A 144,179-nucleotide genomic window follows, 5' to 3' on the forward strand; every position below is an offset into this window, starting at 1 on the left:
CTTCATCTTTCTGGGGTCTGCAAGTTGATGACTCCGGTCAACTGTGAGAAAGAGATTATCTACCCAAACGGGAGGCTGGCAACTGACGTCTAGCTCCAGCCTGAAGTCAAGCAGATTCCAATCCAACTCACTGTAGCCCAGAGTCATCCTTAAAAGCAAACTCAGTGTGAGATTTGAACGGCCTTGGAGAATGGCCACTTCTCTGAGCCATTCCGCTCTCAGACTGGATTGTGAGGTAAACACAAAATCTACGTGCTCTTATCAGCTAAGGTCTGGTGTGAAGAAAACAGCTTGGTCCATCTTGTGGAAAAACACAGCTTGTAAGAATACAGACACCTGCGATGTTTCAACTGCAATGTCTAACTCCACGTTAAAGCCAATAGGCAGCTAACCTAAATACAGAATGTACTGTCTAATGTCATGTCAAAGCCAATAGGCAGCTAAACTGCTAATGTCATGTCAAAGCCAATAGGCAGCTAACCCAAATATGAAATGTAATGTCTAATATCATGTCAAAGCCAATAGGCAGCTGAGCTGAATGCAAAATGTAATGTCTAACACCATGTCAAAGCCAATAGGCGGCTAAACTGCATACAGAAAGTAATGGCTAATGCCTTGTCAAAGCCAATAGGCGGCTAAACTGAATACAGAAAGTAATGGCTAATGCCATGTCAAAGCCAATAGGCAGCTGAACTGAATACAGAATGTAATGTCTAATGCCATGTCAAAGCCAATAAGCAGCTAAACTGAACACAACATACAATGTGCTACTGGTGAACATTGAGCAACTAATATGTGCAGTGGTGAAACACAAAGTCATTGGTCAAACACAATTAAAAGCATCACAGTAGGTAGAGTAGATGCTTAACTGATCATCATCATGTGCCTAAGGTTTGCCTAATAGTGTGAGTCACTGTGGTTGGCAAATGTTGAAAGGGAAACATTTGAACAGATGTAAATCTGTTATTGAAGCCATAACGAAATAGATCACTTGGCTGGCTAGAAAAAAGTGGTGCAAGCAAAGAATGGATTTTTCAAATGTTTTGGAAGGCTGGGACAGAACTTATGAAAGATGAAAGGAGTGAAGTACTGGGAAGTGACTAAGTGAGCAGGCACTGGGAGGGAAGGGAAACACACCCTGTTTTTGCATTGCCATGCATTGAAAATGTTGAAAATAAAGTCTGCCTCACTTGAAAAATACTGTGAGCCAAGGGAATCGTCAGAAATACCACTGCAACCCTTTGCACCAAACCTTTGAAAAAAACATTCCAAGCAAGTAAAGTAGGTGAAAAGAACGCCCCTATCCAGAAGAGCTCCCTTGTTTCTTCATTACAAGCATTTATCCATTCATCATTGCATTGTTCTTCTAGTTTTCTTATTCTTCACCCTTGGCTTTGATACAGACCATTTAAGCATTACATTCTCTCATATGGTCTATCATCATTGAAAACCATCCAAATTCCAAACATGGCTCTCAATAAACCTTTCACCAACATCCATTTACCCAATACCCACCAATGCATCCTTTGACCCATTCAATCATTCAAGATCCAACCTACCTAAGGATTTCTTTCACCCATCCAGGCAGGCATCCTTTCACCCATACCCTTTCGACCCCCTAGGCAGGCATTGTCTCACCCGTAAACTCTTTTATCCATCCTTCACCCACCCATGCATCCAATCGACCATCTGTATGATTATTATGCCCCATTTCACCCACACATCCTTTCACTCATATTATATTTCACCCATCGTTCTCTTTCCATGCCGGGTGTTCACGAGTAAGACAACAACACTGGTACACCCTTTCAGTGACTATATTACTAATTGTTAATAAGCAAGTAGTATGACTTACCATTGACAACCATTGCCGCCGCTGAGGCTCCCCATTCGGCTGTTGACACTGTTGCGTCTGTGCTGGTGCGGTCGCTGCTGGCCCCGGCACTCATGGTCGATGTGGCTAGAATAATACATTACACATTTTAGATGCCAAATCCGCCTCCGCATATTGTTTTTTTATAGCAAAATACAACCACTATACATCACTAAATTTCGGTTACAGGCTTAACTTCTATCAAAATAACAGGAGGGCATTTTGCTGGTTGGCAACTTTTGAAAAGCCAGGTTGTCAAGCCAAACACAAACCTTTTGTAATGGAGGGGCAGAGCTACTGATGAATCAGAGTTTTTGAAGAGAAAGAAAAGGGTGCAAGAATTGGTCAATGAAGGTCATATGGTCTTGGTTGGCAAATGTAGTGGTGCTGTCCTTCTCATACTTCCAAGCATGGTGCATGGTCATCGACTGCTGGTATACTATAATAATAATATTATACATACACAGCATTTTTTTACTGATTGAACCTGGACAAGAAAAATAAACCTTTATCAATAAACATGCATAGAATACCTTACTTTGGAATGCAGTCTACAAAGTAAGTATATGGGTTCACTGAGTCTTACCGGACCGCCAGTACACAAGATATATAAGGGGAGAGGGAAAGCTTACTGAGAGAGCAGAGGAAAGGAAGCTACAAACAGACTAGTACAGACAGACAGTTTGGAGTGAAACACTGAAACCTGAACTATAGAAAATAAGTAAATAGGATAATGCAGGGATAAGAAGAATTTAGGAAACAGATAAATCGAAGAGGAATTGCAAAAAAATAGGAGACAGAGTAAAAAAGGTAAAAAATAATTCTAAATGGGAAGCGGTAAAAGTTAGGGAAATAAATATTAATATTAACAACAGGAGGACTTACTGGGACCAGCAGAGCCATCTGCTCCGGCAATTGTGGAGGGCGCACCTCCAGCTCCCTCACCCGCATGATCAGCCCTCTTCTTGCTCCTGGATGCTGAATGATGTACGAAATAAAGAAAAAAAGAAAAATGATTAGTGGTACAGTTAATAGTCATCTCTCCAAAAATATTTTGGACAGGAAAAGGCAAACGCAGTAACACTGAAATTTTCTAAATCAGAGCACCTGTATGGTACTAGTACTGTGGACCATCCTATTCCAAATTTCGTAACCCTATTCAAAATTTCCTAAACTACAAATTGGAATTACTAATAAATTGCAATGCATGATTTTTGATGCTCATCGAATTCTCAATCTCCCAACATCCTTTCACGGGTCAACTCAGTCTGCATTTTTTAATGCATAGATGGATGCATGCATGCATACTACTATCTACACAACACTGGGAAATTCCTTAGCACAGCACGAGCTACAAAAAATAAAGGCACTGAGAAGTGAGAGAACGTGCTAACTCACTGATACTAATAACTATCACTATCTTGGTGACAGGACAGGGCACAGGAGGAGTCTCTGCATTACTTCATAAATGGCAACAAGTATGATTAGTTATTGCCGAGCACCTGTCTAGATGACAATCACATAATATTTGTAACATGAAGTTAACTTACCTGAGTGTGAACAGCACGCTTGCTATTTGGGAAAAAAATATTAGCATAGAACACCACTAATAATTAATTATTACTCACTGAGTCCCGCAACCTCCATGCCTAACAGGTCAAGCAGATCCATCTCCTGATCTAGGATGTCAGCCCACTCATGCATGAGCTATTGCTGGGTGCCCCCAGAGCTGCGGTGCACAGCCCAGTGCACCCTTTTCCAACATTGCCGGCACTCCAGGAGGCCGTACCCACTTCCAGGCCTGCTGCCTGCTGCCAGGGTGGAGGAGAGGTGATGCTGCACATAAAACCTAATGCTGCCACCCCCACCTCAGAAGAATTAGTGTGAGGCTGCACCCTTTTAGGGCACCGCTGCAGAAAGAAAGCTGCTTGTTTGGGGGGGCTGCTGACGCTGAGTTCCCCTGCTCTGCAATGGCGCTGGACACTCTGGGGGAAAACAGAAGAAAGGAAAAAGGAAGGAACTAAAAACATTTTTTAAAGTACAAAAGTCACAAAAAGACACAAAACAATATGAAAAAACATAAAATACAAAAACACAAAGACAAAAAATAAGATAAATAAAAGTTAGGGATAAATATGTTTTATAAGTGTAGGGTGTAAGAGATTAATAAGGGATAAAAGTAGGACCCAGCACCATAAAAAAGCAATAATCAAGATGGCCGTGCCCATGCAAACCGTGTGGTGTCATTCGCACAAGACTTCCAGCGCGAGAACGCACTTTACATTGCCAGTAAGGTTAAACATCAAGGGAACGGGCGTGGCAAGAAACTCTGCCTGCTCGCAGAACTCCGCATACCGAATGGGAGTTTTCTTGCCACTTTGTGGAGTTCCACGTGGCACGACTACGCAAACTCTGCTCAGGTCCAAGTTTTATCAGCATGATGATGAATGAAGAACCAAAGTATGTAACCCCTAAATAAGCATAACAAAATGGATAATTAAAGTGTATAGAACTCTTTATGTTCATGATCATACAGCTATTGTACCTGCTTGATAATATGTGCAGAACCTAGGAATCTTGTTCATTGGGTGGACAATTAGAATGGAGTTTGAAAGTTGTGTTTTTCTGAATAACATTTATTTCAGATTCTGGAAATTAGTCTCTTGTGATAGTGGATATTCATCTTTGTTCGAGCTTAAGCCCATTGGGTTTTTCCTTTGTTACTTCTCCAACCAACATCTGTGTGCGGTACTGCAGAACTATTTCCAGCCTCACCCTCTGCTGATCACTAATGCTCTTTGGGAAGTTGTTGTGTCGGCATTGAGGTGATGTGGTGTGGTGATGGTGACTAGAGATGGACTCTTTTCAGCCAGTTAACTCCTCATGCTTTACTCAGATGTCATAGGGTGAAAAAATATCATACACAATGACCACTACTCCAAACCAATGTTTCCTCTAAATATTTTTCTCCTTTTGTCTCATTAGACTGTGAGTGCACTTTAATCAGCAGTGTTCAGAACTGTGAACATTGTGAATGAACAAGTTATGACAGTAATGTATGTAACCATTGCTCGTGTTTAAAAATAACACATTATCCATTATCATTTTAATCTCCATCGAAATAATTCTGAAATAGAATGTAACAAATCTGAATGGGGAGCAAAGTGAGAGCAGAACATTGGCCCTGCTACTATTTAACAACATGTATAGGCCTTGTGACAGAAATATAGAAAATATGGAAATGTGAAGAACATGCATCTAATATTTAGGATCGGTCCAATAAACATCCAATACTCTCTTTGTATACTCCAGATGAAGTCAAATCGTAATCAGCTTCTAAAGCGTTTTGCACGCTTGTGTACTCCAGTGGCCTATTTCGAATTGACAACATAGAGAGCACTGTAAAAGACCAAATGCTGAAAATAAAGAGCCTTCAAAAGCAAAGTGGTGGCATGACATCAGCAGCTGGGTTGAACTGCATGATAGAAAGACATTTTGGGGCCTAATCAGAAGTCTTGACAATTCAGTGCCAGCATCTAATACCATTGAAGGAATAACATGGACAACTTATCTGACTGACCTGCACTTTGATCCAGCCGTCAAACATTCATGTCACCCTTGCCTATAGTCACAAATTTCTTAGTGGAATCAGAGCCTATGTGTTTAAGGACCTCATCCTAACTCACAGGGATTACAGAGAAAAGAATATTGCAGAAACAGTTTTCTAGAAACTTCAGTCCACTGTGCCTCATAAGGGTGCCTGCCTTAGTTTTCAAATGAAAATCAGCCAGCTGGAAATAATAGATAATCCAACTCTTACAAATATTAAAGACTGAAACAATTACAGGATCCTGGAACAGCTCAATAATACATTCCATCTACAGAAAGGGCAGTGCAAATGTATAAAAACTGGTAATTCAAAACATTTTGCCCCTGTAATATTATAAGATCTTAAGGAATGGGTTAACAGCTCCCCTTGAAGAATGGGCTATAAGCTAAATAATCTTACTCATTCATCAAACAGGAATTATAAAAAGGTTCAGAGACCAATGATAATATTATGGCAATCAACCTCTTGACACAGAAATCGATAAACAGAGCACATCCCTATATTCTTGCCATTTGAGCTGTGGTGATAAGAGCAATACTGTGGGGGAAATTATCAACTTGGGGCACTCTTTAACATTGTTTTTTAGTAATTAGAATGCTTCATGCAAATACTGAGATGAGAATGAAGATTGGATCACCCCACACAGTTACCAGGATAATGTACACCAGCAGAAGATTGAAGCAGGATTGCATATGTGTGCCCATCTTTGTTAATCTCTCTGCCACTGACCTAGTCCCCACCTTGAAGAAGGTAAGAATATTCTATCTAAAATGTAACTCTGCTCACCACTATGCTAAAGATACCGTGCTGTTAGATGCACTTCTATCAGATTTAAATGAGCATTGACCTATCTCCACCAGTACAATGAACTAATGATCTCAAGATCATGCTGGACCCAAGGAAGGCTGTCCAGTTTAATAATTTTATCGAGGCTCACATTAGGTGGATCGGATGGGCAAAGATGACGATGATAAATGCCTACCTACATCTAGACGTGTGGCAGGAAATACAATTATGTCACAATTTCCAACTAGCAGCCAAGCATGCTCAAGCAGAAATCCTACTGTATAAACTGTGAAAACTATTTCACAAATTCCATAGCCAAGCTGGCTCCTCAATCCTAGATCTTCTATCTATTCTTTCACCATCATCTGGAGCAACATTAAATTCTATTTTGAAAAAAGCATTCTACATTGCAATTAACACAATTCTCAGTCATTCAGTGCATTCTCTATTTAAAATCGAAACTGAACACTATCAAACCAAAATCGGTGGCTAAGCACTGAAAGGTGTGATCCAGTGTGTACCTATAGTAATATACAAATATGCCAACTGGAAACACAGTGTCTAACAATGAACATAAGACCCCACCAAAGCATCCTACATTGTATATAGTTCAGTAGTAAAGTCAAAAGTATTCCATGGTTCTTTATTGCAACCTTCAAACCAGTTCCAGAGTATGGGGGTTATTACAACTTTGGAGGAGGTGTTAATCCGTCCCAAACGTGACGGTAAAGTGACGGCTATACCACCAGCCGTATTACGAGTCCATTATATCCTATGGAACTCGTAATACGGCTGGTGGTATATCCGTCACATTTGGGACAGATTAACACCTCCTCCAAAGTTGTAATTACCCCCTATATCTTGTATTCAGAATTCAAGTAGTTTCACATGCACGTTGAACTAACATTTGTTTCATCATTACAGCAAATACGCCTTCATCTTTGTCAGTGCTATTTCCAATAATAACAGTCTATTAGCTGCTTCTATTATTAAAGGCAACCGGCCAAGCACAAATAGGGTATATATAATATAAAGATGATCCTCAGGTCCTCAAGACCTCAGAAGAAGAGTACTCCATTCAGAATCCACATGTAAGGACTAAGGGCCAGATGTGCAAAGTGTTTTGCATGGTGCAAACAGTGAATTTCGCTGTTTGCGCCATGCAACACGTGCATTGCGATGCTCATTCCCATTTTGCGAGTCGGTAACCTGGTTACCGACTCACAAAATGGGAATGCAACTCGCAAATAGGAAGGGGTTTTCCCCTTCCTATTTGCGAGTCGCATCCCGATGTAGAATTGCTTTGTGACCGCGAACGCGGTCACAAAGCAATTTGCAGTTAGCACCCATTTCAAATGGGTGCTAACCCATTCGCAAAAGGGAAGGGGTCCCCATGGACCACTGCCTGCTCTGAAAAAATGAAACAAAAACGTTTCATTTTCTCAAGTGTATTGCAACTCATTTTCCTTTAAGGAAAACGGGCTGCAATACAAAAAAAAAAAAAACTGCTTTATTGAAAAGTAGTCACAGACATGGTGGTCTGCTGTCTCCAGCAGGTCACCATCCCTGTGAGTGCAGCGAATCACAAGGGGGTCGCAAATTGCGATTGATTTTTTTTTCTTTCTCTTTTTTCTTTTATGTGCAGGAAGTGACCCCTTAGGCAAGGGTCGCTCCCTGGGGGGGCATATTGTACTTTGGCCATTTCTGCAGATTGGCCTAATATAATTAGGCCGATCTGCCCCCAGGGGAGGCAGAAATGCCCACTGGACACCAGGATTTTTATTTTCTTTGTGTTTTCTGATAAAGGGAGCGGCCCCTTGGGCAAGAGTTGCTCCCTAGGTGGGCAAATAATTTATAGGTCATTTCTGCCCCCGGGGGGCAGAAATGCCCTCTAGACACCAGTTTTTTTTTTTTTGTTGTTGTTTTTATGTGCAGGGAGCGCCCCGTTAGGCAAAAGTCGCTCCATGGGGGGTCAAATTGTGCTTAAGCCATTTCTGCCCCCCACCCCGGGGCAGATCGGCCTATTTTTGTTAGGCCAATGGGGGCAGAAACCACTAGACACCAGGGATTGGTGTGTGTGTGTTTTGTTTGGGGGGGCAGCCCCTTGGGCAAGGGTCGCTCCCCATGGGGACACATTACTGTGGGCCATATCTGACCTGTTGGGGCAAATTGGCTTATTTTTGGCAGAAAGCTCACCAGAGACCAGGGAAGAATTATTTTTCAAAATGAGAGGGTGGGGTTGTGGCCATACCCCCACCCCAAATAAATGGGGCCAAAGTTGTTCTGCCCACTAGTTGTCAGATGGGGCAATTACCCCGATCTACATCCAGGGGGGGGGGCAGAAAGTCTGCTAGATGCCATGAAATAAAAAAAAATAAAAAAAATAGTGGGGTGGTGACTACCAACCAGTATGGGTCTGGTTATGCCTCACCCGAACTGAAGGGGCTAACAGTCATTGAGCTCTTCCCCGCACACTAAAACATCTTATCCCATGGCAAGCAAGAGGATATTTGATTTTTTTGGTTTTTGTTTTACATTTGGGCCATGAGAGCTTGGTAACTCTCAAAATCGTCCCACTTGGAATGGCAAGGGCTGCACTTCTTTTTACTTAGGGACGCTGCCATGTAGAAAAATCCACAAGACCTACACACATCTGAAAACTAAACATCTAGTTGATTCCAGGGTGGTGTGCTTCACATGCACCCTGCACCATTTCCTTACCCACAATGCCCTGCAAACCTGCAACTTTGCTGGAAAGCACACATTTTCCCCACATTTTTGTGATGGATCCTTCCGGAATCTGCAGGAATCCACAAAATTCCTACCACCCAGCATTGTCTCATCTATACCGATAACATTTCTGCTGCACTTGTCAGCCTAAAAATGTTTTGTTTCAAACTGCCCTTTTGGACCCACTTTGGTTCCCCCTCAATTTCGACGTGTTTTTGGCTCTTCGCTGTCACAAACACTTGGCCCACCTACACAAGTGAGGTATCATTTTTACCAGGAGACTGAGGGGAACATTGGGTGGTAGGAAATATGTCCCGGTGCATTGATCCCACACAGAAATGTGGAAAAAATTTGATTTTTTAGCAAAATTTCAGGTTTGCTGAGGATTCTGGGTAAGAAAACATTGGGGGATCCACGCAAGTCACACCTCCTTTGAATCCCTCGGGTGTCTAGTTTTCAGAAATGTCTGGGTTAGGTAGATTTCCCTAGATGGCTGCTGAGCACAGGACCAAAAACACAGGTGCCCCACCGCAAAAACAGGTAGTTTTCTATTTGATAATATGGATATGTCCAGATAGTGTTTTGGGGCCTTTCCCGTCGTGGGCACTAGGCTTACCCACACAAGTGAGGTACCATTTTTATCGGGAGACTTGGGGGAACGCTGGGTGTAAGGAAATTTGTGGCTCCTCTCAGATTCCAGAACTTTCTGTCACCGAAATGTGAGGAAAAAGTGTTTTTTAGCCACATTTTGAGGTTTGCAAAGGATTCTGGGTAACAGAACCTGGTGAGAGCCCCACAAGTCACCCCATCTTGGATTTCCCTAGGTCTCTAGTTTTCAAAAATGCACAGGTTTGGTAGGTTTCCCTAGGTGGCGGCTGAGCTAGAGGCCCAAACCCACAGGTAGGCACTTTGCAAAAAACACCTCTGTTTTCTTTGGGAAAATGTGATGTGTCCACTTTGTGTTTTGCGGCATTTCCTGTCACGGGCACTAGGCCTACCCACACAAGTGAGGTACCATTTTTATCGGGAGACTTGGAGGAATACTGGGTGGAAGGAAATTTGTGGCTCCTCTCAGATTTCCGGAACTTTCTGTCACCAAAATGTGAAGAAAAATGTGTTTTTTAGCCACATTTTGGGGTTTACAAAGGATTCTGGGTAACAGAACCTGGTGAGAGCCCCACAAGTCACCACATCTTGGATTCCCCTAGGTCTCTAGTTTTAAAAAATGCACAGGTTTGGTAGGTTTCCATGGGTGGCGGCTGAGCTAGAGGCCAAAATCCATAGGTAGGCACTTTGCAAAAAACACCTCTGTTTTCTTTGAGAAAATGTGATGTGTCCACTTTGTGTTTTGGGGCACTTCCTCTCACAGGCGCTAGGCCTACCCACACCAGTGAGGTACCATTTTTATCGGGAGACTTGGGGGAACATAGAATAGCAAAACAAGTGTTATTGTCCGTTGTCTTTCTCTACATTTTTTCCTTCCAAATATAAGACAGTGTGTAAAAAAGACGTCTATTTGAGAAATGCCCTGTAATTCACATGCTAGTATGGGCACCCCAGAATTCAGAGATGTGCAAATAACCACTGCTCCTCAACACCTTATCTTGTGCCCATTTTGGAAATACAATGGTTTTCTTGATACCTATTTTTCACTCTTTATATTTCAGCAAATGAATAGCTGTATACTCGGTATAGAATGAAAACCCACTGCAAGGTGCAGATCATTTATTTGCTCTGGGTACCTAGGGTTCTTGATCAACCTACAAGTCCTATATATCACGGCAATCAGAAGAGTCCAGCAGACGTAACGGTATATTGCTATAAAATATATGACAAAGCAGGAAAAAGTTACAGAGTAAAACATAGAGAAAAATGGCTGTTTTTTTCACCTCAATTTCAATATTTTTTTATTTCAGTTGTTATTTTCTGTGGGAAACCCTTGCCAGATCTACACAAATTACCCATTGCTGAATTCAGAATTTAGTCTACTTTTCAGAAATGTTTAGGTTTTAGGGATCCAGTATTGGTTTCACACCCATTTCTGTCACTGACTGGAAGGAGGCTGAAAGCACAAAAAATCGTACAAATGGGGTATGTCCCAGTAAAATGCCAAAATTGTGTTGAAAAATTGGGTTTTCTGATTCAAGTCTGCCTGTTCCTGAAAGCTGGGATGCTGGTGATTTTAGCACTGCAAACCCTTTCTTGATGCCAATTTCAGGGAAAAAAAACACAAGCCTTCTTCTGCAGTCCTTTTTTCCATTTTTTTACTGTATTTTGGCTAATTTCTTGGTCTCCTTCAGGGGAACCCACAAAGTCTGGGTACCTGTAGAATCCCTAGGATGTTGGAAAAAAAGGACGCAAATTTGGCATGGGTAGCTTATGTGGACAAAACGTTATGAGGGCCTAAGCGCTCCCTCCCCTGAATAGCCAAAAAAAGGCCTGGCATCTGAGGGGGAAAAGGCCTGACAGCAAAGGGGTTAAAATAGCTCCTTGAAGTGCACTGCTCTCCTTTTCCTCCTAGCCTGGCTTCAGACTTTTATTAACGGGTAATCAGCCCTTTGTGTGCAGACAGGTACTTCCCTAGTGAAGAGTAAGTTTGAGCTCCCCTCCACCCTTCCAGTCCAGGAAGGCTCATTAGAATGCAGATTAATGCAGGAGTCCTTTGTCACACTCACTCTTCCTGTGTCTTTGGCTATCTAAAGGGAATACAAAAAGTGTAGCTGTCACCTAGCCCAGACTTGTATTAAAAACATCCTGCAAGGCACACAGAGGAGTAAAAGCAGAGAAATGCCCACTAACAGTGGCATTTCTAAAATAGTAGTGTTAAATCCAATTTTACCAGTAAAGATGATTTATCATTACTTTCCAATTATATGAAACATGAAATAGCTACTCCTTTCTGACCAGGAATTACAGCTTAAAAGTATATTAAGGAATTCCCAATGCTGGCCTATGAGAGGAGTAGACCTCACAGTAATTAAAAATGACTTTCGGAGTTTTTCATTACCAGGACATGTACAACCTAAACACACATGGCTTGCCTTTTACTTACATAGCACCCTGCCTCATGGGCTATCTAGGGCTTACCTTAAGAGTGACATATATGTAATGAAGGTGGAGTTTAGGACTTGGCAAGAGGTTTTAAATGCCAAGGCGAAGTGGCATTGAAACTGCACACAAAGGCTTTGCAATGCCAGGCCTGAGACATGTTTACAATGCTGCAGGACCACTAGTAGCATTTACTTTGCAGGCCCTGGGTATATGATAAAGCACTTCAAAAGGGACGTACAAGTAAATTATATATGCTGATTGTGGATACACCAATATTACCATGTTTAGGTGAGAAGAACATGCACTTTAGCACTGGTTAGCAGTGGTAAAGTGCTCAGAGTCCCAAGGCCAACAAAAAGATATAGTGAAAAACAGGAGGTGAAAGACAAATCGTCTGGGGTAAAACCACCCTAAGGATGCCAAGTCGAAAAATCACAATCAGGAAATACATTATTGCAGTGCCAGTCTGCAGAACAAGAGCTTGCTGGGGGCACCTGTTTGTACTCAAACACATATTTTTAGGGCAGAAATGGCATCTCATGAAGGTAAAATACAGAAGTCTACAAGAAAGCGGAAGCACACATTTACTGATGCTTAGACAACCATCCTTTATGAGAAGTGTGTAGCAAACACAGACCAACTGTTTGGCACCTTCGCCCTAACTCTAGCTCAAGCCATCACAGAGTATATTTAGAATCAAATCCAAAAAAGAAGAATCTATGATTTTAAAGTTACAACTAGAAGTATACTGGAAATACAAGATGCTGACATGACCTTTGCTCACGTACCAAGGAGAAGATGGTTACAAGGGGCAAGGAAGCTGCAGGCACTGGATGGGGGTATTCTACCCAGCCATCAGCAATTGTTGATGCCATTGAAGCAAGGTCACTCCAGAAGCTATATCTGAACTTACTGATATTGATACTTCAGAACCTTCTCAACAGCACCTAGGTTAGTTTTATTCATTTGTTTTTAGACATGATACTGTACAAGTCTGCCTGTTCCTGAAAGCTGGGAAACTGGTGATTTTAGCACTGCAAATGCTTTGTTGATGCCAATTTCAGGAACAAAACCACAAGCCTTCTTCTGCAGCCCTTTTTCAATTTAAAAAAAAAAAATGAACTTTTTACTGTATTTTGGCTAATTTCTTGGTCTCCTTCAGGGGAACCCATAAAGTCTGGGTACCTCTAGAATCCCTAGGATGTTAGAAAAAAAGAACGCAAATTTGGCATGGGTAGCTTATGTGGACAAAACGTTATGAGGGCCTAAGCGCGCTCTGCCCCAAATAGCCAAAAAAATGCCTGGCATCTGAGGGGGAAAAGGCCTGGCAGTGAAGGGGTTAAAACAGCTCCTTGAAGTGCACTTCTCTCCTTTTCCTCCTAACCTGGCTTCAGACTTTTATTAACGGGTAATCAGCTCTTTGTGTGGACTGGCACTTCCCTAGTGAAGAGTAAGTTTGAGCTCCCCTCCACCCTTCCAGTCCAGGAAGGCTCATTAGAATGCAGATTAATGCAGGAGTCCTTTGTCGCACTCACTCTGCCTGTGTCTTTGGCTATCTAAAGGGAATACAAAACGTGTAGCTGTCACCTAGCCCAGACGTGTATTAAAGACATCCTGCAAGGCACACAGAGGAGTAAATGCAGAGAAATGCCCACTAAAAGTGGCATTTCTAAAATAGTAGTGTTAAATCCAATTTGACCAGTAAAGACGATTTATCATTACTTTCCAATTATATGAAACATGAAGTAACTACTCCTTTCTGACCAGGAATTACATCTTAAAAGTATATTAAGGAATTCCCAATGCTGGCCTATGAGAGGAGTAGACCTCACAGTAATTAAAAATGACTTTTTGAATTTTTCATTACCAGGACATGTACAACTTAAACACACATGTCTTGCCTTTTACTTACATAGCACCCAGCCTCATTGGCTATCTAGGGCTTATCTTAAGAGTGACATATATGTAATGAAGGTGGAGTTTAGGGCTTGGCAAGAAGTTTTAAATGCCAATGCGAAGTGGCATTGAAACTGCACACAAAGACTTTGCAATGACAGGCCTGAGACATCAAATCATTAACATTTATAAATCATTAACATTTATAAAGCGCGCTACTCACCCGTGAGGGTCCCAAGGCGCTAGGGGAAAGGGGGGGGTTACTGCTGCTCGAAAAGCCAGGTTTTTAGGAGTCTCCGGAATGCGGAGTGGTCCTGGGTGGTCCTGAGGCTGGTGGGGAGGGAGTTCCAGGTCTTGGCTGCCAGGAAGGAGAAGGACCTCCCACCCATGTGGAGCGGCGGATGCGAGGGACGGCAGCGAGCGCGAGGCCAGAGGAACGGAGGAGACGGGTGGGGGCGTAGAAGCTGAGGCGACGGTTGAGGTATTCCGGTCCCTTGTTGTGGAGGGCTTTGTGTGCGTGGGTGAGAAGTCGGAAGGTGATCCTTTTGCTGACTGGGAGCCAATGCAGGTGTCTCAGGTGTGCGGAGATGTGGCTGTTGCAGGGTACGTTGAGGATGAGGCGGGCCGACGCGTTTTGAATACGTTGCAGGCATTTTTGGAGTTTGGGGGTGGTCCCAGCGTAGAGGGAGTTGCTGTAGTCCAGGCGGCTCGTGACGAGGGCGTGGGTCACGGTTTTTCTAGTGTCGGCGGGGATCCAGCGGAAGATCTTGCGGAGCATGCGGAGGATGAGGAAGCAGGCGGAGGACACGACGTTGACTTGCTTAGTCATGGTGAGAAGAGGGTCCAAGATGAAGCCGAGGTTGCGGGCGTGGTCTGCGGGGGTCGGTGCGGTGCCGAGGGCCGTGGGCCACCAGGAGTCGTCCCAAGTGGATGGGGTGTTGCCGAGGATGAGGACTTCCGTTTTGTCAGAGTTCAGCTTTAGGCGGCTGAGCCTCATCCAATCTGCGACGTCCTTCATGCCCTCTTCTAGGTTGGTCTGCAGCACATGTTTACAGTGCTGCAGGACCACTAGTAGCATTTACTTTGCAGGCCCTGGGCATATAGTATAGCACTTCACAAGGGACGTACATGTAAATTAAATATGCTGATTGTGGATAAACCAATGTTACCATGTTTAGGTGAGAAGAACATGCACTTTAGCACTGGTTAGCAGTGGTAAAGTGCTCAGAGTCCCAAGGCCAACAAAACAATATAGTGAAAAACAGGAGGTGAAAGACAAAATGTCTGGGGTAAAACCACCCTAAGGATGCCAGGTCGAAAAATCACAGTCAGGAAATACATTATTGCAGTGCCAGTCTGCAGAACAAGAGCTTGCTGGGGGCACTTGTTTGTACTCACACACATATTTGTAGGGCAGAAATGGCATTTCATGAAGGTAAAATACAGAAGTCAACAAGAAAGCGGAAGCACACATTTACTGATGCTTAGACAACCGTCCTTTATGAGTAGTGTGTAGCAAACACAGACCAACTGTTTGGCACCTTCGCCCTAACTCTAGCTCAAGCCACCACAGAATATATTTAGAATCAAATCCAAAAAAGAAGAATCTTTGATTTTGAAGTTACAACTAGAAGTATACTGGAAATACAAGGTGCAGACACGACCTTCGCCCAAGTACCAAGGAGAAGATGGCTACAAGGGGCAAGGAAGCTGCAGGCACTGGATGGGGGCATTCTACCCAGCCATCAGCAATTGTTGGTGCCATTGAAGCAAGGTCACTCCAGAAGCTATATCTGAACTTACTGATATTGATACTTCAGAACCTTCTCAACAGCACCTAGGTTAGTTTTGTTCATTTGTTTTTAGAAATGACAGTGCACATTTTGTTGTACTTTGAAAATGTAATTCAATGTGATGCAAACACACATATAATTTTAGCAGGGTCGTGTAACAGCTCAATGCATTAAGATGTATTAACTCCAAAATATTTCATTATAGGAGATCTAGTCCAGTGACAGTCTTAATGATTTTTAGAATCTAAAATTAGGTAAGGATAAATATTGTGTCACTTTGAAATCACATAACTAATATAGTTGATTGTTCAACACAATAAGTTTACAATAAAATGTAGCCTATTGTGTGTCATTTTACATACCATACATAATAATTGCAATCCTATTACATTTTATTTAGAGATAGAAGATAACTTAACAGGAGAACATGAGTCACACAATATTGAAGATCTAGCTGATCATCAGACCAATGACCATGACATGGATGAAGCAACAGACATCACTCCGATACCAATAATAACTGAAACAACTTCTCCTATAAGAGACGCACAGAGAATTAGGAAAAATCTTGGTACAACTACAAGATGTAACATCCTCTTTGGCACAGAAACTCCAGAGTCAAAGATTCTTACCACTTCATCAACAATATCAAAACAGACATGGTGATACTGGCTCAACACCATCCAGAGCTGAATTTGTCAACATTGAAAAAGCAATGTTAGACATACAAACCAAACAATTTAAAACAATGGAGATGCTTACAAAGAACATGGAGGCTGGTATATCAGCTTTGATATATAGTATAGACAATTTAAATGTAGGGGTGGATTGTGAACTCCACTCCGCTCATATAACAGAGTTTTTTCCTCATTGTGCTAAGTTAAGTGGAGCTCGCTAAGTTACGCTCATTAAGTTGGTGAGAGTGAGTGATGAATATCTTACTCAGACCACCTCCAGGCGAGATTTCTCAACATGGGCAATCAAGGGTGGTCGCTGCCACTCGGGTTGAGAAACCTTCTGTTTGCAAAGAGGAAGGTGCTGCTCGAGTAGAAAATCTACTCGAGTGACGGAAAAGAAGCAATGCCCTCCTGCACTGCGTGTGGTGCCATTTGTGCTGATTTTTCAGTGTGGGACAAACACCTGGCGCTAAAAATGAGCACAAATTATATTACCTAGTGCACTCCGCCGCTTGGGGAACTCCGTGTAGTGCGGCAGAGTTTCCACTAACTCCACTCAGATCTATTTAAATGCAACAATAAATTCACTGACATGCTATTATTCAATAGACACAGCAACAAAATAGAAGAGAAGAACATGCATTTAAAACACAAAATTTAGGTAAAAGTGTTAAAAAATGGAAAGCTCAACAGGAATCGTCAGTCATTGCAGCATAAATATTCAGAAACAAATGTCTCACTAAAAGTTCACGCCTGATAACATCATGTCTGGAATATTTTTAAACTGTGCAAACATGTTCCAGTGGTTCGGCTACCCCTGCAATGGAGAGTGAGGGTTCTAGCCAAATTTGTATCTTTATTTGTGATGGCACAAGATCAAGAGATACATGTAGTCAAGATGCCGAAGTGGGCATGTTGGCAAGTCACTATGAGACTTGTGATTCTTGTTGTTTCCTAGGAAAAACATAGAAACTAAAATTAATTTTCTGCATACTGAGTATAACTACCTCGTTATACATTACATCGTTCCATTAAGATACCCTTCCCTTACAAAACATTTTTGGTAATTTAATTGCATCTCTCCCTTTCATCTGCTGCTCTGCAGACATCTTGGGATGTGTTTGGTGGTGGGTGGGATTCCTCCTCATCATGGTTGTCCTCCACTGGCAGTATTGGAAGTAACTTAGGGCCAGATGTAGCAAAGCGTTTGCGACTCGAAAAACGGCAAAAAACGCAGTTTGCAAGTCGCAAAAGCCTCACCGGAATGCAGAAATGCATTTTGCGAGTCGGATCCGACTCACAAAATGCATTTCTGACTCGCTAATAGGAAGGGGTGTTCCCTTCCTATTAGCGACTCGCAATGCTATGTATATTCATTTGCGACCGCGATTGCGGTCGCAAATGAATGCGCAGTTACCATCCACTTGAAGTGGATGGTAACCCAGGCGCAAATGGGAAGGGGTCCCAATGGGACCCCTTCCCCTTTGTGTCTGGCACAAAAACTAATTTTTCAGAGCAGGCAGTGGTCCAATGGACCACTACCTGCCCTGAAAAATACCGAAACAAAAGGTTTCGGTTTTATTTTCAAAGTGCAGCTCGTTTTCCTTTAAGGAAAACAAGTTGCACTTTGAAAAAAAAAAACTGCTTTATTTAAAAGCAGTCACGGACATGGTGGTCTGCTGTTCCCAGCAGGCCACCATCCCCGTGAGTGCCCTGACTCTCTATGGGGTCGCAAATTGCGACCCACCTCATTAATATTAATGAGGTAGGTCTTTGCGACCCCATAGCGAGTCGCAGACGGTGTCTGAGACACCGTTCTGCATAGCAAATTGCGAGTTGCAATTTGCGAGTCGGAAGGACTCGCAAATTGCAACTCGCAATTTGCCACCTACCTACATCTGGCCCTTAGTGTTGCTATATTGTGCACCATAGCACACACTGCCATAATCTTGGATGCCACTGGAGGTGAATACTTAGGGGCTCCCCCACTCTTATTGAGGCAGCAATACCTTGGCTTCAGCAGCCCAAAGATATGTTCAATTACATGCCTTTATCCATTTGTGAGCAATGCTGTAACAGCGTTTATGGCTTGAGCTTGTATTAAGGTGAAGGGTTAAAATCCATGTGCATAGCGCATACGCAATATCACCTAACAAAAATGCAATGAAAACACTCCAAATTTTAGTGTATGCATGATGTTGACAGTTAATAAGTATAAATACTAAGAAGTTAATCACCCCCATAATCCCCGTTAATGGTACAGTGGCCAATGATGTAGGAGTCATAGGTGAAACGCGGAAATGTAGCCACACTGTCAGTAATTGCATATGAGCCATCATTACAAACTATTTGAATATTCAAGGATTTCTACCTCTCCTGATTTCTATACAAATATTCTGTGTGCCAAGGAGGGAATATTGCATCAACACACGCTTTTCATATCATTTTCCCTACCCCTGTCCTGCTATCAGCTTTTCTATTTCCAGCAGGTACCTGCATTTCCCTTCACCAAATGTGTAAAGTTTTAAAATGGCGTTGACAAGTGGGTCAGGGAAACACAATTGTAAATCCAAAATGCAAAACTTCTTTTGTTTCTCACAAGTGTTGAAATAAATCATGTTACGTTTGATACAGTGTTTATCAGCTTGCACAGGCCAAAGGAAAACCCTGGAACATACATGTCCCCATTCATGAAGACAAAAATGGCTTAATTTTAGCTGTTTCCTGCCTGAAAAAGCCCTTGCTTCCATTTAAGCCAGTGAAGAAAATGTAGCCCCTGTTTTTTTTGCACATCTTCCTTTTTCTTGTTTCAAAATGTTGGCTTGTATTCTGAAAATAAAAGCTGTGAACATCAAGGACCTCATTTACAAGAATCTGCCGCAACAGCCCAATGCATCAGATTACTTGTGCTGCCCTATGTTCCCCTATCGTCGCCACGGATGCACAGTATTTACAATATAGAGCTCCGCGATGCATGTTTTCACAGATGCCTCAGAAATATGGTGCATGTATTGACGCTAAACTCATGCATGGCTGGACTAACGTAAAAAGTGACTCTACTCCAGCACAGCGAAGAGGCCCTTGTGAAGAAAAGCCCTGCATCAATTTTACACCTGCTCTGAGCAGCTGGTTACATTCTGTCGCAATTAAGTTGCAGAATGACTCAGTGAAATGTTAGTTTCTCTACATCAGATCAGCATGGCTTTTCATGTGGGAATGCCTACCCTGCATACATTATACTAGGTGCAGGTATATGATGCAAGGGTTTACAAACTGACACATTGGGCCCAATGCGTTAGTTTGTAAATCTGGAGCATTGTAAAGCACTGCTAATGCCACTGTTGCATAAAAAAAAAAAAAAATGATGCAACTGAGGCGCAAAGGCCTTGTAAATGAGGCCCTAAGTTTCAGTGCGCACTCCATGGAGCATATTTATGGAAAACTGGTGGATCATTTATGATGCGCCACTTTTCTAGCACCTCTTTGCATCCCTCTAATGACACCATGTGTGCTCTGTATTTACAATAAGATTCACCAGGGGGGGGCATGTCAACATCAGCATCATTATTCATGGTGCTAGTGTGGCGCATTGCTGGATTAGGACCATACATTATGGCAGTAATGCAGCAAAGCACAGGGAGCTCCATTGTTTTCAATGGGAGCGTCATCTTAACACCTGCCTTAGGCAGCAGTTATTAATGATGCTAAAAATGGTGCAGTGAAATATAGTAAATTGCACTGCACCATTTTTCTGTGCGTCCCTATGTCAGAACGCTCCCTTTTCATACATTATGCCTGGAGCAGGTATAATGTGGCACAAGAGTTTCTTGCACAACTTTGTAAATATGGCGAGTGGGAAATGCCACTTTAACACCACATTTCCATAAACAAAATGACTCAAATTGGGCACAAGGTGGCACTGGGGGCAACATGATTATGCCTCCTAATGTCTCTATGCATAGCTTTAAGGGTCAAGCTGGGTGGCTGTCATGCGCACAGTCTACAGAGAACTGTGCTTCTGACCTCAAATAGCTGTTGTGTATGTAGATACAAAATATGTCTGACTCTTCAAATAAGCAATGGATGAAGGGATCTGGCCCATTACTCCACTCTATGCATACTGTGTGTAAGCTGACCAAGAATGCGAATGACATTAAAGATAGTAATGGATAAAGTGGGCTAACTAAAAGCCCTGTTGTGTTTTACTAATATTAAGTATTGTGCATTTTCTTTGTGTGTAAGGAAATGCCTCCTTGGCATGGTTACCCCCTGACTTTTTGCCTTTGCTGATGCCAAGTTATGATTTGAAAGTGTGCTGAGGTCTGCTAACCAGGCCCCAGCACCTGTGTTCTTTCCCTAACCTGTACCTTTGTTTCCACAATTGGCACACCCTGGCACCTAGGTAAGTCCCTTGTAACTGGTACCTCTGGTACCAAGGGCCATGATGCCAGGGAAGGTCTCTAAGGGCTGCAGCATGTCTTATGCCACCCTGGGGACCCCTCACTCAGCAGAGACACATTGCCTGCCAGCTTGTGTGTGCTAGTGGGGATAAAAAGACTAAGGGCCAGATGTAGGAAAGGAATTGCAACTCGCAAACGGCAAAAACTGCTGTTTGCGAGTTGCAAATCACATTTTCCTATGCAGAAATGCATTCTGCGAGTCGGACCGACTCCCAAAATGCATTTCAGAATTGCAAATAGGAAGGGGTGTTCCCTTCTTATTTGCGATTCCTAGTGGTATGCAATACCATTTGCGACCGCATATGCGGTCGCAAATGGTGTTGCAGTTACCATCCACTTCAAGTGGATGGTAACCCACTCGCAAATTGGAAGGGGTCCCCAGGGGACCCCTTCCAGTTTGTGACTGGACCCAAAAACATTTTTTCAGGGCAGGGAGTGGTCCAAAATACCGAAACTAAAGGTTTCGGTTTTCTTTTTAAGTGCAGCTCGTTTTCCTTTAAGGAAAACGGGCTACACTTAAAAAAAAAAAAACTGCTTTATTTAAAGCAGTCACGAACACGGAGGTCTGCTGACTACAGCAGGCCTCCATGTTTGCGAGTGCCCATAGTCGGTATGGGGCCGCAATTTGCGACCCACCTCATGAATATTCATGAGGTGGGTCATTGCGACCCCATACCGACTTGCAGACGGTGTCTGAGACACCGTTCTGCATAACATTTTGCGACTTGCAAACAGCGAGTCGCAAAGACTCGCTATTTGCAAGTCACAAAATGTTATTTTGCTACATCTGGCCCTAAGTCGACATGGCACTCGCCTCAGGGTGCCATGCCAACCTCACACTGCCTACAGATAAGTCACCCCTCTAGCAGGCCTTACAGCCCTAAGGCAGGGTGCACTATACCATAGGTGAGGGCATAAGTGCATGAGCACTATGCCCCTACAGTGTCTAAGCAAAACCTTAGACATTGTAAGTGCAGGGTAGCCATAAGAGTATATGGTCTGGGAGTCTGTCATGGACGAACTCCACAGCACCATTATGGCTACACTGAAAACTGTGAAGTTTGGTATCACACTCCTCAGCACAATAAATGCACACTGATGCCAGTGTACATTTTATTGTAACATACACCCCAGACGGCACCTTAGAGGTGCCCCCTGAAACCTTAACCGACTATCCGTGTAGGCTGACTGGTTTTAGCAGCCTGCCACACACCAGACATGTTGCTGGCCACATGGGGAGAGTGCCTTTGTCACTCTGTGGCTAGTAACAAAGCCTGTACTGGGTGGAGGTGCTTCTCACCTCCCCCTGCAGGAACTGTAACACCTGGCGGTTAGCCTCAAAGGCTCACCCTCTTTGTTACAGCACCCCTGGGCACTCCAGCTAGTGGAGTTGCCTGCCCCCTCCGGCCACGGCCCCACTTTTGGCGGCAAGGCCGGAGGAGATAATGAGAAAAACAAGGAGGAGTCACTGGCCAGTCAGGACAGCCCCTAAGGTGTCCTGAGCTGAGGTGACTCTAACTTTTAGAACTCCTCCATCTTGCAGATGGAGGATTCCCCCAATAGGATTAGGGATGTGCCCCCCTCCCCTCAGGGAGGAGGCACAAAGAGGGTGTAGCTACCCTCAGGGTTAGTAGCCATGGCTACTAACCCCCCAGACCTAAACACACCCCTAAATTCAGTATTTAGGGGCTCCCCAGAACCAAGGAACTCAGATTCCTGCAACCTAAGAAGAAGAGGACTGCTGAACTGAAAAACCTGCAGAGAAGACGGAGTCACCAACTGCTTTGGCCCCAGCTCTACCGGCCGGTCTCCCCACTTCTAAAGACACTGCTCCAGCGACGCGTTCCCAGGGTCCAGCAACCTCTGAAGCCTCAGAGCACTACCCTGCATCTAGAAGGACCAAGAACTCCCGAGGACAGCGGCTCTGTTCCCCAAAGACGGCAACTTTGCAACAAAGAAGCAACTTTGAAACAACACGCGTTCCCCGCGGAAGCGTGAGACTTTGCACTCTTCACCCAACGTCCCCGGCTCGACTTGTGGAGAACAAACACCACAGGGAGGACTTCCCGGCGACTACAAGACCATGAGTAGCCAGAGTTGACCCCCCCTGAGCCCCCACAGCGACACCTGCAGAGGGAATCACGAGGCTCCCCCTGACCGTGACTGCCTGCTTCAAAGACCCGATGCCTGGTAAAGACACTGCACCCGCAGCCCCCAAGACCTGAAGGCTCCGACTTCCAGTGCAGAAGCGACCCCCAGGTGGCCCTCTCCCTTGCCCAGGTGGTGGCTACCCCGAGGAGCCCCCCCCTTGCCTGCCTGCATCGCTGAAGAGACCCCTTGGTCTCCCATTGAATCCTATTGCGAATCCGATGCCTGATTGCACACTGCACGCGGCCGCCCCCGTGCTGCTGAGGGTGTACTTTTTGTGTGGACTTGTGTCCCCCCGGTGCCCTACAAAACCCCCCTGGTCTGCCCTCCAAAGACAGGGGTACTTACCTGCTGGCAGACTGGAACCGGGGCACCCCCTTCTCCATTGAATCCTATGCGTTTTGGGCACCACTTTGACCTCTGCACCTGACTGGCCCTGAGTTGCTGGTGTGGTAACTTTGGGGTTGCTCTGAACCCCCAACGGTGGGCTACCTTGGACCCAAACTTGAACCCCGTAGGTGGTTTACTTACCTGCAAAAACTAACAAACACTTACCTCCCCAAGGAACTGTTGAAAATTGCACTGTGTCTAGTTTTAAAATAGCTATATGTCAACTGTATATGCTATTTTGCTAATTCAAAGTTCCTAAAGTTCCTACATGAAATACCTTTCATTTGAAGTATTATTTGTAAATCTTGAACCTGTGGTTCTTAAAATAAACTAAGAAAATATATTTTTCTATACAAAAACCTATTGGCCTGGAATTGTCTCAGAGTGTGTGTTCCTCATTTATTGCCTGTGTGTGTAAAGCAAATGCTTTACACACACAGGCAATAAGCCTGTAAGCCTGATAAGTAGCCTGATAAGCCTACTGCTCGACCACACTACCACAAAATAGAGCATTAGAATTATCTCCTTTTGCCACTATCTTACCTCTAAGGGGAACCCTTGGACTCTGTGCATGCTATTTCTTACTTTGAAATAGTGCATACAGAGCCAACTTACTACATTGTGTATTTGCAGATGCTCCAACCTGAAAATGGCTGTGGCAACTGGGCTACAAATTTAAAATAGAAGTAAAAAATTTACGTAAACTCAAGGTAACAAGTTACTTCAACAGCAGGGTGTGAGAACTGTTATAGACAAACGCACCCTTAAATATACCCTCATGAATACATACATCACCAAATAACATGTCATTCCATGCAGCTAACAAATACGGGTTTTGGTGCACTAAGACAGTGACATCCAGTTCGAACTATGCCAAAATAAATAATGGACTATTAGGGACACCATACATGTAGTAAGTGCAAATTGTGCTACACAGTTCAATGAAACTCTCTAATCCAAGGTCAAACCTGCACAGCACAACACGGTCGCACAAACAAAACTCTCATGCGAAAAAATCCCATAGCTCGCCTCTCAGAAATTTGGCATGCAAATAAGAACGCTATATCACCATACCAGGATGGTTGCTGTATGTTGCATCCCAAACATTTCATCCAGCAGAATTCAAAGCTTGTTAAACATACTGGCATAAGCTCAGGGCAGGCAAGACTCGGTGGACATGAGGGGCATGCACCATTGCAGACAGTCCGTGACATGAGAAGGACCCCATTAAACCATCAATTATTGGGACAGAAATTCTAAATATATATACAACCAGTCCTATCAATTGTGACACCAAAAGCTTTAATGAAAATGGTCACATACTTCCCAGTCTTCACACTGACTAGTGCTAATACCAGCAACCTTTGACCTGAATCATAATGTGACAAAACATATTAGGAATAAGATAGCATCCAATAATAAGATTAAGCAGTAATCAACATGACAAATTACACCAACTTCCAAGCAGACAATGGCAGACCCTAGTTCCAGAGACCTCTGGGGCCTGATTTATACTTTTTAGCGCCGCATTTACGTAATTTCGTGACGCAAAAGCGGCGCAAACTTACAAAATTCAATTATATGCCGTAAATTTGTGCCGCTTTTGCGTAAAAAAATGACGCAAATGAGGCACTAAAAAAGTATAAATCAGGCCCCTGGTCTTCTATGGATGAAGGCTGTCTGGAAACTATTCACCACAAAACAGAGGATTTAGGAATCAGATCCTCACTCAGATCTCACTCACAGTACCCCTACAGCTAGACAAAATGTATTTTTTTATTAGAAATGAGCTTGCATTTCCTATTGCCATGGTTACATTTAATCGTAGCCGCCAACAGGAGATACGGCAAAGCGATTTCACAAGCCTGTCAGAAAGAAATAATTATTGTGTCACTCGACATAATCTCACTCATATATTATTCAAAATGAACCTCAAAAATTAATTTTCCTATATATTAAAGAAAAAGAAAATTGACATGTTTCTAAACTAGCATGAAGTGGGCACATTTAGAAATCTAATGTAAATTTAGGTTTTGAAATATGTCTTCTTGGATATATTTCATAATTCTTAACAGTCAGTACAATCCATGGACAAAAATCATTGATTAATCAGTAAAGTCGCTACATGCAGCATTGAGCATTTCATTTCATTTTCTAATTGTGGAAATGGGAGGAAAGGGGAAGGGATGAACAAACCCGCACTGCACGTGCAAGGCTATGGCAAATATCCACACACCTGAAATCTGTGCAATGAATTTGTGCAGTACACATTCACTACCATTTAATTAGGAAGAGTGCTACATATCCCCATTGTGTGTCAATCCAAGCGCACCCGTATCACAGAGATACCAGGAAAGCAGTACCAAATAAGAATAGACATAAGTGGCACTGGACTCTGTACTGTCAAGCATCAGCAGTGTGGCGACCTCAAGACGAAATACAGCTGGAACTTGTCGGGAGATAATGAGATAGGAGAGGGGGTCTCCTAGCGTACACCCACCAGCCAAAGAGAGCCTCCAGCAGAAAACAAATTGAATTGCAAACCAAGCATTCCAGCAATGTTCAGTGAAAGTACTTTTCCACTCAATATTCTAACATACCATGTCCAGCAGCCGTCCATGGCCTTAGACGCTAGGAGGCATTTTCCCTTAAAACAAAAACAGCGAAAACAAATGGTGAAAAGAACAATATTGTACAAAAAGAAAGTGATATAAACATTTTATCTGAAACTAATGTCAAGATTATGAAAATGAATACTTATGAGAACAGGTCCTTTGTTCGCTGAGACATAGGAACAAGAAAGCAGAAAAGGAGCGTTGCTCAAAAAGATATGGGGACTAGAAAGTGGACTGGTACCCTAATTCTATATTTCTCTGACATCACGTGAATCAGAATACACACCTCCTCCCATATGATCAGCCTCAACCTTAGTAACTTTGACCAGTCGATCTATAGCAGAATTGTCATTCACAACAGAATTCACAAATGTGGGGTTCCCCTTCATGATATGAGCGACATTCATGAGGTGCACGACATGACCCACCTGAAAATGTATGGTTATTACAAGGTTCTCACTATCCCCCATGCATCACACTAGTTTGCAAGAGCCTACTGCATGTATGCATCCCCCAGACACTCAACTAACCCATTGGTTTGAGCAAGATAACGTTAACTTGTCAAATGCTTGCCCTCAATAGTTTCAAGAAACCCTCCATCTCTTAACTCAAAAACTGCACCACATTGTGTCACATAAAGGGCCATATTTATACTTTTTAACGCAAAACTGCGCCAACGCAGTTTTGCGTCAAAAAAATTAACGCCGTCTAATGCCATTTTGAAGCACCATGCGGGCGTCAAATTTATACTTTGACGTACGGCGGCGCAACCAACAGGTGGGAGTCATTATTTCGTGACGCACACAGCGGCGTTCCGTCGTAAAGGAAACCAACGTAAAGGCGACGCACATCACTGTGGGTCGATTTACGACAGCGCAATCCGGAAATCGCTGTTTTTTTTCACGCTATTGCGTAAAATTTTTGCGTGAAAACTGCCCTCTCAGCAGAGGAGAGCCAAAATGGATCCCAGATGCCACTACAGACCCCAGGAGGATGAGAGCAGACCAGGAACCAGCCAGGAGGATCCATACAGGAACCAGGACATTATTAGAAAAAAAAGAAAGTGTCGCTTCAGTGAAGAGGAGCAGGAAATCCTGGTGAAAGAGGTGACGGAACACCAGCACCAACTTTTCATCTCCTCTAAATTGCCACTCAGTAGGAGAGAGGCCATTTGGAAACAAATAGTGGACAAGATCAACAGTGTGGCTGAAGAACGCCGCACAGTCACTGAGTGTAAGAAACGCTGGCATGACTGCAAACGTAGGACAAAAGAGAAAATGGCCAGGAACAGGAAGGCAGCAATGCAGACTGGAGGGGGGAGTCCAGCACAACAGGAGGCCCTGGACCACATGGAGGAGATGGTCGCAGCCGTCATCCCGGAGGAGATCGTCACAGGGATTCAAGGACAGGACAGCGCAGACTACCACGACACAACGCACATGCAGGGTAAGTCGCATGGGGAATTATAATGCACTAATGGGGACTGTAAGCAGGGGGGGGATACCTACTACACAATGCATGTAAGTCAGCACATATATGAAGTGGCATGGGTAAAGGGGCAAGGCGGGGGGGCATGCCCAGCACAGACTGAATCTGGGGCACGACAAAATACAGCACCAACAACACTCCCATGGGGCCATCCTGTAATGACAACAATAGAGCCAAGGGAAAGCAGCGACAGGTGTGAAGGCCACTACGTCAAACTCACATCCAGGCACTTGTCTTGCAAAATCTATCCTACATCAACTAGGTCCCTATCAGTAATGCAGTAGCCAAAACAACAACTGCAATGTAACTGCCACAACAGTTGACAATAATACCTCTCATCTCTGTGCAGCTATAGTACCAAATGTCAGGAACCTCCCCATGGAACATACATACCCAAATTAGGGGGTGAGGATGACATCCGCAACTATTCGTAGAAATAAGACAAAGGCACCAGTACACTCAAATGCCGAATGTCCATACGTGACACATACATAAGCCAAAGTAAACAGCATTAGGAGCCACACAGCACTAACGACACACACATGCTGCATACGTCAGGGTCCCTCACGTGCCTGGCTAACAAGGCTACATCACTAATGTCATACTGCTCAGACAACACCTGAGGTGGGGACACAGGCAACTGGTCACTGAAACACACCTGCAAAGTCTGACAACCAAATAGGACCTTCATACGATAAACAGGCCAATCCAATTAAACACACATGACCCAACATCATCTTCAAACATCAACAATGTTTACATCCATACCACATCCTAACATTGACATGCATAGGTAATGCCATGTAACATGTACAGTTCATGCAATGTGAATAAAAAGTGTATGGGGCAGGACCTGAGAGGCAAGTGTGCTGGCAGGGCAGTCACAACACCCACAGTCAGTCAAAGTGTATTGTGGCAAGTGTAACGTATACTTTGCGCATTAGCCTCAGGCTGGAGGCCTTTGTGCATCTTACCCTGAATGTACTTTTACTCATTTGCTCACATCTATGAGCCTCAGAGCACTTTGCACTAAATGCTTCTCATTGCCCTTCCTATCAGTTAATTTAGCAAATAGCCAGTCCTAAGGTGTTGTTAATTAGTCAAATCACACTGTTTTGCCTACTTCTGCACTGGAGTTTGCCAGAACATATTCACTCTGTGCCCCAGTCAAGGATACAGTCTGGTACTTTGCTGATAGATGTGGTAGGGGTTAAGATTTGGCATTCCTGCGTAGGGAAACTTTGTCATCACGATGACATATGACTTATAAAATCACTTCCTTGTCCCAAGACACGCATGAGGGAGTTTCCAAACAGAGAAACACAACTAGATGCTGCCTGCCTTGCTGCTGATGCACAACCAGATCACAGGCCATTCCTCTGATATGAGGGATGATGTCTCCCCAGTGATTCCGACAGGCAAGCTCCAAACTTAACATGCTGTGCTATACATAGAACAAGCAGAGGGAGAGTAGAAACTGTTAGGCACCATGATAGCTGTGTACTAATGCATTACTCTCCTGCGGACTATTTCACTTCTAACAGTGTGTATTGTTTGGGTTATTGTGGCTCACACCTAAATTTAAACAAGTCAGTTGTACAATGAAACCTCATATTAAACAAATACTGTCTTTCTCATTTGTGTATGGGAACATACCGGAAAAGAGATAATTGTGTAGGATCTGAGTGACCACGACTTCCCTGAAAAGTTCCAAAGAAGTCATGCGCTCGGATGTCTAAACATTCCTTTGATGTGGGAGACCAGAGGCACTGCTAGTTAGTCTAAGCAAAATGAAATATCAGGGTGACAGAGTTATTTACAAGTGGGTCAGACCTAGTCCCCCACACCATTAGCTATCCTGCTGCCTAGAAAGCCAGTAATCACATGTAGGATAATGAGAGCCCACCCAACAAAATGTCCCTCCATAACAATAGTTAAACACCGAGGGAGGAGTAGGACAAAAACACGCCTATTCCTAAATAATTACAAAGCAACACCTAGAGGCGATCAGGCAGACATGTCTGATAGCTCCATATCATACATGTGACACACAGGTGGGCCATAGGCCTACAACAATGCCCTATGACGGACAGCAGATACCAAGACAAACACAGAGGAACGCCATCAACCAGGGGAGACAGCTGATAGGGCAGGAGCCCTTTAAACATTTCTTCACGCTCCCGCTGCGCGGGGAACGCCATCAACCAGGGGAGACAGCTGATAGGGCAGGAGCCCTTTAAACATTTCTTCGCGCTCCCGCTGCGCGGGGAACGCCATCAACCAGGGGAGACAGCTGAGGGACGCGCGCGGGCGGCGCGCGGGCCCGTCTTGCGCCCGTCATCGCCAGGAGGAGACTGGGCTGGGCCACCCCCCTAAAATGATGGTCTTTTTTTATTTAGTTCTGGTATAGAGGCCTCTGGCGCTAGTGGTGTAATTTTCTATTACCTCTTATTTTACAGGGGCTTCTTTTCCTCACAACATCATTTGTACTTGATAGTAGGCTTTGGGGCTGGGCTATTTTCTTCTTACAATTGTGGTTGAAATTACTTTACTAGGCCACCGGACAGACGACATGGGGAAGAGGAAGGCCGATGAGGTAGCAGTATCCCAATCTAGGGTTAAAAAACCCAAGAAACGCTCTGCCGGGAAAACGGAGGGATCTTCAACCACTAATTTACAGCAATTCAAAGCAATTGATTCACTGTTTGAAGAGGTTGAGGCTATATTGAGGAGTCCTTCCGTTGTTGGTCCTTCTAGACCGGATACCACTCTTTCCAAAAAGATTCCAGATCTCTTCAAGAAAAAAACCCAGTCACATAGAATAGAGGTTAAAGCTGATTTACACCCTTTTCCTCAATCCCAGGGTGTAACCCCTTTACCTCCGGAGTCCTCACCATCCTTGGTGGGGATAAATGGTCATCTAGCTGAAGAAGATGCACCCCATGTGAGGTGCGCGTCCCCTCCCCCTATTACCATTCCTTGTTCAAATAGGTTTTCGGTTTTGGCCTCAAATCCTGTAAGTCCTGGATACCTACAGACCTTATGCGAAGTAGGTTCTGTTAAAAACTCTCTGGATGCAAAGATGGCCAATAACGAAGTTTCCCAGTTGGGTATTATTTCTCTGAAATTAGATGATATTAAAAGTCTATTGGTAACTTTGATGAACAAAATTGCTGGACTTCAGGTTCAAAAGTCTGGTTGTAACTGTAGTGTGCCCTATAAGTCTGTCCCCTCACCTGATTTTCTGATGGAATCCACAAAACCCAGTCCCCTCAGTATAGGTGACAAAATGACATCTTCCTCTACACACAACACCGTTAGGTGCATTAATGATAATTACCCAACATGTGGCAGGAATGGTAGGTTTGTTTCTCAATCCATGTCTTCCGCATATGAGCGAATGTCACAATCAGGTGTAAATAAGGGTGGATTAATTTTTGGACGGGGAGATATAGATATTTCACGTCCAAAAACTTCTCAGTTAAATCCAGGAGGAATATCCTCTGTAGTAAGCTGCTGTGTTAGTCCCCGTCCAGTCACTAATCCTGATCATATGACACTATCGCAGACGCGCGTCCCTAAACAAAGGTCTAGAAGGAGGAGGGAAGTCGCGACTATCTATTTAACTAGGGTACCAAAGCTACCTCAGGGTAACAGAGAGTCGAGTGATTCACTAATTAACAAAGTGATTCACTGGATTCGTTCACAGAGGAATTGTCTCTCTGTTATCCGGTCTGATATATGTGAGGCCCACAGATATAACCAGTTAGGGTCAGAATTTGATTACATCTCGATTCTCTTCAATGATTATAGTCTAGCTAAAGATCTCCTGGCCTTTGAAGCACGGACACGCACACTATGTATTGGTAGGGTATCGAATCTTAGACTTAGCAGTCAGCCGCCTGGGGCCCCGCTATCCAGAGAATGTTGTATATCCGGAATCATAGCAGCTGGGGCTATTCCCTCCCCAGTTAATTCTGTTACTTCTAAATATGAGAACCCTTCCCCTTCACTCTCTGAATTGGACTGACTGTCTGCCCCCTGTACAGTGCTTCCAAAAACAGTAAATGATGTGTGTCAATCTATAGGGATTTCGACTCCTGCCCCACTTATGAGAACAAAGTCAATATCTCCACCTCCTAAAATTAACATCATGTCCTGGAATGTAGCAGGAATCAAGCAAAAGCTGGATGACCCGGAATGGGTAAGCCTTGTAAACAAACAAGATATTTGTCTCTTCCAGGAGACATGGACCAAAGAACAGTTATCCTTACAAGGCTTTACAACCTATTTCTCTGCTGCCCAACCTGCCTCTGGTGGATTTGGAAGACAGATAGGAGGTTTAATGATTTTATTGAACAATAAGTTGGAATGTGATCACTCTGTGATAAAGTTTAATTCCTTTGATCTGCTGGGTGTGCAACTTACATTCCGTCCTGGCTTTAAAATGATAGTTCTGAATATTTATGCTAGATCTGTTCCCCGTGGGTCTGAATCAATTGTTCTTTCCCAGTTGACGGACTACATAGACGTTTTGGACCCTTCAGTTTTTCTGATTATAGCAGGTGATTTTAATTGCTCTTTTGTGTTGGACAACTCCATTAGCAATCTGACTACTGAGGAGGACGAACATTGGGGTATTCCCCAATCTAAAGAAATTGTACTTTCGCCTGTTTCCTGTGTTGCATTCCAGATGTCTTCCCTTTGCCTGAACTATGGCCTGAGAGAATGCAATGGCCGCACTAAATCTGACTCAGAGCGAGCCATTACTTTCAAGCGAGGGCTTTCCTTTAGTACTATTAATTACATTCTTTTGGACATTAGGCTATGGTCAAGTTCACTTGATATGGAAATTTTACCTCGCTTGGATAGTGATCATAATCCTTTGTGTCTTGTATTGACTAATCATGCATTTTTAAGAGTCCAGCACTTAAGGATTACTAATGTTCCATTCCCTCATTTGAACCATAGACGCTCTAGGGTCTGCTGGCCAAAAGTTGAATTTAACCCGTACTTGATTGGGGAAATTTACTCATCTTTTTTTAAACTCTTTGTAGATTACGAGGATCAAGAAGCCTCGGATATTCCTATTATGGCGATCCACACTAAAATGGTCGATTCCCTTCAGGGTATCTTCTATAAGGAAACTTCCTTTAAATCGAGACCCGCTGACACCCTTCGCAGGGACTGGTATAATCAGGATTGTGAGCGAGCAAGATCCACCTTAAAAGAGGCTGTTAAAAATTCTACGCATGCGGCTATTAAAGAGGCTCGTTGTAGGTATGCTAATGCCCTGAAGCGAGCCAAAAGAGACTGGGAGAATGAGACATGGCAGAAACTGCTTGCAGCAGTCCAAAGTAAAGATGATAGCTCTTTTTGGCGGTTGTTGACCTCCAGTTCAAAAAAGGGTACGGATGATATTGGGTTGCATATACAGCCCGAAAGAAGGGTGTCCTACTTTTCTGAAATCTATGCTTTGCCTGTACAGCAAGCTCTGGAGGACCCTGCACATGTCGAGTGTTGGGCTGCTAATAAGATCTCATCTGAGAGAATTGTTTTTACCTTAGCTGAAACCACAGCTGCTATTGATTCTCTGAGGCCAGCAAAAGCCCCTGGCCCGGATAAGATTCCAGGGGACTTGTTCAAATCAGAAACTAAGATATGGGCATGGTATATCAATTTATTGTCTAATGCCATAGCAGCTGGCAGCCCTATTCCAGAGTCTTGGCGTGGTGCTGAAATAATACCGATTTACAAAAAGGGTGATACAGGGTTGCCTGTAAATTATCGACCAATTAGCCTTATTGATATCCTTCAGAAGACGTTTGCCAAACAAGTCTTAGAGAGGCTTACTGATTGGATTCAAGACCAGCAAATTTTATCTCCCTTACAGGCTGGGTTTCGGCCCAAAACTAATACTATGAACCAAGTTTTCAGGCTGTCACTACTGTTCTGGAAGTACGTCACCTTATCTAAGCAAAAACTCTATGTGGCTTTCGTAGACTTAAGATCTGCATTTGATCTTGTCCCAATAGAGAAACTGTGGGAAGTATTAAACAAAGTTGGTATCCCAGGGAACTTAGTGCATTTAATCCAAAGATTACATGAAAAAACATTTGCACAAGTAAGATGGGGCAATCAGGGGGAACTCACAGACAAAATAGACATCAAGAGAGGAGTGCGCCAGGGTTGCGCTCTTGCCCCAACGCTATTTACACTGTTCATCAATGAGGTGGTGCAAGTCGTGTCCAATTGTCAAAATGATGCCCCATCTTTGAATCACCATAAAATTCCAATTTTGTTATTTGCCGATGATTCTCTCTTGATCTCCAGAACCCCTATGGGCCTCCAGGTACTCATGGACAAGTTCAGTTCGTTTTGCGGTGACTATGGTCTGGAACTTAACCATAGCAAAACTAAACTTATGACTTTGGGTTGTGGCCCCACTAAGAGATATTCAATATTTTACAATGGAACGCCCCTAAGTTTGGTAAGCTCTATAGATTACTTGGGGGTGAGAATTAGCAACAATCTGCATTGGGGGGCCCAAATTGACAAAAGTTTGGCTCGCCTGGTACAGTCATCTGGAGCCATTCTTCGTTTTCATAAGTCTACTTCTGAGAGAGTGATTACTCCAATTGTTAAAATTTATAGAGCAAAGGCACAAAGTGCTGCGGTCTAAGGGGCAGAAATTTGGGGGTCCTCAAACACTGGCAGGCTTGCAGTGGGGGAAAACAATTTCGTGAGGTCTACTTTGGCCTGCCCTCGCAGTACCCCACTGCTGCCATTGTTCTGGGACCTTGGCCTTTCACGTATCTCAGATGTAGTTGCCCTACGACCTCTGCTTTTCTGGGTCCGTGTTTGGTCCACCCCTGAGTTATCTACTTACAAGGAGTCTATCCAAGACATCTTGGATAGACCAAATGTACTCACCATTCCCTGGTTTAATCACATCTCTAAATGGTTTCATAAATTGGGTCTTAGTGAGCTATGGAGTCATCCAGAAAGTATAAGGAAGGAGCAGAAGAATCATTTGAAAACTGTATACTGGACTTATGTCAGGGAAAACTATCTGCTGTGCCCTACTCACGGCAGATTGACCTCACAATTTTTTGATTTTAAATGGTATCCGTCTTTTGAATCTTTTATGGATATAATTCTTGACCCATTAAGTAAGAGTTTATATATCCAGTTCAGGTATGGTTGTCTGCCTCTCAAATCATATGGCAGTAAGTGGAGTGCAACTACAAGATCTGATTTTTGTCCGAGCTGTAACCATAATTCAGAATCCATTGTACATTTTATGTTTTTATGTCCTGCCTATTTGATTGCGCGTCGAAAATGGTTACGGCCAGTGTGTAGAAATATGGGGGTAAGACATTGTATTGTTGCCTTAAGAATTCTGATGAGCGAAAGTTCCCCCCCCTTACCCTGTGTGGTTAGTAAGTACATTACAGCTGCCTGGCATGTACGTATTAATCGCTTGGGGAAAATTGCTGATGCGGAACTCACTTCAAAAATAAGGACAATATGAAAAATTGACAATGGAATGTTTTAGTCATCAAATCTTAACCACACACCTAGACTGGAACAAAACCCCATGATTAATTTAAATGACAGTCAGTAGGAGATTAGGTGTTTGGTTTTTATGTGTTTTAAGGCCGTAAAGGATGTTCTTTTTTATTCCTCTTATTTCCTTTTTTTAACTTAATTTTTACTTATCTTTTATCTTTTTACCGGTGGTTGTTTTGCTTTTATGGTTGAAAGTAACCGAATAAAGCTATGTATTGATGATGATGATGAAACACAGAGCACAAAGTTAAGGCATCCAAAGGCTTGTATCTTAGTGTAAAATTGTCACAACACAGACACACTAATTGTACCCTGTTTCATTGCAGAGGAACACGGATCTCCTGCCGATATGCCTGTCCCTGAGTTCCCTGATGACATGGATGACGAGCCCATAAACATCCCAGAAGAGACCATTCAAATGGTCCTTGAAAGCCTCCAAACCCCACCTTCAGTCACAAGGAGGAGCACAGAAGAAGCAGCCACCACAGGAGAACCACCCGCCACCCCAATTGTAAGACTTGCCAGCTCCAACACAGCTGAGGACTCTGACGACACTGGCACCAGCTTCGAAAGAACCGTCGTTGGGGTCCAGCGGGAGCTGGCCAAGGAGGTGCGGGTGGGGATGCAAACTATGGCAGCCAGCCTTGAGGGGGTGCGTTCGTGCATGATGTCTTCTGCTGACCAGGCAGCTGCTATGCAAGCCCGAACATCGCTCTTTTAAAAACACAGAAGGAAATCTGCACAGCTGTCATCCAGTTGACACAACAACTACAACTGCAAGCCAGTCAACGTGTGCACGAATGCAACATAGAACCCCTCAGGGCCGACCTGGCTGCCTACCATCGTGATGTGGCTGCCATTCTGAAAAAACAGCAGGCCCTCCTTGCTGCAGTACTGCCCTTCATAACTCCACAGGGATCAGCCCCCGGGATGTCTGCCTCCATGTCTTCTAACACTGAGGTGTGTGTTGCCACTTCAAAACCAACAACAACAAGGACACACCAGGCAACACACACATCAGAAGAAGAAGACATGGAACAGATAACATTCACACGCAAGAGTACCCGGAAGCCCTAGTCCCTGCACCATGGCCTACTCTGACCAAGGTCCTACGTTTTGTCAAAGGCCAGTCTCACTACAACTACACTCAATGACTGTTTGGCAATCCACTGTATGACTTGTCCCCATTGCCAGTGAATGTCTCTCTCCAACTATTTTCCAATTCCTGTTCCTCTGCACTGTCTGTGACATCACCCCAGCATGTCAGGAGCATCATCCACACCCCTTCTGTAGGATCACCATGTAAGAATGCACCAGAACGGACTCAGCAAATATGGTGAATGGACAATTTGCACTACACCACCTATAAATAAATAGCACTTGGACACCTATTGTGTCTCTGTGTCATTTCACACTTCAACTGTGCAGTACCTAACTCCAAAGTGGCTGTGTGGCAACCATGTCGATTCTCTAGACTACTGTCCTGATTTCATGTATACTGAAACATCTGTGCAGTGGCCAGGATTGCATCATAGCCTTACCATACTGAGGAAAATAACTGATGAAGGAACTAAGCACACACAATCATGCTGTGTTGGACAGAATGATGCACCATCTATCGCTATTCCAGAGAAAAAATGGTGGCTGAGAAATGTAGGCACCATGCAATACATAAATAGGAATTAATGCCGCATAATGTAAGGAATCATGAACAAATTACACTGCATCAATCACCCTCACGGAGTATACTTCCATGAAGGAAAGTCATGCTGAATCAGTACACACATGGTCAGCAATGAAAGCAACAAGACAAGAGTGTGAACAACTCCTCATCTACAAAGATCTCCCTGAACTTCACACTGCTGTCCGACCTATCAATTTACCCACAATAACAAGTCTGGAAGCACTCTTTGTGAAGTAGGATACATACCGAAACAAAACCTTGGTGATCAATGCACACTACCAATGGTGGGTCTCCCACATGGTGGATACTTACCAAGTTAGCACACGGGTAGCTGGGATGTGAAACCTCAATTTCCTGGGGATGGCGAGCATAGGACACAAATGTCATACTAAAACATTCTGCTACACTGATGTCAAGGCCATGATAATGTAGCACCTAACGCATCATGTAAAGGGTTAACTAAATATTTATTTCAATTGAGTAATACAAGAGGCAACTAAGGGAAAGGTAAACCTATACTAATCTAACCTGACTACTACTAACCCACAACTGTCCCTAACTAACCTAAGCTAAACTTACTCTACACATGTAACGAAACGATCTAAACATCAACCCCCCACCCCCCATTATGAGACAAGACACATGCAGGACAACACTTACTAACCTACACACATACTATACTATCCTAAACAAACATATATTTTTGAATTTTTCAGAATTGTTTTTAAATTAGTATTTTTTTATTTTTATTTTTTTTAAACAGGAATCCCAACATTGCCCCCCACCCACACACAAATATAAGATAGAAAGAATAAGGACCCCCCACCCCCTTCCCTAACACTAACTAAGCTAATTACCTATACTTATCCTAATACTAATCCCCAAAACCCAACTAACAGTAGAAAATAGGAAAGAGGTGAGAGGGGAGGGGTAAAAGTTCAAGAGGGCAAAAGTGCTACAGATTTGCCCTCCGTAGTGTGCGCCTGATGGAGCAGACCTTCTTTTTGATGTAACTCATGTCCTCCCTCAGGTCGTCCACCTTTTTAACTAACTTGTCCAATTTTCTGGTCAATGCCAGGAAGGCAGCTGGGTCCACAGGAGGGTCTGTACTGGTTTGTGTGCCGGCGGAGGTTGATGTTGTGGCAGGAGTTGGTTGGCCACGGGAGAGTCCTGCTACCACCACACGGCTGGGTCCAGGTCTGGAGGAAGATGCAGGGTCCATTGCTGCAGACGTTGCTGGGTCCACTTGGGCAGACCTGGTGGATGTGGTGTTGGTGGTTGGTGGTGGCACTGTAGGGGGAGCCTGTGGTGTGGCCCACCACGCCCCGGAGGCCCGATCAGAATGGTACTTGCGGCCCATCCTCCGATACCCACACTGCACCTGCTGGATGTGCCTGTATCTCATGGCACGGCGCTCAAATTGGTTGCGATCTGCAGCACTCATGTTTGCAGCTGTGAAGAGAAAAGGCAAATATTTACCTTTGGATTTGCATTGGGTGGAATAGCACAATGGGTTACTTGTACATTACTAGAAATGTATTGGTTGCAGCACTTGTCACAACATAGTTCACGGAAGGGCTTAGAGGAAGTACATGTGAAGCATGCATACATAAGGGCATATCACACCTAGCATATCCATGTCTCTACATGATGGATGACATCACCCTAAACTACTCATCCAAATCATACCTAAGGCATTTGACATCATGGCAGCACCTCTTCCGCATACTGACTTCACTACATATGTCACTCTATGTGATAACAATCACACTCCTCACTCAATGCCATTTGGAATTAGTTGTGTGCTAAGATTGAACCCATGGGCCATAACCAAATGTCTACACTAGGGGCCAGATGAAGGAAGTTGGAAAATGCGACTACCAATTTGCAATGCAGAACGTTGTCTTTGACACCGTCTGCAAGTCGCTATGGGGTCGCTAAGACCCACCTCATTAACATCAATGAAGTGGGTTCCAAGTTGCGCCACCTTAGCGACTATGGGCACTCACGGGGATGGAGGCCTGCTGGGAACAGCAGACCTCCATGGCCGTGACTGCTTTTAAATAAAGCAGGTTATTTTTCCCCAAGTGTAGGCCGTTTACCTGAAAGGAAAATGAGCTGCATTTATTACAACAACTTCAATCTTGGATAATTTCACGGTAGTTAGTGGTCCCTTGGACCACTGGCTGTTTTGTACAGGATTATTTAGGTCCACTCACAAAGGTGAAGGGTTACAATGGGGACCCCTTCCAGTTAGCAAGTGGGTTACCATCCACTTCAAGTGGATGATAACAGCGACTCACTTTGCAACCACGTACTCGGTTGCAAATGGAATTGCATACCACTGTGAGTTGCAAATAGGTCTGGAAAACCCCTTCATATTTTGGATTTGGACAAGCATTTTGCAAATATGTTCATAATCACCAAATACATTCCGGAATAGGAAACAGACGTTTGCAACTCACAAACAGAAATTTATGACATTTGCAACTTGTAAACAGTTTGCTACATCTGGCCCTAGGTACTAACTCAAGTCACAAAAGGTCTCAAGTACGTGTAACATACTGGTTGCTACAGTCCTAGGTACCCTGTTTCACATTAACATCCCAGTCTTTGATGGTGGTGTGGGAAGAACAACCAACAATCCCATGTTCAATGCACACCCAGGAGTGTATAGAAAGTTAAACAAGTATGTGCCTTCACACACAACACCTATGAATGGCTAGCAACACGTTGTAGTCAGCCAAACATTGTCCTATCCAAGGTCCACACATGTCAAAATGATATGACTTAGGCCAACATGACATACTATCAGTGAGGTATGTTTAACAACACACACAGAGGAGGTAGAACACACATTCTCATGATTCGACAGAACACCTAGGCCATTGCACTCAAGTCACACACACTTCTAGTTCACCTTGTGGAAGTACATGCCCCCGGAAGATCCAACCTACAGTGTACACAGTCCATCCTCAAATAGGAAGAAGCACTTGTCATCAAAGCCATGTGCCTAAGCTATATGAGAGACTGTCAGTCTGATATGCAGACTCAGATCATGCCAAGTCCCCGACCAAGTCTTACATTGACCAGTGTATTCCAAATGACTCATCCCCTTCCCCATTGCGGCCCAACTGGAATGACCTACAGCCCCTCAATCTGAGAGATGGCTAGGTATTGCTTTACAGAAACATAAGTCCAATTTGATATCACACTAAAACAACAATGCAAATGAACGGCCAGCGCATCAAATCATGAATTCTCTTGAACACACAGTAGTCCATCATGCTTCATTACTAAACAATGAATATAGCACTCAGGCGACACTCACTGCAGGTATCGGGGTTGTCAAAATGTGCCACCTCTCCCACGGTGTACGGGGCTGGTCCACCTGTAAAGCATGAAAGGAAGAATATACTCAGACTGGGTGAACTGACAAATCATTTCAGTTACAATGACACTGTGTGAATATGACATGGTAATGATACACTTCCCCACATGCTCATACTGCATGGATGACTTTGTATTCAACATTAACATTGGATGAGTCTCCTGCTACAGTTACACACCCTACTACACACATGCAGTGGCCAGGACAGTCAGGTGTCGTCCAAGTTCACCCTCCATTAGTATGCCCCAACAATAATGTTATCCATACATCTCAGAATGTGCATCCCAGAGAGACATCCCAAAACTGGTTCCATGAGGACTGCATGACCACTCACAATCAAACAGGCTAGGTGGACATGTTCAACACACAGCAACCACACACACATGTGACATATCTGTGGACAACATATCTAACTTCATGTGACGTGAAGGCAACACACATGTATAGCATCATCATGGGTTACAAATTTTCGGCGTAATAATTTTTTAATGTACATGAGATGACCAACATATTGTCCATGTTGCGTCAATTTTACCACGCATACATCATGGGCGTCATATTTTTTCCACGTCAAAAAAATATATGCTGGAAATTATACTTTGATGGCTAAATATGTGAAACTTTTGGATACAGTTATAATTGACTCTGCATTCTGTGCACTCATGTACATGAACAAATTATGACGCCCATGCTGTATGAGTAGAATTTTGTGCAATTCTTTTTTATTATGTCTTCATGTTTTTAACTTGGGGAAGGTGATTTGTCATGGTCAAACGGTGCTATGTGATACACATTTGTGGTTGGATATGACACATGTCCGTTGTATGTATAGAGGGCATTCACACTGTAATGTTTAGGATACGTTAAATAATGTCTTGACCATATTTGTCAACATATTTTGGGTAATTGCTGATGGCTGTTTTGAAATGATGGATGGGATACCATGATGTATTCCTTCTCCAAAATGTGGCCACAATTATGATGGTGATGCTTTTATCTATAGTCCTAACAGGGAGTGCAATAGTCACTTACAGTTTTTATCGGGCTAACCATGTCCCATTATGATTTTGTGTTTCTGATTTGTGTTGGACTTTTGACATGTAGCCCACACATGTGCCTTATGCATGTGTTTAGTTCACAAGTACAAGATTCTTGTATGTTTGGGGGGCGGTAGAGGTGGACTTAGGCCCCCAGCACCCTAGGATTTGATCATCCAGAATAGCTACTGTATCCATGGGTTTTATTTATTATATTATGGCAAACGTGCAGCAGCAGGATAATGTAAGGCCATATGGTGTGAATGACTGTTGACCATTCATTCATCTCATTAGCCCATTTGACGTTTGCAGTAATGATGATTTGGAGCAAACTTGCATTACATTTTCCAATGACTATGTTTGCAAGACTCACAGCGTTCCTGATGTGCTGATGAAAATTATTTAGTTGTTGTCTGTGTCCCTTTCTGCATTAACTGGTTTAGTGGCATGTTACATTCTTCCTGCTAGGTTCAAACTGGGACACAACTGTGATGGTCTACTTTCAAATATTAGGTTGATTGTATGACATATGTGTACATGTGTGTTGGAATGTGGATCCACTATCACCTGTCTGGGTGTATGTTGTCACTGTGACTTCAAGGTCTCCTCCTGAGTTAGTGGCAGCTAATGTTGTTCCAATTGTGTATTGCTCATCTCACACACTTGAGAGAAGCCATTGATGACATGGTCACGTACACATGGATGGTCCCACCCTGTCTCTGAACACGTGTGATGTGACTTTCAAATGATCTAAATTTTTGGGCTGGGTGAGAGACTGTCTCAGGTGTTTGGATCCAGCATGTGTGATTGCCACATTTGTACTCCTGTTGGCCTCTGTGTATGGTAATGTATCATGTCCCATCCTACCCTCTGTGCATACATTTGTGATGTTAATTTTGGTTGTGATGATTGTTATAGCATTATTGCTCAATGAGACGACATTCTTCTTCAGCAATTTCAAACTAAAGGTGGTCAGAAATGCATAGGCCAAAGCATGATGTGGTGTTTGTTATCTGTGTTTATTTACAATTGTGCTATACAAGTTATTAAGATACATTAAGAAAAAAAATTGTTGACAAGCTGTTGGCGCCTACACGCTCCTGCTGCCGTGTTAGGTTGTTCCCCCTCCTGTTGCCGGCCAGCATCCTCCTCTTTGTCATCCTCAGGCATGTCTGGGTCCAGTTCAAGGAGGGGAATATTCCTTTTTACACATATATTGTGCAATATGGCACAAGTGAGTATGATCTTACAGACCATCTCTGGGGAATAGAGAAGGCTACCGCCAGTGATGTCAAGGCAGCGGAACTTTGACTTTAGGATCCCAAAGGTCCGCTCCACAATGCTGCGTGTCCTCTTGTGGGCGTCATTGTATGCCCGCTCAGCAGCAGTATTTGGGTTCCCAAATGGTGTCATTATCCAAGGCTGGATGCCATACCCCTGATCAGCTGAAAGAGAAACACAGAATGGGATCAATTAGATGTAGGAGGCACTGTTGTACGGATCTTTGATGGCAGTAGTTGTCTTGTGTTGTCTGTGACTCTTTTGTGTACTAATGTGACAACCTATGGTTGTTGGTGAAAACTTTGGCATTTAGTTTTTTTCCTTGGCTGAGCAAGTGTTTGTTGCCTAACTGGTTGTCAGCAGGATGTATTGGTTTTTCCAGTACAGTGTGCCCTCCCTAGCATTGTGACTTGTGATACAGGTGTCCGTGTGTCCTCACTGGGGGTGTGATGATAGTTCCATGCAGAGTTGAAACATGAAAGTGTATTTGAAACTTTCATATGAACATACCCAGGCCATCCCATACATTTAAACTTATGCATTGTATTGGTGTACAGGTTATTGTGAGACTTCCAATTTGCAAGGTGACATTTAGGCAACCACAGTCATTAATGTCTTCACATTTAGCTGTAGAGTAAAATCCAATGTGTGACAGGTTCAATGGTGACTTCTGAAACATGGCTAGTGATGTGAGTACCTCAGTGTGTTCCTGTCTAGATGTTGCTGTTGTGGTGTATGTGTTGTTTGTCCTAGGGGGTTTCTGTGCAGTGTGTATATGAGTTTGGTTTTTGTCCTTACCAACAAGTAGTCCATTGCCATAACGTCCATCCTGGAAGTGTTGGTTGATGGTGCAGTGACGGAGGATGAATGCGTCATGTACACTCCCAGGATATTTAGCCACAATGTTGGTGATCAGTCCTTGGTGATCGACTATGGCCTGCACGTTGATTGAATGTGTGTGCTTCCTGTTGCGGTAGAGGTGTTCTGTTGCAGCAGGTGGCACAAGACGTATGTGTGTGCAGTCGATTGCACCAAGGACGTGCGGGAAGCCACTGATGGCGTAGAACCCCTGTTTAGTTTCCTGCTGCTTCTGCAGTGTGTTAGGGAAGCAGATGTGGCGGGGTGTCAGGCGAATGATGGCATCCAGTACTTTAGGCAGGAATGCGGAGAATGATGATTGTGATATTCCACCAACCAGGGCACCAGTTGTCTGAAACGAGCCACTTGCCAGCAGGTGAAGTACGGCAAGCAGCTTTGTTTCTGTTGGGATAGTGCGGGGAGTCACTAAAGTGGGGGCCAACTGCTGTTCAATATTTCTCAGCAGCTTCTGAATGGCCTGCCAGTTCAACCGGTACCTCTGGATGATGTCCCGTTCCCTGAGGCCATTCAGGGTTGTTCTTGGGCGGAATATCCTCTCCTGCCTTCTGCGCTGTCTTTGGGGTCCCTGCTGTTGTTGTTGTGGCTGCTGTTGTTGCTGCAGGGCTCTGCGTCTACGTGCACGCTGAAGAAAAAGCACCTCCATGTCTCCCTGTTGCTGCTCTGCTGCTCTGCTGCTCTGTTGTTTGTTCTGTGTGTTCTGATTAAGTACAGGTGTGTTTGCCCCATTTTAACACCTGCCCTGACCCAGGCGTTAGAATTTCACAATATTCGTGCTTTGCGTCATTTTTTTGCGCCGCCTACCGCGCGGGAGTCATTTTTGCCCGGAAGCATAAATACGACGCACCGCTGTGTACGTCGTTTTTTGGACGGGAACGCCTACCCTGCATGTCATTAACGCAGGGCGGGGTGCCGCTTCCAGAAACTGACGCACATAGCGCCATTTTCCTTTTGTGCCGGCTCGGGCGTCAGGGTTTAAATATGGGGCAACATTTGCGCTGAATGTGCGTCAAAATTTTTGACGCACATTCGGCGCAAACAGAGTATAATTATGCCCCAAAGTACTCATGGAGGCCCTTTCCAGAAAACACTTCTTTCAAAAATATGACAACCTTCATAGTGCTGGTATCTGACAAAAACGTGCCCTCTGGCCGCTTAACGTAGTAGTCCGCTAAAACAACAGCATAATAATGGACTGTGAATTGCAAATTAAGAGGACCTAACAAATCAGTCTCAAGTTTTACCTAGATTTCAAATGCAACTCAATAAGTTAAAGAGTAGGGGAGTATGGGCTGAGTTTTCATTCTCATCCGGCACAAACCAGACAACCTTTCACCAATATCATTATCCCAGACAGGCCACCATAAAATTGCACACTCCCTGCACTTAGTTAAAGTGTGTCTTTTATTGGCATTTTCAACAATAGCTGATCCCAATTCCAGACGCAAAACTAGCTTGTCTGCTCGAATCAGTAACCCATCTTTTGTGAATAACTCGTCCAATATCATGAGGAAAGACTGGATTCCAACACACATGCCTCTCCTTGTCCAACCATTTTTGGCAAAACTGATGATTTTTTGCAACACAACACAATTTTTGGAAGCTGAATGGACACCAAAGTAAGTTAAAATGTATAACAGAGGCAATTAGTAAGGCAAGTGGGTAAGTATTCAACAGAACAAGAAAACAAGAACTGGTCACAGTGTACTAGCAGACCTAAACGTTGAAATCAAACAAAAATTATCGGGTGAAATCAGAAACAAAAATGCTAGTTAGTTGATGTAAGACATTACCATTACATGTGTGCAGATGATTTGTGCCTTACGGTAGTCCAGTAGAACACAGTAAAAGAGTGATGATGATAAATCTGGACTCATAAATTCTCAAAAAGATGGGTTTGCGCATCACTGATCCGTGAATCCTGCTTGATGCACCACTGCTCAAATCCTTAAAATCAATTTGAAGTAAAAGTGTGTATGTTCATTGCAGATCTGTATTTTTGTGCCATTATTAAATATTTGAACTGGGCTTTACTCCAAGGTCCTGATTTTACATGCTGTTCCGCTTCCATGCCTGATCTGGGCCCTTTATCACCTCCACTCACTTAACAGCTTTGAGCAAGTGGGGAATTCAGTGAAGGAGTGTCGGGCAGATATTGTAGTTGGGATAAGAAGAGAGCATTGCAGTACAGGGCAATACAGGTTGAGTATTATCTTCTCCTGTGTTGTGCAGGAGGGTGTTGTGTTGATGCCAGGCTGCATCTCTACCTGTAGCGCCTGTTAATATTCACCAATGGTTTCACTAGGTGCACTATCACACCTAGTAAAATTGGGGTTGGCATTTCCAGACTTGGTATTTTTGGTTCTCGATACACCAGGATACTTTTAGTTGCCTGTAGCAATAATCCTCGGGCATATTATCACTCTGTGCATCTCATAATGGGGCCCTAGCTCTGAGTGTGGGTAATGGATGTGGTTGGAGGATTGTGAGGTATTTGATGTGGATGTCTTTTCAAAGAGCTGGGGGCTCTGTCTTGTGGTCCTTCCTGGCTCAAACCGGCCAGGTAAGAGGTTTTCTTAACCTATGGGCCAGAGAATGCCTACAGAAGAATACACCACCAGAATGGAGGGTATGGCATCAGAATGCTATGGCTTTAAGTTTGTTGCCAGAGTATCAAAGGTGGAATCTTCTATTGAGCAAACTATTGGGATGGTCTTATTAAAGACGGTTTCCCCATCTACTTGGACTACCTGGACATGGCTGGATCTCCCAGCCTACCTTGTGCCCAGAGGGGCAGGACATTGCCAAACATTTTACAAACGCTGCCAGCACCTTGTGTCACAGGTCTCCTCAAAGACAGTTTCCCTGCCTGCATATCACTGCTTGGATTGACTGCGCCTGGCTGGGGTGGGTCTTCACCCCCCAGCCTACATTGCGTTTGGGGTGTGAGGAACATTGCCAAACATGCTATAAGCATTGCCCGCAGCCCGCAGCGCAGGTCTCCTTAAAGTCGGTTTCCTGGCCTGCATATCACTGCTTGGATTGCATGCACCTAAGTGAGGTGGCACTTTGTCCTCCAGAACATATTGTGCTCAGAGGTGGTGGGACACTGCCAACCATGCTATGCGCACTGCCAGCAGCCTTCAGTGTGGGACACACGCAGGATGCACTGGGGCATGCACACAGGTGAAGACTGGGCCAAGAAGGGCCCATCTTCGCCCATCTCCCGGAGGATGCTGGGACATCCCCCTTTCATTTGCTTCTAAAGAGGTACTGTGTTTTTCTGACTTTGTTATCTATTGTCAGTCAATGCGCTTTAACCCTGTTGGGAGGTCATTATAAGGGTATCTGCCCTCTCACTATGGGAAAATGCAGAGCCAATTATTTGATATCAATGCTGGGTATTACCTTGGACAGCTTCCTACAGTGGTCTGTGGGGGTAATTAACAGGGAAATCAAACTCACAAAATGGTGCGTGTCCCTGTCATCCTCTCTTGAACTGGATTTTGAGTCACCACGGGTCCCCCCTGTGCACAAAATGGCTGCCACATGCACCGACTCACCTCAGAACACGGAGAGCTCTGGTGATATCCCCACTAATTCTATTCACTCCGGTTCCATCGTGGCTGCCAAGTTTTCTGATCACTCTGTGAGGGCTCAAACTTCTACCAGTACAGGTGATATGGGCAAGACAAAAAACCTTGGTTTGGAGTAAGAGTAAGAGAGCTAAGAAGGGAGCAAAATCTAAGAGACAATGCCCAGGTCCCTCTATGGCTTCACCTGCTCTCATTCTCGACTCTAGTAGTCACTCAACAAGCAACACCAGGATCTCCACACTGATATAGTTGGGGAATATGCAAGAGAGTGCTGACCTTATTTACGTGTGGGCTAGAGCCAATTCTGGCTCACCTAGAGAAGGTTGAGGAAGTATTGACAAAGCTAAGCAGTGCTTTTTTGGAAGACTGCCCTGCAAGGCTATTTCCATTTGGCTCTGTCAGTGGTGTAACTGTCTCTGCTTCATCTGTGCAGTCCCTTGCAATGATGTTGGGAATGGGCTGGGCCTGCATGGTACCTGTGTAGGGAAAGGTGAGGTACTCATACAACACAGAGGGCCTTGCTGCCGTGGAAATAACAGACATGGGCACCTTCTGATACCACCTCCTTGCATTCTTCCGGTGAGGAAGGAGGCCATCCATCTGAGAGTGGCTCCTTGGATGCCTATGTTGCGCAGCCTTGTGATGAGTGTGTGGTGGGAGACTGTATCAAAGACAGCTGAGGGGTCCAAGAGGATCAGAGCTGCAGTCTCTCCTTGGTCGAGTAGCACTTGGATATCGTCGGTAGCTGCAATGAGAACTGTCCAAGTGCTATTGTTGCTGCAAAATCTGGATTGGGAGGAGACAATTAGGAGGTTCCATTAAAGATGTGAAGGGAGCTGTTGGTTGATTACTTTGTCTAATACTTTGTCTGGAAACAGAGAGCAGGGAGATTGGTAGATAGCTGTGTTCGCTGGGGTCTGCTGATGGTTTCTTTATTAAGGCGCTGATGTCTGTGTGCTTCCAGTCCTTGAGGAAGGTGGCCATCATAATTGAGGTATTGAAAAAGGTGGTGAGTACTTGGCTGAGTTTAGCTTTGCCTAGGATGAAGATGTGGTGAGAGCGTGGGTCAGTTGGGGCCCCCTAGAGGATCGAGTTCATGATAAAGCCAGTGTCCTGTCAGTTGAGCTGGCTCCATTCGGTTAGTCAGATACCTGTGGTGGTAGGGAATCATTGTGTTGCTTGAGGAACTCAGTGGCCTTGAGATGGGGTTTGAAGTTTCTGTAGATGTTGGTGATCTTCTTGTGGAAGACATTTGCAAGGTTGTTGCAGATTTCCTGTGAGGGGTAATGTTGGTTGTTGCAGCTAACGCGTTAGAGAATTATTTGATAATATTGAAGAGTTTTAGCTGTTATTGGAGCTTGATTCAATGTGTGAGGCTAAGGGGTCAGTTGTTCTTTGATTCTTTCAACTGTCTGTGGTAGAGGTTGAGGGCTGTCTTGAAGGCAGTCTTGTTGGAAGTGCCCTTGCTGCTGTGTCATCTCCTTTCCAGTTGTTTACAGTGTCGTTTAGTATTTCTGAAGTCTCTAGTGTACCAGCTAGCCTGCCGGAACTTCTGTGGGTGTTGTTGATGATGGGAGTGATGTTGCTGGTGCAGCTTGTGATCCAATGGTTGAAGTTTCTGATGTTCTGGTATTGGTTGTTGGAGGAGATGGGGGTGGGTGGTGTTGAGGGCATTGACCCATGTGTCCTTTGAGACTTTGATCCATCTGCGGTAGGAAGCATTGGGGATGGGAATGGAGGTCTGTGAGCCTGGTGATGTTGAAGTGGACTATGGAATGGTCCGTCCAAGTGAGTTTGTGGCGTGGTTGTACCTTATGCAGTTGCTGGAGGTGGAGTTAGGGTCTAGGTTGTGGCCTGTGGTGTGTGTGGGGTCATGGACGAGATGGGTGAGCCTGATGTTGCTCATGCTGTGGAGGAGATTGGTAGTGTTGATGTTATTGTGGTCATTGAGATGGAAGTTGATGTCACTGAGGCAAATGTACTATCAACTTCCTAAGGGTGAATATAAGAGCATTTGGCGCTCTACCTCAATATTTATTTCTTCTCATAAATCTAGCGGTGCCAATAGCTAGGACCTCACCCTCCCTAAGGTCCCAATTGACAATGAAATTGTCACTCAATAAACACTGCAATGGCATACGCTACTTCATAGTTTATATCCTTGCCAATAATAAAGACAGTCCTCCTCCAAATGACTCCAAAGGTTGCATCCAATTGTGTTTTATTCTTCTTCAAATGACTTCCAATATCAGTTCGAAAATCCAACCATAATCATTAATTCACAGTCCATACATCAACACATGTTTCTTCTGGGGACTACCCCTTGACTTCATCAGGACTTCCTACAACAAATATTACATTACATTCATGAATAACAAAATTTAATGTAATCCATACATTATCCCTTAATTTCCAAAGTGCCATAGTTATTACAAAATTATAATGTGGAAACCGTGCTCTTCCCTACATGTGCATCAATATGTTTGTATAGTAAAACCGAAATTATCAGTATATCAGTTATACACACTAATATAAAATATAATGGTGCTTTTTATGTGACAATATTTTGGTTTTCACACCCCAAATTCTGATAATAAGTGGTCCCTTCACACACCATAACAATGGTGAAATCATAACCCCGCAATGGTGGAGAGCATTCAAAAAGGGTTTTATAACCATGTGCCAAATACCCCTTTGTGGCCTCAGAGGTACCTACCCATTTCATAACAACTTGTGCCTCAAACCATCCTTGTAATTCAATTCTCACCAAATAACTCGTCTGCATATAAGATATATTTTCTAATTAATATTTCCTCCTATTCCAGTAACTATCAGTTGTGTACTAATTCAGAATAGTAAGTTATAATACCCCCATGCCTCTTACCTAACTGTTTGTATCAGAACTCCGTGTCTCCTGTCAATACATGCTATGATGCCTGTGAATCTGCGTATCCTGAAATTATTAATTAAAATTAATGACCACAGCCTCCCAATCCTGCAAAACGGACTTATTTCTTGCCGAAAGAGCCCTTACCTTAATATCCGTTACAAGTTCTATCTGCGAGTGCGTCGGAAGAACTGTCAAAGAGTTGCCGAGTGTCTACTTCGATGTTTTAATACCCACCCCCTAAGTATCAAAACAAAGAAAGGACTTCCTGCCCCACATCAACACTGAAGACGGACTTGTCTTCATCTTGAGTGTTTACTCTCCTTTTTCAATGGTTCCCAAGCGCCAAATGCAAAATTATAAAATAAAAAAGGACTAGTAGTCTTATATAAACAAAAAAGACGAAGTCGTCTTCCCAAACATATTTTCTCCCTACGCTGTCATATTCATTCGCCACATAACATCGTGAAACCTAATTACCATATCATTAGGGCTCATTCACCTCAATATTAACCACATGTGGTATCTACAAACTAGTACACAGTACAATTAAATCAAATAATCTAACCTATGTTCCGTGAGTTATCAATCATATCTTAATGCATATCTGCATACTTTTAACAGCTAAAGAATATTTAATAGCTGCTCTACATCACCCAATTGTGACAGTTGTAATGAAACTAAAAAATAGATAAACATAAATATAAAATGTGCCACCACAATTATTTACCAAATTCATAAAAGAAAAAGGAAAAAGCTAAATTTAAAACCTAACACTTTGCAATTTTGTGCAGTGTCACCAAAATATACATCATTAATAGTGTTAACAATCCTTGAAAGCCATATAATTGTATCTGATCTGCTCCATTTATCTATCCCCCAGGAAGTATTCCATTTCATAGTCAGAATTCAAACCCTGCTCCACTGCCCCTAGACACATAATCCAAACAGATTCCTTCCTTCTTAGCATTAATTCTATGTTTCCACCACGTGTATTCCGTTTACACCAATCAAATCCAAGAGTCTTTATAGGCTCCCAATAACTCACATGCTTCCATATGAGAAGCTATAGGATAACGTTTGTCTTCCTGACGTATAGCCCTCCAATGTTCTGAGATTCTTATCCTGAGGGGACGAATAGTACTGCCCACATATATCTTACCACACTTGCAAACAAGCATATATACCACATATTTAGTATTGCAATCTATGTGAGATTTAATATCATATTTATTACCTCCAATACCATAAAAATCCTTTTTTGCATGCCACGCCCACCTACACATTGCACAATTACCACATTTAAAGAAACCCAAACTCTCTGAATTCAATCAATTAGGCTTTGTTTTCCCTCCCAAATAACTCAGACTCAAAAGATTATTTAGTATATTACCTCTTCTGTATGATACCTCTGGTTTCTGACCAATATGTTTTTTCAAAGTTTGATCTTGAGTAAGGATGGTCCAGTTTTTTTTCATGATTTTCAGTAACCTAGATGAACTGTCTGTATAATCTAATATTATCCTGACTTTCTTATCATCCTTCTTCCATTTTTCTTTCTTTACAGACTCATTGTGTGCTAATGTATGGGATCGAGATATCTTACATGCTTTTTGTTGTGACCTCTTCACAATGTCCTTAGGGTATCCCCTAGCAATAAATCTATGTCCCATGTCCTCAATGCACTTATGGAAATCACTATTCTTACTACAATTACGTCTCGCTCTGACCATTTCCCCGAAGGGTATTGCCTCTATTTGATACTTCGGATGTACACTCGTAGCATGTAACACTGTATTGCACAACGTCGATTTTCGGTACAACCTACTTTCTATCTTGTTGTTTTCCACAAACAGTTCCACATCTAAAAAGTCAATACATTTCTCATTATATTTGTACGTGAACTTAATGTTCACATCATTGTCATTAAGATAATCACAAAATCTTATTAAAGTCTCTTCATTTCCTGTCCGAATCATAAAGCAATCATCGAAGTATCTCCCCCAATATAAAATGTGTGTTTGCCATTCAGCTGCTCATGAACCCCACACCCATTTCTCTTCAAACCATCCCATAAATAAATTAACATATGAGGGAGAAAATCTCGACCCCAGCGCCACCCCCTGTTTCTGTTTGAACCAATCTTTTTTAAAAGAAATTAATTATGATTCAGGATAAGATCAATCATTTGTAATATCATTTGTGTATGCTCCATTAAGCTAGCTGATCTCCTATTGAGCATATATTGAATGTGAAGATGGTGCTGAAGCTTCCAAAGCCTGGGCGTGGTCTTGGAGGAGTGTAGACGAAAGTTGGAGTAGGAAATTGAGGTGTTCCATGGCAGGGATGATGTTGTCATTTGTGGTGGTTTATTGGATGGATTCCTTATATAGGATGGTGGTCCCTCTGCAAGGCTTGTTGAAGGGTTGGTGATCTTGTATCCTTCTGGTATTGCGCTGGATTGAACCAGGAGGAGGATGTTAGGTGTCAGGGTGCTCCTCCTGGGAATGATGCGGGGGGGGGGGCTTCAAAGAGTTACTAACAGGAAAAGAAAGAGTTTTTCCTTTCCCCCAGTATCTCTTTGAAATATATTCCTGCTGCATGGTCGCACATGGGCTTGCAATCTTGTAGCAGGAATACACATTGGGCCACCAGGAATTTAGTGTGTGTGCTATTGTTTAGCTCTTTAGAGAGCAGTCCCTTGGGCAAGGTCTGCTCTCCTTGGGGGGACCAAGCATTTTGGTAATTTCTGCCTCCTTTGGAGCAGATTGACCATTTTTTTGGCCCATCTGCCCCCAAGGGAGTCAGAAACCACTAGGCCACCAGGGATTCACATTTTGGCCATGTTGGGCAATGGCCCCTTGGACAAGGATCGCACCCCTTTAGGGATAAATTGTTTTGCCCATTTCTGCCCCCTTGGTGGCAATTCAGCCATTTTCTTAGGCCCATATGCCCCCAAGGGGTAGAGAATCACTGGGCACCAGGGATTCGCTTTTTAGTCATGTTGGGGAGCGGCCCCTGGGGCATAGTTTGCTCTTATTTAGGGAGGCAATTATTTTGGCCGTTTCTGCCCCCTTGAGGCAGATCAGCCACTTTTTAGGCCCATCTGCCCCTGGGGTAGCAGAAATCCACTAGACACCAGGGAAGGTTTCTAAATGGTTTGTGAAATAGTTTGTCTGACGGTCTGTGTGTACTGGAATTTGGCTGGCTTTGTGTGCACTGGCATTTGGCTGGCAGTGTGTGTGGATTTGTGCTTGGCTGGCAGTGTGCCTGGACTGGTGCTTGGCTGGCTGTGTGCCTGGACTGGTTCTTGGCTGGCAGTGTGCATGGACTGGCACTTGGGTGGTAGTGTGTGTAGACTGGCTCTCGCCTGGTGGGGTGTGTGTGGACTGGCTCATCATTTCCATTTTTGATCATAATGTTTTATTTCTACTTTTTATTCTAATGAAAGCACTCCTGTTTGACATTTTGGCACTGGTAGATCTGCAGCTTGCATAGTTGCACATTTTTGGTAAGAAAAACATTTTTGTACTGTTTACTCCAAATGAGTATCATTTCTATGCATGAATGAGTTTATTGTAAATGGTGTAATAATAGCAGCATATTTGTGTGTAAAATTATCCTTGGATTTGAGCACAATTAGTATAATGTTGTCTTATGTGTAATTTTATTTTGTTTTTCCTTTTCAGTGGGATATCATTGGTGCTTGCTGTGTCTGTGCAGAGGAGGTGCTGGTGAGTCTAGCTGTCGCTGGCAAGTGAGTTGCATAATTTTTGAGTATATAGGGCTTTGTGATAAAGCAACACTTTGTTTATCACTTATTTTACACAGTGTTGGTTGTTGTTGACTTATTTGTCAAGTTACTATTGTTGGTAAGAATTATGGCTAGCGGCAGGATGAATGCTCATCAGGTTGTTGGTATGCTGTTCGATTCTTCCTCTGACCATGATGACTGCATCTGAGGCAGAGGAGGAAGTGTAAAATTCTGGCAGTGAATTTTCTGTTCAGGAGGAATCATCTGATGATGAAGCCATGCTCAGAGTAGAGGATGTGACTGTTTTAGAGCAGGACACTGATGTGCAAATAGTGCAGCAAGAGGCATCTGGATTGCACCCTGGGGCTGAAAGCCTTCCCAATGGAAGAGCTGAACTTTGGGTTGCACCAAACATGGTGCAGCCAGCATTGCCTGCCTTTAATGGTGTCGTGGGTGAAGAGTGAATATTCAAAACTTGTGGCCTATAAATTTCTTTCAGTTGTTTACAGACAATAGATTGTTGAATGGACTAAATTGTATGCTGAACAGTATTTGAGGGACAACAGTGCAAGACCTAAGCCTTGCTCCAGACCTACTGGGTGGACTCCCACACATCTGGATGAGTTGAAGATGTTTTTGGGTTTAACTTTTTTGATGGGCTTGATAAGGAAGCCGCTGCTGTCTTGATATTGGTCTGTCAGTCCCTTGATTTCCTGCAAATATGAGTTGTGTTCGGTATTTGCTTCTTCAGATGCTGCATTTTGCTGACAATGTTTTTGTGTTTCCACAAGAGCACCCTGATTGTGACCATCTTTGTAATATTTGGTCTGTCCTTGATCGGTTTCTAGATCAATTTTCAGATATCTATGTTCCAGGGAAAGAAATAACTGTGGATGAGTCTTTGGTCCTGTTCAGGGGCTATTTGGGTTTAAGGCAGCACATTCCTAGCAAGAAGGCACGTTATAGAATTTAGATGTATATGATCTCTGAGAGTAGTATAGGACATGTCTATAATTTCAGGTTGTACACTGGCCACTATTGACCCCTCCGAGTTGTTCATCCACTTTTGCAGTTAGTGGAAAATGTTGTGGGAACTTGGTAGAGGGCTTTTTAACAAAGGTCACCATTTATACGTAGATAACTTCTGCAACGGTGTGGAATTGTTCAGGGGACTGTTCAAAATGGACACTGTTGCTTGTGGCACAGTCTGGTCTAATTGTAAAATGTACCCAAAGGAGTTTGTTTGTAAACAAAAACTTGAGAGGGGACAGTGCAGTGCCTTGTGTAGTGATGAACTTCTAGCTGTGAAATTTGCAGACAGGTGAGATGCCTACATGCTGACAAACATCCATGAGAAGAGTACTTCACATGTGACTGTTTGGGGTCAGGTTGCTGAAGTGCACAAACCTATGTGCATTTTAGACTACAATCAGCACATGGGTGGTGCAGATAGAGTAGATCAAAGGTTGGAACCTGACACTGCTGTTTGTGAGGCTTAAATGTTGTGTAGGAAGTTGGTTATCGATTTGTTTGTTCTTGCAACCTTCAATACTTTTGTTGACTTAAGGATTGTTTTCCAGAGTCAAAGATGACATTTGTTGAGTTCCAGCAGTCTATGAAAAGCAGCCTTGTTGTTGTGGAACAGGCAAGTGATTTGGAGAGGTGGAGGATGTGGCTAGATTGAATGATTGCCACTTTCCTGATTACATTCCTCCAATACCCCAAAACAACTGATCACTGTAGGAATTGCAGAGTCTGTATGTGAAGAGGCATGCACAAGGAGAGTAGTATGCACTGTCTTGAGTGTCCTTCTAAACCTGGGCTGTGCGTGCCAGAATGTTTTAAACTATACCACACACAACATAATTTTTAGGGGCAAATGTGAACGTAAAAGTGAACTGACTGGTTTGTATCATTTTATATTTTTTGTTCAGTTTCACGGTTAGCACTAGTGTGATATATTCAGATAACGCTGTTGTGTTTAAAGTTTAGTATTTACTTACAATTGGCTTGTGTTCTCTATTTTGTTTAAAAAATGTGTCGACAGTGTGTGTGGACTGGTTCTTGGCTGGTGGTGTGTGTGAGTCGTTGCTTGGCTGCCGGTGTGTGTGAGCAGGCATTTGGCTGGTGGTGTGTGAGTAGTGACTTACTGCTGGTCACTACACATACTGCTAGCCAAACTCTGGTCCACACACTGCATCAGCCACCAGCCGGTTTAATTGCTATGTCAGTTATGTTGGCATATAAAAGTGATGGGCCCTTGAATTAATCAGTCTGTTGATGTGAGTGTCGTAATTTGCTGGGCTCTTGACTAGTGCGAAAAGAAGAAATGATGGACGAAATGCTGAACAATGCAAACATTCACCCCCAGTCGCAAAGATCTGGATTTAATCCATCATTTTTTTGCTCACAAATCCACCCCAGTTCAACCCCAACCATATACCAATAAGTCTTGACACTGTTCTCCAGGAGAACAGTCCAATCCAAACGCCCAAAGCAAGTCATCCCTGGATCAGAAACAAGCATCTAAGGACCGGTTTCAAGATATCACCCTTAATCAGTCAAGCTAGCTTGAATCTAATGAGCATGGGACCTACGTCTGGGCATACCTATCTCACTTAGGGTGACAACTGCAAAAAAAGAAAAGACGATAGGCGGGATGCTGAACAATGCCAACATTCACCCCCAGTCACAAAGATCTGGGTTCAATCCATCATTATTTTTGCTCACCACGCCACCCTAGTTTGGATCTAGCCATATGCAAATCATTCTTGCCCCTGTAACTCATGGGAATAGTACAACTCGAACTGCCAGGCCAGGCCCTCCCTGGAAACAAGCACCCTAGGATCAGATTCAGGGTATCATCCTTCATCAGCCAGGCTAGCTTGAATCCAGTGGCGCAGTGAGCACAGACCAAGGTCTGGACATAACCTTACCACTTGGGGTGACAGCAACAAAAAGAACAGATGATGGACAATGCAAACATTCACCCCAGTCACAAAGATCAGGGTTTATTCCATCATTGCTTTGCTCACCACGCCACTCTAGTTGGATCCAGCCATATGCAATCCTGTCTTGACCCTGTACCTCATAGGAACAGTCCAGCCCAAACAATCAAGCCAGGACCTCTCGGGACCAGAATCTAGTATCCTAGAAACAGTTTCAAGATACCATCATTCAACACCAGACTAGTTTGAGTTCACTGGTGCAGTGAGCACGGGACCACTTCTGGGCATACCCTTCCCACTTAGGGCAACAAAAGAAAAAATAACTGATGATGGACGGAATGCTGAACAATGCAAACAATCACTCCCAGTCACAAAGATCTGGGTTTAATCCATCGTTTTTTTGCTCACCACGCCACCCCACTTTGGTCCCTGCTGTATGCAAATCAGTCTTGTCCCTGTTCCTCATGGGAACAGTCCAGCCCGAACTGCCAAGCCAAGTCCTCCCTGGACCGGAAAAAAGCATCCTAGGACCGGTTTCAGGGTATGACCCTTCATCAGCCAGTCTAGCTTCCCATGGGGAACAGGATCAAGACTGATTTGCACATGGCTGGGTCCAAACTGGAATGTAATTGGTAGCAAGAAAAACATGGATTTAGGCCCAGATATCTGTACTTGAGGTAAATGTTTGACATGGTTCAGCATTCCATCCGTCACTTGTTCTTTTTGCAATTGTTGCCCTAAGTGGGCGGGTATGCCCAGACATTGGTTGCCTGCTCCTCAAGCCAATGGAGTAAAAATCTAGAGCTTTTTGGGAAAAGAGGGTCAGTTTTGGGTTGAAAATCTTGCAGCATCCATGTTGTGTTTTGGTCCTTTTCATGTTGCAGGCACTAGGCCTATCCCCACAAGGGAGGTACAATTTTCATCAGGAAACTTGGGTGGGAGGAAGTTTGTGGTTCCCCACAGATTCTAGAACTTTTCATTACAGAAATGTGAGGAAAATATGTTTTTATTGTCAAAGTTTCAGGTATGCAAGGGATACTAGGTAGCAAAGCATAGCAAGAACCATGCAAGTCAGATCACTCTGGAGACTCCTAGGTGTCTAGCGGTTTGCATTTCTTGTCACAGGCACTAGGTATACCCACACAAATGAGGTAGCATTATTATAAGGAGACTTGGGGGAATGCTGGGTAGAATGAATTTTGGGACTCCCCTCAGTTTCTAGAACGTTCCATCACAGAAATGTGGGGTAAATGTGTTCCTTAGACAAACTTTGAGGTTTGCAAGGGATTCTGGGTAACAGAATCTGGTGAAAGCCACCCAAGTCACCCCATTCTGTATTCCCCTAAGTGTCTAGTTTTCAAAGAAAAATACATGTTTTCTAGGATTCCCTAGATGACAGCTGAGCTAGGACCCAAAATCCACAGCTAGGCACATTGAAAAAATAGGTCAGTTTCGGGTGAGTGAGGTACCATTTTTATTGGGAGACTTGAGGGAATGCTGGGTGGAAAGAAGATTGTGGCTCCCCTCCGATTCCCCAAATTTCCATCAAAGAAATGTGAGGTAAATGTGTTTTTTAGACACATTTTGAGGTTGGCAAGAGACTCTGGGTAACAGAACCTGGTGAAAGCCACAAAAGTTACCCTATGCCCTGGGTGTCTAGTTTTTAAAAACGTAAAGGTGAGCTAGGTTTCCCTAGGTGACAGCTGAGCTAGGACCCAAAACCACTGCTTGGCACATTGTAAAAAAGTGTAAATTTTTAGTGGAAAAATATGCTATGTCCACATTGCATTGTGGGCCATTTCCTGTAGCGGGCATTATGTCAACCAACACAAGTGAGGTACCATTTTATTGGAAGACTTAGGGAAACGCAGAATAGTGGACTACGGCCCTGATTTATACTTTTTGGTGCAAAACTGCACTAACGCAGTTTTGCACCAAAAAGTTTAGCACCGGCTTGCACCATTTCTGTGCACCAGCCGGGCACCATATTTATGGAATGGTGCAAGCCGGTGCAAAGGGTAGGCTAGCGTGAAAAAAAAAAAATGATGTTAGTTGGGTGGGGCTGGCGATATGGAAGAAGGGGGTTTTGCACCAAAAAATGAATTTGGGCAGGTTAGAGTAAAAAAAAAAGACTGCCTACAGTCATTTCTGATGCAAAACTATCCATACAACATGACTCCTGTCTTAGAAAAGACAGGAGTCATGCCCACCACCCCAATGGCCAGCACAGGGGACCAGGGTCCCCTGGGCATGGCCACTGCACCCAGTGCAATGTAGGGGGGGCTGATTTCAGGGCCACCAATGGAAAAAAAAATACTTACCTGTACTTACCTAAACCTACCTGGGATGGGGTCCCCCATCCTCCGCTGTACCTCTGGTGTGGGTGGTGGTGTCCCTGGGGCCTGGGGAGGGCACCTGTGGGCTTATTCCATGGTGTTGGTTTGATGTCAACTGTACTAAGGTCAATAATCAGTTATTTGCGGCCTTTAAAGAAACTCCCAGGCATCAGGAGTAGCTGTAGGGTTCTGTACAGAAAGGTCTGAAAAGTCAGTAAGAAAATTATTAGGGAGAAAGCTTATTCCTCCCTATTGCAGGCCAGTGAGTTAAAAGACAACAAAGCCTTTTGGGCAACTGTAAATTGCAATTATTTTGAGAATATTAAGGAATCTGGCATTGACACATTCATTTCCTCTGAAACCTGGGTTGCTCATTTTATTAACCTCTACTGTGACTCTGATTCTGGGGACATTTCCCCTCTCAGGAAGGTTGCTGCCAGCTCGCCTCGAGTGCGGTCAGGCTCCCTCCTGCCATCACGGCCTTTTCCTGCATCTCCTGTTGGCTCAGCGATTAAACTGAATGAGGTCATAACAGCAGTAGCTAGTTGCCTGGCTGGGAAAGCCCCGGTCCCAGATGGGATTTCTTCTGATTTGTTTGAGGCAAATATACCGCTATGGGCCCCACTCATGACCAACGTTCTTAAGCCATTTTAGCAATAGGTCTGCCAAAGGCCTGGCCGCACGCCACCATAGTTCACATTTGTTAGACCTGACAGCGTAGGGTGGGCACCCCTAACTTTTTACCTGCCTCCCTCCACTTTTTGGATACGGTTTTTGCTGGTTTTAAGACTCTGCGCACTTTACAACTACTAACCAGAGCTAAAGTGCATATGCTCTCTCCCTTTAAATATGGTAACATTGGATCATACCCAATTGGATTATTCAATTTACTTATAAGTCCCTAATAACGTGCACTGTATGTGCCCAGGGCCTGTAGATTAAATGCTACTAGTGGGCCTGCGGCATTGATTGTGCCACCCACTTAAGTAGCTCCTTAACCATTTGCAAGGTCAGTGTGTGACTTGGCATTTAAAAGTACTTGCCAAGCCTAAAACTCCCCTTTTTCTACACATACGTCCCCCCTAAGGTCTGCCCTAGGTAACCCATAGGGCAGGGTGCTGTGTAGGAAAAAGGCAGGACATGTACCTGTGTAGTTTGCATGTCCTGGTAGTGTAAAACTCCTAAATTTGTTTGTGCACTGCTGTGAGGCCTGTTCCTTTCATAGGCTAACACTGGGGCTACCCTCATATACTGTTTGAGTAGTAGCTGTCGATCTGAAAGGAGTAGGAAGGTCATAATTAGTATGGCCAGAATGGTAATACAAAATCCTTCTGACTGGTGAAGTTGGTTTTAATATTACTATTTTAGAAATGCCACTTTTAGAAAGTGAGCATTTCTCTGCACTTAAATTGTTCTGTGCCTTATAATCCACATCTGGCTGGGTTCAGTTGACAGCTCCCTTGTGCAAGCACTCCCCAAACACAGGATGCTCAGCCTCACTTGCATACATCTGCATTTTGAATGAGTCTTCCTGGGCTGGGAGGGTGGAGGGCCTGACACTTTTAAGGTAGGCAATCTACTTCATCAAGACACTTCTTGACAAGACACTTTTGTCACAGACACTTCCTGGAAAAGAGAACCTGAACCCGAACCTGCCAAGGAGAACTGCCTGGCTGCCCAAAGGACTCACCTGACTGCTTTCTGTGAAGGACTGCTGCTTTGCTGTTGCCCTACAGCCTTGCTGCTCTCTGGCTGTGCTGAGAAGTGCTCTCCAAGGGCTTGGAAAGAGCTTGCCTCCTGTTCTCTAAAGTCTCAGGACCAAAAAGACTGTCTCTACAAGAAGGACTCCTTGTGCGTGAAAATTGATGCACAGCCTCCCAGAAACGACGCACAGCCTGCATAGCGGTGAAAAATTCACTGCATGCCGAACTGGAATGACAGTCTGACTTCGCAATGAGAAGATTGATGCAACGCCAGCGTAGCGACTGGAAATTCGACGCACAGCCCACTGGATCGATGTACAGCCGAGCTGGAATGATGCAGCCCGAATTCCAGAGAGGAATCGACGCATCGCCTGCCGTGCGGTAGAAATTTAATGCAACACCCACCGGATTGACGCAGCCCCTGTGACTTCATCCTGTCAGCACCGGAAATCTATGCATCGTCCCTGGGACGTCCAAAACCCTGCAACCTGAAGGGGATCCATGACTGAGCACGGGAAATTGATGCAAAGCCTTTCCTGCGTGAAAACTAAATGACGCATCGCCATGTGCGGCCCAAGAAATCAACGCACACCCCCTTGTTTTCCACACATCTTCTCCTCTGCGGTTCTTTGCAGAGATTTTGAATGCAAACCAGGTACTTTGTGCTTGAAGGAGACATTTATTGCATTTTAAAACTGAAGACACTTTATCACTTTTACAGTGATATCCCAACATGTATGTATTGCATTTTTATTGTTTTGACCTGCATCTTATAAGATAAATCTTATATATTTTTCTAAACACTGTGTGGTGTCTTTTTGTGGTGCTATACTGTGTTATTGCGTGATTTATTGCACAAATACTTTACACATTGCCTTCTAAGTTAAGCCTGACTTTTCAGTGCCAAGCTACCAGAGGGTGGGCACAGGATAATTTGCATTGTGTGTGACTCACCCTGACTAGAGTGAGGGTCCTTGAACAGGGGGTAACCTGACTGCCAAACAAAGACCCCATTTCTAACACTCTTCCTCACTTAGACCTGGTTCAATCCCGCGCAATACCTGAAGGATACAAGATCACCAACCCTTCAACAAGCGTAGCAGAGGGATCACAATCATATATAAGGAATCCATCCAATGAACCACCACAAATGACAACATCACCCCTGCCATGGAACACCTCAATTTCCTACTCCAAACAGACAGCAAAAGCACTATCAGGGGCACTTTCGTCTACACTCCTCCAAGACCAAGCCCAGGCTTTTGAAGCTTCATCACCAACTTCACCCCACCCACCATAGACTCCATCTACATTTGCCTCAGTGACCTCAACTTCCATCTCAATGACCACAATAACATCAACACTACCAATCTCCTCCACAGCATGAACAACATCGGGCTCGCCCATCTCGTCCATGACCCCACACATACCACAGGCCACACCCTAGACCCTATCTTTACATCCAGCAACTACAAAAGGTCCAGTCACTCACCTAGACGGACCATTCCATAGTCCACTTCAACAACACCAGGTTCACAGACTTCCATCCCAGGTCTGGCCCATGCTCCCTGCCACAGATGGATCAAAGTCTCAAAGGACACATGGGTCAATGCCTTCAACACCACCCACCCCCATCTCCTCCAACAACCTATACCAGAACGTCAGAATTTTCAACCATTTTATCACCAACTGCACCAGCAGCATCACTCCTATCAGCAACAACACCCACAGAAGTTCCACCAGGCAGGCTAGCTGGTACACTGAAGACCTCAGAAATGTTAAGCAACACTGTAAACAACTGGAAAGGTGATGACGCAGCAGCAAGGGCACAAGCAACAAGACTGCCTTCAAGACAGCCCTCAACCTCTACCACAGACAGTTGAAAGACTCAAACAAAAACCCGTTAGCCTCACACATCGAATCAAGCTCCAATCACAGCTAAAAACTCTTCATCATCATCAAACAATTCTCTAACGCGTTAGCTGCAACAACCAACATTACCCCTCACAGGAACTCTGCAACAACTTTGCAAACTTGTTCCACAAGAAGATCACCAACATCTACAGAAACTTCAAACCCCATCCCAAGGCCACCGACTTCCTCAAGCAACACAATGATTACCTACCACCACAGGTATCCGACTAACTAAATTGAGCCAGCTCACCCCACAGGACACTGCCTATATCATGAACTCGGTCTTCTCAGGGGCCCCAACTGACCCACATACTCACCACATCTTCATCTGAGGCAAAGCTAGACTCAGGCAAGTAGTCACCACCTTGTTCAATACCTCAATTACCACAGCCACCTTCCTCAAGGACTGGAAGCACACAGAAGTCAGTGCCTTACTGAAGAAACCATCAGCAGACCCCAGCAAACACAACTATCTACCGATCTCCCTGCTCTCTATTCCTGGACAAAGTATTAAAAAAAGCTATCAACAACAGCTCCTTTCACATCTTTAATGGAACCTCCTAATTGACTCCTCCTGATCTGGATTTCGCAGCAACCACAGCACTTACACAGCTTCGTTGCAGCTACGGACGACATCCGAGTGCTACTCGACCAACGAGAGACTGCAGCTTTGATCCTCTTAGACCCCTCAGCAGTCTTCGATACAGTCTCCCGCCACACAACCATCACAAGGCTGCACAACATAGGCACCCAAGGAGCCACCCTCAGATGGATGGCCTCTTTCCTCACCGGAAGAATGCAAAAAGTCACCTCCGAACCCAAGGAAATCATCTGTGCAGTACCCCAAGGATCATGACTCAGCTGCACCCTCTTCAACACTTATATGACACCTCTGGCAAGTATCACCAAAACCCATGGACTCAACATCATATGCCTTGCCAACAACAAACAACTCATCCTCTCCCTCTGTTTAGAAAACAGCAACACCAAGACCAACTTCCACAACTGCATGAAAGACATTGCCAACTGGATGAAGTGCAACTGCCTGAAGCTCAACACAGACAAGACTGATTTTCAGAAACAAAAGCTCTCCGTGGGACACACCCTCTCAGAACTCAAACCTGCTCTTACCACTACCGGCCACGCTTGGAGCCTAGGAATCATTCTGGTCAACTAGCTAACTGTAGTGACTCATGTCAACTTGTCTCCTCCTCCTGCTTCTTCACCCTCCACATTATTCATAGGATTTTCAAATTGCTGCCCCAAAACTCCAGATGCACCATCACCCAGGCCCTCACCTCCAGCCGACTTGACTACGGCAACACTCTCTATGCAGGGATCACAGTCCACCTCCTCCGATGACTACAGACTATGTAGAACGAACCAGCCAGACTCATCGTGGACCTCCCTAGATGAATCTTCATCATCTCCTACCTCCAGGAAATCCACTGTCTCCCTGTACAGAAAGGGTGCCAGTTTAAGCTCCTGACTCATGCATACAAGGCCCTTCACAACTGCAGACCCACCTACTGGAACCACCGCCTGAACTTTATTCAGCCCGCTAAACACTTCCTCTCCACGTCCCTTTCTCTAACCCTCATTCCCGATATCTGACATAGCTGATGTGGAGGTCACTCCTTCTCTGACCTAGCAGCAAAGACATGGAGTGGGCTTCCTTTTTCATATTCGAACCTCCCCATCTCTTTCAGAGTTTTGAAAGTTCTTGAAGGCCTGGCTACTCAGCTAATCAATTGGACCCTGACACTGCCTGGATACCCTCAGGGGTGACAAGCAGCGATCTACAAATCTATTGATTGATTGATTTAACTCTTACTCTTTTACCGTTGTTCTGTTCTTTTGCCTTTTTGCTCACTATTTGCACACTTGCTCTTGCTGCTTCTTCCTCTTTTTTGCCTTCTATTTACTTCTGCCTTTCATTGATCTTTTTGCGGCTTTCTCCCCTTTTCCAGCCTTCCCACCTTTTTTCACACTTTTACAGCCCTCCTGCCTTTCGTTTCCCATGCCTCTCTCTCATTTGCCTTCCTGCTGTTCGCCTCCCCACTTTTACTCCTACTTAATGGTGGCTGCAGTGCAGATGCATAGGATATGAGTGCAATGAGTTTGCACACAGCATGCCAAAGGTGCACCAAAGGCAAGCCCATCAGAGCCCAGCTCACGCTCAGCACACCCTCCCACCCCACCGCTAGATGATAATCCAGAAAATCCCTCCTTGCCCTGAATGCTGGATGATACTCTCAGCACTGAGCAATACGTCCTCTGCCAACACAAAATGTTAATTCTCCTGGTCCACCTGCTTCTTCTCCTACACACCCAATTGTCCACATACCATGTGCTCTCCACTGCCCTTTCACCTCCTGAAAAACACACCTACACACCTTACATTACCCCCTGTACATTTCCATCTTACAACTGTTAGTCCACCCTGTCTTGTCCCCTCCTCAACACCTGCTTGCTCATCAATGAAGCCACTGAAATCTAGGTATTCCTGCATGACCTTTCACCGGAACTGCTCTTCATGACCAAAACCTGGCTTATCCCAACATTGGCCCGACTTCACCAGGAGACAGGTCACTTCAGGGGAGATGCAGCCTGTCCAAGTAAGGTAACTAGCACTGGGCTGTCCAGTGTAGCCATAGAGGAGGACTCCTCTGATGAGCCCACTCTGGCCAGAAGGTGGGCTCAGCCAGATGTAACCTCCAAAAATAATTTTCAGCCATGGTGGATTTTTGAGGCATGTTGCTCCCTGGGATTGATTTTTGCCACACTTCCCAGGAAGTGGTCATCACAGGGGGAAGGACCCTGCACCTGATTGAAGAACCCGGACCCCCCTGTTTTTCACCCAGGACTAAGGATAACACTGGCAGACCTGCACCCACACCTCAGATCCCTACCAGATTCCAAAGAGGAAGAACTACAGAAGTGGAAGTACTGCCCTGTTGGACCCCTGACCTGCACCTGGACACTGCACTCTGGAGAAGTGCACCAGCTGCACACTTGGGCTTTACCACAAGAAGGACTTTGCCTGGCTTCAACTTGTTCAAGGAGGGACTCCCTGTTTGCTACAGGTGAAAAATTGCTAACCAGGGTTCCCTGCACCAACTCCTGAAGAAACTGACCAGCTGACCACTGTCCAGTGGCCGTTTTGGAGTTTGCAGCATTCTGGGAGTTGTAGTCCGCACCCCCAAGGAGCATCTCAGAGCTTTTGGAACCTTGGAGTCAGCTGTGGACCTCAAAAGAACCTTAAAAGAACATCTGGAAGAAGATCCAGAAGTTTGTAGAAGTTTGGAGAACTTTTGGAAAAAAGCTCCATTAAGGGGCAGACCTGCTATGGCAACTCTAGCCATCTTGCCTCAACCGTGACCCGGCCTGACTTGCAGGTTCGTCTTAGTGAAGAAAATCTATGAAAAAGTGACTCAGTCCGAAACTAGAAAGTTGACCGGGACCGCCAAAGCAGTGTAGCTGAAGAGGGCTCCAGGGACATCGGATCAAGATTCAGGTTTTCCCTGGTCGAAGGATTTTCAACTCGAGAGAACGACTAAGTCCGAAGGTAAAAATCTCCACAGAGGGCTCCCGCGACGCGTATCCGAGGAACAGTTCCAGGAGGTCAGATTGGACTGGCGACTTGGTCCCGCTGAAGAAAATCTTCAAGAAAACGACTATGTCCAAAGGTATACTTTTGACCGAGGCCTCCCGCAGGCTGTAGCCGAGCAGGGCTCCATCACAGTTGGCCTTAAACTTTGGCTTTGCCCCGGTTGAGGTATGACCAGATGACCAGATTGGCACTATTTGTTTCTAAGAGCTAAAATGCATTAATCCTTTAAATAATCATATCTCCGGTTCCCCTTATCTGTTTTATTTTCATTTTGGTGTCATTTTAAAGATACAAATATAATCTATTTTTATAAATTGGTCTTGGATTTTGATTGTGTTTTACTTATTTACTGTTTTGTGATTTTTAAATGCTTTACACATATGTCTCCTAAGTTCAGCCTTGTCGCTCATTGCCAAGCTACCAAGGATTGAGCTGGGTTTAATTTATTGAGACCTAACTGGCTCTAAGTGGAGGTTAGTGGCTTATTGCTAAGTGTAGGTACTTACCTGCCCTTACCAATAATCCATTTTCCAACACATACCCACTGGTAGCTAGACGTTTAATGGCAAAACAGTGGAAGAATTATCTTGTACAATTATTTAATCAATGGAACAAACACATTTGGAATGTCAGCACTAAGAAACAAACAAACTGCAGTGAAAAAGAGTGCAAAAATTATCAATTTATTATGACTAAATTGACACTGTAAGTTAATAATGGAGACATAACTTTTCAAATAGTCTACATTAAAAGGTAATTGGTATGGCAGTAATAGTTTTAATAGCCACATAGCACATCGGAAATGATCAGTTTAATTTTTTTTCTTTTTTTCATATTTTTCTTTCTTATTAATATATATTAACCACAAACTGAATCATGAATCTTACAAGTAAAATAATATTGCTTGTATAACTAATATCGTACAGAAATTGAAACAGCAGTCTATGTTCTGCAGTTTCCTCTTAGTGAATCCAGATAGACAGAAAGAACACTTCAAGGGTGTTCTTTTGTCAATAGCATCACTGAATGTGGGGGATTAAAGGACAAATCCATTGAGTTAAAGTTTCTGTTTATGACTGAATGAGTGGGCTTCCAAGAATTCGGTTTTCAGCAATGGCATGTGTGTGTGTGTGTGTGTGGAGGTATAAAAAATATAGATATCAATTTAAAACAAAACTATTAATAATGTTTCAATACATTCCTCTCATCCTTCCGCTCCCACCGCCGCAGGTGATGTCCGCTCAGCCTCGCTGGGAGGGGATCAGGGAAACTGAGTCACCCTACTCCGTAACAATCCGAAGGACCAGGAGCCTACACAAAAGTAGGTATGTAAACAAGTCCATTTTAATTGGGGGAAATGCGTGAAGGCGGAACGTGTGAATTTATGGTAATAAAACATTGTGGAGAGTATTTTGGTGTTGGTGCCTGGTCCTTTGGATCATTGTGGAGGGACAGGGGACTTGCTATGTTTAACATATATGCACTTTTTGTAATTATTAATTTATTATTATTCACTATTATTGCTTAGGGAACTAAATTATTGTCAAATATTTAACAAATGTGTATCTAGTGAAATTTTTTAACAGGTTTTCATTGCATATTTTCAATTTAAAATGTACATTAAACGATTACAAGTATGTTTTTATCCACAGAAGCCTATAATGAAAAATATACCATTTCAAACGTTTTATAAAGTAAACACACATTTTTACATTTTTTTTTATTTAGAAAATGTATATATATATATATATATATATATATACACAGGGATATTATAGTTAGGTTCACAATTTACCCACACAAAACCATAGAAATTCAGCAGTTACAGTAACACTTATGCTAAGAAACATTAACTCATGGCCTAAAGTTACTCATTGGCACAAGTTATAGTTTCTTTAGATAACTTTAACGGCTGAATTTCTATGGTTTTCTTTGGGTTTTCTGTGGGTAAATGTGAACCTAACTATAACGTCCCCTCACATTTGTTTTTTTAGTGAATTCCTATGGCTTTTTTAATGTAAAGTAATATATAAATAGCGTACGTTAACACACAATCTACCAAGTACTGCCTTTAGTCAGGCCCTGTGGCTAATGCCCACCCCCATACCAAATCCCACACTGAGCAAAGCCTTTGTCCGTGTGCGGCAGAGGTATACTATGTGAGTTTCCTCCCGCCAATGGTGCTTCGGATCCGCTTCCCTAGATAGATATATCTTTTTTCCTTTACTAATTTCAAAAATACTGAATCGATTTTCAGCATGTAACAATAAGCATTCTTTCTGGACCAAGATCTAGATTTCTGCTAAATTTGGTGTCATTCCGTTCAGTAATTGGGGCTGTGGTCATGTCTAAGATCTCTAATCGAAAATGCTTGGGGAACACATGTTTTGGGAGCCCCCCTTTTGTTCGGCCCCTGATAGACAAATCGCCCTGAAACTTTCCACACAGTGGCTAACTTGAGTGGTGAATTAGTTTTTGAATATTTCATGAAGAGTCGTCAAACAGCACCAAAATTAAAGGCATAAACAAAAAATTATTTTTTCAATGGAAACTAGGTACTAACTATAGCTACCTACTGCCTGTGTTGCTAGAAAGTTATATATATGTGTGTGTGTGTATGTGTATATATATATATATGTATATATATATAAATATATATATGTGTGTGTGTGTGTACATATATATATATATATGTATGTATATATATGTGTGTATATACATATACAAAGGCTACAGGAATGTTATAGTTAGGTGAATTTACTCATACAAAACCTTAGAAATTCAGGAATATAGTTAGAGTTATTTCAAGTAACTATAACTCGTACTGTAAGGTAACTATAACTTGCGCCCCTGCCATGCACAGTTTTTTCTTCATTAATTTGACTGCTAATGCTTCATTTATATTTTCAGTAATGTTATAGAAGTTGTCATGGGGGCTGCAATATCTACGGTATTTATTAGTGCATGGCAAGTGTGTGAGTTATAGTTACTTAGGGCACAAGTTATAGTTACTTGAAATAACTCTAGCTATAACTCCTGAAGTTCTAAGGTTTTATACGAGTAAATTCGAAGCGAACTATAACGCCCCTGTAATCTTTTTCAGTGAATTTCTACTTTTTTTTTTTTATACCTTCCCTATAACCTTTGTTTTTTTCAGTGAATTTCTTTGGCTTTTTTAACATAAAGTCATTTTAATTACTATACGTTGATCCAAACACCACCACGCTGCACTGTCTTTAGCCATGTGTGGCGAGGGTTGGCCGCAGGGCTTGTCTCTCTGGGTCTGTGAATAGGTGTGAGCGGGTGTCTCTGGGTGTGAAAGTGGGTGTGACAATGTCTGCCTGGGTGTGAGAGAGTCTATGTGGGTGTGAGAGTGTCTGGGTGTGAGAGTAGGTGTGAGAGGGAGTATCTGGGTGTGAGACTGGGAGTGATAGTGTCTGTTTGAGTGAGTTTGTGAGTGTCTGTGTGGGTCTGTGAGTGGGTGTGAGAGTCTGAGTGGATCTGTGAGTGGGTGCATGAATGTATGTCGGCCTGTTAGTGGGTGCATGAGTGTCTAAGTGGATCTGTGAGTGAGTGTGTGAGTTTCTGAATGGGTCTGTGAGTGAGTGTGGGAGTCTGTGAGTGAGTCTGTGAGTGGGTGTGTGAGTCTTTGACTGGATCTGTGAGTGGGTGCATGAGTCTCTGAGTGGGCCTGTGAGTGGGTGCGTTAGTGTTTAAGTGGGTCTGTTAGTGGGTACATGAGTTCCTGAGTGGGCCGTGAGTGAGTGAATGAGTCTCTGAGTCCATCTATGTGTGCATGAGTTTCCTAATGGGTCTGTAAGTGGATGAGTGAGGCTGAGTGGGTCTTTGGGGGTCTGTGTGGGTGTGTCAGTAATTGCTTGAGGGACTGAGCCACAAAGGAATCACACCTGTATGTTTTTCCAACAAGCGTCTACAGTTTTACACAAAATGTCTACCCAACCGAAGTACGTTCTACTGATTAGTTAGTAAGTGGTACTTCGTTGGGAAATTGTCCAGGGTGTGTTCTACACTGCAGCTGCTTAATGGACCACAAGGAAATGTACACAGTCAACCTTGTGTGCATTTAATAATGTGATTGTTCCTCATGCGTCTTTCTCCATGGTTCTGTCATAAAATGAATCCTGCTACAGTGAGGTCAACAAGACTTCAAAGACATTAATCTCCACCAAACCAGAGTCGTTCCTCTTATATATATGACATACGTGTTTCTTTGTTTTGTGGAGAAGTCCTCATATTCCTTGGCATCAAGAACACACTACCAAAATCGGTGGGAAATGCACTGGGGCAGCTGTACATAATCCTGATAAAAGGCAGGAAGACCTTTGCATACCACTAAGGTGGTCAGTGCAGGGCCAAGCAGGCCGAGTTTTCAGGTGATTTGCACATTTGCATCCTTGTAGTTATTTAAAGGGAGATCCATGGTCTCCAGAGGAGGAAGACCTCCATCCCCCAGGGCCCAGCCTTCTTTTAATAGGGGAGTGTGGCTGCATGGCTCCCACTCCCTGGGTAGTTTTCTGCCCCGCAAATCCCATTCCCTGGGACCCAGCCATAAATAAAAGGAGGAGAGGGGCCACACTGCCACCCTCCTCGGGCCAATCTCTGCCACGGGGACCCCATCCTCGGGGTCCGGCCTTTACTAAATAGGGGAGGGTGGCCATGTGGCCCCCTCCCCAGGCAGATTTTAGCCCCTGGGACCTTATCCCACAGGGCCCAGACAAAAATAAAAGGAGAAAGGGACCATGTGGCGGTCTTCCCCTGGCAGATCTCGGTCCACGTGGCCCCATCCCCTAAATAGAGGAGGGGGTGCAGCCCCCCTCGCAGGGTCAAACTCGACCCCGGGCAAGGCCATCCCCCAGGTGCTGGCCATCTGTCCTGGGTGTCCCCCAGGGCATTCAGTTTGCAATGGGACCGCTTGGGAAGCCTCAAGGACCCCACTGCCCCGGCCTGCTCCCCACCTCCTTCAGGACCCAACATTGCTTTTGCAGACACGTAGCTGCTAAACATGCAGCTCCCAGTTTGCAAAAGCTATTGTTTCATGTCTTTTACAGCCCGCATCTCTGCAGGCAGAGAAATAAATGAAACCTCTGCTTACAGGTCTTGCCCTCTGGATGCAGAGTGTTTGCTCTGACAGGGCAGGAGCTGTCAAAGCTCCATCCAAGTCAGAGCAAACACCTATGTCCCGAGGCATAGCAGGTGCCATCCTTGGGGATGGCAGTCCCTAGGGCTGTTATTGACTCCACGAGGGGGGCTGCTTGGTCCCCTCCAACATTTTAACTTAGCACCAGGTTGCTGGTGGTCCCAGGGGCCGGGGGTCCTCAACAAACCCCTTTCATTATGTTATATCAGCTGCGGGGAGGTGGCAGTACCCAGGGCTGCACAGACCCCCACATAAATTTCAGATTTAGCCCCAAAGAGATGGCAGTTCCCAGGGCTGTGGGGGAGGCCTATAAGTTACAATTTTGCCCTGGGGAGGTGGCGGTCTCTGGGATTGCTGGGGTTGCTGCGCAGGCCCATGAATACCTGAATTTTATCACCCTGGGGAGGTGGTGGTCCCTAGGGCTAAGACAAGCCCTAGGAGGGGTGGCCCTGTGTGTCCTAATCCTTTTTTAAGCCCTCAGTGCCCCCTAGACCTGACCACCTGGGAGAAAAATTTAAGAAAAGGGCAAGAGACTATCCTTTTCTTCTTAAAAAAAATATCTGAAAAATCAGTGGATTTCTCTGAGATATTTGTTCACAAAATGCTTTTAATAGCCCTGGCGGGATCCAACAGGGACCCTAGACCAAGGCTAGGGGCCCAGCATGACCCAAAAGTGGACCCTTTTCATTTTTCCAACCAATTTTGTGGGACTCAGCAGAAGCCAAGCCCCATAATGGCTGCCAACACTTCCTTGTTGAATTGTTGGCAGGCAATCAGATATCGGCACGGAGACAGTTGGATTTGCGGAGGATCTCTGCCCCTAGATATCTATGTTTTTTTACCCTTAATATCTCCAAAACTACTGAACGAATGTATACCAAAAAGCACAAACTGTACAACAAGATCTACCTTCCTGCCAAATTTGGTGTAATTCCGTTCAGTAGGTTGGACTGTAGGCGTGTCTAATGACCCTATAGAAAAATTAATAGACAGAACTCGTTGTGGACCCCTAATTTTTTCCAGACCCCTCCATCTCAAAACTTTCAAGACAGCAGCTGAACCAACTGAAGTATACGTTTTGAAAATGTTGTGAAGATTCGTCAAGTGGCGCCACAGTTATTGCCAAAACAAAAACTATAACTACCTACTGGCAACGGCTGGTAGGTAAAAAAACAAAAAAACGTATATATATATATATACATATATATGTATATATACCTGTATATGTGCATATATATGTATATATATATTATTATTATATATATGTATATATGCATATACATATCATTAATCGACTCACCAATGCCCATAACAAAGCCACAACACTCCAGTTTGTCGTGACAAAGGCGCTCTAATGCCGAAACGTTTTGACAGTCTTCTGGCAGAATAAAATCTGCAATTGTACACGTGGAGTGCTGTGGCTTTGTTATGGAAGGAGCTGAGTTGATGAATAATTTGATAGCAGCAAGGGGCGCCTCGCTGCGGGCTGCATATGAGATATATTTATTTATTTATATATATATATATATATATATATATATATATCTTTTGTTCTTTTTAATTTCATTTTACTTTATTGGTGTTTGTGATGACTGGGTGACACTAGATCACTAGATGCGGAGGGGTGTTTATAGTTCCTTCGGTCAAGTTAAACATCCCTTTTTCTAATTGTACATAGTGGTAACTGTTAAATATGCTTTTTAGGTGTACTTGTGTAATTTGAGTTACATTTGGATTGTGCAAATATGTTCCTGTTTCCCTAATTTTGGGAGAAGTTTCTCGGTTTAGTTATGTGTGTTATAGCTTATGAAGTTTAGTATAGAATTATAGTTAGAGTTTTAATTGTGGGTCTGGGACATGATTTGAATGGGATTCCACTGGTTGTTAATGCATATTTTCCTTATTTTTTTTAGTTGTGTATAGCAAATTTACCATATCTGCATTGTCACACCAAAATATTCATCTTTGTAGGTACTTTATGTTTGCTGGCATTGTGGCCAGGTGCCCTGCTAATCAGTGCCACAGTGTATATGATCTTGCACTAAAATTGATACTAGTAAAACTAGTTTAATCTAATTGGTCTATTTAACAGGGTGCTACATCTGCAAAGTATGATTTCACAGTGATTGAGGTCAACAAAAGAGCAATGGGGAGAATGCTCGAATTCATATCAGCCACTGATAATTTCTCAGGGCTGCAACCCAGTCTTTCATTATTTTTGCCACCATTCCACCACAGATAACCCAACTATCTGTAAGTCGTCCTTGGTCCTGCTCCATGTGGGAACAATCCAATATGCAGCAGTGGGTGCTGCATATCTCAAGAGAAAGGCGGACGGGAGGGGGGTAGGATGAAGGAATACAAAAAAGAATGAAAAAGAAACTTACATTTTCCCATCATCGCCGCCTCTTGCCGCCTCGCTCCTCTGCTCTTCTTCTGGTGTCCCAGCATTCACTGGGACACCAGCACAGGCTCTCCATCAATCCTGGCACTGCTTTCATGATTGGCGTGAGCGGCTTTGACTTCCGCTCAGACACTGCCCTGGGGTCTGTGCTGTTTCTCCAGCCCGGCTGTTCAACACAGCCGGGTTGGAGAAACCTAAGTGCGCATTTGTCTTTGGCCAGCCTAAAACGGCTGGCCAAACACACATGCACACTTAGATGCATTGTCTCTACCACCCACTCCCATCACCCCCTCCTCTGGCCGAGCCCCGCCCCTTCCTTCACATGCTGCTGGCTGAACCAGCAGCTGAAAAGATAAAATGATAAAGAAATATTGTTTTATTTGTCAGTTCCTGGATTAGCCAGGGGAGCGATGCTCCTTCACCATTGCGAAGGAGCCGCCCCTGCTCGTATGAATTGCCAAGTCAAACTCTCTCTGAATTGGAGAACAAGCAACTTCAGCCAGGGCAGCACACTTGACATATTTGGGGGGGATCATTACGACCCCGGCGGTTGGCGTAAGTATGGAGGAAAGTACAGCCAACAGCCTGGTGGTACTTTTCTCCATATTAAGACATTAGCCAAACCACCAATGGACCACCCTGACCACCACAGCGGTAAAAGACTTCACTCTCCAGCCCGGCGGCCGTCACTTGGCCGCCTGCAGGATTATGACCTCGCCTACCGCTATGGTTTTTGCATCCTTACTGCCACGAAAACCATTCTCCACCCCCACCCCCTCCCCTGGTTTCCCCCCCAACCCCCTTCCATTCCAGACTCCTCCACCTCCTGCACGCCCCTCCCTTCATACACGCACACACGCATACACACACCCATTCCAATATACATCCATGCATGCATACATCCATTCACACACACACCTGCACACACTTACATACATACACACACATTCACACAACTCAACATACCTGCACTCACACATCCATACAGGCACACACACACAACACGCAAGATAAACCCGCATACACACACGCAGCGACATACACACACACACCCAAACACACACACAACACCCCCCTCTGCTGTTCGAGCACCCACTTACCTGCTTGCAGGGGGTCCTCCGGCAGGAGAGGGGACACGGCACTGCTGACAACAGCAAACATCCGCCAGCGGAACGCCGTCAGGCCGCATTATGGATCTTAATTGGCCGGCAGCGCTTTTCTGGCGTGGCGCTGCTGCTGGCAGCCGCGCCACCTTACCGCTGTCCGCCGCCATGACCGTTGCAGGAATTCTGCCAGCCTTCTTCCAGTGATGGTCATAATGGCATGGGTGACGGTGTGTTGCCGGCCGTCTCTGTGGCGGTAGGCGGGATTTACCGCCAGGGTCTTAATGACCCCCTTAGCTTTTTACTAGTGGGGATGAACCTTTATTAATTTCAAACAAAGACCCCCAATATTAGCCTATGGAGCTAATGCACTTCAATGGGGGAAAACAAATTTGGATGTTTTTCCCTCATCAGGGCTTATAAAACATATTTACACTGCACTTACGGCAGACCTTAGGGGAGACTTATGACTTTGGAAGTACTTTTAGTTCCAAAGTCGAATTTGGGGTTAACTTTAATTTAAAAGCAGCCAGCATGGCAGGCCTGCTTTTAAAATGACACCAGCGACCATGGCACGGAATCCAGAAGTGGCCTAACTTCACTGGGGTCACTAAACCTACATGTCCTACCATATAGTAGGGACTAATAGGTTGTCAGAGCCAATTATTGTTACTCCTAATTTGCATATACCATTTTACACAGAGCACTGGCCCTGGTAGTGGTTAGCAGTGCCCAGGGCACAGTCAGAGTCAGTAACCACCAGTATCAGGCAAAATGTTTTAGATTGATCAGGGCTAAAAGGAGCATTTCCTCACAGTGACCACCGTGTGTCTGACAATATTGCATTCATTTGAGCTATTGTGCTCTTCAAATAGGCAACGGCTGCCTCCTCAAGCATGAACTGGCCTTGGATTGTTTTTAATTTTTGTAGACACAGTGCACCTGTCAAGAAACAGAAGGTGAGTACATTTCTAGTAGTCTCCTTAATAGCAGGATGTTTTGGTACCTCAGTGTGGTCCACAGGTTTGCCAAGTTATTCTCTGGAGCCTCTCCATTTATTACATCCCTAAATCTGTTACACCACAAAATGCTTCAATGCTCCCAGCATAATTTCCTGAATTATTTTTCTGTAGAATTCAGCTTCTAAGATGCTGATATTCTTTTCCACTACATAGTTACCCATTTCTAAAGCTACAACAGGGGTGATAAACTCTACTACCACTTTTTTCAGTTCTTATATATACTGGTTCCAGTGCATTCTTAATGCCATTGTGCATTATTTAATTTTTTGCCTCACATGATCATAGGTACCCAGTAATACCCTGAAATTTGGACTTTTCTGCCTATTTATCTGATATGGGAAAACAAGAAACCTTAAAGTGTCTGGTGCCTCCAACAACGCTATACTTTTAGACTCATACTCTACTTACAATTAAATGGATGAAGCTATCTCTCAGTATTCTGACTCCCATGCATGGACTATTCCAAAAGCATCTTCACAAGGTAAAATGCAGCTAGGATCAACTAAGAGGTCAAAAAAGGTTCCCATTTTGACAATTAAATATACCCTGCCTCTGTGAATGTGATCCTTGCGGAACATTGTGCATTAAAACCCTTCATGGAGGAAACTACCAAGACTTTACAACATTTGGATGATGAATGGTCTTCTCTGAAGTCACAGGTTGTGATGGTAGAACAAAAAACAGAAAGCCTTCAACTTACAACTTCATGTATTTCTCACCTGAATTCAGGAATCTCTCTACTTATAAAGCACCCTGAGTATCTTCAAGATCAAAATCGCAGAAATAACCTTCATATTTATGTTTTCCCTGAAAATATTGACCCACCTCATCCGACTTTCTTTTTTCAATCCTTTCTTCCAAAACTTTGCAACACATTTACAACCACCCTTCTCAACACACAAAGGGCACATAGGCTTGGCCCCAGAGTTTCGTGCAAAGCCAAGAGGAGTTATACTATTTTTCTTGCCATATACCCATCTTGTATAGGTGATGTCTGCTATTAAATCTAAAACGCTAATTACTTGGGCTGGCCATAGGCTATATTTCTCCCAAGATGACCCTAAAGTCACAGCAGATCGTTGGAAACAAATCCAGGATTTGCGTCCTCAACTGAGGGCCATGAATGCCAGATTTTTTTAATGCATCCTTGCTTGTTCAAGGTGACGTACAAAGACAACACTACTACTTTTGAGGAGCCTGCCACACATAAGAAATTCCTGCAGCAGCATGGAGGAGTAAATATGGACACTTCAAGAGTTACTTGATAACTTATTCTCTTACATGCTTTCTTTTCAACTATTAGGCTATTATGGTTTCTTTCAGCTCTTACTGTTAAAATGTTTATTCTCACACAAAGGTTAGCATTCATATAATCTCTCTTTCATTTTACAGGTATTTGTTTTCACGTCCCTTTCCTTTATGCTCCCATTTGTATGTGATGTCTTCACCCAAGGCAAGGCTGCCCTGTTGTCCTCTGGAGTTTGGGTGTTGTCCTCATCGTCTTCCAGTGTTGTCACCCTCCCTCTTGTCCTATTTGTATCTTAGATTTGCTCTTCAGGCATCATTTGTATGACTTGTACTGCCTCAATGTTTTCTCTTTCACTGTACTTTGTTCTACGTTGTTTTTTATTATTCTCCTCTGTTCTCTTTTATTTCTTCTGACTTACATTACCACCTCTATCTCCTTCCCTTTTCTTACTAAGCATTATTTCTATTTTTCCCAATGTATGATTCTTTGTTTTATTAATTGTATCACTGTAGACATGCCATTTGTGCCTGCATTTCTTTTAGTATTACATTCTGAATTACTACATGGAACATCAAGGGCCTAGGCACCCTATTAAAAGTCAGAGAGTATTATCTCAACAAGCCAAATTCAAAACAGATGTGGCAGTCCTTCATTCAGCAATCACATCTCTCTGAGCCAAAGGCCACCAAGCTAAATAAATGTTGAGTAGGAAATGTTTTTGTTTTCCCTGCTAAGGGCAAGAAGAATGATTTGTTAATTCTTTGGCATAAAAATTACATATTACAGGTATACACCAAGAACATGACTCTGACAGCAGATGGATTGTCGTTAAACTCCTTGTTGATAACAAACCCATAACACTATTTAATGTTTATGGCCCAGTTTCTGTTGATAATACTTTTTAGACCACAATTTCTGACAAACTAATTCAATGTGATGATGATTATATTATATTTGGTGGTGATCGTAATCAAATTCAATGTCCTAACTCGGACAGGAATTCAACAATCAAGTTTTTACACACTAAAATGCACTCTCAATTGAAATCCACCAGTCTTTAGTTAATATCTGGACACTAGTTCATCCGGATTTTCAGGAATACACTTTCTATTCAGCCCCACATCATTAGCAATCCTGAATAGATTACCCTTTCCATAGTAAATCCTTGGTACAACATGCCCTTTATTCTGAGATAGGATGAATTTTAAAATTGATCATCCACCATTATACATTATTCTCAATCTTATACCCTTTTTTACCACATCCAGGTAGATGACGTTTTAATAATTCTCTACTTTTAGACACTAAATTTACCTCTCAATTTGAATCCTTTACCTCTGAATTTTTTGTTCTTAACACTGCACCTAATTCCTCCTTTGTAATGATTTGGGCGTATTTTAAAGAAGCAGCACAAGGCTTTATAATACATTTTGCCTCACAAAAGAAGAAGAAACCAAATCAAATCTATTACATGACAACATAAAAAACAAACTTATTATCATTTGAAAAACAAGGTTTCCCTACAACATCTCATAGACACCAAAATCACTTTTAATAGATTAACTACAAATGCTACTTCCTCATATTTATTAAAAGGAAATTAACAATACTATGGAGGTCCAAATAAAATGGGAAAATTGCTCACAAATTATTTGAAAATTAAAAGAGATAGATACTGAATAGAATCTTTAAAAGACAATACAGGTCTACTTATCTTAAGGTATTTTAAAGATATTTTAAATGAATTTATTACATTTTAGACAGATTTATATTCCCCAGAGACACAACCCTTGCAATTGGATTTGACCAATTACCTTCAGTCCAACTCATCCCCTCAATCGCACCATATTGATGTTGATAGCTGGTTGTGGATATTTCACTATCAGAAATTACCCATGCAGTCTCTGTACAGGGAAGAGGGAAAGCCACTGGGTCTGATGGATATACCATTGAATCTTATAGCTACTCTGCAAAGCTCCCCCTTCCCAACCTTTTATTTTTGTTTAATTTTTCATCACAAACTATGCCTTTCAGGGCTCATTTCAAGATGCCATGATTTGTTTAATTCCCAAAAAATAGCAAAGATCTCACAAAACGTAAAAAGTATCACCCCATATCTTTAATACTGATTATAACATTTTTGCGAAATGTTGGCATTGCGCATTGATCCTATTTTGCCAGATCTCCCACCCCCCAAAACAATCTATTTTTGTTAGGGGCGATTAGCAACTGCCCATGTCACTTTAAAAATATTTTGAGTAAGGCTCCCACAATGGACTAGCCTACTGCTGCCATTGCCTTTGATGCAGAAACATCTTTTGATAGGATCAGTTCAGATTTTTATGTTTCATGCATTCAAATGGATTGGATTCCAACCTGAACTGATTGCTTTAAGGTCCCTTTTATACACAGGCCCTACATCTGTGATTTTTGTTAGCAGTATACTTTTTCATTACTTTTCTTTGTTTAGAGGCATATGCCAAGGTTGTCGACTGTCTCCTCTTTTGTTTATTATCACATTTGAACCCTTTTTGTATCTAATATTTGACAAGTCCCACACATCTCTGGATTCCAACTTGAGACGCAACAAATTAAAATGTCAGTTTATGCTAAAGACATCCTTTTATACTGTTCTTCTCCTACCACCTTCCTTCCTCCTTTTCTTGAACAAGTTGCTATTCTCTTCCATTTATCAGGATATCGGCTCAACACTGATAAATCACAAATATTACCTTTCAATGTCTTGCGCAACAGGCAGCTCTTTGCTCGTGTCGGATTTACATGACAAAGCACAAAAATAAAATACCTAGATCTATGGATTTTACAGACCATTAAAGACACTCTCAAACCGAATTTTTATCATATTAATAAACATTTCAATGAGTACATTATGCAATGGCATCCACTATTTCTCTCTTGGTGGTGCAGGATGCATCCTATCTAAATTATACTTACTCGCAGGGTATTATATATTTTTTCTATGATTCCAATTCATATTCCTGATTACTATTTTAAGAGAATAGACTCCCCTTTATCAAACATTTTTTGTAAAGGTAAATCACCTCATAAAGCTTTATCAAATCTAATAAGAGATAAATCAGAAGGTGGCCTTCAATTTCCAAATTTAAAAAAATATAATTTTGCTTTCACTCTAAAATAATCCACCTGGTGGCTTTCCCCTGACCTCCCCTTCCATCCTCCTCTATGGAGCACATCCTATGATTTCCCCTTTTGATTTTAAAGCAGTTCTGGCTTTCCCGACAAATATCTCTCAATTACATACTCCAGTTATTACTCATTCTCATAACATTTTGATGCCTCTGTTACCTTCTGCCTGTGCCTCGGTTACTACTTTCCAACAACAATCTATATGGAATGATAAATACATACGAGTTAACAACCGTTCTAAATATTTGAAAACTTGGAGAGTTAAATGTTTGTGTTGGTTATCACAACTTTTCAGTGTTGATGAGATCTTATCCTTTTCTGATCTCCAAACTAAATTTGCCATCTATCTTTAGAACACAATACTCACTTCTCCATACATCCCTCACTCATAAGATTTCTACGGTGCCTCATATATCTTCTTTTCCCTCCACTTTTGTTACACTCTTCCCATTATTAGTCACTAAGCCTTCAGCCTCTACTATTTATTGATGACTACATGTTATCGCTGACAGAATCAAAACAAAGACTGAGTTAACTTGGGAGAAGGATTTAAAGGAATATTAGTCCACTATTTTATGGGATATGATATGGCTTAAGCGTCATAGATTTTCTTGGGCTGCACACACAATGCAGATTCTTTCCTTTTGTTGATCATCATTTGTTAATTACTCCCATAAGCTTAAAATCCTTCTCTCCAGCCTTAAGTTCATCTTGCTGGTCCTGTGCATGCTCAAGTTTTGATTTGAAACATATGTTGCTTGAATGCCCTTCTTTCTTGTCCAGTTTTGGAAACTGGTTTGACAACAATTCAACATGATTTTCAAGGTTGCTATTCCATTTTCTTTCACTAATATTTTATTGGGCAGTGTGACCCCCTTCTGGTCTCAGTTAGCTCCAAGTCATAATTTGATAGGTAAATTGTTAGCTGTTGCTTTTCATTTAATAACATCCAATTGGAAAGAAGCTCACAATTTTATTTTTAGATCTTAGTGGAATGCTGTTTGCATTCATCGTAGATTAGATACAAATTATGGGGCTGATTAGGAGTTTGTGGATGGAAACACCCATCCACCAAACTCCCAACAGGGTGGTCGTTGCTGTGCTGGAAACCTCCCCACTGGCCCCATTATGACTTTCCCACTTGGCTGACCAGTGGAAACCACTGTTTCTGCCCATCAACCCCATGGGAAAGGTGTGGCAGCATTATCATCGGTTCATAATAGAGCCAGCGGCAAAGCTGCTGCACTCAGCGGCAAAGCTGCAGCACCCTTGAAATGCCCAGTGTCTGCAAAGGAGATAGTGCGCATTTCAAGGATGCTGGGCAGGGGGACCCCTGAATTGTCCATGCCATGGGCTTGGGCAGAAGAGGGGCCCCCTTGTGGCACCTTACACCTGTACTCCGCCAGCCTTCTCATGGCGGTGGTACTGCCATGAAAAAGGCTGAAGGAGAAGAAGGTTGTGATCAGCAGGGAAGTGCTGAGTTCAGCGCCGCCCTAGCTGATTACAACTTGCACTGTCATCAGCCCATTGGGATCTGAGATCCTGGTGGGTACAACTGTAGGTTGGCGGGTCTGCCCAGCAACCTCTTAACGTGGTGGCCGGACTGCCACAGCCACGCAGTCCGACTGCCACAGTGAGGCTGGCAATCTTTAGACCACCAGCCTCGTAATCAGGCCCAATGTCTCTCCTATATCCTTAGCCATAAAGAGAGACCTATTATGGCTCCCAGTGACTACTTACTTATCACACTGGCTCCCAGTGACTACTTACTTATCACACTATAGCTCACTCACAAATAAAGCCAATATTGTGACTGCTGAAGTACAAAAACCATCTTGAATTCATTCACCTACCTTTTTATTTCACTAAACCTTTATTTAATTTTTTTAATATTATTTATTTTGCAATTTTTTAAATATCACTCCTTCTTTTGCTTTCCCAAATCATAATGTCTACAGTTGCTATTGTTATTACCTATTAATCTATAGTATGAAGCTGCATTTTTACACCCCCACATCCCATTTGCCGTTCACAGAATTTTACATCATAGATTGTACACTTTCCAATATATATATATAAACTTCCATAGGTTTGTCGTCCACCAACTGTTGCATTTTATATTTATTACTTTTGCTGTATTTTACTATCTCTGCTTATGCTAATTACAGTGTGCTGCTTATTGTTGACAATACACTCAAACTTAAAAAAAGAACATTCCTTGGTGAGGTGCACAGCAGCATGGGGGACTTTGTAACACATATTTATAACCACATGCAACATCTTTATTCTCCACGGACGAAATCATATAAAATGTTTTCATGATTGAGTATTTGTGCAGTAGAAAATAACTAACTTAAAACATTTCTGGGGCTTGTTCTTATAAGTAGCCTATTTCAATATTGTTGCAAAGGAGAAAAACTACTTTGATATCTTAGTTCTCATATTAAAATTATGTCATAAATCAGTTATGTCATAAATCAGCGATTGTATACTAGTCCATAAAGGATGGACCATCTTACAAGAGAAAAGCATGTGCTGTACATCCCCTATCTCCTCCTCAGATCTCCATCAAATATTAGATGTAGTTAAGCCAATTATCTGTAGTCTCTTTGGAGTCCAGAGTGTTCTATTAATAGACCAGAAAATGAATTGTGCTAAAGCAGATGTTATTTTTGCACAAAAGTTGGAATACCAAATTTTTCCCCAAACGTTGTCTGGGATGCTTGTGTGCCACAGAGATTGTGAATATGTTTCCTATATCTGGGTAATTGATCTCAACAGATAACTATTGGGGGATTATAGAAGTTTATATATATGAGAAGCAGCATCACCTTGTTTCTTAAAATTGCCTAAAAGATTGGGTAGCTTGGATAAATGAGGGGATTTCAGTTAGCAGAACATACTTTTCAACCTAAGGAAGATATAAAAATCATTATCCACAAGATTTAAGGGCCTGATTTAGAACTCAGCGGAGGAGTTACTCCGTCACAACGGTGGTAGATATCCCATCCGCTGAAATCCAAATCCCATGATACCCTATGGGATTTAGATTTTGGCAGACAGGATATCAGTCACAGTTTTGACAGAGTATCTCCTCCTCTGAGTTTTAAATCAGGCCCTAAATGTCTGAAGTAAAGTTGAGAATGGTAAAGGGTGCAGACGAGAGCCTAGGTCTCCTTTAGTACCTTTTATTGCCCAAGGTTCCCCTGATATCGTCTTCCTGTCTAACTTGATTTCACGATTATACTATATGGAAGAAATAGTGGAACCTTACATTTGAGGGTCTAGACACTTATCAAAGCATAAAAGTACTGAGGCTGTGTCCACTTTGATGACTCTTGAATGTCCCCAAGTGACGCCCTTTTTGACTTCTCAATGGATATTGGGTGACTGCAGAGCTCTGTTGAGCCACTCACCTTGCAGTATGCTGGAGGTGGGTGGGGGCTGGATGGTTGCCATGATAGGACAGGTTGCATGGTGAGGGTTTTTTTTTTGGAGGGGTGGAGAGTCGGAACCGGGAAGGTCCACTCCTCGGGGGGAGGAAGGATGAATGACAGGTGAATGAAGATTTTGTTAGGATACCTGGAGTATGAGAAAGAGATAGCGTTTGGAGTTCGTTCAGTGAAGGAAGTGACAAAGACATAACAAATAGGGTGAATTGAGTGAAACAAGACCAAAGAATTCATAAAAACATATGGGAAAGGATTTGGGAGAAAGTCAAAGAGGGTACAGTTTTGAAATGTTAATGTTGAAATTGTTGGTGTTACATGTTATACTAGTTATGCAATCCTGTCCCTATACATGGCCTTTTGCACAAAGTCTGGAGTGTGAATGCCTCACGAAGGAACTGGCTGACTCTGTACATTGATGTGCTGTTTTCTCACTAATTACCTTTAAAAGATGGCAATATTTTTGTTTCCTTGTAACACCTTAAAACGAACATGAATGTTATGATGTTTTTTTGTGAAAACCCACATGCAATAAATTTTGCACACTTCTAGCAGCGATCGTGGTAGTCACAATAAATATGGAAACTCTGCAGATCCCTCGCAAACCTCCTCTAATTTGATGCTGTCATATTATTCAGTGCATCTATGAAGAGTTGTTTGCTATATTTGTCTGCAAAATATAGGAGTATCTTCCCACCAACATTTATAATCATATTAGTCCCCAGAGCGCACTCAGCTTTTTCCCTGACAATTTTAATACGAGAACTAAGATATCAAAGTTGTTTTTCTCCTTTGCAACAATATTGAAATAGGCTACTTATAAGAACAAGCCCCAGAAATGTTTTAAGTTAGTTATGTTCTGCTGCACAAATACTCGATCATGAAAACATTTTATATGATTTTGTCCCTGGAGAAAAATGTTGTTGCCTGTGGTTATAAATATATGTTACAAAGTCTCCCATGCTGTGCACCTCACCAAGGAATGTTCTTTTTTTAAGTTTGAGTGTAGTCAGATTGTTTTTTTATCAGTCACCTTGTGGACTCATGCAAATCATCTTCCAACAGACATTCATGACTTTACTACTGGTTGATCTCCTTCTCTCCCTGGGCACTAAAATGATTCTCACTGACTGGAAACCAACCTCTGTGAGCTCTTTTGAGAAATGGTAGAACTTATTGTGCTCTTTTAGAGGGGCAGATAACCTTCTTTATGCTGAATTACATCGAACTTCCACTCTAGGCATCTTTAGGATATCTTTGATGAATATTTTCAGAAATGTAAACCTCCGTAGGCACCCCCTTTGACTTCCCAAAGTGTATTATAGGATGTGTCTGCTATCTCTCATTGTTATTTTTACACCCTTAGACTTTTCTCCTACATTGTATTGTAAGCTGTGTTGTTAGATTTTCATTTAGCCACTTCCTCTCTTTTCCTTTCTACGTTTATTCTTACTCCCTGCACTTTCAGGGGTGTTTTCTCTATCGCCTTTTCCTTTTTCTTTCTCCCCTTGTTGTTAAACTAATGCTCATGTGTCTGTCTTACAACTCTTGTTACTTCGGTTATGTTGAGATTTGCGGTTTACCTGTGTTAGAGGTGCTGGCTGGGAAGGCGGATGGGGCCTTTGGCCATTGGCCTTTCCCCATGACCCCCATAATATTTATACATGTTGGTTACCTGGGTGGACCCGGGGCACCCACTTTTAAAAATTTAAAAGAAAATGTCCAGCTCCCACCACAGTTGTGGCTGGAGAGTCACCCCCCCAAACAATTTAGTAATATGCTCTAACTTTGAAACAAATACCGGCTCCTGCCAGCACCCAGCATGGGTGCTGGCTTGGGAGTCAGAGGGTGCTACAGGGACCTTGGTGCTCCTCCTATGGCCCCAAATATGTTTGATAATGTGGGTGCACATTGTGGGCACCAGTGGACATTGTTGGGCAAAAAGGAATAATAAATGAGCAGCAGGTGCCACTCATTTCTTTTACTGCTCCATTAAAAGAGCGTCCCACAATGACCTATGGCTTTTTCAATAAATATTATTTATTCTTGGTGTTGACTTTAGAAGGCACAGGGGCAGCAGTAAACCTTTTTTATAATGATATGGGGGCCTGCAGGGAGTGTGGCAGCCCTCAAGTGACATTAAAACACACACACAGTAAGTCTCCTGGGTCACTGAAGTCATGGCCCAAGGACCATTTGTTTTCTACAGAATTCTTAGCTGAAACAATATGCTCTTCAGCTGGATTGCAGAGCCCCCTGTGGTTGATTCTAAGGCTGCATTTTGTGGCTTGAAAAAAGTCTAGAAATGTTTAGAAAACACTCAAACACTTGCTTAATGTTTTGTATTAAAAAATGCTTTATTAAAAATAATTTGGAACAATCACAAATATTAAATATTGCAGTGTCTGAATTTATGAAATATACAATTGATTATAGTTATTGATGATTTTTGACAAAGCCAATGAGTCTGTTTTATATATATTTTGATATGCTGACCCCTTGATAAAGAAAACAGGCCCACCGTTTTTTGTATTTTGATCCTTTGACAAAGCTAGTAGGAATGTCTTAGTTAAAATACAGTACTTTACATTAACACATGACATAGTGACTCACACTCAGCAGCAGAGAGTTAGGTACTCAAAGGGTTTGGGCACCTGCAGGGAGTTAGGCTCATCACCACACCGCACATGACAATTGATATCCTAATATAAGGTAAAAAAAAACAACGTAGAAATTCACTGAAAAAAACAAGGGTTAAATAGACATCATGGTTAGGATTTGTAATAATTTGTTATTTATAATAAAATACCAAAGTAATTCACTGAAAAAGCAAATGTTAAAGGGACGTTATAGTTAGGTGAAAATGTCAATTGTAATATTTTGTTACTTACATTAAAAAACCTAGTAATTCACTGAAAAAAATAAACATTAAGGGTACTTTAGAGTTAGGTGAAAATGTTGGGGTAAACATATCATTTTAAACAAACAAAAACCACTGAGATGCACCATCTATAGTTATCTCAAGTAAACATAATTTGTGCCCTAAAATAACTGTAACTCATGCCCTTGCTATGTACTCCTAATTACCCTTCATATTACATCTCTCATTACATGTACTATCACATCATGGATAGCATCGCTGCAACATTGTAAATGGCAGGGATGGGATACCAAAGTCTTAGCATATGCAGATGATATAGCCATACTAACACCCTCTCCTGATTCAGCACTGAGAGAGATTGAAGTGGTGACGAAAAAATTCGGAAGGTTTTCCGGGTATCTGTTAAATGGAGCTAAGACACAGCTGTTGGCTAATCAATACACAAATATCAAAGATCCACGGAGGGTGGACCATGCAGTATATTTAGGTATTAATATTACACCAAATGTAGATGAAGTCGTAAACCTAAATATAGATCCTATACTCGCCAAACTTAGAGATGATACATGCAGATGGAATAATCTACATTTAACCATTGTAGGGCGATGTAATATGATAAAGATGATCTTCCTCCCAAAGTTGTTGTATCTATTTCGTGCTATACCATTGAACTTTGCTAACGTAAAATTTAAAGAGATTGATAGAATAATTATGAGATTTATATGGGCGTATGGCAAGTGTAGGAGATCGAGTAAATTTATGTCTCTTCCCCGTTAAAGGGGTGGGTGGTCCCTGCCGAATGTAAAACTATATCAAATGGCAGCAGCCTTTCAGCATATGCGTCCGCTACTGGGATCTGACACAGAAGGCGCTATAAAGGCAGATAGCCCCAATATATATGAGCTGCAGATAGGAGCTGCAGCCAATGGGTGTTTGGTAACATTCCATGAGCCTGGATATTATAAGAAAACTAGGTATAAAGTCCTAGGAGCGGCTCACAAGTGCTGGCGATTATGGTATAAAAAGAAAGGATTCGGTAGATACAACTATTATACCATGATCGAGAAGAATCCATTACTTCCTGAAATATTTCACGATAGATATATGGCAAAGTGGTGTACATCAGGTATTACCAGACTAGGAAACTTTTTCGACAACTCGAGGGTCAAGATGTTTCGAGATCTACAGGAGCAATATGGTCTACAGAAAAGGGACTTCTTCAAATATCTACAGATAAGGAACTTTTTAGCGAAAAAAACAGGGGGGGTCCAGGGATTTAAAAGTAATCAACTGTTGAACGATATTCTGGCTAAGCCCAGCATAACTATTAGGTCAATTTACCCTATTTTAATGGTAGAAGAAGCAGATGATTTAGAAAAGAACAAGGAGAGGTGGAGTAAGAAGCTGGCGGATGGTAGTAATAATTTTTTGAGATCACTGGAATTGGGATATACTATTCTATTATCATCTTCCCTACAAGCACAGCATTACAAGACTTTGTTTGATCTGTATCATACACCAGCCCATCTCGCCAAATGGGGATGTGTGTCAGGAACAAACTGTCCAAGATGTGGGATGCATGGTGCAGATATTATACATATGATGGATACATGTGGGGAGTTAAAAGCCTCAAGGGAAGGTATTCAATCTGTGTTGAAGGAGGTAGTGGGCTATGATCTTGTCCTCACGCCTGAGATTATGGTCTTTGGGACTGATGGCGAAATCGCTGGACCTCACAGAGCGTTTATCTTTGTAGCTATGGCGGTGTTTCGAATCTGTTTATCAACAGCATGGCTGGATCTACGACCCCCGTCCTGGCAACAATGGCTGGCTAGGCTGCTGTCTGTATATCACTTGGAGATGTCACTGTATGAACGGAAGGGGAGACAAGCCAGGAGGAAAGGGAAGATAATATGGGGTCTGTTTCAGGCTTGGATACAGGCCCATAATGATCGGGCCACTCCCTTTTGAATAAATTAATGGGTACCACTTCTAGATAGAGTTTGAGGGGTGGCTAGGTTTTGTGTTTTGTAGTACGTATGATATAACTTGGTAATATATTTTTTTTTTCTTTTTTTTTTAAGCCTTCAGTGTATAATGACATAAGAATATATGTGTATGTGTTTCCTTCCAATAAAAAAAAAAAAAAAAAAAAAAAGTCAATGGCATTATTGATGACCACACTGTGCATGGAGGGGGCACAACGAATAGTTAATTGAGTTAAATATAACTGGTGAATTTCAATTGTTTTGTTTGTTTAAAAACAGTATTTTTTTACATTTCACTATAACCATCCTTGTTTTTATCAGGGAACACACATATATATATATATAAATATATATACATACATACATACATACATATATTGATTCTTTGGTTAGTTTGTTAATGGGTGAAATGTATGTATAAAGAACAGGATTTATTCCACATTGAGGAGTCCATGATTTGGGATGGCGGAACTTCTTAAATGGATCTGGAAGGCAGCTTGGCATATCAACATTAGAATTATTGTTATTTTTGTTAACATAATTCTAATGTTGATATGCCAAGCTGCCTTCCAGATGTGTGTGTGTATGTGCGTGTGTATGGAGGTGCTTGTGTGGATGAATGTGAATGAGTGGGGGTGTCTGAGTGCATGTATGCGTATGCTGAAAGGGTGTGTATTTGAAGGCATGCATGCATGAAGAGGTGAGGGGGTGCTTGGAAGTGTGCGAATGGGTGGGGCGGATGTGTGCATGTGTGGGGCCATGTGTGCATGTGTGTGCCGGCGACAGCAATGGAGATTCCTGTCGCCGGGTGCGTGACCGCCAGGATTTTTTGTGGTGGGGTGACCGCCACGTAAACTCTGGCAGTTTGCAGCCTCGTAATCCTGGTGGTAGGCTGAGGTCTGTGACCGGGTTGGAGTTGCTTCTCGCCAGCCATGGTGGTGCGACCGCACCTGCAGGCCAGGCGGAGTTGTGGAGGCTTGGTGTCTGCCAAGCCCCACAACTCGCAATGTGGCGGACCTTACCGCCGGCTCTGCGGCGGTGGGACCGCCAAGGCGAGGTTGGCAGTCTCATGACCGCCAGCCTCGTAATGAGGCCCTATGTGCAGATACAAGTAACTTCCATGGGCACTTGGATGGCTCCTTCCTATGCAAATATCTTCATGGACAAACTGGAGGACTGTATACTTGTGAGTTCTAGCATCAAACTACTGGTATGACTACACTACATTGATGACATATTTATTTATAAAAAAGGAATGCAGGAAGTAGAACATTGGAGCAATTTACAGCTTTTATCAACAGTATCCTTCCTACTATCAAATTCACTGACAGCAATACTAAACAGAAGTGTCATCTCCCTTTTCTGGATGTGTTACTCACCATTCATGAACAAAAATTATAAATGATCTGTACCACAAGCCTATAGATGCTCATTCGTATCTAAACTGGACTTCATGTCACCCACACCACACTAAACTCAGCATCATCTACAGCCAAGTACTCAGAATACGATGCATCTGCAACAATTAAGACACCTGTAAAGACCATCTACAGGAACTTGTTACATTATTTAAAAAGTGAGCCTATCCTCTGCATATCAGTCTGCAACTAATTGACAAGTCTTTACAGTTACACAGGGAAGCACTTATTTGGAATACCAACAAAAGAAACAAAAGTGACAGAATTCCATTTGTGGTTAACTATCATTCATCAACTCCCAACTACAGAAATATGATGCAAACAACCTTTCCCTTACTATCCACTTGTAGAAAATAGCAAAAGCTTTTTCCAAAACTGCCAGTCATTGCTTACCGCAGAGCTGCCAATTCACAATCGCTTTTTGTGAGAGCTGAACTTAAGCAAGCTGTAACAAATTCTAGAGTTCATTGCTATGATTCTAAAAGGTGCATCACATGTGAATACCTTTTACAAATATCATCAGTAACTAGCTCTGTTACAAGAAGGACCTAGGGAATAAGACACCATTTTACATGTCGCTCAACATGCATTATTTATGTGATTCAGGCGGTCATTCTGACCGCGGCGGGCGGCGGTCGCCGCCCGCCATGCGGTTACCGCCGAATGACCGCACCGCGGTCAAAAGACCGCAGCGGTCATTCCAACTTTCCCGCTGGGCCGGCGGGCGACCGCCAAAAGGCCATCCGCCGGCCCAGCGGGAAAGCCCCTGCAACGAGGAAGCCGGCTCCGAATGGAGCTGGCGGAGTTGCAGGGGTGCGACGGGTGAACTGGCACCCGTCGCGATTTTCACTGTCTGCAAAGCAGACAGTGAAAATCTTTGTGGGGCCCTGTTAGGGGGCCCCTGCACTGCCCATGCCAGTGGCATGGGCAGAGCAGGGGCCCCCAGGGGCCCCACGGCACCCGTTCCAGCCATCCTGGTTCTGGCAGTGGACACCGCCAGAAACAGGCTGGCGGGAAGGGGGTCGGAATCCCCATGGCGGTGCTGCAAGCAGCGCCGCCATGGCGGATTCCCTGGGCCAAGGGAAAACCGGCGGGAAACCGGCGGTTCCCCCTTTCTGACCGCGGCTTTACCGCCGCGGTCAGAATAGCCCAGGAAGCACCGCCAGCCTGTTGGCGGTGCTTCCGCCGCCCTCCGCCATGGCAGTCATGGACCGCCAGGGTCAGAATGACCCCCTCAGTGCCAATGCCAAAGCTGTAAAAAACAATACGTAGGCCAAACAGTGAATGACCTCCGTACATAATTCAGGAACCACAAATCAGCAATAATTAACAAGAAACTTGACCAGCCCATAGCTAATCATTTTAACCTTGAGAACCATTTACTATCAGATTTGAAGATGTTACCTTTTATGCATGTTTTAAAGGAAGAACAGAGAAAACTTCTGGCTGTACCATTTAAAATCACTGCATCCAGATGGACTGAACATCACTGACAATGCCACTTGATTTCTGCATATCTGAAAAGTTCTCAGGCCTCATTGACTCCACATTCCAATTGAAAACTTCACTCAAGATGCTTCTTGAAAATCCAGCAGTGTCAGCTGTGCTGCGACTGAGCAAACCATCTTAAAGTTCTTGAGGAATATATATATATATATATATATATATATATATATATATATATATATATATTTATATATGTGTGTATATATATATAGATATATATCTATATCTATATATATATATCTATATCTATATATATATATATAGATATAGATATATATCTATATGTATATAGATATATATCTATATATATATATTACCTAGGGGTGGTTGACAATAGGATCTAGGTTCTATATAAAAAAGCATTTTTGTTGTTGTCTATATCTGTCACAAAACTTTTTGAAAAAATTTGCCAGTCTAGTCAGCTGCTGTCTGAAAGGTTTTAGGGTGATCCATCCAGGGGGGGCGGTGGGGGAGGTTGAGAAAAAGACGGGGTCCCAAGACACATTTTCCTAATTCATTTTTCCATAGGGATTTTGAACAGCGACAGGGCAAAAACTACGGGACAGAATTACACCAATGTTAGCAGAAAGGGAGGTTCTAGTCCAGAAAGTGTGCTTTTTTTGTTTTGTTTTAGTTCCGTTCAGTCTTTTTAGAGAAATTAAAGAGAATCCAAATTTGTATATCTAGGGACATGAAGGATTCACGACCACTCTCTTGTGCAGAGATCTGATTTGCTGATACCACCTCAACTACAGAAACTGAAGCTGAGTCTCAAAAAAAAAGTTAAAAATAAAAAAAAGGGGGCCAGGGTACAAAAACCCTGACCCCTTAGCTCTGGTAGGGAGGTCCCAAATGGACCTCGCCAGGGCTAAAAAGCATTTTCTGTTTAATTTTATGGATGGAGTTGTGGTGGATCCGCGGATCTGCCGCAAAAGATAAATAAATAACAAAGCACTGGCTCCCACACTTCATTACTATAATTCCCTGGGTGGGCCAAGTCCAGGGTCCTTTTCTGTAAAAAAAAGTAGTGGGATCCTGTCCCTCTCATGCTGCCTTGGGGACCACCACCTTTCCGGGGCTCATGAGTTATATGCGGGAGGGCAGTGTGCCCCTGCTGCTCTGGGAAACACCACCTCCCCAGGGCACATCTTAAATATGCAGGGGCGCAAGCCCCCTCTTCCCCAGGGACCTCCACCAAGCCACAGCAAACACCTCGTGTTTTGACAGCGGGGAATGCTGTCAATCTCTGTAGCTTTCTTTCTGTTGCAGACCTTCACACTAGCTTTGGAGGTTTGAGTCCAGCTGGACTCATTTCCCTCTTTTTTTATTACCAAATTATTATAGTTAAAAAAAAAATAACAAACATTTTTTATTTTAAATCAAACACAAATATCTCATTCTAAGTATATGAGATATTAAAGCCTAAAAACAACTTTCTTTCTCTCTCACTTTCTTTCTCTCTGTTTCTCCTTCATTAAATTTCTCACACACCCGCTCCATCACTTCTGCACCCACTCACAGACCCACTCAGACACTCACACACCCACTGACACCATCATGCACCCACTCACAGACCCACGCACACACTTACGCATCCATTAAAACACTGATATATGCACTCTCACACCCAAACAGACAATCTGACAGCCACTGTCACCCCCAGGTACACCCACTCACACCCAGAGAAGTTGTGGCCAACTCCCGTCGCACACAGCCAACAGGATGTGCATAGCATGGGTTTGGGTGGTTAGGGGGTGTTAGCTGCAGGGTCTGGCTGTAGGCTAGGTTTAGTGGGTAACCTGCCCTGCGTACTGGTGAAGGCCATTCACAGTGCAAGGTTGAGTGCCTGTAGGGGGTTAGCCTCAACCACCACCATGCACAGCCTTTGGCCATGCGCTGCAGTGGTTGGATTAACATATAGTAAAGAAAATTTATATACATTAAAAAAAAATAGAAATTACCTGAAAAAACACAAGGTTACCGAGACATTATAGTTAGGAAATAGAACTGAAAAAAACATAGATATTCACTTAAAAAACAAAGGTTACATGGAAGTTTTAATTAGGCTCACATTTTAAACATGTGAAACCATAGAAATTCACCAGTTATAGTTTGAGTTATCTCAAGTAACTATAACTCGAGCCCTAAGGTAACTATAACTCTGTCCCTCGGCATCCACTGCTAATCAACCCACAAATTACGGAACTCATGACATCTTTGATAAAATCTTTGCTAATATCAATGTAATATTTTCATTAAAAGTGTTGATGAAAAAACTACATGGCAGGGGTGAGAGGTATAGTCACCCCATGGGGAACAGGGTCAAGACTGATTTGTATAGGGCTTGGTTCAAACTGGACTGGCATGGCAAGCAAAAAACAGCTCATGGATTAAACCCAGATCTGTGACTGGGAGTGAATGTTTGATTTGTTCCACATTCCGTCCATCATCTGATCTTTTGGCATGTGTTTCTCTAAGTGGGATGGGTATACCCGGACGTGGGTCCTGTGCTTTCTATGCCACCAAATTCAAGCTAGCCTGGTTGAGGAGGGGTGATACCCCGAAACCGGTGACAGGATGCTTGTTTCTGGTCTGGGAAGTACCTGGCCTGGCAGTTCGGGCTCAACTGTTCCCCTGGGGAACAGAGTGAAGACTGATTTGCATACAGCTGAGTCCAAACTGGAATGGCATGGAAAGCAAAACAAAATGATGGATAAAATCCAGCTCTATGACTGGGGTGAATGTTTGATTTGTTCCATATTCCATCTATCATCTGTTCTTTTTTAATAGTTACCTTAGGGAACAAGTTATAGTTACTTGCGGTAACTCTAACTGGTGAATTTCTATGGTTTCCTATTTTTAAAATGTGAATCCATCTATAGCGTGCCTATACCTGTAACCTTTGTTTTTTTAAGTGATATATTTATATATATCACGACCGTGCTCGCATACAGAGCCTGCACCTGTGGGGGATAGAGCGCAATAGCCGGCTGAGCTGGCCGGTCCCTCATAACCCTAATGTCCCAGTTGCAATAATAAAAGCACCCACTTAGCGAACCAGTGCACAGACCATGTTCATGACTGAATACGCATTTTGGCCATAAGAAGGCCTGCTCACATACAGGAACTGAATTGTCATTGGTATAAATAGACCCAGCATAAACAACATAGACTCAAGATATCATCCACATAAACACCACTAAAGTGAAACAAGCCACGATCTTGGAACGGATTTCGCGCCACATCCAGTTAATCATTGTAATAGTCAAAATAAAATACACCTCAAAATATTCCCCCCTCTGATTGTGAGAACTGACTTAGTTTGGAGGTATAGTGCAATCAAAGCATGACAGTTTGCTTGCATATCCAATATAATGAGTACCAATTTCAATATAAATAAATCAAAATTGTAATATTGAACTGTTCACAAACAAAATTGCATGTTATTTATATTCAATATTTATCAAGGAATAACCAAAGAATTGACATCAAATACATGTTATCTGGATATCTCTGTCCTCCTTTCGCCTGGAAATTATTTGGCTTCAATTATAGTCATAACTCTTGTGCCCTAAGGTAACTATAACTTGCGTACCCGCCATGCACAGTTTTTTCATCCAGAATTTGACTGCAAATATTACATAGATACTACCAATGGTGTCATGAGTGCTGCAATTTGTAGGGGAATTAGCAGTGCATGGTGGGGGTGCAATTTATAGTTACCTTAGGGCTCTAGTTATAGTTACTTGATATAACTCTAATTATAACTGGTGAATTACTATGGTTTTGTATGTTTAGAACATGAGGGTAACTATAGTGTCTCTGTAACCTTTAGTTGTTTTAAGTGAATTTCTATGTTTTTCTGTTTCCTAACTTTATCGTACCTGTAACCTTTGTTTTTTTCCAGTGAATTTCAATGCGATTTTTCAATTATATTTCCTAACTATAATGTCCATGTAACATTTGTTTTTGTCAGTGAATGTCTACGGTTTTTTAAAAGTAAAGTAATTTTCACTGCTATACGTTAATCCAACCACCAGTGCTCACAGCCTTTTGCTATGCGCAGCAGAGATTGGCTGCAGGGCCTGTGGTCAGGCCCTGTGGACAGCCCCTATTACAACCCAGCCCCACCTAGCACACATCCTTTGGATGTGCACAGCCATGGTGGCCGCAGGGCCTGTTCTGCTTCCAGATGATGTGGCCAACCCTCCTAACCACCCAACCCCACACTGCACATTATCTTTTGCAGTGCATGTCTGGAGTTGGCTGCAGCCTGTCTCTCTGAGCATGAGAATAGGTGTGACAGAGTGTATCTGGCTATGAGTGTGCCTGTGAGAGTGTCTGTCTGGGTGTGAGAATGGGTGCATAAGTGTCTTATTGGGTCAGTGAGTAGGTGTGTCAGTGTCTGAGTGGGTCTTTGAGTGGGTGCGTAAGGGTCTGAGTGGGTGTGTGAGTGGGAGAAAGATTGAAAGAGAGAGAGAGAGAGAGAGAGAGAGAGAGAGAGAGTGAGAGGGACAGAGATAGAGAGCTTTGAGGCTTTGATGAATTATATACTCAAAATGAGATATTTCTGAACAAATTGAAAATAAAAATGTGTTCGTCAATCAAAAAGAGTGTGATCGCCTTTTAGTATGAACCTTATACTTTTGAAGTTAAAAATAAATTAAAGAAGGACAATGACCATGGGCACACCTGGAGTAAAACCCTCAACTTTCGGTGTAGGGGTCTGTGACCCTAACCTTTAGGCCATAGGTGACTGCATATTGGGATGCTTCCAGACATATCTATGACAGTCAACCCAAGCATTTGATTGGAAAGAAACATGAATGTTCCATCACCATGAAGGTGTAACCCCTTCACTGCCAGGCCTTTTCCCCCTCAGGTGGCAAGCCTTTTTTTGGCTATTTGGGGTGGTTTGAGCTTAGGCCCTCAAAACCTTTTCTTTACATCTCCACATAAGCTATCAATGCCAAATTTCCATCCTTTTTTTCCAACATCCTAGGGATTATAAAGGTACCCAGAGTTTGTGGGTTCTCTTGGAGGAGACCAAGAAATTAGCCAAAAGATAGCTAAAACATGTTGGAGAGAGGAAAATAACCAATATATGGAAACAATTAAACTCTGGCTGAGATTTATTGATGACTTGTTCATCAGTTGGAAGGGAACAGATTTGGAATTTCAAGAATTTTTTAAGATTTTAAATACCAATGAGATTGGTTTAAAATGTACATGTAAAATGAGTAAAGGAGAAATATAATCTTTTGATATCTAGGTGTATGTTCAAAATCAAACCCTGCTTACAACCATGTAGTGGAAACCTACCTCAACAAACAGTATCCTACATGGAAATAGTTTTCATCCACAAAGTCTACTTAAAAGTATCCCTTATCTATTCTCTGTGACTTGTAGTTGCCCCAGTGGTGAGCTACCCCATGCAACAGCACCATAAACCCCAATTGAAATGCATTTGCTTCTATATAATTGTATCAATTCCTTAAAGGGTTTAGCACCAAGCTGCTTTGCAAATCTAAATAACGCATCCGATGCTGCTCCTAGTTTAAGTGCTCTTTGTGCAATCAATCCCTCCCAAGACCCATGTGTATCGAACAAAATGCTCAAGTAGCTAAAAAAGGCACTTTTGTCAATTGGGTCACTCCTATATAGAAATTTTTGGTTTTCGTGGTTTTGGGGCCAGAGGTCATTACAAATGATTTTTGAAAATTTACCTTAAGCTTACGTATGGACATAAAGTCGTAGAATCCATCCAGCAAATGTTGAAGGCCATTTGCCATTAGTGCCAGTAGGACTGCATCATCTGCATAGAGAAGGACGGGAACAGCTCGAGAGCCTAGTCATGGAATATCCAAACTATAGGGTTCTAAAAAAGTACCAAGTGAATTCATATACAATAGGAATAATAATGGCGCAAGGATACACCCTTGTATCACACCTCTGGTCACTCTAATAGGACTTGTAGAATCCCCTGACAACGTGTAACGCACCTTTGTGGTTGTATCTGTGTGTAATCTTTGCACCAAGTCTACCAGAGCGTGATCAACGCCAGCTGGATCCTTTAGATCCCAGTGAGTAGACTGATCCACTAGGTCAAAGTCACAGGAGAGGTCCATAAAGGCCACATGAAGTACACCTGGCTTTGACATACTTCCCCCATATAAGGGTTACATTTAGGGCCTGATGCACTGTCCCTACACTGGGTCTAAAGCCATACTGCATAGGTGAAGAAAAGGCTGAGTCCTCTTCCCCAGTTTTTCAATTTATCTAGAATTACCCGACCAAGAATCTTTACTGTGGAATCTAGCAAGGAGATCGGACGACAGCATGTTGGGAGACTTCAGTCTCATTTTTTAAAAATCGGAACAATAATTGCCTCTTTCCATGAGTCTCTAAGCTTGCCTTCAACAGCGGCTCTGAGGACATTAGTCAATAGAGGGGCTCATAAATTAATATTGTGTTTATACAAGTCAGTTGGTATCCCATCTGGGCCTGGAGCCTTGTTGTTTGCTGCACTTTGAATTGCATTAATTACTAAAGGTAAATTAATAAGATCAGCTAACGATTCTTCCTCTGCTAAATTGCATGGCAGGAGTAAAGCTTCCTTCTGAATTAAAGAAGCATCCTCAGATTTAAAAATATTGGAAAAATGATCACTCGAATCCTGACTACTGATATGACACTCGATTCCTTGGGTCAGATCATTATTAGAAAAAGGACAATTAACAATCTCCCCAAAAAAATTTCCATCTTTTAATTTGGCCCCTTTATCCAGATCTTCCCATGTTTTGGTTCTCAGCTCCTGCTTCCTTTTGAGGAGTGCGGATTAACATTATTCCATTTTTAAAGGACCCCGTTGTTTTTTACATAGCTGATAGGGGGACAGGTAGGTTTTGTTCGTACTGCACAGTTACCGAGTTTCAAATCAATATGAGTTGTGATCACTAAATAGTAGAAGGTGCACTTTAAAATACCTCAAATTATACACCAGATCAATAGATATCAACACAAAATCAATCTTACTACCTCTACCATGCCCTGTAAATGTAGGAGGCCTATCATAATTTGTGTTCACCACATGTGAAGTGTCAATAATACTATAAGACAGAATCAGTATGTTTATTGCTTCGCCATCTGTGGTATGTAAAAAATGGCCACTAAAATTCTCCTGTCGGTTGGAAAACCCACAGATGTGCTCCCCACTAAAACGCCATTTCACAATGTTAAAAGCACCTGCCCAAATGATTGAGATAGTCTCACACTTTTTGTTACCAAAATAGTCTGCAAGCTTCCTCTCTATGTCCTCTATGACATCTACAGTTGGAGAAGAAAATTCATTATAATAAAAATTAATTCAAATTATGTTTAATACTGCATTTTTTGTAGATACAAAATTTTTAAATTGGGAGAGGACCCCACCTCAATAATAGTTAAATCATCTAAGGCACAGGATAAAAAGGTAACTACGCCCTCCTTTCCTCTTCCAGCTGCCGAAGCAGTAGCGGGTGAACAGTAGGACCTGTACCCATTTAGTGATGCAGAATTAAGAGACCATGGGCCAGATGCAGCAAACTTCCAAATTGCGACTTGCAATTTGCGAGTCCCAGCGACTCGCAAATTGCAACTCGCAATTTTGAATGCAGTACGTGTCTCAGACACCGACTGCGACTCGCTATGGGGTTGCAATGACCCACCTCATGAATATTCATGAGGTGGGTCGCAAATTGCGGCCCCATAGCGAGTATAGGCACTCGCAAAATGGAGGCCTGCTGTCGTCAGCAGACCTCCATGTTCGTGACTGCTTTCAATAAAGCAGTTTTTTTTTTTTAAGTGTAGCCCGTTTTCCTTAAAGGAAAACGAGCTGCACTTAAAAAAAAACGAAACCTTTAGTTTCGGTATTTTTTCAGGGCAGGGAGTGGTCCCTTGGACCACTCCCTGCCCTGAAAAAATATTTTTGGGTCCATTCACAAAGTGGAAGGGGTCCCATGGGGACCCCTTCCAATTTGCGAGTGGGTTACCATCCACTTGAAGTGGATGGTAACTGCGACTCCATTGCGTACGCGGTCGCAAATGGAATTGCATCCCACTGCGAGTCGCAAATAGGAAGGGAACACCCTTCGGTTCCGACTCGCAAAATGCATTTCTGCATAGGAAACTCCGGTTTGCGAGTCGCAAACTGTTTCCTACATCTGGCCCCATGTTTCCTGACAGCCTATGATGTCATAGTTGGTGATATAATCCAGCCATTCTTCATTAAGGAGTTTGTCTCTTATCCCTGCTACATTTCAAGAAAAAGAACTGCAGGCCATTTAAAGGTCTTAGACTGTTTGAACCGTCATCTATTACCTAATGGGACCTAAAAGAAACAGGACTCACATAAGATATATTGGTGGCCCTCTCTGGTGACTAAATCGCAGCCCTAAAATCTCTGGATGTTTTTAAAGAATGGCGTCAATCAATATCTGTAATTCTGGTAGAGCCTCGTATCGATGTGTTGAGTCCATTGATTTACAGAGTTAGTCCAATCAAGGATCCCATTACTCTTCTGTAAACCGTTTGGGTCAACCCTCCTAAGTGCAGTCAATCTAGGAGGGTAAAAAAAAACAATGGTCCTGCCACTATCCTACTTTGTGGTCTATCTACGTAACTTAACCTAAATGGCAAATGATGCACCCATTTAGTGTTATTCAGACTAAGTACAATGCAGTCCCCTTCAGTAGTTTTATCGGTAGGTCCCACCCAACTTATTCTCCGAGCCACAATAATATAGTTGACTATTAAGTGGTGACATTTAGCATTTTTTTACACCAATCTACTGCTTTGTTTATCAAACTTTGAGTGTCCTCCAATGAATCAACAGACCGAGGTGGAATCCCACCTAACACTACTGTATATGGGGTACACTCGGGGCAGATGCAAATGATCAAGAGTCTCCTTAGCCTGGGGGGCTACCTGTTGCATAGGGTTTACCTCAGACAATCTGGTCGATATTTTGCCCTGTAAGGTGCTGCAATGACCAATATCTTCATTATGTCTTCCGATGGGGATTATGATGCTACACAGGGCAGCTTTAAGGATAGGCGTATGGGGCGGCAATAAACAGGCATCCACCTGGGCCTCCTGGTTCATATCATTAACACCCGTGCTAGCTAAGCCTGTTGACATAATAGGATTAGTTCACAGGTCTTCCTTTGGATCAGTCAGTGATCGTTCCAGTTGGTTCAGTTGGTTCTCAACCTGCTCTAAGCGCTCCAATATTGGTTGTAAAGATTCAATAAACAACTTATTTATACTCAAGAAGAACCCCTCCTGCGAAAACAACAGACTTTCAATGGGTTCATTAGCCGGCTGGTTAGACCCTGGGTTCTCCCCTCCCACTCTGATTCATTATGGTCTCCTGGATAGCAGTTTTCTGCTTTTTTGATCTTGACATGCCCTCCTCTCTTTTCTTTTTAGAGTTAATGAGTTTTTGATTCACTTGGGGGTATTGGTTCTCCCACTAAAATGTTAGGATCAGTATCCTTCAGCAAAGATTAAGGATTTACATTTGTGGCAGGTAAAACAAGTGGCGAAACAACATGCAGAGATTGTTGAAATTCTACCCTCCTGATTATAGGTCTGGGCTGAATCTGGGTTATTTAATCTAGCTGTGGGTAATGAAGCTAGTGACTGTCTTCTCTCTGTCATTTCAATCTCCTTACTAAGAGCACCCACTGCTCTTTGCAGAAACCCATCTAATGTAGAGTTTGCTATGGCAGAAGCCAAGGGTGTCTTACGTCTGCCCATATTGCCTAAAATCACATACGGGAGAGATAAGCCACACACAAATTTTCCCCAATCATCATCAAATAAGAGATTCACATAAAAAAACAAAATTAAAATCTATAACGTACACCTTAGTCCATACTAGAAAGTAAGAGCAGTGCACCGGGATATGGATCAAAAAGGGGTGGCCCTGCCTCGACCGGGCACGCGCCCGGTTGCGACCCGTGCTGTGGGTTCTGATGGTGCTTAAGAGCACAGGTCACATGGGGTACGGCCGGCAGCAAGGCAGTCTGGGGGATAAAGCCCCACCCCAGTCTGAGCATGGCCCCAGGGAAAGTTCTACAGCAGCACGTCCCGCACTGCGGGTTCCGACAGCGCTTAAGAGCGCAGGTCACGTGGGTCAGGGCCGGCAGCAAGGCAGTCTGGGGGATGAAGTCCCACCCCAGTCTGAGCGTGGCCCCCAGGGAAAGTTCCACAGCAGCGCGTCCCGCGCTGCGGGTTCCAATGGCGCTTAAGAGTGCAGGTCACATGGGGCAGGGCCAGCAGCAAGGCAGTCTGGGGGAATAAAGCCCCACCCCAGTCTGAGCATGGCCCCAGGGAAAGTTCAACAGCAGCACGTCCCGCACTGTGGGTTCCGACAGGACTTAAGAGCGCAGGCCGGCAGCAAGGCAGTCTGGGGGATGAAGTCCCACCCTAGTCTGAGCGTGGCCCCCACGGAAAGTTCTACAGCAGTGCATCCCGCGCTTCGGGTTCCGATGGCGCTTAAGATCGCAGGTCACATGGGGCAGGGCCACCAACAAGGCAGTCTGGGGGATGAAGTCTCACCCCAGTCTGAGCGAAGCCCCCAGGGGAAGTTCTACAGCAGCACACACAATCTGTCCAAATATTCCCACATTGTTTCTCTGTGGCCGGCAGCACCAACCGTATAATTAGGAATTCCTCTCTCAAGTGAAGATGATTTGGAGATAATGTATCCTGAAATCCGTTTTTCCCCGGTATATATAAGGATGACAAGTAAGAATTATATAATTGAAAAACTATAGATGTTAAGGCATTATATCCAAGATATTAGGATGTGTATAGTTTTCCTGGGTATGGGTGGCAAAAGGAATTGGCTTAAATATAGCTGCCTCTAAATGTATTTGTCTTGAAATAGGAAAATAAATAATGTGATTAGATATAGCAGAAAATAAAATGAATGTTTAAAATTATGGTGAAAAATACAGTATCTGAGCAAAGGTACATGCAAAGTGCGAAAAATGTGAGGAAAACACTGCAAAACCACATGACCCAGAATGCTGCAGCGATGGATACAATGTTATGGATAATGGATATAGGACTATGTAAATTGTGGGGAAAGGGACAATGGTTAACTGTGATCAAGACCTTTGTTGGTCGAAACGTGTCGGGTGGTGGAAGCACACACTTTTTTCAAATAAACAAGCTGATTAATGGACTTCCTGGAGTGCATGTCTATTTTTTGTAGAATGATTTATTGGAGTTTGGCAGTTAACTCTTACATCTGCATCTGCAAAAAGAGTGCGCAGTCTGGAATGGGGCCATTTGTTGATTTTATATATATATATATATTTTAGTCCACACGTTTTTGCTATCCTGAACTCCACACTGGGTTCAGTATTTGGTTGGTTGATAAGCCAAGCCCTACTATCTTACTCCTGAATGTAGAGTTATGCTTCCTAAAGAGGTAATTAGTGGGAGCAAAATGTGCACCTGTGACTCGCAGCCTCTTTGAAAGTGAAGCCCTAATCACTACAGTATATTTGAAGCCGCGTCATTGAGAATGGTGAGAGAATTCGGATATTTTGTACTCTGAATCTCGACGCTCATTAGAAGAAGCAAAACACCAAAACAAAGTTCGGGGTAAATAATATCAGTAGAAATGTACTATATTACGTTTGAAAACATGGCTGTCACATTTTCACATCCTAATGATACACATTTATTTCTAGGTGGTTGTGATACAGAAACATATGTAAATAAAAGACAAAAGAGGAAAAGAGGTAAATACTGGTGAATAGATTTATCTAACGAGGGGTGTAAAATGCTGCCAAGGTTTAGTGAGTATGTGAAAACATGGAGTGCAGAACAATATTTGACAAAAACGTAGACTAGTGAAAGACTATCCGAATCAAGACCTTGCATAAATATTTCACTTTAAAAATGACACTCTGCAATGACAGGTACTTGGAAATATGCTAGAACTGAAGAAATAATACACGAACCTTCTCTTGAAGCATGTGGGAAGTGAGTTTGGCTGGAGGTAGGGATTAAATAAGGATCACAATGTTTGTATGGAGATATTTGTGGCATACCATCATTTGGCAGCCTACATTTTGTATTCTCTGGGCCCTATTTACAGAGGTTTTTTTAGATATAAATTTACGTTTACAGTAGAAAAGTCATTCATTCGCACATACAAAGTGTAAAAAATCTCTACAATAGGATATTTTGAGGCATAAATAGATGTACTATTGCAGACTGCTCTACCATAAGCCTCACCCACTATGGCATGTTTTGCTTTGGAAGTTTGGCAATGGCCACATATATACAGTTGCGGGCTTTCCCAAATTGTGATCCCTTCCATCTGGAAATGGTTGGGGTGCTAATACTGTACAGCTTGGGGTGATTCCCCTTCTGGGAAGTAAAGAGGGAAGGATCACCCTCTGATTTTCTGAAAGTGTAGGGTAAGAATGTATCAACTGGAGAAAAAAAATGATTTGCTGATAGAATAGACCAAAAATGTGCATTTTATAGTAAAGGCATTTTTCCTGCATGGAATTCGATGTAACAGAGAATACTGCACTGTGGAAATAGGACCCTCTAGGACATCACATCACATTCCCGTAGTATGCTGGGAAATCTGCTTCTGCACTAGGCGCACAACTACGAGTGCAGAATTACCACATGTTTTGTTAATATGACACCATGATTTTTCTGAATATGTAGCCGCAGTCAGTATTTTCACATGGAATCACAGGACGCCTTATGAATAATTTGACTTCACTTTTGTTCACCTGATTTGACTTAGACACCAAGTTCACCAGGTTTTGTAAAATAGTTTATCCGGATATGGTTCGTTTATAATTTAAATAAATATATTAACCATGTTTCCTTTCCTACGCTCAATCTAGCATAGCTCACTCCTTTATCCTGATTTAGTGGACCACATAAAAAAACATGCAGTTCGTGAGTTGATGCTGGAAGTTTAAAGATGATATTTTAGTTAAAGGAGTTCATTTATGACATTTTGAGTAGATTAGTTGTGAAATACTCTGGGGTGTTCTTTTTTATTAAGTTGGAATTGTCAAGCGAATTTTTCTATAGATGTAATTAAATGGGGTATAAAGATCTGAACAAAAGGTTGGGGCCTCATTTACAACAAACTGGCGCATCGATCATTATTCTCCAGTTCGCTTGCACCGCCATGTCCCCGCCAACGACACCATGGTAGCACTGTATTTACAATACAGCGCACCACGGCGCTCGCTAGCACAGCTGCGTCAGAATTTCTGATGCAGTTGTGGCACTTTGCTGGACTAGCGTCAACATTTTTGGTGCTAGTCCAGCAAAGCTTGAGGAGGCCCATTTAAAACAACCTCGCGTCAATTTAACACCTTCCCTTTAGCAGGCTTTAAAACATGATGCTATAATGACGCTGTGAAATCTTGTAGATTTCACTGCGCCATTTCTTCGGGCATCCTAGCGGGTAATGCCTCTCTTGCATACATTATACCTGGCACAGCTATAATGTGGCACAAGGGTTTAAAAACTGGTGCAAACTGGTGCACTGGTTCACATTGCATCAGTTTGTAATATCGGGTAGGGAACTGTTTTGCGCTACGATGGCGAAAGGGGCTTGTAAATGAGCCCCTTGGTTTCATAAACATATTTATTTTCTGCATTTCTGTTAATTAAGGGTTGCTAACGGTTGCTCACCCGCAGTTGTTTATATGCTCCGTAAACATTGAATTTTATGTATTTCCAGTTACATACCTCAAAGGCATCATCCCATGTGTGAAGCATTTGGGCTGAAATCTTATCATGTTCAAAAATTCATGCCTCACATAGAGATCCTGTCAATATGTTAGTTCTTTGCATTGTTCTTTCTTAAAGGAGTGTGGTTCTAGTCAGAAAACCTCCTTTTGAAGTTGCATGGATTTTTTTCTGATGTCCATCCAACTCTATATCTTTCTACTGTGAACAAAATGCTTTGGGCAAAAACCGTTGAAAATATACAGAACACACCAACCCACCTGGATAACTTTATAGCTAGTTTTCATTGTGGTCTGGGATTTTTAATACAGTAAACAAACGACGAGGCAGGTTTGTTGTTCTGCAAATCAGTGAGTGGGAGAGAGTGTTTCCTCGGTGGAACTCAGTACTGTACAGGCCTGAAGCATCTTTGTTTCTTCATATTCTTTAGTGTCTAATTTATTTTCACAGATCGACATTCATTTGATCGTTTTCGTAGCTCTTTAGAAGAAAGTTACCTTTTGTGTTTTTTTTTATTTACTCTTTAAAGCACGGCAGTTGCGGGCATGCAGATACCTTTCAAGACTGTAACACTCCAATTTAAAATGTTTTTCAAAGGCAACTGATATAGTGAATGCACTCACTTATCAGATCTTTTAGAGCTACTGAAGCTTTTCACAGTGAAAGACTTAGGGGCATTTTACAGGCCCCGTGTGCTGCTGGAGCGTCACTTTTTTGATGCTCCAGCAGCACAGAGTGCAGACCCATGTCTACGAGGCCACACAAAGCCACTTTGCATGGCTTTTCATGCCCTTATAGATATGGTGTAAGGCAATGCAGAGCATGTTGCTGCATTGTCTTAATCTGAGTCAGGGGGTGTTGTGGTGGGTTTCACCAAGCAACATGCACAGGTTTTGACTCATTCTCAGATTTGCAAGGCTCTGTAGACCTGAGAATGCCTCAAAACCGTACGCTGCACCAGGGGAGGAGTAACAAGTAGAAATATTTCTATTTTCCTCATTTTTTCCCCCTTTCTATGTGTGCTGCAGTTTTTGTGCAGGAAGGAGTACCTTCCTGCACAAAAGCAATCCTGCATGCAACATGGGCACTCTTGCACCATGGTGCAAGGGTGCCTGCATTGGTGTTAGGCAGCCAAAATGGCGCCAGCGCAGGGGGACAGGTCAAAAATGGGATGTATGATGAAACAACGCATGTAAATATCATGCATGCCTTAATAACGTGGTTTTTACCATGAATGCCTTTACAACGAATTCCATTGTAAAGAAACATGCATTGTAAATTCTTCCCCACCCTGCTCCCTTACACCTGATACCATACTCCATCCTGCCCATGCCATTAAACTGTCACTTCCACCTCCTTTCCTCAGTCCTAAACCTCCCCCCTGGCCTGAGCCCTAAAAATAACCCTGCCCGATCCTAAAAACAACCCTGACACCCTCACTCCACCCTGAACCCTAAAACCTATCCCACCCATCCTAAAAACTACCCTGGCCCTCCACCCCTGTCCTGAACCCTAAATCTTACACTGTTCAGTCCTAAAAAATACCTGACCCCTCTCCCCCACCCTGTACCCTAAAACCCACCTGCACTGTCCTAACAGCTACTCCGACCCCCTGACCCTTAAGACCTACCACACCCTGTCCTAAAAACTACCCAACCCCCTGCCCTGAACTCTAAAACCTACCTCATGCTGTCATAAAAACTACTCAACCCCCCCACCCCAGCCCTGAACTCTAAAAACTTCCCCACCCTGTCCTAAATACTACCTGACCCCACTACCCCTGGCCTGCACCCTAAAACCTACACCACCCTGTTGTAAAAACTATCCTGAACCCTCGTCCCCGCCCTGAACTCTAAAACCTACCCCGCTTGTCTTACAAACTACCCTGACCCCCGCCTCTGTCCTGAACCATAAAACCTACCCTGCCCTGTCCTAAAGACTACTTGACCCCCCACCCCTGCCCTGAACCCTAAAACCTACCACCACACTGTCCTCAAATCTACCCCAACCCCCCACCCTGAACCCTAAAACCTACTCCGCCATGTCCTAAAAACTAACCCAACCCTGATCCTGCCCCGTCCTAAACATTACCCCGACCTCCTGCCCCAAACCTGTCCCCAACCCCATTTACCTCTCTCTCCTTTGCTCTCTGCTCCTTCCTGTTCCACCCGGTCAGCTAGACTGCTCTCTATGCCATCACCACGCATATGCCTGGTAAAGGCATGGGTGCTAAATGCATGCATGCTAGATGCATATGTGTGGTAATGGCTGTGTGGTAAATGCATAGCTTTGCATTGACCGCCTCGTAAGTGAGGTTTCCCACAGAAATGCACCCAATTTTGTAAATATTCGCATTTCTGCCCTTTCTCCGTGGTACAGGGCAGCTCAGCAAGGTCACTTGTTTCAAGTTCTGCACACTCACAAAGACACAGAATGGATCAGTACACTTTTATTTTAGTGATATCTGCTGTCAACAGTGCACATTCTAACTCAGTAACACTACCAGTGGCACTGTCAGAAACATGAGAGGCCCATGCATCTCGGGGTATTGCTATCATTTTGGCAACAAGTGCAATGGCACTGAGGGCCAAGAGTGAGACTGTCCAATGTCCCTAAATATAATTGTGTTTTACTATTAAACAAGGAGGTGAAAGGCGTTTTGTTTGCTTATATCAGGGCCCACAGCACCCTTGCTACTCCATGTTTTGTGAGCATTTCTGAACTGCGCAGTCTACAGTTCATTATCTAACTCTTACTGTGATCGAGTTAGAACTTGTACAGTAAACAGAAGGGTTCTATTAAAAACTGGCACATAGAGCTTTTCTGTGTTTAAGCGCATACAAAGAATTTGTTCATGATATAACCACATGTTTTTATTCTTGATGATATTGGCAGTTAAGCAAATTGGCAGATTTCTAAGATTAAAGGCTTATAGTCTTTGGACAGCATTGGGCATTCTGTGAAGATTGAAATGCTGTCATCATATATAAGATCATTTAGAGTTCTGTTGCCCAATGGCAGTGGATGACAATTCACCTACTTTTTTCTTTGGCTCAGTGGCTGTATCCTGGTTAAAAAACAGACACCCTAACATGCAGGGCAAATTAAATCCATTCACTATAGGGAGTTTCAGAGAAAGTTTATTCCCATTCCATTTATGAGTAATCATATGCCATTTACATGGTCATGTGGTTTATGTTTTGTTGATGGATTAGAAGTTGTAAATGCCTTGAACTAAAGAGGGCCAAGAATCACTTCAAAGTTCCAATTGCTCCTCCTTTGGAACATATTCTTAGAAATATTCATTCACTCGAGAATATCCACAGGCTTATTCTTAGCGTTGTCCAAGTTATGTCACGACTCACGTGCTGCTTGCGCCTGGAATCTGCAGATCTCGTGGCGTGGATCTTGAGTGTTCGGCTTTGGCCCAAAAAGGGGTGACTCTTTCTGGTAGCCACGGTGCTGTAGGCAATGGAAACGCCAAGAACAGACCGTGACCTTCAGAAAATAGCGCCAGAGGGAAAAAAAACCTTCCAAAAAAGGGGAAAAAACCTCCAACAGAATGACTCCTGAAAACAAGAACAAAAGAACAGGAATCAAAAAGAACTGAATTCAAATAGCACAGAATTGGCGAATTCCAGAACCAAAAGGCAAGGAAATCAGGAGCGAAGACACCATCTGAACAGAAAGTGTTGCAGCGCAAAGAAGAGAAGAAAACACCGCCCTTAAATACCAAAAAACAGGAAGTGACCCACAGTAAGAAAAAGGACACCATCTTAGATAGGGAAAAGTAGATAGAACAGAATAGAGTAGAAACCATAGAGACTAGGGAATGAGGAATGCTGGGAAGATAAAGGTACCCTGGGAAGGGGGAAAAGACATAAAGGAAAGTGCAGCAAAAACCCAAGAAAGAAGAAAAAGAAGAAACAAGAACAGGTAAGAGGGGTCAGGAGACCCCAAAAATGCGGAGGGAGAGAGCAGTGCGAGGCCCCATGTAAGGTCTGGGGCCTCATAAAGTACAGGAAAGGCTCGGGGCGCGCCGCGTCTTAGAAACGGGATGCGCGGCCCGAGGCGAGCGCCCGGCTTGTGCTGAACACTCGGCTCGCGCCGCGCGGTGCGGCGTGACAGTAGGTCCCCCTCCCGAAGGCCCAGGTTTGAGAGGAAATAAACGGTGAAAGCGCTGAATCAGAAGAGGCGCGTGAACAGAAGATGCGTCTTCCCAAGAACATTCACTGAGAGGATAACCCTTCCAATGAATCAGATACTGCAGACGTTTGTGAGAAAGACGAGAGTCACAAATGTCCTGAACCTCATATTCAGGAACATCATCCACTAAGACAGGAGGAGGACAAGGAAACTGACGAGAGAAAGGGTCAGGCACATAAGGTTTAAGCTGGGAGACATGAAAGACTGGATGAATCCTCCACGTATGAGGCAAGTGAAGACGGACAGTGACAGGATTAATCAACTGAAAAATACGGAAAGGCCCGTAGTAGCGAGGTGTGAACTTGTTCTGAGAAAGACGTGAGGGTAAGAATTTGGAAGAAAGCCAAACTTTATCTTGCAGATGGTAGTCCGGAGTGGACCTACGTTTCTTGTCTGCTACTTTCTTCATATATCTCTTGGTGTGTAATAGATTGGATCGAATTAGTCTATGGATTTGTAGAAGTCGTTTGGAGAAATGAGTGATTGCGGGCAGGGGAGAGGTAGACCGAGGAGATGTAGGAAAAGAGGTAGGATGAAAGCCATAGGAACAGAAAAAAGGAGTGACCTTGGAGGCACTATGGACAGTATTATTGTAGGAAAATTCTGCAATAGGGAGATAAGTGTTCCAGTTGCTTTGGGTAGAATTGCAAAAACAGCGAAGATATTGCTCTAATCCTTGGTTCAGACACTCGGTCTGTCCATTGGTCTGAGGATGGAAGCCTGATGACAGGGCTCTATTGATATTTAGTGTTTTACAAAAAAATCTCCAAAACCGGGAAATGTACTGAGGCCCTCTATCGGATACAATGGTATGTGGAAGTCCATGAAGACGGAAGATATGATCGATAAATATCTGGCTTAGTTCTTGGGATGTAGGTAGCTTTTTCAGGGTAGTGAAGTGAGCCATTTTAGTAAAGGAATCCACAGTGACCATGATTACCCGGTTTCCTGCGGAAGGTGGTAGCGAACACATAAAATCAGTAGAGATGGTGTGCCATGGAGTTGGCGGAACAGGCAAAGGCTGGAGTAATCCTGCAGGTCTGGTACGGGGAATCTTGACTTGAGCGCATGTGGGACAAGCCTGAACGTATCTTTCAATATCCAGTTTCCAGGTAGGCCACCAGAAAAATTGCGAAAGAAGTTCTTGTGTGGCCTTTATGCCTCTATTACCCGCAACCGGTGAATCATGGCACATTTGTAATGCTTTTTCTCTTACTCTGTCAGTAGGGAGGAATAACAGATCTTGATAATAATAGTAACCTTGTCTTTTATGTAATAGAGGCCTTAGTTTCTCTACTTCGTGATCAGATAAGTTGGAGTATTCCAGTTGTATCTCCTCCAGAAAAGACTGAGCTACTCCAATGATCTTACTAGGTTCCAGTAGATGTTGAGATGGGGCAGGAGTACAATCTGGATAACGGCGAGACAGAGCATCAGCCAGAATGTTTTGGGATCCAGGAATATAAGTAATGTAAAAATCATACTGACTGAAGAAAAAGGCCCAACGAGCTTGGCGACTATTCTGGCATACGAAATTTCGTAAACATTGAAAATTAAGGTGATCTGTTCTCACCTCAAAAGGCTCCTTGGAACTCATCAGGAACTGTCTCCATTCTAGGCAGGCTGTTTTCAGGGCCAATAATTTTCTTTCCAGTACTGAGTAATGTTGTTCTGCTATAGAGAGTATATGGGACAAGTAGAAAACAGGATGTTCAAGACCATCATCCTCTTGTTGTTGAAGTAAGACGGCTCCAATGGCTCTTTCGGAAGCATCGGTAACTACAATAAATTGTTTGTTGGTATCTGGATGTCTTAAGATGGGAGCTTGAGTGAACCCCTTCTTTAAATCTTGAAAGGCTGTTTCGGCCGCCTTAGTCCAGACAAACCCTTTTGTTAAATTTTCCTTCTTTAAAGTGTGAGTTATATGGCTAGTCTGTTTCGCAAAGTCTAAGATGAATTGCCGATCAAAGTTCGCTAACCCTAGAAAACATTGTGTTTCTCTAATAGAAGATGGAGAAGGCCAGTCTAGAATAGCTTGTACTTTTTCTTGATCCATAGCTATGCCGGTGGGACTTAAATGATAACCCAGATATTTAACTTCCGTCTTGTCAAACTCGCACTTTTCTGGTTTGCAAAATAGCTGATGTGCCCGGAGTCTTTGAAGGACTTGTTTCACATGGGAAGAATGGAGTTCGGGATTTCTAGAATAAATAAGAATATCATCTAAGTAAATTACAACTGTCTGGTTCAGAAGGTCAGAAAACACTGAGTCCATAAATCTCTGGAAGATTGCGGGGGCATTAGTGAGACCAAAAGGCATTACTTTGTATTCAAAGTGACCAAAAGGGGTCCTAAAAGCTGTTTTCCACTCGTCTCCTTCTTTAATGCGTAAAAGGTGGTAGGCTCCCAATAGATCTAGTTTGGTAAACCGTTGAGCCCCTCTGACTGCTTCTAGAATATCCCTGATGAGAGGCAAAGGATAACGATCTTTAATAGTTATCTTATTCAGGCCTCGAAAATCCAGGCAAGGGCGAAGATCCTTTGATTTCTTGGGTACAAAAAAGAGAGGAGCCCCGGCCGGAGAAGACGATGGAACAATAAGACCACTCTGTATATTTTCTTCCAGATACTCTTTTAGAACTTCCTTTTCAGGTTCCGTGAGGGAATACATCCTTCCAAAAGGAACGATAGTGCCAGGTTCCAAGGGAATAGCACAATCATAGTCTCGATGTGGAGGTAACACAGGTCTGGATGGTTTTTGGAACACATCTTGAAACTCCAAATAGTGTTCAGGGACTCCTTGGACTGTATTAATGGAAGAACCGGTGGTACCTTCCGTAATTATTGATCTCTTAGGTGACCAATACTTGTCAGAAGAAAAACAGTGCTCGTAACAAAATTGTGAAGACAAGGAAACTGTCCGGGTTGCCCAATTCACATACGGATTATGTCTAATGAACCATGGAATTCCAAGAATGATGGTATGGTTGGGGGATGTTATGAGATCAAAGGCAACGTGTTCTTGATGGTTACCGATCTGTAAATTCAGCAGCAGAGTAGTTGTATCAACTGGACCAGAGGATATCAAGGATCCGTCCACTGTGTGCACTTGTTCGGGAATTTCCTTGGGTTGTGTAGGAACTTGTTTAGTAGTGGCCCATGTTTTATCCATGTAAATACCACTAGCACCACAGTCTAGTAAAGCCATAGTCTTTTCTTGACGGCCGTCAGGAAATTGTAACAGGACTGGTACTATGAACAAGGATGTTGTATTGTAATTAAAGGAACTGATGGAAGGTATAGCTGATAATCCCGTCCCCTCCCTTCTTACAGAGGACAGGAAGTGGCGTTTCCCGATGGCCTTGACGGACGTACAGGACAGGTACGAAGCATATGGCCAGCAGAACCACAGTACAGGCACAACCCTTTCTTTCGCCTGTCTTCCCGCTCGCTAGCAGAGAGAGGGCCTCGAGTAGTATCCACCTGCATGGGTTCTCCTTCGATGTCTCTAGCAGGAGGGCGAGGTTCCTCAGAACGATGCGGATAAACTCGTGAAGTGCTTGGTTGGAAAGACCCTCTACTCCTTCTCTTCTCCGATCTCCGTTCCTGAAGGCGGTATTAGATGGAAAGGGCTTGATCCATCAGGCCACGAAGATCTTCCACTCTGGTGGAATGTACTAATTCATCCTTTATTTCTTCTTTGAGTCCTCTACGAAACAAAGTCACCAGCGTACGTTCCACCCAGGTGGTCTCTGCCGCTAACTGACGAAAACGTGTTATGTATTGTAGGACATCTTGTGAACCTTGTTGAATGTCGCATAAGGCTTCTTCCGCTGAAGCCTTCAATCCAGGACGACTAAACATTTGTTTGAAGCGATTCACGAAGGCGGAATAGTCCGACAATACCGGATCGTTGGACGATACCATCGGGGTTGCCCAGGCCAAGGCAGGCTTGGATAAGGCACTGATTAGATAACCCACCTTTGTTCTGTCATGGGAGAATTGGGTGGGTCGGAAGGCGAAGTACACCGTTAATGGATCAAGGAACTCACGCAGTTTGGTTGGTTCACCGGAAAAACGATGGGTAGAAGCTGAAAGCGTTGGAACATCACCACTGCGGAAAGCCAAAGCCTGTCGTAACGCAGCATTCTCATTGCGTAGTTGTTGTAATTCTTGAGCTTGTTGCTGAATCGTCGTCAGGAGAGATTGATCCGGATCTGCAGCAGCCACCACTGTGTCATCCATGGTGTTTGAAGACATCGGAATGGTTGGGCGCTGCAATCTGTCACGACTCACGTGCTGCTTGTGCCTGGAATCTGCAGATCTCGTGGCGTGGATCTTGAGTGTTCGGCTTTGGCCCAAAAAGGGGTGACTCTTTCTGGTAGCCACGGTGCTGTAGGCAATGGAAACGCCAAGAACAGACCGTGACCTTCAGAAAATAGCGCCAGAGGGAAAAAAAACCTTCCAAAAAAGGGGAAAAAACCTCCAACAGAATGACTCCTGAAAACAAGAACAAAAGAACAGGAATCAAAAAGAACTGAATTCAAATAGCACAGAATTGGCGAATTCCAGAACCAAAAGGCAAGGAAATCAGGAGCGAAGACACCATCTGAACAGAAAGTGTTGCAGCGCAAAGAAGAGAAGAAAACACCGTCCTTAAATACCAAAAAACAGGAAGAGATCCACAGTAAGAAAAAGGACACCATCTTAGATAGGGAAAAGTAGATAGAACAGAATAGAGTAGAAACCATAGAGACTAGGGAATGAGGAATGCTGGGAAGAAAAAGGTAACCTGGGAAGGGGGAAAAGACATAAAGGAAAGTGCAGCAAAAACCCAAGAAAGAAGAAAGAAGAAAAAGAAGAAACAAGAACAGGTAAGAGGGGTCAGGAGACCCCAAAAATGCGGAGGGAGAGAGCAGTGCGAGGCCCCATGTAAGGTCTGGGGCCTCGTAAAGTACAGGAAAGGCTCGGGGCGCGCCGCGTCTTAGATGCGCGGCCCGAGCCGAACGCCCGGCTTGTGCCGAACACTCGGCTCGCGCGGTGCGGCGCGACAAGTTATTTATTGGGGTGGTAAAGTTGCATAATTGCAAGGAAAATATATGGCTACATCGGCTAATGAATGCTTCCAATGGTTCACAGACATTTATAATGGGAAACTCTGAACATCACATTGAGTCCAATTTATGTCATCCCAACTGCAATTTTGCTTCTTCAAGGATTAATCATTAGCACTCTGTTGCAAGCAATGAAATTTAAATTATGCTGATGTAATTCCCATGGTTTTGGGAATTGTACATCATGCTTATGTTGAACATGGCCCTTCTTAGGGGATTTCCTTGAAACTTTTGCCATTTCCCTCTCAGTGTTTGCTGACTCTCTGTGCATGGCCTTATGACTCTGTGCACTTTCCAATTGTACTGCGTCGGGGGAACTGCGCGTGGCCTTCCTACTCATGCAAGTAAGAGGTGCTTACATGATTGGTTGAGGTGCCATACCCAGGAGTGCCCTGTAAAAAGGTACGCCACATACTTGGGCACTGAGTGTGCCATCCACCAGAGTAGCCTGACCAACATGTATTACGCCTGGTATTGCAGGCCTGTTGAGGCGCAGGTGTGCCTACTCAGGGTGGCTTCTTTCCGACTGGGGCCAGCTCTGAGTAGGCCTTCCGCTACCCCTAGATAACCCTCCCCCTGGATGGAGGAGCAGGTGGTAGGCAGAAGACAGGGAAGGGATGCAAGGGTGTCTCCTGCCCCGGTAGCGGAGAACCCCAAAATGGGTTACCCTACCTGGGAGATTAGCTCTTCCTTGAGGGTTTTGCTGAGCCTCTCTGAGTGATCTTAGGGCCCTGGGCACTTTTCTCATTGTAAGTACAAGGTGAAAGTGCACATGCGCCCTCCCTACATAAGTTAGGAAGGGGAGCCTACCAGTGGTGTTTTCATATATATACGGAATCGAGCATGGCTTGCCAGCATGTGCACCCTTGCACATTGTTGTTTGCATATATATACTGAATCGAGCATGGCTTGTCTATATGTGCACACTTGCATATTGGTGTTTTCATGTATATACTGAGCCTGGCATGGCTTACCTTTAAGTGCACACTTGCACATTGGTGTTTTCATGTATATTCTGAGCCTAGTGTGTCTTGCCAGTATGTATATTGAGCCTGGCACAACCTGCTAGTATGTGTACACTTGCACATCGGTGCATTCATATGTATACTGAGCCTAGCACAACTTGCCAGGATGTGCACACTTGCACATTGGTGTTGTCCTGTGTATACTGAGCTTAGCACAGCTTGCCAGCATGCGCACACTCGTACATTAATGTTATTATATTAGTAGTGAGCATGACACAGCAGGCCTGTATGGGTGCACTAGCACCCTTGTGGTGTTCTCAATGCTGGTGTCCAGCCTGCCCCTGCAGGCCTGTGAGTGCACCGGGGCACATGTGCCCATATAGTGAAAATTGCCCATATAACTGTTTTAAACACCATTAAGAGCTGCTCTGCCCGTAGATTAATATCGGGGAAAGTTTAGAATTAATCCTATCTGGCATAGTGGATTGCAGTGGAGCAGCATCATCATGTTTACTATCATTAGATTTCTAAAGACAAACCCTTTCTGATGGTTAAGGTGGTTTTGTCAGTAATACCTTGGAAATGCCACTTTAAGAAAGTGCGCATTTCCATGTTCTAAAATCCCTGTGGGCGGCCTTTGCAATTCAAGCTTCATTTCACTAGGGGCTGTGGGAAAACACTCTCCAGCAACAGCTATTACACTTGGAGAACCGAAACGAAAGACATGTTCTGCCTGGTTAGGGCCTCGCCCTCAGCCAACCAGAGCATGCTGCCTCCAACAACTTGCTACACAAAATTCCTGCAATTACACCATTTTTCCCACGTTACTCAATTACGCACCATTTGAAGAAAAAATATACTGCAAATACACCATTTGCCATAAAAATTGATTGTAAACACAGGAGAATAAAAGAATATGAGTGACTGTTCTTCACAGTGATTTAGTTTTTTTGCACTCATTATTTGCGTGAAATCTAATCGATTCCACTGCACCATTTTTCTGGGCCTCCTAATGGAGGAACGCCCCCTTGCATACGTTATGCCTGGTGCAGCCATAATGTGGCGCAAGAGTTTACAAAGTGGTGCAATTCGTGCATTGCACCACTTTGTAAATTTGGTGCAACATTTTTTGTCAACCACCACATTAGTGTCAAAGAAATTACGCTAATGTGGCGCTCGGCCCTTCTTAAATTTGGGCCTCAGTACATCAAGCAGAAACTCCCTGATCCAATGGCATCAAGTCCTATGTCATTCACACACTAGAACCATAATAACAGCTTCCCACATAAAGTTATGACACAACAATCTCTACTTCAATGTGAACATTGACAGGCTCAAGAAGCAAATCTATAACACTGAAGCACCTTTATCTCACTTACTATCAACAACTTACCATGCTTTGAGAAATATTTCAAAGGCACATCTGACGAAGACAGCTCATCATTAATTATATCTATCAATTTTGAAACACTCAATCTGTTACAGAAGTTCATCAACAATTTCCTCACACACAACAACCTTCTTGACATCTTCAAGAAAAGAGCTCACTGCAGAAAGAAGCTAAGATTGATTTGATGTCATTGAAAATGTATGCTAATACACCACTTCCGCCTCCAAATCAAAATCATTGACAAGTAGCACACTGTGTAGACTACCAGCCCCAGGATCCTTTTCCACCAGTTTTGAGGGGGTGGAAAAGGGGGGCCCCTCTGGGACTTTGCATGCTATAGTGCGCTACACAGACACTTGCTGCATGGGAAGCCAGCTGCAGTGTGGGGACTACCAGCCCCGAGGTATGGCCGGGGCCAAGTGTAGGGTCATCATCTCCCATTATTGTCCAAAAGAGGCCAGGGTGCACCCCCATCCCCCCAGTCTCTAGCTTTCATGATATATGTGTCTTTTACATGTGAGAGGTGGTTGACCAGTAGATTTAAACAAAAATTACTACCTATCTGAGCCTTTTCTGGAAGTGCAACTGTTTGTGGGCCCTCAAAGAAAAACTGAGTTAAAGTTCATTTGGGAGCTATAGCTACAAATGACTGCTTAGTACATTGTGGACTAAGCATTGTGAACTTTAGGTGACACTGTGTATCTGACTAGTCTATTAGCTATTATGGTTAATGGTTTCCTAGATGGGGAAAATAAAATCTGTTGAGCCCCTATACAGGAATGACAAAGCCAAACAAGTAACAACTAAAGAAAATGCAGATAGCCATATGTTGGAAGAAAAAGAGGTCTTCATTGATGAAGTTGAATCAATTAATGACAATAAAGCTGCTTTAAAGTGCTCAGTTAAAAAAACAACCTCATATAGCAACAATATTTCAAACATAAAGCATCACAAAAGTCGCTCTCTAGAAATTTAGATAAATCACCAGTCCCAAAGACTTCTTCAGCTGAGACAGAATTGTGGTGAAACCGGATATCCAGTCAGGATGCTCGACATAGCATAGCCCCTTGGAAGTGAGATCCATTTGTCAAAACAGGTTGTGTGGAGGAAGGAAAGGGCAGCGCTCCAATATTGGCGAGGAATTGGCAATTAAAGGCAGATGATATGTAGGGCCCTGTTGAGAGAGGGACGCAGTCCAGTCTCTCCACGGGAACTTTCAGGCCAGAAGGAGATGCTGTAGAGGGGATAGGCTGGGGTGGGAGAGAAGGGGAGGGTCTAAGGGATAGCTTTTAGGGAGGGCTGGGGTGGGGATCAGCCTTTTCTGCGCAGCCTGTCGCGCTGCACTGAGATTGCCGATCCCGCGGGGACGAGCACAAAGAGGTAGGGAAAGTTTGTGATGGCCGCAACACATGACACTGCGGCCGTATGAGCCACGCTTCAGGTAATCGGCAAAGCCGGGCATAGCGACCTCTTCAGGACTGGTGTACTTGACCAGGCCTGGGTGGGGATGCAGCGCACGATGTACACTGCTGCACATGGCGTAGTGGCAGCGGTTGCTGCCTGCTGCTCGCCATCCAGGGGGGTGAGAAGGAGATCCGGGGAGGGGACGCAGCGCGTCCACCCCTGATGCAAAAAATAGCTGCTGGGGCACGGGGTGCCTGATGAGGAACAAACAAAGGTGGGGGCAGAGTCAGGAGAAGCCACAGCTGGGGAGATGGCAGGGCCCTGTGCACATGGCCTACCTGCAGGGTGAGGCACTCAGGATGGGGGCCAGAGGCCTGGGGGGCCTGGGGGCTTGGAGCAGCCCCTGGACCTTTCTGTGGCTGGCCAGCCTACCAAGGCTGGAAGTAGAGGCACAGCTGGGGGGCAGGGTGGGTGCAAGGGAAAGGGCAAAGGCAAGAAGGCTCAGACTCAAGGCGGGGCCCAAAGGGGGTCACTTGAAGACAGTGGGAGGGAGACAGCACTGAGGCATGCTAGGGAACATCTGTAGGAAGGTGGTGGGGAGGTGACCCAGCAGCAGCCATCCACTGACTGGTCAGCAGTGGATATTGAAGCCAGAATCCAGGAACAGAGGAAGCTAGTGGCGGAGACAGAGGAACGGTGGGCTCTGTTATGCAGGGAAAGGGGCGAGGCAGAGGGGAGAGCCAGACAGGCGAAGTGCAAGTTTGTAGGTGTCAGCAAGGTACCCAGGGGACGTAGTTTGGGGCAGGGAAATTGGGTATGGGTCCCTGCTCAGGAGCAGGGCAAGGAGCAGGCGGCTGATGCGGCCGGTGGGGCACGCAGCTCAACAGGTGCACAGGGCGCATATGGCCATGTGCGTCGCGGGGAGTCAACGCCAGCGGCAGAGGTTGGCAGGGAGGGTGCGACGCCAACGGGTACATCACGGCCCCTGGGCGTTGGTCCGAAGCAATGGAGGAGTCTTTGGGGTCCTTCTCTACACTGCGGGAGCGCACAAAGCACACGTATGGCATACTTCATGGGGGCCATGGGACGGAGTTTGAGCGTGATGTGGTGGATGCAGAGAGTGAGAATGATGAGAGGGGGTGGACGAGGAGGATGTGGTTGAGCTAGATTATGAAGAAGACTTGGAGGAATAGGAAGAAGGGGAGATTCGTGAAAAAGAGGTGAGCGGGGACCCTCTGTTTTGCAGGCATCAAAGACTGGCACACGAGTCCAGGAGGTGTCGCGCACGGAAGGCTGCGGGCCCAAGTCTTTGTCAGAAGCCAGCACTCCAGCTCACTGAGTACAAGGTAAGGGAGACTGGTGGTCACTGTGGGGCGAGTGGAGAGGCAAGGCTGCTGCTGCCCAATATAAGTCTATTGGGGTGGGGGATGACTGTACAGGTGCGGTATCTGTAGGCAACAAGGACCAGGCGGGGAGAAGGGTTTGGCGCCCCAGGGAGATGTGGGAGAGACTGTGGGAGTGGGGACAAGAAAAGTGATGCTAAGGAGGGGGACAGCCATAAGAAGCGGCTCCTCTTTACGGGATTAGCGATGCCACTGCAGTCCACGTAGCAGACAAGATGAAAGCACTGATCTGGAAGCATGAGTATGTTGACTTATTTAGACCCCTTCATATAGATATTCAGCCCAAAGAAGGCTTTAAGGAGGAGGAATGGGAACTGGCGCATAGGCCTAGGGTCCCCATTACTATTGATAATTGGACCGCTGCATTTTTGATATATGCTAGTATCTACTGTGAAAAATATGCGGACATGGACATTATTCCCAAGGCCCAAATGCATTTTGGGGGTTCTACATGGCTGAGCTACGATGAAGAGTTCAGGGCCAGAGTGAGAGTTAAGCCTGAAAAACCATGGGGGGACGTGGACCTGGAGCTGTGGATGCAGTGGATGGCCTCTTCGCAGTCTGCTGCGTCCACCCATATAGCTAGTGGCCTTCGAGTGGTATATAGGCCTTTTCAGCAGCGCCCCGCCCCAGGAGTCAGGCACAAAGAGCCCCAGTGCTTATCTCAGGAGCATGCTGGAACTTCAACAAGGGGTTTTGCTCCAGGCACCACTACACATTCAAGAATGAATGTTCCAAATGTGGGGGGAGACACCCAGTCACGCAATGTTTTTCCCTGGCCAGTCCGGCGGAGCAGTGGAGATCTTCCACGGGCAGAGGAGGGCAGGGTGCTCCTGGGCTGAAAGGCACCTACTCCAATTAAGCTGGGTAGGTTACTGCTATGGTTGCGCATGTACTCGGATACGGACATAGCACACAAATTCAAGTTTCAGACAGGGATTACGGGTAGGGTACCAAGGATCACCGGCGAAGAGATGGGCGGACAATTTTAGGTCGCCATTGGCCATGCCTGAGGTGGTAGCGACAAAATTGAACAAGGAGGTGGCAGAGGGCAGAATTGCGGGCCCCTTTTATGGGTGTCCTATGGATGATCTGATGATTTCACCTTTGGGTGTGGTCCCCAAGAAGACAAAAGGGGATTTCTGATTGATACACCACTTGCCATGGCCAAAGGGGGCATCGGTCAATGATTTTATTGCATCGGAGTGTATGCCTTAGTGGATGATGCCATCCGGCTCATACAGGGATGTGGCATGGGCGCTGAGTTGGCCAAGTGTGACATCAAGGAAACTTTTCGGCTGCTCCCTATTCACCCTGAGGATTTCTCTTTGCTGGGGATGCAGCTGGGAGGGGCCATCTACATAGACAGAGTGCTGCCCATGGGGTGCGCAATTTCTTGTGCATTGTTTGAATCTTTCAGTACCTTCTTGCAGTGGGTTTTTGTGCAGGTGAGTGGACATCGGTCGGTGTCACATTATTTAGATGATTTCCTTTTTGTGGGTACACAACACTCTGGTGCATGTGGGAAGGCTTTACAATGTTTTGAGAGTTTGGCACTGGAGTTAGGGGTACCCCTGGCACCTGAAAAGACAGAGGGCCCTAGCTGCGTGCTGTCTATTTTGGGCATTGAACTGGACATAGTGCCATTCATGGTGCGTTTGCCTGTGGCAAAGGTGGAAGAAATTTTGCAATTTTTACAATAGATCTGGTTGAGACAGAGGTTAGAATTGCACGTGGCACAACAGCTCCTAGGTTTCCTTAACTTTGCATATAGGGTGGTCCGGGGAGATAGGACTTTTTGCAGACGCATGGAGCTGGCTATGTCCAGAGCATCCCTTCCTCATCACAGGATTCAGCTGACAGTAGGTTTGAGGGAGGACATCAGGGTGTGGGAGCCTTTCCTGACACAGTTTAATGGGGTTTCCATGGGGCATATTTATACTCTGTTTGCGCCGGAATTGCGTCTTTTTTTTTACGCAATTCCGACGCAAAACTAACTCCATATTTATACTTTGGCGCTAGACGCGTCTAGCGCCAAAGTCCATGGAGTTTGCGTCATTTTTTTGCGTGGACACCTACTTTGCGTTAATGATATGCAAGGTAGGCGTTCCCGTCTAAAAAATTGACTCCGAGGCATGTGCGCCGTATTTACACTCCCGGGCAAAATTCACGCCCGGGAGTGGGCGGGTCAAAAAAAATGACGTACGGCCACTTTTGCGCCATTTTTTAGCGCCTGGAAAAGGCAGACGTTAAGGGACCTGTGGGCTCGGAAGGAGCCCAGAGGTGCCCTCCCATGCCTCCAGGGACACCCCCTGTCACCCTTGCCCACCCCAGGAGGACACCCAAGGCTGGAGGGACCCATCCGAGGGACATTAAGGTAAGTTCCGGTAAGTATTCTTTTTTTTTTATGGCATAGGGGGGCCTGATTTGTGCCCCCCTACATGCCACTATGCCCAATGACCATGCCCAGGGGACAGAAGTCCCCTGGGCATGGCAATTGGGCAAGGGGCATGACTCCTGTCTTTGCTAAGACAGGAGTCATTTCTATGGGGTTTGGGAGTCGAAAAAAATGGCGCAAATCGGGTTGAGGCGAAAAATTTGCCTCAGCATGACTTGCCCAATTTTTTTAAGCCCAAGCTCCATATCCCCCTACGCCGGCGCTGCCTGGTGTACGTCGATTTTTTCCACGCACACCAGGCAGCGCCGGCGGCTAACGCCGGCTAACGTCATTGATTAAATACGGCGCCCGCATGGCGCTTCAGAATGGCGTTAGCCGGCGCTAATTTTTTTGATGCAAAACTGCGTTAGCGCAGTTTTGCGTCAAAAAGTATAAATATGGCCCAATGTCTTTTCGGGAGGAGGGTAGTGTATGGCAGGTGCAGATTTTTTTGGACGCAGCAGGGGCCTTAGGTTTTGGCCTTTTTTGGGATGGACGGTGGTGTGCGGAACCCTGGCCAGCACAATGGCTAAATCAGGGCAGGAGCATTGCGTTCCTGGAATTCTTCCCACTGTTGGTTGCTTTGGCCATGTGGGGTGACGAACTGGAAAGCAGGACGATAATGTTTCATGTGGATAATTTGACATTGGTTGATCTGGTGAACAGAGAGAGAGCCAGGAATTTCAGAGTGCTGCGGGTTGTGCAAAGATTCATGCTGCGTTGTTTGACTTTAAATATCATATTTAAGACTGAGCACATCCTGGGGTCACTAATTCTATTGCAGATTCCCTGTCGCGTTCGCAGTGGCAGCGTTTCCGTGCAATGGCACCAGGTGCAGAAGAGCACAAGACTGCGGTCCCGGCAGACATTTAGGAGTGGGGGGCGTGATGGTCATGAGACTGTTGGAGATGTCGCTAGCGGAATCCACTCTAAGGAGTTATCGCCTAGCATGGTTGGAATTTCAGGACTTTGAGGTTGTTGGAGGGGGGTTCTAGTGGCAGTGAGTGCTTGAAGCTCGAGTGTTGCATTTTGTGATATTTCTGATTCACAAGGGTTTGTCGCAACATTATGCTGAAAGGTTGGGGTTGGGCACGATCAGGATCAGGTAGGGTGGTGTGTGAGGCTATTTCATTTGACCTGCTCATACAACTTTTGCATGTTTTGTCAGTTTGTTGTGTGGATGCGTATGAGGTGGCACTTTTTCATTTGTGTATGAAATGGATGTTTTTCAGGGTTTTCCGAGTGTCTGAGTTGTTGGGTGTGGGAAAAGATTGTGGAATCCGAAAGGGTGATGTGCGGAGGCAGGGTGCACACTTGGGCACATGGTTGAGGCAGTCAAAAACAGATCAGTTAGAATGAGGGAAGTGGATATGGTTGGACAGAGGGGGTGAGGAGGAAGCATGTCCAGTACAGGAATGGGACTCTTTCAGGGAGCACAGAGCAGAGCAGGGAGGTGGTGTTTTCTGTCACAAGAATGGTAAGAAGCTCATGGCTTTCCAGTTGTTGGCTGTTTTGAGGATGGCTTTGAGGCATATTGGGAGGCATGCGGGTAATTTTGGTACTCATTCGTTCCGAATTGGTGCAGCTACTGAGGCGGCTCACTTAGGTTGGGACTTGGAACAAATCAGGCGCATTGGAATATGGCGGTTGAAATGTTGTGAGAGATATGTGAGAGCCTGAGGTGGAGTTTTTTTCCATAGACAGAACATTTTGTGCCATGGGGGGGGGAGTTCTTTTTATGTGTTTTTTGTTTGTTTGGGGGGGCGGTTCTTGTCCTACACTGACATCTGTTTATCCTTCCAGGTAGTGTGCATGGCCCGGAAAAAGCTAAAACAGTAACATGGCTGGTAGGACACTCGTTTATTCACTGGGCAGCAAAATATGCGGAAAAGCAAGTCTATGGACGATCTCTGGGACTTCTAAGTAGCAAGCATGAGGTGTTGTGGTGGTGGAAGAACGGCATGAGGTGGGGCAGTTTGCTTCCTTTTATAACTTCAATATTGCCGACATGGGGTTGTCCTGATGTCTTGGTATTGCACCTAGGGGAAAATAATCTAGTACGATTATCGGGGCTCACCCTACTGCAGCACATTCAGCGGGATTTGGCATTACTGAGGCACAATATGCATGGGACTTGTATGGTATGGACGGAGTTTGTGCCCAGGAGAAAATGGAGAGGATCCCTGAAGCACAGGGCTATTGAACAGGCCAAGAGGAAGCTTAATCGGGATATGCGGGTGTTCTGTAGGACACAGGACATCAAAGTGCTGACACACAAAGGGATTAGGGAGAATGAACAGGTGCTCTTCAGGGATGACGAGGTGCATCTGTCAGAAATGGGAAATGCTCATTACATGTTGGAACTGCATTTTCTGCTGACTAATTTGTAGGGAGAGAAGCTGTGGCGGAGTGAGCCTGTTTAAGTTACTGTGGTTGCTGTGAGTTTGCTGGTGGGGCAGCAACATGCCTAAAGGGTTTATGCTGGGTTGCAGTAGATGGGGGAGGGTGGAGGTTCATATGCGGGCCTGGCCACCCTTCCGGCAGGAAAAAAGAAGCAGGTGAAGGATGACAGAGTGAGGAATGCCCAGTTCAGACAAGAGACGAAAGCAAAAGGGTGATGTGTGGGAGAATGGAAGGGTTGCTGGGTGAACAGAGGAAAGAGTGGGGAATGAAGTGAGAATGGAAGACAGGGGAGTTCAAAAGGTAAAGAGGAAAAATGTTCACTTAAAGTTTCAGTGATGTTAATGTTATGTTACGATGAGCAAGCCTGTCCTAATAAATGGCCTTTTACACTAGTATAATGGGCGTTGAATGTCTATGTCCCGATGTAGGGCCCTGTGGAGAGAGGGATGCAGTCCATTCTCTCCACAGGAACTTTCGGGCCAGAAGGAGATGGCCCTAGAGGGGATAGGCTGGGGAGGAGAGAAGGGGAGGGTCTAAGGGATAGCTTATAGAGATGGGCTGGGGTGGGGATCGGCCTCTTCTGCACAGCCTGTTGCGATACACTGAGGTTGGCCACCCACCCACCCTACAGGACGAAAGAGAGGTGTGCTGGAAAAGGGGTGAGTGAATGGAGGCGCTGTGTGACGGGGTGGGATTTTTTTTATGCCAGGGTTAGGGCAGGTTGCTAGTTATGGGCAGTGGATGGGGGAGGGTGGAGGGTCAGATTCAGGCCTGGCCACCCTTGCAGCGGGGAAAAAGAAGCAGGTGAAGGATGACAGAGTGGGGGATGCCAGATTCAGATATGAGACGAAAGCAAAAGGGTGATGTGTGGGATAATGGAAGGGGATGCTGGGTGAACGGAGAAAAAAATGGGGAATTAAGTGAGAATGGAAGACAGGGGAGTTCAAAAATTAAAGAGGAAAAGTGTTCATTTAATGTTCCAGTTATGTTAATGTTAGGTTATGATGAGCAAGCCTGTCCTAATAAATGGCCTTTTACACTAGTACAATGGGTGTTGAGTGTCAATGTCCCTAAGTTCACTGAGGGCCCTCTGATTGCAATAATATTGAAGCTACAGGAAGAGATGAAAGAATTATGACTACAAAACACTGCATGGGCAGTATATAAAATCTATAGAAATAATAGCTAAGATGTGTAGGATTCAGCCAAGGCCACCAGCACATGTAATTCGCTTAATGGTGCTAAGCTATATGTTAAAAGTGACCACCTACCAAGACGTTCGATGATGTGAGCAAGGATTCTTTTACCCATCGTCACACATCTCTATTTGATTCTGAAAAGTGCTCTGCCCCTCTTATTTCAAATATAGACATTGACAGAGATATTCATTGTGGACATTACATCAAGCCTTTCTGCATCCACTTGCAGAGCAAATAGAAATCAGAGTTTCTAACTAATGATTTCAATATTTCCTAATTGGTAAGGGAGAATAAAAGCTCATTAATGATCATATCTATTCACTGGGTACAAAGCATATGTCAGTGCCACTCTGTAAGCCGCTCTAAAATCCTAAAAGCAAAACGGTACTCTCCCAATAAAAGCGAGTACAACAGCATAGAGCTAATATTATCTGGTGGTAAGCTGGTGGATTCGCTGATGCATACACTCACCCCAAGTGGCAGTTTGACGCAGTTCAAATACAGCCATCCCGGCAGGGATAAACTGTCACCACCAGAAAAATTAGCCATTAGTAACTGCGGTCCACTCCTGAGGGATTGGGACATTGGTGGTGTAGAATCACTGAGCTGAGTTTATTTGAGAACAGATGGGATTCTCCCCACAGGAAATGACAGAAGGAAATCTAACCACCTCCATGAGGATACCTCCTGAGGATGGAAGGAACTGATTAGCTCATACTCAGGATTGTAATGACACAAATGGCATAAAGTTATTAGCAGCATATTATCTTAAATTCAGAGATGATAGAATATTGTTGCCCTTACCTGATCTAGAATGGGGTGACTTCATAAATAAATTTTATTTTTGTGTCTTTCAGGAGACCTGGTTTATGTCGCCTAAATTCTGGCCAAGGTATATCAACTATAGCATAGATGCATTTGCAAAGGGGGTAGGTGGACCATTTGCGGGTCAATTAATATTTGTTAAAATGTCCATAGACTGCACCATGTAAAATGTAAAGGTTGATTCTTGGGATATATTCTAGGTATCAACTTAATATCTGCCAGAGAAAAGCATTGTAATATTTTCAATGCCTATTGCCGTACAGTGAAAGGGAAGAGTGACTGAGAAACATTATGCCAGCTTGAAACATTTAAGAACAAATTGACGGTAGTGCCCCTTTTAGTCACTGGTGACGTTAATACATTTGAACTTCTGAATATAACTGGATGATCTATTGTTGATGTTGAAGATGAGCTGTGGGCAATACCTAAACTACATTTGTCTCACATTAAACGGTGGAGATCGAGGGTCATACATCTAAATGTTGTAACAATATCTGTAGGGTTCAGGGCATGCAATGGGTGTGCACGCTCGGATAAGGAATGGTGCAGTACCTACAACAGATCAAATATTCACACAAGTTGGATCAATTGCATCTTGTTAAATATTAGGACCTGGAAGGATCTAAGTGATATGACTATTGGAGAACGTAATGACAGAGAACACAACACCCTCAGTCTCACCGTGAACACAACAACTTTCTCTTTGCTAGAGATATTAGCTCTGCCACAGGAGGCTGAATTGACTGTCTCAAGCAATAGACATAATGTGAAATGGGGTTCCCTAACACACGACCGGATACTTAGCTAATGTATAAAGGGAATTTGCCAATGGACTATAGCCCCTGTTTCTAACATCTAATGATCTTCATAACCTTAATAGTGTAATTAGTGAACATGACGAGTTCTTCAAATTACTGACAACATTTATTTTACTAGACAAATAAAGCCAGCCTCCCAGACCCCCAGGCAAACCATTTGCTTTAACAAGGATTGCAAGGGAGCTATGAAAAATTTAATCAATTCAATTTATAGGAATTACGGGAATAGTATAAGATTTGCCAGAAATATTTACAAGCAGATACTGTCACAAGTCAAAAGAGAATAGGAGGATAACAAATGGGATGCTCTCACAAAAGAGGCAAACAAAAAGGATATTGGGTTGTTTTGTCATATATTAGCGTAAGGTAATCATCATAACCAGACGACTGTAGATTATTTTATCCAGTCAAAAACCTGGACAGAAAATTTCTCTAAATCGTACTCGGTTGACAGGGACTTATGTAACAAAGATGGGCAGGTAGATGTGATGTCCATTTCAAACAAATTGAACCACGGATAGTATCACCAGTAGAAACACTCCAAGCAATAAAAGAAGCACATCAAACAAGGCTCTCATCTTTGGCAGGACAGAGATCATTTCCATTTACAAAAAGACAGTCAATGGAAAGTCAGAATAATTACCCATCAAAGAAAGCTTCAAGAGTGGGCTGATGAAAATCATATTCCTTATCAGCTCCAAATAGGCTTCATGAAAAGAGCCAGAACAATTGAGTAGGTTTTTAGGTTCTGTTTGAATGCAAGACAGCTGTTTTGGGAAAAGGACATATATATTTCATCATAGACTTGGTTTCACATGTTAAGCTATGGTCAGTTCTAAAAGAAAAGGGTGTACAGGAAAACATCTTGCCTGTTCCATTGCCACTGCATGAGAAAAAAATCATATGCACAAGTGGGATGGGAGCTCAGTTTTTGGAGTTAACCAAACCTATAACTATCATGAAGGGGGTATGACAGGGATGTGTCCTTGCTCCAACTTTGTTCGTGCAATATATAGGGGGAGATTTATGGAAAGTGGCGCTGCACTGGGTGCAGCACCACTTTCCCTGTGCCCCTTAGCACCCCCCTACCACCACCATGTCTGCGCTGTATTTAAAATACAGCGCACCATTGCACAGGGTAGGGGGCAATAGAGTCCTGCAGATTACACAGGGGCCTATTCTAAAGAATGGAAGCCCTCTTTTAACACCTGCTCTTGAGGAGGCATAAAAGTGCTGTAAAAAATGGCTCAAGGAAATCCCATAGATTTCCTTGCACCATTTTACCGGCTCCCCTAACGGGAGAACGCCCAGGCATAATGTAGCGCAAAGGGTTTCAGAGTAGTGCAATGCATGAATTGTGCCACCCTGTAAATACAATGTGAGATTTTGGTCTTGTTGGGCCACATTAACGTCAAAATAAATGACGTTTATGTGGCGCAAGGTGGGGCTAGGGGCCTATAAGTATGTCCCGTAGTGTGGTGGACTACCTGAAACTATGCAATTGCTTGGTTCCTGCTCGTGGATAACACCCTGCTGTTTTCCAAGAGATGAATAGACCTACATGCCCTCTTAGATAGCGTTGGAGTCTTCTGCAGATTGAGGGGGATGAAGGTGAACAAAGCCAAAACAGAATATATGTCCTTTAACTCGCACTGGAGCTATTTAAGTGCACCTACTTTGGAAGGGGTTCTATTTTAGAGGATTAAGACGTTTTAATATTTGGTTGGTAAATTAGCAGATATCGTCATGGAATATGCAGATTGAGAAAAGTGTTTCAAAGTTAGTCCAATATAAATGTTGCATGTTGAGAATCTGCTGATACACTTTGGTTAAGTCTATTACCACAGATCTTAAACACATGAGCAGCAGGGACAGCCTTTTATTGTGCAGAATTACGAGGACATCAAAAGGTTTCATGATTGGCTCTAAAGGAGAGGACGTTTTTAGGTCTTTTGGGTGCTGAAGCTGCAGCGGCTGTCACCGGTAAGTCCTTCACACTCAGCCCTGCATGAGTAAGGTTGGGTGCCCTCGAGTTCCTCACATGCAGCAGCAGCAGCTGGGCGGTTCTCACTCAGGTGGGGGGGTGGCACCTCTGGTGCTGGTCGTCAGTCATTGCCTACTTCTTCCTCTGATGGTATTGACCAAACCACACTTTCTGCCTTGTCCATGTCCCTGTTCTTCCTCTGTACTGATCAACACAGCAGCACTTTTCATAACGGTCCACCTGGCATACGAGGTTGCCACCTTATCTCTGCTCATCGGCTACAGCCCGATCAGCATAATAGCAATCTTCAATGCAGCCGCACCTGGCACACGTGGTCACCCACTTACAACCCGCACACAGGTGGTGACCCGTTCAGTGCAATAGTGTTCACCACACATTTCACAGCAGTGCTCCTCTGGCATATCAGGGTCATTGATTCTTGTCTGTACATGGGCAATGACCTGATATTTGCAGAGGCCATCTCCTCACACCTCGCTATAGGGTTCCAATTGCCAGGTTTGGGTGAGCAAAGCACACAAGAGTGAAACTTTAAATGAGTGAACCTGTAGGCCTCACTACAGTGATGAAAATAAAAAGTACCCGTTCACTCCTACTATGCACTACATGGTATGCTGCCACATCTTGCTCGTGCTGCTTAACTTCTGGTAAAAGCAGTAGCCTTTCACTAGTATGACAGTAATGCTTTGGGAGCCCCTCCTGGTCAGAAAAGACCACAGTTCATGAAACAGTCCTATGTTATGGCACACATGCATGATCTGTGTTTTCCCACAACAAAAAAATCACCGTTAGGGATCCAGACATCATTACAGTTGCAGCACTCAGGGCAGATTTGCCTTCTATCACCATGGGAGGGACCTTTCAACCCAAAAAGCCTTGATGGCAATGGAAGCAGCTTGTCTGAAATTTGCACATCATTGGCCTTGAAGCTCCACAGAACAGCATGATGGAGACTTCATATGCCTCCAAGGATCAAATTAAAGAGAAGTATTGGTCACATATAGTGGAACAGGACCTGGTCAACTTGAGACATGACTGTTACTAGTGCATGTTTAGACTTCAAAAGTGTAATGGAACTTGAGCCACTCTGAAACACAATTACTTCATCACTTACTAAGCAGCTTTGTTTTACGTTCAGATATGGAACTTTACTAGTAAATAGCCTTAGCAGCAAATGCCCACCTGCTTTGATATTTGACAAGATATGATCAGCTTATAAATCTAAACTGGAGACAGTAAAACATCCTGTAAGTTTTTGTAGTGTCTACTTCTAATGCACATAAGAAATGGATTGTTCCAATAAATCAGCTGGTTGGGTGGCTGAATAGATTCTCTTTGAGAGCTTTAAGAACTGATACACAGGGTACTATTGTATATTGAGTATTAAGGTTTTTAACATCACTATGACACACAAGATGGAACATTTTGTATTAGAAATAGAATGTGAATTTTATTTATGAAACTCTTTTTTTAACATCTTGATATTTTGGGCCAGATTTATCATAGTACTGTGTTGGCCTCACATCATGCATGGTGTCATCATGGCAACGCGATACAAATGTTTTATTTCCCGAGCAACTCAAGGCCACCTTGCATTGCATTGTGGTGTTTGGTAAATTTGGAGAAGCCCAAGCTTTGTGTTACTCTGCTCTGGACAGCATTCCATGGGTGGAGCATAGGTGTTCCCATGAATTCATCAATCGATCTTGACTCATTCTCAGATTTACCAATGCAGGTGGACCTTGGAATATGTAAAAGTGCTACACCTTACCAAGGGAGGAGTAATAAGGAGAAAATAATTATTTCTTCTCATTGTTTCCTCTACAGCACAATTAGAAAGAACACAAAATCGTCAGAAGACTGGTTCTTCAGCAGGAATGTATCCCTTCCTGCATGAAAACAATCTTGCCTGTGATACAGGAACCCTTGCACCATGGGGCAAAGGTGCCTGTGTTGGATCTAGGCAGAAGATTGTGAGCCAGCACAGGCAGAGAACAAGAATGCATCATATATTGGCAATTTTGGCACATTCCTGACATCTCCCTTTCACACAGTGCAGCCCGTTGTCTTGCAGTGTTCCGATGTGTGAAAGAATGATAAATCCCACCTTCTGTATACATATATTGCTATATTTTAAATGTGTGTGTATGTATGCACGTGGTTTTATGGGATTCAGTGGTTACGGGTTAATAGAGTCAATCCCTGAGTAAACTGTTTTTGTCTCACTGGCAGCTGTCAATAAGTTATTTGAGTGTGTCAAGATCAACATACTCTTAAAGGTTTCTAAGTCAACAAGTAGGTCACAGTGCAGTCCAGTCCAGAAATAGAAAATCATCCAGGTGGTTGACATTTTATCTCCTTGTGACAAACAACAATAACAGGCTTCTTTGATCCTTGGTCTTTTCTGTAGCCTTGATGGATAGGCATCCACCTTGCTCAACATACTTCGTGAATTGAATTCCGGTTTACAATGCAATCAAAATCTTCAATGGTTCACAAAAGCCACTTCTGATAAACAGTAATAGTTTCCTCCTTGCCTTTTTTCCTTTCATAGAAATGCAATCATTTATTTAATGCTTCACCTCAAATAGTATTTCAAACAGTAGAAGAGATGAAATTAGAGACTGCCATTGACTGCCTGCCTGTAATTTATTTTGTTCCCTACTGCTTCCATGTGTAACTGTCTTTTTGGTACTGTGAAATTACAGTTGACAATATGAAAAGAGATTCATGAGTAGCACGTCATGTTATTTAGATCCAAACTGCAATCACTGTGATGTGTAGCTGCAAGCTACTGTGTGCAAGTCTTAAAGGACATGTGTATGGACCACATTCCGCTGGATTTGCTTCACATCCTTTAGCTGTATATTTTTAGGTTGAGTGCGCAGCGCTCTGATGTGTTGTAATCTATCTGTGGGCTTTTTTAACCATGCCCACCACACATCCTTTAATATCACTCGTTCATGAGCTTCCTTTTCAAAAATCCTTTGTTATCATTGGTGAATGCTCTACATTTGTCCCTCGTTGGGGCGGTTTTGTTACCACCTTGGCTATTGACTCTGTTACATGATTAATTGTACGCTTGCTGATATGTTTGACTGTGAGAGAACTTCTTTTTCCTTTTGTGTCTCTCCTTTGCGCTCATGCTCATGGCGGCCGTGGAGCTTTGATTCGGCTTGCTTATGTCAACTGTTTTATTTTATATTTTCAATTTATGTGGCAAGAAAAGTCCAGTTAGGAATTTACAAAGCTAATAGCTGTAACACAAGCAAATGTGAGACCCATTGCATTGCAAATGCTTGTTTTCTTTTCTTCAATTCCAGACCTCTGCTTTACGTTAACAATTAATTATTATCAGGCGTGATCAGCAAATTATTTGAAATTAAACAAAAAAAGACTATAACTTCCAGAATACACTGGCTTCTCAAGTAAATGCCCAGGACTGGATTAATTTGTCCTCATGTTCTAGAAGTGTGTGGTAGTTTGATCCAGATCTCTCAAGGCTTCCAAGACCAATGCAATTAGAAGATCATTCAAGGAGAACTCAAACAAAAATTTGACCTGAACTTGATGAGCTGCACATACATGGCACTAGTAAACACGAGAAAGCTGTTTTTCTAGTGCCTACATAGGAGGTGCTGTTGTATCAAGTTTTAATGTTGTTTCTACTGTCTCCCACTGTTTGTGTGTCCCAGCTGGAAACATCCTGGTCAAGGAAGCCATCTCATTTCCACCTTAACATGAGATTGACATGGAGAGTGGGCTGAGGCACAAGACAGGTCATGAACGATGGGAACAGGACAGCTGTCCACAGGTCTTCCTTCAGAAGATGAGAAAAGTGGTTTGACCTCTCCAGTCTGCAAGTCAGGAGGCTGGTCTCAGCCTGCTATCTCCTTCCTTTTTCAGCAACCAAGATTCTGCACTGCTCCCCACAGAAAAACAAGCAGGTCACTGGAAGCTGATGCTCCAATCCTGCTTAGTCACCAGTGTCGGACAAGCACAATATTCAGTTAGATTTCTGAAATTGTGCTAGTGAAAAACTTGCAAAAAGGTATGAAATGTATTAGAATTTTACTGACGAAAACAAGAAAACTTCCTGTGACAAGATCACATTGTCAAAGGAAATGATGTCATATTTTTACAATAACCTTCAGTTACAGCTGAAAGCCCAGTCATATCTATCAATAAGTTTTGTCTATCACTGGAAAGCAAGAAGGAATGTCAAATGCACACATTAAAGAAAGTGTACCATGAGTTATGAACGCAATCCTTTTTAGGTCATGCGTGCAAGCGCTTTGACATGTTGTAATCTATCTGTGGGCTTTTAACCATCCCCACGGCACATCCTTCACTATCACTCGTTCATGGTCTTGTCTTTCAAAAATCCTTTGTCATCATTGGAAAATGCTTTACGTTTGTCCCTCCTAGGGGCAGTTTTGTTACCGCCTTGGACATCAACCCTGTTACAGGGATAATTGCACGTTTGCCGATATGTTTGACAGTGAGCAAACTCATTTTTCCTTTTGTGTCTCTCCTTTGCGTTCATGCTCATGGCGGCTGTGGAGTTTTGATTCGGCTTGTTTATGTCAACTGTTTTACTTTATAATTTCAATTTATGTGGCAAGAAAAGTCCAGTTAGGAATTTACAATGCTAATAGCTCTAACTCAAGCACATTCGAGACCCAATTGCATTGTAAATGCTTGTTTTCTTTACTTCAACTCCAGTCCTCTGCTTTACTTTAACAATTAATTACTGGCAGGCGTGACCAGCAATTTATTTCAAATAAGCCCAGAAAAAAGACTACGACTTCCAGAATACACTGGCTTCTCAAATAAATGCCCCGGGCTAGATTCATTTGTCCTCATGTTCTAGAGGTGTGTGGTAGCTTAATGCAGATCTCTCAAGACTTCCAAGCCAATGTAATTAGGAGATCAGTCAAGGAGGACGCAAATTTCTGGTTGCACACGATGTGATGATGCATTGTTAGAACCATGATACAGGTGTGTTCCATTGTTTTTCATGGCCTTAGTGACATTTACAGAGAGGTGCATGCCCTGAAGAGGATTCAGTGCCTAAGAAGAGTGATTGATAATTACCATCAAGCATGGATGGTACGTAAATGCAGGCAGCTATTCAGTGTCAGTAATCATCACCTGCATGAAAATTAAATTGTGACCTCACAATCTCTCTTGCTGGCGACATCCTCTACATTGCACATAAATAGGCTGTTCCAACTCTGCTTTAGGGTATTTAAATTAGGCTTTCTAGATTGCCTCTTTGTGAAGATGCTATCTCACATATGTGCCTTCTGCTGGAGCTATGGCTACATTTGAGCTATGTATCAGGGCATACTGCTCACATTGGGAGATTTTGGTCTAGCAGTGTTTGTCGGATGTGTCAGCCACTCTTTATCAATTTGAAATACTTATACTTCTAATTCTCATTTTGCCTGCTGCTGGCCTTGAAAAAGATTTCACACAGACGTTTGTTGTGGAATCTTACACTTTCTATAATGCTGATTTTGACTGACTAGTCTGGAAGAACGTATAACGGTGCCTCTGATATATCGCCCTCTGTATTTTAAGGTCATCACTCCCTTTGTGAGAACAAGTTACCTTTCTCCACTTTAGCACAGATATAATTGACCCAACAGTTTTTGGCACTAAAATAATTTTGTATTTAGAAGGTTTTTTTTTCTGCATTAACATAATCAGGCCCATATTTATACTTTTTGACGCTAAACTGCGCTAACGCAGTTTAGCGTCAAAAAATTTAGCGCCGTCTAACGCCATTCTGAAGCGCCATGCGGGCGCCGTATTTATGGAATGGCGTTAGCCGGCGCTAGCAGACCGGCGCTGCCTGGTGTGCGTGGAAAAAAACCACGTAGACCAGGCAGCGCCGGCGTAGGGGGAAAATGGCGTTAGGGCGTCTTAAAATGGGGCAAGTCAGGTTGAGGCAAAAAAATCGCCTCAACCCGATTTGCGCCATTATTTTCGACGCCCAGACGCCATTTAAATGACTCCTGTCTTAGTAAAGACAGGAGTCATGCCCCCTTGCCCAATGGCCATGCCCAGGGGACTTATGTCCCCTGGGCATGGTCATTGGGCATAGTGGCATGTAGGGGGGCACAAATAAGGCCCCCCTATGCCACCCCAAAAAAATTAAAAAATATAAAAAATTATACTTACCTGAACTTACCTGAATGTCCCTGGGGTGGGTCCCTCCATCCTTGGGTGTCCTCCTGGGGTGGGCAGGGGTGGCAGGGGGGGTCCCTGGGGGCAGGGGAGGGCACCTGTGGGCTCATTTTGAGCCCACAGGCCCCTTAACGCCTACCCTGACCCAGGCGTTAAATAGTGGCGCAAATGCGGGGTTTTTTGACCCGCCACCTCCCGGGCGTGATTTTTGCCCGGGAGTATAAATACGACGCATTTGCGTCGCCGTTATTTTTTTAGACGGGAACGCCTTCCTTGCATCTCATTAACGCAAGGAAGGCGTTCACGCAAAAAAATGACGCTATTTGCCCATACTTTGGCGCTAGACGCGTCTAACGCCAAAGTATAAATATGGCGTTAGTTTTGCGCCGAATTTGCGTCGAAAAAAACGACGCTAATTCGGCGCAAACGGAGTATAAATACGGGAGTCAATTTATTAAAATATATACTTTAATAACGTTATGGTTGATGATGGACGTTTTGACACTTTTGTACTCCTGTGGCAGCTGGCCCACTAAAGTATTTCCATCCACTGAACAAGCTATTGAAACGTTTAAACTGTATGGGTAGACACCCCGTGAAGGAGGTGTCCTGGATCCTTATTTAGGCTCCCCTGAAAGTAACATTTATGATTTTGTCTTGATTATGTAGTAATTTTAACAAATATATGTCACCCTATTTTGAATTTAGATAGTATGCTTCTGTTGCACATTTGTGAATTATTTTCACAAAAGTACCAATCTCTCAGATATGTGCCAATAATCTGATACGAGTCAACCAGACTAATAGGAATATTAAGATAGAACCGATGCAGCTTGTGCTTTGTAGGTCAGGCATCCCCTTGGTTGGCAAGAAGACACCTAAGACAATTCTAAACAATGGGAGAAAATAAATAAATGTGCAATTCTCACACCATAGGTACTACATGTTCAACAAGAGTGACCCTGTAGACACTCATCTGCTTTACAGTGTACTGCTTAATGCTTTTCCCCCCTCATGTGGCAGCCTTGTGGCCTATCTAATGCATGGCTAGTCCCATCATACTATGGCCCGAACTAGAGAAGGAAATGCCATTCAAAAATAGGTACACGAGGCTGAGGGCTGTTGAGTATGTCCATAGCTCAGCAGATGTGAAAAAATCTAAACAAAACCACTACATCTGATGGTTTAGATTTGACTGATTGATTCCTTTGCCTGAAGTGCTAAGGATGAAATTGTAAAGTTGAATGTTGTCTCTACTTAATACTTTACTTTTTTATGTTGAGGGAATTTCTCGGAGAACAAACCGTTCTTTTAAGAAAATGCACCCTGAGCATTCTGAAAGGCCTGAAAACTTAGGTTTATGATATTCAAGGTAACTCAATTAATTGTACAGACAAACGCTATTTGAGCTCTTCAAATACCAGTTTTGGAGCAAGGTCTTTAAGCACTGGGAGTCTCATTTACTAGAACTGAGGCAGCACTGCATTGCGGCAGTGATACGCCCAAAAAACTTGTGCTTTGGAACAACAGACTCCTACACTATAGAAGTGCCATATTTACAATATTATAATGTAACAAATGCTCAGGAGGACTCATTTTGATAAATAACTCATTATAGATGAATGACAGCATTTCATGTTCTAGTCCAAGCTTGGACCAATTCTATATATGAATAAATCCACATACGGCGTGATAAAAAATGGATGTCAATTTTATACCATCATCAAGTTTATACAATAAATTAGAACAGCAACAGCAACACCGATTAATCATGTTAACAAGCACAGGCATCCTACTCCAGTCCCACTAACTCACATCTAGGGGACACAAGGAGGGCACCAACCCCCTGACTATCAAATGCAAACAACAGTTAATAACTAATCAATGCTGTCTGATGCCTTACAGGAAATCAGAATCCTTCATGAAATATTTCAGCAGAATTAGAATGAGTTTCATCATGAGGGTCTATGGTCGACGTTTCGGTCTCCTGTGGCTCAAACAGCCAAAGGTACCATCCTCAGGACAACATGTCATGAAGGAATTAATTACAACAATTCTTGCTTTCATCCAACTTCCCATCACGCTCCAAAGATTCGCTCAGCTCAACATATTATGTTGAAGTGGTATTTGGGAAGTTGGATGAAAGCAACAATTGTTGTAATTAATTCATCCCTTATTAGATGCAAAGAAATTAGGGAGGTCCAAGATGTACAGTGAAAAAAGCAGTGGGGCCCACACACATTATTAAGGATAAACCTCTATCGCCCCTTACTCACAGTTGTCACCATATGGAGGAGTGCAGGGCTATTACAGGTGAGAGTAGACTGGCAGGAATACCTAGCTTCTTTAGCTTTCTCCAGAGTGTTGGCCAGTCTACCCAGTCAAAGGCTGTTGAAAAATCTATGAGTGCCACATAGACATTAAAAACACATATTAAGATGTACTTTTACGCTGTGAGTTTCAGTAAAAATATGTTATCCAATGTCCAATGTTTTTTCCTGAAACCCACTTGTTCGATAGGGAGGATTTTCACCTCCTCTACCCATATTGTGAGGGTTTCAAAAAGCCCTAGCAAATATTTTCCCAACCACATCCAGTAATGCAGTCTGGTGGTACTTGCCAGGGAGATGTCTAGTGCAGTTGTTGTATAGCGGAATTAAAAATGCTTCCAGACAAAGAATGGGGAGTAACCCAATGATGGTAACAGTAAGCAAAAAGAGGTGCAAGATGGGGAGCCCACAACTGGGACTCCTTTTTAATGAAAGTGTTAGGGTCCTCATCCGGCCTCACTGCACCTAAGGATCTCATACCCTCATGATTTCTTTCATGGTAGGAGCACAACACGCTGGAGGAGAAGAGGGAATTTCAGTAGAAGGAGGAGGGAGCCACACAGAATCAGCATTTCCAGATATAGTTACTCCAGGTAAGTAATCTAAATTACTTCTTTTATGGGAACAGGAAGAGATTTTACTCTGGACCCACAGCTGATTGAGATGAATTCCCAATATAGTTTAGCATCTTTACGCAGGGCTGCTTCTTTTAACTGCACACAATTATAATCTTCCTTCCCTTTTCTTAGGAAGTGTTTTTTCCTGCCTCCTATCTTAAGGAGATTAATTAGTTTACTTCACTCTGCAGAAAAGGACAGAAGTTGTGCCCTCACTAATCTATTTATTTCCCTGTTTAGACCAATAAGTGGATTATGATACGGTCTTTGTCAGATGGATCAATTGGTTACTTTGCAAGCGGAAACCAAGGATTTTAGGCAGGTTCCATGCTTAACCATTGGGTCAGGAAGTAAAACCTGCTCCTTATCTAATAGTGCTATCAGTGTTTCTTTTATTTTTACAAATGTTTTAGCATCCACATACATTCTATCATTTGATTTTTGAAACCCCACTGATTCACCATCAAAATTCCAAGGACCCACATCCAATATGCACACATCAATCATACAGGAAATAAACATATGATCACTGTTGGTATTATTCAGGACTTCCTTATGTGATATCCTATTAAATGCAGCAAAAGAGACAATTGCCCATTCAATTTTCTATTCTTTATTTAGAATTAAAAGTTCAGAATTTATGAAACCTTCTAGCAAAAGTAATCCTCTTTTTTCTGCTCTACAGTTAGAAGGGAATAGAGCTAGGGGGAGTTTAGTGCATTCTCTTTAGAGTCATTTGCAAATAGCCTCATAGTATGATTAGAAATTTTAGCATTCAGGATGCCTGCCAACACAATATGTGTACAAGCCTCATTTAAAATAACAGTAGCAATATCTTTCAACTAGTGAACATGAGAAGAATGAGATGAGATGTAAGCATTTCAATCAATAGTTAATCAATACTTTCTTGTTTCCCATGAAAGCATATTTTCACCTCCTGAATTATTAATTTTGCATCATGAGAGAAATCTTTATACACCAATCTAAAGGGGATTGCTGGACAGCTTAACACAAAACAACTCTCAGCACACCAATTATTTACAAACCAGGTTTCTTTGATACACTCTATATCAACATCCATACCTTTCAAAATTATTATTTTGTTATTATTTGACAGCAAACCTGCTATACTTCATGAAACCAGTTTAAGATTATCTCTAGGAACAGTTTTTAAAATTTAACCCTGTAGAAGTGTTAGAATTAAGAACTCCTGCCACTCAACTCCATCTCTCCGCTTCCTCACCTTGAGCCTAGATCTGCTTCTCCACCTTCTCGGGAGTCAGCAAAAACTCTCCTGCCCCCTTTTCCAAAAGAGACCTGTGGATTATTTTCCCTCTCAGTTGGGAAGAAGCCTGAGAAGTGAAATTCTGAAAGGTAGTTGCCCTTACTGTGGGAGTTACTCATAGAGATTTTAGAAACCTTCTTCTACTGCAAAGGGAGTACATAAATGCCAAGACATCGCACCTTATAACTATTTAGAACTACTATGTTGGATATCACTTTGGTGCTGAAAGTCACTCTGACCCCATCATTCCTCCCACAATTGATGATTCTAACCAATGACAGATCGCTACTCTGTACCATATGAAGATCTGGAATACCTGCAAAACAGCCCAATAAAAATGCCTTGTTCAAATGAATCTCCTGATCAAAGATGGAAATGAAATCTAGAGTCAAGGGTACAGCCATCAAACTACAAGTAGTAACATCCCCCACATGCCCTCTCATATTAGAGTTATAAACAGTATTATTCCCCACTTTGGAGGCAAACATTTTATCAAGGGGGTTCAGAAAATGAGAAGGAGCCACAGTTGGAGGGGAAGAAGCTGGTGCCCGCCGTATGTTTTCTTGTTGGGTCTTTGACAATTGCTCCAAGGAAGACCCTAGAGATGGTAAAGAGAGAGATAATACTCTTCTTTCTTCAGTAGGGACTTCCTCTTCCTTTTCTGTTGTTAAATCTGGGGACTCAGGACGGAATTCAGAGCAGAATCCTGGTCAAAGCGTAGTTTTCTTGGTTGCTTTTACTTATTACGCAATGTACTTTACTCCTTATAGTCCTTTGCCCAATCTTACCCTTCTTCCTGATTTCCTCCTATAAGGATAGTGGTACTGCCGTGGTCTCCTTACTTTGGAAAATAAGAAAGAGATGTTTTCCTTTTCTCTCAGTTGCTAAAAAGGAGTGCAAAGTCAGCAAAAGAGTGGACTAAACCCATGGCTAAAGAATCTTTAAAAAAATATATATATATTTATTTTGTCCTTCAGGTTGAAAGGATCATCACCATATTGCATGTAAACAAAAGATCACATAAAATAAAGCATTTAGTATATTCTCAATCAATGTTTATCAAAAGACCCCTCCTCCCACTATTCTTCCATTTCTGCAACATCACTCCCATTAGTAGACCTTGGATTCCATTCACATATGGATTGATATTTTGTTATGGTACCCACTCTTTGAGCGTTAAATTTTTCCCTAATTTTGACTTTCGCCATCTTTTGCAGCCAGGATTCAAACGAGGGTACCTCCACCGATTCCCAGGTCTGGAGAAGCAGAGATTTTGCCACTAGCGAAGCAATAAAAAAAATGCGTTTTTCAAACAGTTACCGACTGAGTTGTCCGAATCCCAAACAAAGCCCCACATACATTGTGAATTATAGCTACTTGCAGCTTCTCACTAATCCATTATTAGATTTTGTACCAGAATTCCTCCTCAACAGGACTCGTGAAACAAACATGGAGTCAATCCCCTATGGCACCCCTGCATTTAAAGCATTCCCCTGATGTATATGTATATGTATAGTGATGCCATGTGTAAAGTTCTATTTTACAGCCTGTAGGATCTTCAATTCATGACAGTGCTTCTGGAAAATGGACTTAGGACATTTTTGAAGTAGTATGCTGCACCAATTACCCATGCCAGTTAGCCTGCTTGTAAAAAAGTCTTGAGCCATGTTATCGGCCATAGCATCTATCTCAGAATGAATGCTTTCGATAAAATGAAGGTACGGGAAAAGCATTAACCGCATGATCCCGGTACTTGTTTCCACCAACTGTTCCCGGGGTTTCACACTCCCTGCTATTAACAGATAACAAAAGCTATTTATTCCTGCCTTTTTCCATTGATTAATAGTCTTTGGTCCTAATTGAAGACACAGTGCCCCTGACTCCTTTACTAGCACAGAGGGATGACATTGAGGTAAGTGATACTCTTCCTGAGTTGATTATATTGTAACTTGATCGTATGTGGGAGTTTATACCTAGTGTGTTTGAGCAATCTGGGGATCTTCAAAAAGGTAGAAAGTTGAACATTATTCCCTTGGAGCATTTGTTGCAAATAAAAATAGTCAGAGAAATCAGAAGATCTGGATGCTTCACTCATAAAATTGAGGAGTGCCGCCTGGTAATATTTTTTAAATTGCAGTAACGCTAACTCTCCTTCTTCTATAATCATTTGCAATATCTGGAGTTTGGTATGAGCTTTCTTCCCTTGCCATATGAAGTGGTTCAGAGACTGATCGATTTACTTAAAATATTTCTGGGGATCACAAATAATAATATTGTCGATGATAAACAAGAATAGTGGAAGGATCATCATGTTGACTAATGCAAATTGCCCAATTAAGTGTCTTTTTTTAATTGAGCTTGAAGATCTCTGAGGTATTATGTGTAACGAATATTCCCAAATATGCAATTACAAGTGAACATGGGTGGCTCCTTTGCAATGGTGAAGGAGCGTCACCTCTGGTGAAGCTTGGAGCTGAAAGATAAAACAATATTTATTTATTGTTTTATCTTTTCAGCTGCAGGCTCAGCCAGCAGCATGTGAAGGGAGGGATGGGCTGGGCCACACGAAGGAGGAAGGGGGGAGGCGAGAGGCCTGTCAAATACAAATGCGCACTTAGGCTTCTCAAGCCGGGCTGTGATGACAGCCGGGCTGAAGAAACTGCACAGACCCCAGGGTTGTGTCTTAGCGGCAGTCCAAGCCACTGAGACCAAAGCTGACGCTTGTTTTCATGCTAGCTTAAGCATGAAAACAGCACCAGGATTGCTGGGTAGCCTGTGCTAATGTACCAGTGAATTCTGGGACACCAGAAGAGGATTGAGGTAGCAGAAGGCGGCGGGCAAGGGAAGAGGTACTTTTTTAAAATTATTTTTTATTTTCCCCCGCCCCTCCTCTTGAGATTTGCGGCGGCTGCCGCTGTGAGTGAAGCAGAATAGTAGGGTTGCAGAGCCCTTGGAATTACTGATATAGAACTATTAAAAAGAAGTGCTTTGGATTTTGAGTGAATAACTTTGTACCCCCCTAACTATATTTTGCTCTTCTACCATTAGGTATAGTATCATTTCATCTGCAAAAAAGTTGACCTTAGTTGAGTCCTTATTGGAGCTTTGAGGAAGATGTATTGTCGTAATGTGCCAGCCAGTGGTTCGATGAGCAATGCAAACAAGACTGGGGACATAGGGCAGCCTTGCCACGTACCTCTGCTGATTGTTATGCTCCCCACCTTCTTCCCATTGACCACCACCCCAGCTACCGCACAGCAATATAGATTCTTCAGGAGATGCACCAATTTCGGGGGAAAGTCATTGCGATGTAGGATAGCGAAGAGAATTTCCTATTGTACCAAGCCAAATGCTTTTTCATCATTGAACATAATAATGGCAGCCTTTACCGGGTTATTGGAAAAGTAGTCAATTGTCTGAAGTAGGCAGTTAGTATTAGATGTAATATTCCTTCTTGGAAGGAAGCCTGCTTGAGCCGGATGTACCACTGTTTGTGCGAGGGGAATGAGTCTGGATACTATAATCACTGTGAAGATTTTGTTTTCACTATTCAATAAACTAATAAGGTGGTATGACCCCGGCCTATCTGTTGGTTTGTCTTTTTTTTTTTAGATACACTATTACGGCCTCCATAAAGGAACATGGTACTGGGGCGCCTTCAAGGATTTCATTAAGGAGTAAAACCAATAATTTTTATATTTGAACCATGAAAACGTTATATAGTTAAATGGGCAGCCCTTCACACCTACAAGCTTTTCCATTAGGGCTGCTTGAATTGCCTCCTGAACTTCCTCTGGGCTTATAAGTGCTGTTGCTATGATGTGAAGTTCGTCAGTGACCATTGGTAATCTTGGTACTGAGCAGTTAGGCTTAACCTAGAAGGCAATTTGTAAAACATTTGTGCTTTAAATCATACAGTAGCACAGTGAAAAAACACAAAAATACACCACACAGGTTTAGAAAATGAAATAATATCTATCTGAATAAAATCAGGTCAAAGAGACAAAGATCCAATTAGCACAAGTTGAAATATTACTTTTGCAAGATTGAAATAGTCCTAATCCTTATAAATCAACAGTTGTCTCTTTGTTACATACAGTACTTGATTTTCGTAAAAAAAAACAACGCCAGGAGGAGATGCCTGGAAAAATAAGGTGTGCGCAGGGGCGGATCCTCCATAAGGGCGGAGGAGCGTTGCCCCCCACACCCACCAGCAGCAGATGCTGCAATGCTTTCTCCACGAAGGAATAGGTGTATTATTGTTTTGTGGTGAAAGGGGCATAGGGGATGACAGCCTCATAGGGGAGTGCAAAGAGCACTCCCCTAAGTGCGCATGTGTG

Source organism: Pleurodeles waltl, chromosome 11 (genome assembly GCF_031143425.1).
Source record: "Pleurodeles waltl isolate 20211129_DDA chromosome 11, aPleWal1.hap1.20221129, whole genome shotgun sequence".
Taxonomy (NCBI): domain Eukaryota; kingdom Metazoa; phylum Chordata; class Amphibia; order Caudata; family Salamandridae; genus Pleurodeles; species Pleurodeles waltl.